This window comes from Peromyscus maniculatus, chromosome 1, assembly GCF_049852395.1.
Source record: "Peromyscus maniculatus bairdii isolate BWxNUB_F1_BW_parent chromosome 1, HU_Pman_BW_mat_3.1, whole genome shotgun sequence".
NCBI classification, from domain to species: Eukaryota; Metazoa; Chordata; class Mammalia; order Rodentia; family Cricetidae; genus Peromyscus; species Peromyscus maniculatus.
Window position 1 is genome coordinate 164698542 of NC_134852.1, and position 101371 is coordinate 164799912.

The 101371-nt window shown below is 39.5% G+C and overlaps 3 protein-coding genes across 5 annotated transcripts; all 3 read left to right on the forward strand.

The window, feature by feature from the left end:
• Positions 1–1497: 1497 nt before the first annotated feature.
• On the forward strand, positions 1498–2461 carry LOC102924415 (olfactory receptor 5B3-like). The gene has a single exon (XM_006996758.3). The coding sequence runs from the start codon at positions 1501–1503 to the stop codon at positions 2443–2445; it is 945 nt and encodes a 314-aa protein (XP_006996820.1). The 5' UTR covers positions 1498–1500; the 3' UTR covers positions 2446–2461.
• Positions 2462–6164: 3703 nt separating this feature from the next.
• LOC102928104 (olfactory receptor 5B3-like) lies at positions 6165–13969 on the forward strand. The gene is made up of 3 exons (XM_076560507.1): positions 6165–6517; positions 6606–6704; positions 9181–13969. The coding sequence occupies exon 3, from the start codon at positions 9207–9209 to the stop codon at positions 10149–10151; it is 945 nt and encodes a 314-aa protein (XP_076416622.1). The 5' UTR covers positions 6165–6517; positions 6606–6704; positions 9181–9206; the 3' UTR covers positions 10152–13969.
• A 14055-nt stretch (positions 13970–28024) lies between these two features.
• On the forward strand, positions 28025–72256 carry LOC102924734 (glycine N-acyltransferase-like protein Keg1). 3 transcript variants are annotated; one of them, XM_042261202.2, is made up of 7 exons: positions 28025–28053; positions 28971–29063; positions 62518–62607; positions 63846–63953; positions 66195–66321; positions 67622–67793; positions 71037–72256. In XM_042261202.2, the coding sequence occupies exons 3-7, from the start codon at positions 62530–62532 to the stop codon at positions 71437–71439; spliced, it is 888 nt and encodes a 295-aa protein (XP_042117136.1). In that variant the 5' UTR covers positions 28025–28053; positions 28971–29063; positions 62518–62529; the 3' UTR covers positions 71440–72256. The 3 variants fall into 3 exon arrangements, with proteins under 3 accessions (XP_042117136.1, XP_006996821.1, XP_076416601.1); XM_006996759.4 differs by lacking the exons at positions 28025–28053; positions 28971–29063 and adding an exon at positions 53759–53874; XM_076560486.1 differs by lacking the exons at positions 28025–28053; positions 28971–29063 and adding an exon at positions 62243–62392.
• The last annotated feature ends 29115 nt before the right edge of the window (positions 72257–101371 follow it).

Below are 101371 nucleotides of genomic sequence, written 5' to 3' on the forward strand. Positions count from 1 at the left end.
AACGCAGCGCATCCTTCTGCTTCATCCCCACTTAACCCTAGTTACACGTGGTTTCTCCCTACCACTTCTCTCAGCTTGTTGCTGACTCAGTTAATTTTATTTAATCAAACAAATGTAAAATGTCTTTGCATTATTAACAAAAGCAGTAGGAAAAAATGTTAACACATCTTAAAATAATATTCCACAGCACTCTCCAAAACCAAAGTTCTCTGCCTGACGCTGCTAGGTACCTTACTCTTCTTTACTATAATTATCTCTGTGTTTATGGTAACCCTTTCTGCTCCAGTCTTCTCACTAGATCTGCTTGGCATGTGTCTCTCACTGAGTTCACGGAGGAAAGCCCGAAGACTGAGGTGGTCCAGGAAAGATAATGACTCGTTATGAATTGCAACTTGATTTGAATTCAGTTTACACCATTGAACTTGATAACCACTTTCTCTGGGACCAAAGTTTGGCTTGCAAATTAGTTTATTTTTCAACAAGATTGTAACACTCAGGCACTGATGTTCTGTCAACAAAGAAAAAGCACCTGCTATTTAAATTTGTTGAGAAATCAGGGGAACTATGTGCAAACATGTCCATAGGGCAGGACATGGCACTTTGCACACATGGAAGTGTGCCAATGCTTGAGGATGGGAGAAAAGATAAGATGATTGATGCGTTAGTTTCACAAATGTCACATTGAGTAATCCATTCAATTTTCAAAATGGTGCTGCAGCTAGGGTCCATCCGTAAAGAACACTTGCAAAGGACTTGAGTTATGTCACCAGCACCCATACCCGGTGGTTCACAACCACCTGTCACTCCAGCTCCAGACTGAAGACTGAATTCTACAAGCACTTGCGCACACATGCACACCCCTCCAAGGACATATATACATACATAAAAACAAGTCTTGAGAACTACTAAATTTTCAAAACATTAGTTCACAAATATGTAAGACTTAAAAACTGGAATGTGAACTTTGACATTTCATTAAATTGCCTGAATCCCTCTAGAAGCTGATAAACAAATATTTAATCATTGATGGATGTGCTGGAGCACACCTTTAATCCCAGAACCCAGGAGGCAGAAGCAGGCAGATCTCAGGAAGTCTGAGGTCAGCCTGATCTATATGAGTTTCAGGCGATCCACAAGGGTCTATACTGAGACCCTCCCCATTTCTATTATTGTAATTCCCATTACTTTATCTGTATGATAGACATGTGTGGGTGCATGCATGCTGTGGCACTGACATGGCAAAGGACAACTTTCATGTGTTACTCCCCCCCCCCTTTCACAGTGGAATCTGAGGACTGTACTCCAGTCATCTGCCTTGAGAGATGGACTTTTACCCAGCGCACCATCTCACTGGCCCTAGATGTTTTAAGAGTGTTTAGAATCTGTGTTTTTATTATAATGAAATAATACCTGACAGTGGTACAAAGACATTTCAAAGTCTCGGCAATCTCTTTACATTATCTTTCCTACAGGGCATCTCCTAATTTCCAGATAACACTGATGGAGAACAGGACAGAGGCGACAGAGTTCATTCTCCTAGGACTAACCAATGCTCCAGACCTGCAGATCCCTCTGTTTATCATAATCAGCCTTATCTATTTCATCAATGTGGTTGGAAACTTAGGGATGATTGTGCTGATTCTCTGGGACTCTCGACTCCACACTCCCATGTACTGTTTCCTTGCTAACCTGTCTCTGGTGGACATCTTTTACTCCTCAGCTGTCACTCCCACAGTTTTGGCTGGACTTCTTGTAGGGAAAAAAGTTGTTTCTCACAATGCTTGTGTGGCTCAGATGTTCATATTCGCAGCCTTTGTCACTACGGAAGATTTTCTCCTGGCTGCAATGGCCTTTGATCGCTATGCAGCAGTGTGCAAACCCCTGCACTACACCACCATCATGACTCCAACTATGTGTGCATGTCTGACCATGGCCTGCTATGCTGGTGGTTTCCTGAATTCCTTCATCCACACTGGCGACACGTTCAGGCTTTACTTCTGCAAGTCCAATGTGGTCCATCACTTTTTCTGTGATGTTCCAGCAGTCATGGTTCTCTCCTGCTCTGATAGACATGTCAGTGAGATGGTGCTTGTTTATGGAGCAAGCTTTGTTATCTGTTCTGCACTCCTCCTGATTTTGATATCCTACACATTCATCTTCATCACTATCTTCAAGATGCGCTCAGCTGCAGGATACCAGAAAGCTATGTCCACCTGTGTTTCTCACTTTACTGCTGTCTCCATTTTTTATGGGACTCTCATTTTCATGTACTTACAGCCCAGCTCCAGCCACTCCATGGACACTGACAAAACTGTCTCTGTGTTCTACACCATGGTCATCCCCATGCTGAACCCTGTGGTCTACAGCCTGAGGAACAAAGAGGTGAAAAGTGCATTCAAGAAAGTTGTGGAGAAGACAAAATATTCCCTAGGATTTCGAGTGTAGTGTTTTATGGTGCACTGTAATGCAGCTTCAGGGCTCTCAGGTCTTCTCCAGGTACCTAGTGACATTTCCAGTCTACACTGATGTTAGGTGGAATACCCTTCTCTTTTAAATGTTTCTATTTTAGAAAAGGGAGTCAGTGATGTAAATGCAATACCTGTTTTAGAATTGCTAAAGGGAAGTTTAACACATGTTGGTTATATTTTTCTAAACACTCATAGATCATATTGTTTATTTATCATTTCTACATGCCACTATTAGCATACCTATAAAACAAGAGACAAAGAAAAGTCCATGAGAAGTGTCTGCTTGTGACCCACATAGCCCACATGGGCACAGTTACATATAGGTGTAGAAACATACCTATAGTACAGTGACATCCTGCTAGTGTTCTCTTTCATGGGTGTGTGCGCCCATACTCTGCATGCATACATGTATAATGTTTGTATGTGTATGAACACATGTGTGTTCAATTGAGTGTGTGTGTGTGTGTGTGTGTGTGTGTGTGTGTGTGTGTGTGTGTGTGATGGCTGTCTGTCTACCTTATTGACTCGGGATTTCTCAATTAAACCAAGATCTCTTCCATCAGCTTGTCTATCTAGTCAGTTTCCACTGGTGATTCCCTGTTTCCACCCTCCCAGTGCTGGAATTATACACATCATGCCCTCTTGGCGTTTATGCATGTTCTGAGAGTCTAAACTGTGCTCTTCATGTTTGCATGGCATTTGGTTTATCCACAGGATCACTTCCCCAGCTCTACTGTTAGTTTTAAACAAACGTAATTTAAATAACTTATTGGGGGAATAGAATACCACTTTATGATTGTTTCTCTTCAATTGGGGTATGACTACAAGTGATCCTAATGATGTAGGTATATATTCATATACTTGGTATATTTTACTGAGAGAGAGAGAGAGAGAGAGTATTTTAAATGAAATAGTATTTCTGTGTGTCTAAGATATTTTATAGAAGCTTAATTTTTGCCTTATACATTTCAAAGGGAAAATTATGTAGAATATAATGAATGTGGCGTAAAATCAAAGGTATTGTTAATTTATTGTACATAACCATCCACATTTCCACTAATCTAAAAGTGCCCTGGTACATTCATGTTTTCCATGTTTTCTCTCTGGAAGTGCTACTGAGTGCTCAGTGATGCTCATTTATCCCTAATATGGTTGTATCATCTCTTGTCACTCACACAATCTCTTTCCTCACCCCACTCACACTGACCTCCTTGGTGATCTTCTCAAATACAAGAATGTCTCCACTTCAGTGTGCTTGAGCTTGCTGCTACCCTGCATGGAAGTTTCCTTCACTACATTCAGGTCTCTGCTTAAACATATTGAGAACCTTCCCTGACTCCTATATAAGACAGTCTCTTTCCTTCTCATTTACACTGTCCTTCCACTCTGCCTTGTCCTCACAGTACTCGTCAGTACCTCAACTGCAATCTAAATCTAAATGAGAGCGTTAGCTTGATCTATTTTAATTGCACATTATTGCATGATACTCCAATAGAATTTTGACATACTGTAGATACTCCATACATATTTGCTAAATTAATGAATAAATTAACGAAGTTATGCTCAGCTGTATCATGAAATGTTTGGACCATTGATGAAGCACTGATAAACATAGTATAAACCTTATAAACAGATTTTATTGTATATAGACATGCAGTGTATTTGAAAAGGCACAGACTATTTTCTGAATTGTTAAGGCATTTTGGTTTTTATTCTCACTCTACAATTGCAGGTTCCATTTGTGGGCTACTGGATTATTTTCTAAAAATCCCATTTCAAGTGAATCATCTCATTCTTTTGACTTTTAAAAGAAGAATCATGAATGATTTCTGTCTGCCACTGGCAGATAAAAAACAGCTATTGACCATCCAGCATTGTTCTTTTAGGGAGAGGTTTTATTGACTGAATATATGCAAAGGTCTCTAGTTGATTTAGTGTGCATATTTATATGTGTATACACACAGCTGTACATGTTTCTGTATCTCATTATCCTGATGATGTTAAACAAAACACAAACTCATGTTAATATCTGGCTTTAAACCAGCTGTACATTGAATCCACCAGTTACCATTTGTAACTTTCTCCTCTGGTTGCTTAGAAATATGAGAGTCATGATCTCCTATTCATAAATTTATTTATTCATTCATCTTCACTAAATAAATAAAGAAATTCCATAATTGTTTATTGCCATCTTAATGAAAAATGAATTATGTAAAAAAAAGTGTCGCTTTGGATGGAAACACAGAGGAATAATTTTTGCTGTCAATGGAATAATTTCCTTTTTGGATTGTTTATGGCTAGCAAGCTTAAATGGTTGATGAGGATGTTCTTGAATCTTGACACTTTAAGGATTTTTAGTTAATGTATTTTGAGCATTAAAATTTAAGTTATAAAATCAAATTATCTTAAAATGTATATTTCATTTTGTCATTATCAGATAGTTGTTTTAATTTGGTTTTCTTGACTGTTCTAGATAGACCTTCTGGTACATTTGAGCAATCTACTTTGTGCTGATATTACATGAGAGGTTTTCATCCTTTCTCTCTTGAGTGTCGCATTAACTTTGGGGTTTAAGAACTTTTTATCTTATGAAATTCATATATAGCCTTAGCTATCTTTATCACAAAAGAAAACTTTGACAAGTGCTTAGTCAGTTTAGGAAAATGTTTGCTTTTATTTTCTCTTCATTATAGTAATTTGTTTTATCATGTGGTTGACCTACGTAGTGAAGTACCTTTTCACTCCTGGAATGTCGTAGTACTAGTTTGTAACTATATTTAACCTGTGACATATTTATTTTGTTCACATTTTTTTGATAACCATATATGTATATTCAAGAGGGATATTGTCTGTAATTTTCTTTCTTTGATGTTTTGTCCAGCTTTGGTTTCAAGAAATTTTGACTTCACAGAATGAGCTACAAAGTGTTTCCTAGTATTGTTTGTGGTCATAAGAAAAACTTTAGGAAAACAGAAGTCAGGCTAGCTTTGTTTGAAGTCAGCAAACAGTGGAAACAGCTGAGCAAGGCGATGCATGTCTATAATCCCAGCACTGAGAAGGCTAAGGCTGGTCTGGGCTAAAGAGAGACCCTGTCTCAAATCACAAAGAAACAAAAATAATCACAACCAAAACAGCATTAAGTGTTGCTTAACTGAGGGACAAAAAATGTGCCAACTGCTTATAATATAAATGAACAATAGAAAAGGTTCTCTGGCCAAAAAGGCAAAACTACAAATGGACCTCAAGTATAAAAATCTAAGTAAAAATGACCAAAAACAACAATACATTCCTAAGGGTCTGGTTAAAGCCATCAGCACAAGGGTAACTATATCTGTACAAAGAGGTTTTGTGTTTTTAAGGTCTACTATATGACAGAATAGCTGACCCTTCAGGAGCTTGGAAAATTAATGAAGAATGATCATGGGAATGGTAACATGAATATACCTTTGACCAAATTGTGAAGGATATCTACTTAAACATTTATTTATTGGCATCTATAAATTATACATTAACTGGAGAAAAGAGGAAATAATGGGTGATAAAAACATTATGGGTATATTTAAACCATGTATCTTAGATGCAGCAAGAGTTTAATTGCTTTTCATTACAAGGATGAAATGACTTATAGGTGCCCTCACGGGGAACATCCCCAGAGAGCTCAATGTCTCCATAATGCCTGGCTAGCTCATATGCACTGCCCTTTGAAGTTAATCCTGCTGATCCACTTTAGAAGAGCCAGATGGCAAGATGACCATTTTGGTTATCATTCAGGCATCTGAATGTTGATATTTCCCCACACACACTGGTTTTCTTCTGAACTGGAGATTTTGTAGGAATTTTCAGCCATGGTTGAGATAAACACCCAAGATAAAAACTATACTGAACAGGCTCAGAGAAGTGACCAGTTAGCAAGCTCTTCTGTCTGCCTTCTTCCACTTGTGCTCTGCAGACACAACTCTGTGTATTATATGGGAGAGGCAATGCTATAATCTTTCTTTCACAAGTACAGAGGAAGTGAGAGAGCCCTCTATGGACATGGGGAATGCATGGTAATCTCATGGCTGGGGTGTTTGAATGTCTTTTCTCTGGTTTTTGCTGCTTTAGAAAGTTCATCACCTTTTGCTTATTCCGTGCCAGAGAGCCCCTCTGATGGTACCCATGTGTTTCTCCATGGAAGGACTTCTCATTGCAAACACACTGTTCAGAACTGACTGTCAGTCTTCTTCAAGGAGCAAGGTAAGCTTCTATATTCATCATCCACTTTTAGTGAAAAGTCCAGCTCACACAAAAGTAGTATTAGCAGAACCCATATGGGTCATTTGACACAGAGTTCAAGGGCCTGAACCCTTTTCTAAAACACAGGGTTAGGTGTGTCTTGCAAACATTAAAATTCTGTCACTGGAGAGCTGAATGGTGGTTATGAACTATCAGTGCCCTGCTTTCTAAGAGTCCTAGTGAACCAGAGATGAGGCACTGGCTGGTCAGGTAGGGATTTGATTTTATTTAATATCTATTAATGTCTCATTGGAACTTAAAAAATATAAACTAAAATGATGAGTCTTTAAAGTAAAGAAAGGGCTATAACTTAATGAGAAAAAGAATTAATGTTCATTTTAGTGAACCCCACTTAAATCCCATAATCTCATTTTAAATTTAACCACAGGCATTTATCCATAGACCATACATATGAGTAAAAACAACAGCTTTTTGTAAGGATGAAACTACTTAAATATGGAATCATCATTCTTAAACTAGTTGCAGAAAACTAGAATATCACTTAATTTCACAAACAATGAATGGTAAACAAAAAGTGATAATGTGTTTTATTCTCATATAAGCACAATTATATGCCAATGTAACCACACACATACTTCTTCATTATGCTTTTGTGGCATTTTTGTAATACCTAGTATGTATATGTGGTTGTGTGTATTAAGGTTTGCATAAAGCGTTATTAGCTAGGCTTGTCACGTGAGTTGCTGGAAGAGTTTGAAGAAACCTAAGGAGTAGTAGTTGATAGATGCACTTCTCAGGGCTTAAAATTCCAATAAAATGACTTAAAGGTATTGGGTTTATATTAGAAAAGATTCCATCAGAAACTTCAAAAATAGATTTTTCACTAAAATAAGTCATGAGTCTAAATATAATGCACAATCTATGAACTTTCAACTTTTGGTGGTATTTGTGTTTCAATCATGTTAATGGCAGCCCTAAAGAAGCAAAAGAAGGAAAATGAACTAAAGCTGAAGTAGAGATATGTAAGAAAATCTTAAACAAAAGAGTAGCTCATGTGGGTTACACAGAACAATCCATCCAAAAAGCAGAGCATGAGCAATTGGGGTTCACTGGACTGTGGGTAAACAAGGAGATTGGGAAATGAGATTTCCAGTTGTCAACATTCATCCACATCCGATGCCTTACAAGTTGCCACAAACTTTTCTCAGATCTCAAGAAGGGCAGAGTTCCATTCTAATACCTGGTGGTGGTGATGATGATGATGACGATGACGACGACGTTGACGACAGCATCATAGCTAGCAATAATGCAACTCTGCTAAACATCAGTGTTTTGTTCATTTAAGATTAAGTTTTCTGCTTTAATTTAGAAAACAATACCTCAACACAGAACACATTATCACCCTCATTTTGTAGATGTAGAAAATCTGGCTTAGGAGAGTGGGGCCAGGGCCAGTGGTTCTTAGGCTGCAATATAAATCTGGCCTGCAATTCTCCCAAAGCTCTCTACCTGATGCGGCCTGGCACCCTTCCCTCCTTTGTTATGATGTGTGTTTGTAGAAGGCCCCTTTGGCTCTGGTCTTCTCACTAGATCTGCTTGGCATGTGTCTCTCCCTGAGTTCACTGAGGAAAGCCCAAAGACTGAGGTGATCCAGCAAAGACCAATTATGGCTAATCATGAATTGCAACTGATTTAATCTTAGGTTAGACCACTGAACTTGTTAACCTTTTTTTTTTTTTCTGGGGCCAACACTTATCTGGCAAATTAGTTTTATCAACATGTATATAATACTTGGCCTTCGGTGTTCTAAAATCTAAGAGAAAAGTAACCATTGCTCAAATTTGGTCAGATATATGGGAGTATATGTGTAAAAGTCTCTAGAGAGCAGTCCTTTGCACGTTTCACATAAAGAAGTCTGTAAATGCATAGAGATGGGAAATGGTGAACTGGCTGATTTACAACCTTCAGAAATGTTAGGATGGGTAATTCATTGAATTTCCAAAGTATCAGCCCACAAATATGTAAGACTTAAAACTGAAGTGATAACCTCCAAAATTACTTCATTCAATTGACTGAAATCCTTTTGGCAAAAATTTCTAATTTAGCTTATGCTTTACTTATAGAGACTCTTTCATTTTTGTTGGGGTGTGTGTGAATATGGTGTGTGTGTGTGTGTGTGTGTGTGTGTGTGTGTGTGTGTGTGTATTAGTCAGTGTGTAGGGACCAGTGGACACCTCTTGAGACTTGGTTCTTTTCTTTCACACTGTAAGATATGAGTATTGAATTCAGACTATCAGACTTTGTGGCAAGCACTTCAACTAAGTGAGACATCTCATTGGCCCTAGTTACAAAGAAATTTGAAACACTTATTTTTATTATAATGAAATAAGCTCTGCCTTTGGTATCAAGATACATAAATTTCTTGGTAATCTCCTCTGTGCTTAATAAGCTCTCCTTACTTCTCTTTACTATAAAGCATCTCCTGATTCCCAAATAACACTGATGGAGAACAGGACAGAGGTGACAGAGTTCATCCTTCTAGGACTAACCAATGCTCCAGACCTGCAGGCTCCTCTCTTTATCATGTTCATGCTCATCTACTTCATCAACATAGCTGGAAACTTAGGGATGATTGTGCTGATTCTCTGGGACTCACGACTCCACACTCCCATGTACATTTTTCTTGGTAACTTGTCTCTGGTGGACATCTTTTATTCCTCAGCTGTCACTCCAACAGTTGTGGCTGGACTTCTTGTAGGAAATCAAGTCATTTCCTACAATGCTTGTGCTGCCCAGATGTTCTTATTTGTAGTCTTTGCTACAGCAGAAAATTTTCTCCTGGCTGCAATGGCCTATGATCGCTATGCAGCAGTGTGCAAACCCCTGCATTACACCACCATCATGACTCCAACTATGTGTGCATGTCTGACCATGGCCTGCTATGCTGGTGGTTTCCTGAATTCCTCCATCCACACTGGCGACACGTTCAGGCTTTACTTCTGCAAGTCCAACGTGGTCCATCACTTTTTCTGTGATGTTCCAGCAGTCATGGTTCTCTCCTGCTCTGATAGACGCATCAGTGAAATGGTCCTTCTTTATGGAGCAAGCTTTGTTATTTGTTCTGCACTTGTTGTTATTTTGATATCCTACATATTCATCTTCATCACTATCTTCAAGATGCGCTCAGCTGCAGGATACCAGAAAGCTATGTCCACCTGTGTTTCTCACTTTACTGCTGTCTCCATTTTTTATGGGACTCTCATTTTCATGTACTTACAGCCCAGCTCCAGCCACTCCATGGACACTGACAAAATTGTGTCTGTGTTCTATACTATGGTCATCCCCATGCTGAACCCTGTGGTCTACAGCCTGAGGAACAAAGAGGTGAAAAGTGCATTCAAGAAAGTTGTGGAGAAGACAAAATATTCCCTAGGATTTCGAGTGTAGTGTTTTATGGTGTACTGTAATGCAGCTTCAGGGCTCTCAGGTCTTCTCCAGGTACCTAGTGACATTTCCAGTCTACACTGATGTTAGGTGGAATACCCTTCTCTTTTAAATGTTTCTATTTTAGAAAAGGGAGTCAGTGATGTAAATGCAATACCTGTTTTAGAATAGCTAAAGGGAAGTTTAACACATGTTGGTTATATTCTTCTAAACACTCATAGATCATACTGTTTATTTACAATTTCTACATGCCACTATTAGCATACCTGTAAAACAAGAGGCAAAGAAAAGTTCATGAGAAGAAGTGCCTGCTTGTGACCCACATGGGCACACACAGACAGGAATAGAAAAGTATTCAGATATAGATAGAATATTCCTTTTTGGATGTTTTGTTTTTGTTGACTTTTCTTTCATCTGTGTGGTATATGTGTTTGTATATATGCATGTTTGCATATATGTGGGCATGTGTGCGGATGATAGTATACCTGTGGAGACCAGAGGATGGGAGTCTTTCTCAATGGTTCTCCACATTATTCATTGTGGCAGGCAAGTGAACACAGACCTGGCAGAATAGCTAATCAAGCTAGCAACCTTTCTCTGGAATTCTACCTCAGTCTTCTGAGTGCTGGTATTATAGATGTGCCCCTGTGTTCTCAGTGCTGGTATTACAGATGGGCCCCTATGCTCTCCTAGTGTTTATGAGAATTCCAACTCTGGTCCTCATGCCTGCATGGCAAGTGATTTATCCTCTGATCCATTCCAGCCCCACTGATAGTAACCAATAAAAATAAGTTAAGATAATATACTGGGGTGTTGGAATATCACTTATGATTGTTTTTCTTTAGTTGAATAACTATTCTAATTCATCTAAGTGATACAGGTTTAAACACGTGTGTCAATATTTTTGGTGTATTTTATTAAGAGAGAGATATCTAAAGTATTTTATACAGTTTTAGCTTTTTTCTTTTTCTTTATTCTTTTTTCATACAATTCATCTCAACTGCAGTCTCCTTTCCTTCCAGTTCCCCCCACTTTCCCTCTCCTTCAGAGCCACTGCTCTTCTGTTTCCCTTCAGAAAAGGGCAGGCCTCCCAGTGATATCAACCATACATGGCATAACAAGATTCAATAAGACTAGGGATAAACCCTCATATCAAGGCTGGATGAGGCAAATCAGTAGGAGGAATGTGGTTCCATGAGCAGGCAAAAGAGTCAGAGACACTCCTAGTCCCACTGTTAGGAGTCCCACAGGAACCTCAAGCTAAACAACCACAGTGTGTATGAAGAGGGTCTAGAGCAACCCATGCAGGCTCCATGACTGCCACCTCAGTGTTTGTGAAGCCCTATGAACCTTGCTTGGTTGATTCTGCGGGCTATGTTCTCCTGGTGTAATCCACCCCTCTGGCTCCTACAATCCGTCCTCTCCCTCTTACAAAGGGTTCTACAAGCTTTACCTAGTGTTTAGTTATGGGTCTTTGCATCTACTCCCATCAGTTGCTGGAGGAAGCCTCTCAGATGACAATTGGGCTAGGCACTGATGGATCAATATAACAGAATATCATTAGGAATCATTTCACTGACTTTTTGTTGTTGTGTTGTTTTTGTCAATCATGTTCGGTTCTACTCTTGATCTCTGTGGTGGATTGAAAGAAAATGGCCCCCAACAGGCTCATAGAGAGTGGCATTATTAGGAGGTATGGCCTTATTGGAGTAGGTGTGGCTTTGTTGGAGGAAATGTATCACCAGGGGTAGGCTTTGAGGTCTTAAATGCTTAAGCCAAGTTTAGTATGACATTCACTTCCTGCTGCCTGTGATTCAGTGTAGAACTCTCAGCTCCTTCTACAGCACCATGTCTGTCTGCATGCCGACATTCTTCCCACCATGATGATACTAGACTAAACCTCTGAAACTGCGAGCCAGCCCTAATTAAATGTTTCCTTTATAAGAGTTGCCATGGTCATAGTGTCTCTTCACAGCAATAAAATCCTAAGTAAGTATCTGAGCCTTCCTGTTTCTGGATCCTGACCCTGAAGGCTGAATTAGGCATGGGCTTCCTCTTGTGGCTTGGCTTGTTGGCCACACCCACAAGTTCTGAGCCACCACTGCCCCAGCACATCTTGCAGGCAGAACAGATTGTGGGTAGATGGTTTTGTGGCTGGGTTGGTGTTCCAGTCCCACCACTGAGAGCCTAGTGTGGTTACAGAAAATGGCCATTTCAGGCTTCATATCCTCCATTATGAGGAATCCTTGCTAAGGCTACCCTTATAGTTTCAAGGAAGTTTCCACATCACTTCCTAAATACCCCTCTATTTCAGTACTCTCTCCCTCTGCTCCTCCCTCCCTCACCTGATCCCTCCTATTCCTGTGTCTATTCACCCCAAGTCCACCTGCAAAATCTATTCTATATCCCCTTCCCAGGTTAAATTCTCTATTAATGAAGCTAATTTATAGAGATTTGTTATATTATAAATTTCAAAAGGGAAAATTATGCAATGTATAATGAAAGTGGAGTGAGAACAAAGGGATTGTCCATTTATTGTAACTACCCACACATGTACTGCTTTAAAAGTGCCCTGGCACATTCATGTTTTCTATGTATTCTTTCTGTAAGTGCTTCTGCATGCTCAGTGATGCTCATTTATCCCTAATATGGTTGTATCATCTCTTGTTACTCACACAATCTCTCCCCTCGCTCTACTACACTGATCTCCTTGATGATCTTCTCAATTACAAGAATGTCTTCACCTCAGTGTGCTTGAGCTTGCTGCTGCCCTGCATGGAAGTTTCCTTCACTACATTCAGGTCTCTGCTTAAACATATTGAGAACCTTCCCTGACTCCTATATAAGGCAGTCACTTTCCTTCGCATTTACACTGTCCTTCCACTCTGCCTTGTTCTCACAGTACTCGTCAGTACCTCAACTGCAATCTAAATCTAAATGAGAGTGTTAGCTTGATCTGTTTTAATTACATGTGCCTTCTTGTTACCCATGCTTGGCACTGCTAATGTGGCCAAGAAGCTGAGACTATATAGGTCATGGACCTAGAAAGAAAGCATTATTATTCTACTAAAGGAGCACAGCAATAAAATGATTCCTAATGACATATTGCTATACCCATAGATCAGTACCTTGCTCAACCCTCATCAGAAGAGCTTCTTCTTGTAGTAGATGAGAACTTATGGGGACCCACAATTGGACAATGCACAGAGTATGAGAGACTTACAGTGCTTACTCCTAAAGGGGACATCATCAAATCCCTCCTCTCAAGGCTCAGGAATCTATGTAGTGGAGGAGGAATAAAGATTGCAAGAGCCGGAGGTGATGGGTAACTTTCAGACACAACAGGACTGAATCAGTACATATAAATCAACAGAGTCTGTGGTGGCATGCACAAGGACTGCACATGTTCAAGTCAGATGAGGTCCCAGCACCAAGAGAAGGGAAGTGGACATGGGCTCCCTACCCCAACAAATAAGCTATTTGCAATTGATACCCACTGTAAGGAAAACATACATTTTCTTCAATGGAGTCTCATTGGATATATTAACCACTTATCAAGGCGTTTCGTATACCCATTAGTAGTTGGCCAACACTAAATAAATTCAATGGTATTTTTGTAGACTTTTTGTCTCATTTTGCTCTGTTTTGAGCATTTTTTCTTATTGGTCTTTTGGTTGTATATTTGAGTCCTGTTTTGTGCTTATGTTGTTTTGTGTGTTGTGCTGAGATGGGAAGAGAACATAAAGTTTGTTAGGTAGAGAGAATCTGGAAAGCATAGGGGTAGGGGAAAACATCATCAAAACATATTGTCTGATTTTTTTAAAATAAAAAGCAATAAAAATAAAAATTAATGCTTTTTAGGCATGTTTTCATAGAGATTGATTTGTGAGATATATGGTTTATATTTGACATTTATATTCTTTGCATATGGATACTCAACTCTGATAGCAGAGTTTGTATTTTCAGCAAACTCTATAATTTTGTCTCAGTCTGTTTGCACCACTATAGCAGAATACCAAAGATAGTAATTTATAATTAACAGAAATTTCTTTCCTCATAGTTCTGGAGGCTGTAAAGTTCAAGATTAAAACGCCAAAGTTTGGGGAGGGATTTTATCCTGAATCATTCACGGCTGAAAGACAAAGTGGGAGCAAGAAAATCCCAATGATTTGAATCATTTGAGCTTATAATTCTGTCCCTTAAACAAACAAAGTGAAACAAAAAATCGTTTCTTTGATCCATTTCATTTATTTTCCTTTAAGTTGGTATTTTCAAACATCCCATTTTTTAACAGCATGGATTATTTCTTCTGCTTGATCTGTTCTCCTGTAACTGTTTTCCATTACATTTTAAATTTTAATTATTGTGTTTCAGCTTCAGATTTGTTTGATTTAAAAATGTTTTTATTTCAGTATGTCTTTACCTATTTTCACTTTGGGCCAATTATTGTATTTCTACCTTATTCGAAGTTTTATTGTTTTCTAAAGGTTCTTCGAACATCCTTAAAGCAGACGTTTTGAATTCCTTGTCAGCATCTCACACATCTCACTCTCCTTATAAGTCACTACTGCTTTATTTTGGCTGTGTTGATGGCTTACTTCCTGGATTGTCCTTCATCATTTGCTATCTGTAGATTTGAAGAAGTAAAGACTTACTTCAATCTTTAGAAAATGGACTTCTCTGGTAGTGCAAGCCTGTCTGGGGATCTGAACAGCCTGGTGTAGACTCTGCACCTCAGGGTCCCCAGTGACTGTTACAGCACCCTGATGCTGCCATATTATGAAATTGGCGGTGTAATGGATGCAATCTAGAGCCACTGAAGATATTGCTATGCTGAGGCACACACAAACCCTGGAAGCTTTAGGTCACTGAGGACTGCCTGTTGCTGATATTTTGTTAGGAACAAAAAATTACAGCAGGTGGCCAGCAGTGATGTGAACTGAAGATGATTGTGTCTGCCTCACAGAGACTATGAGTTCCCACCTGATGCCAGGGAAGAGTAGACAGTGGAAAGGTGATTAAGACTACTGTAGAGCACTGGAACTGGTTCCTGCATCTGTGATGAGGGACCAATGATACAGTCCTGTCTTCCTCCTTTGCCCTTAAACTTTGGGACTTCTGGTAATCATTGCTTTACTTTTGGATCATTTTTATTAAAGATACATTTCACTGGGGCTGGAGAGATGGCTCAGTTATTAAGAGCACTTGCTGATCTTGCAGAGGACCTAGGTTTAGTTCCCCGCACCCACATGATGGCTCACAATCATCTGTAACTCCAATAAAAGGGTATCTGATATCCTCTTCTGGTCTCCTGCTGGTACCCAGGCACAGCACACACATAGTATACACACACATTTACACACACACACACACACACACACACACACACACACACACACACACACGAAGGCAAAACACTCATAAACAGAAAATAAAAATATAATTTTAAAAATACATATTTTATTTTGCTTCTTGTGTTTATGAGAGGACATAAAGGTACACAAACATATGCACATATGCCTGTTGCTAGAGAATTTCTCTCCAGCTCCTACCAAACCCCACCAGTCCCAGAGCCTGCTTATAAAATAAACACACTGACTCTTATATTATTTAAACGGCTTGGCCATTAGCTCAGGCCTACCATTGTCTAGTTCTTACTCTTATACTCAGCCCATTTCTGTTAATCTATATGTTGCCATGTGTTTCATGGCTTTACCTGTTGCCTCTACATGATGCTCCCTGAAAGGCAGCTGGTGTCTTCTTCCCCTGTCTTCCTCTCCTTTTCTTTTCTCCTCTCTGTTAGTCCCACCTATACTTTCTGTCTGGCTACTGGCCAATTAGGGTTTTATTTATACAGAGCAATATCCACAGCACTTCCCCTTTTCTTTTTTTTCAAAAAGGTTTTAACTTTAACATAGTAAAATTACATACCACAAAGCAATTATTAAGCAAGAATTACAGTTACAATATTAAAGAAGATATCCTATCTATCTTTTATTTGTGAATCTAAGGTTTTATATCTAACCCATCTTTTATCATAACTGAGGAAATTATAACTATCTAGTCTTCAACCACATCAAAGACCTCAGAAGGATATAATAGTAACTGAGAAATGGGAGAAGGATGCAAGCAACTTTTGGGAGTCTTGCAGGGTAGACAGAGACAGCTGGCCACCTGGACAGTCATCCAAACTTCTCTTGTAAAGTTGGGGCATCTGTCTTTAGACCACAGGCCTAGAGTCTCTCAGTCACTTTTTTCTGTGTCCTGTAGAATGTCTGGCAGTTTCCTCTGCAAAGCAGGAACCTGAAGGACCATTTTGCCAAGCAAAGTTCAATGGTCACCTTCCTATGGGTTCTGCATGTCCAGTCAATCAAGCAATCCAGGCAAGAACAGTTTCTTGCCCAAATGGCTATTTTTGCCAAGGCGAAGATAAACTCCATATGGAGTGTCTTCGATGCCCATCCTCTTCTCTGAAGTAAATCAGTGATGCCAGGAGCAGTCATGTATCACTGTCCAGAAAGTCTAAATTTTTAAAACATTTTAAATGCCATATTTTGTAGGTCTTTGAAGTGTTTGAAGATTACCTATCTATCTGAAATATATCTCTGTATTCCTAGAAGACTTAACTAACATGGCTACAAATATGATTATCATAGATGACTAATTATTAATCTATTTCTTAATTATCCATTACAATTTTAAATGAGTTGCATAAACATAATACCTCAAACAAGAATAGAAATATATATACAGTATAACAAAATTAAGTTTAAACTTGTATCAATAAACTAAAATCTATAGCAATGTAAAACATTTTAAACAAGTTGTTACTCTTTAAAAGTAGGTTCATTAATCTACCCTTTCATCCTATCATAGCTAAACTATCCCCTTTTCTTCTTTAGAAAGAGATTGTATTTATAATCAACCTGCTTTAAGTAAAAATATTGGTTTTTCTCTGTCCCACACCATATGCCCACAGAGGCCAGAATACGGTGTGAGATTCCCTGGAGCTGGAGCTACAGGTGATTGTGAACTGTCTAATATGGGTGCTAGGAACCAAATTCAGGACCTGTACAAGGCAGCGAGGGCTGTTAATCACTGAACGATCTTTTCAGCTCCTCGACTGTCATTTTTGCTTCCACATAGGAAACAATACACACTCTTTCTGTGCCTCTGATTTCACCTAATGTATGTCAGTTCTATCCAGTTTGCTGAAAATGACCAGATTTCATTCTTAATTTTGGTGGAAAAATAATCCATCATAGGATGTGCAAGATTTTCTCTATTAATTCTTTTGTTAGCAGGCCCCTAAGTTGATTCCATATCTCTACTAATGGGAACAATATTGTAATAAAGATGGGAGTGCGGGCATCTCTTTGAAACATTGATTTTTAAATATCTTTTGTATATGTATATCCAAAATGGAATAGCTGGATTGTATCATAGACCCATTTTTAAGTTTTTTTGATGGACCTCTATACTGTTATCACAGTGGCTGTATGGATTTACATTTTCACTAACAGTGTATAAGAGTTCTTTCCCCTATACATGTTCATCAGCATTTATCTTTACTTTATTTGATAATAGATATGATTACAGTAAGAATCTATATCCCTAGGGTTTTGATTTGCATTTCCCTGACACCCATTCATGTTGAGATTTTTCTGATATTATTGTCCATTGTAGTTCATCTATCAAGAAATGTCTATTTAGGTCATTTAGCAGTTTTTAAAAGTTTTGTTTGGCATCTATTTATTTATTTGTGTATGCGCATGTGTGTACCACAACACATGTGTGGAAGTCAGAGGACAAGTGGAAGAAGCCGGTTTTCTCCTTCTATTATGTGTGTCCTGGGTGTCTGACTCAGGTCAGCAGGCTTGGAAGCAAGCCCCTCTACCCACTGAGCCACCTCACCATCCCAACACGTAGTTATTTTTAATTGAACTTTTTGTTGCTAAGTTTTTTGTTTGGTTTGGTTTGGTTTTTGAGACAGGGTTTCTCTGTGTAGCCCTGACTGTTCTGGAGCTCTCTCTGTAGAACAGGCTGACCTCAAACTCACAGAGATCTACTGGCCTCTGCCTCCTGAGTATGGGGATTGAAGGCATGTGCCACCACCACCCTGCCTTGTTGTTAAGTTTTTGTGTCCCTATATATTCTAGATATTAATTACTTATTGTATTAATGGATTTTAAATGTTTTCTCCAACTCAACATGTGAAACTTTGCTCAGATTATTTTTTGTTGTTGTTGTGCGTATGTGCTTTAGTTGGGTATGATTTCTTTGTTTTTATTTTTGTGATCACATACAAAACATTATTATGGATAGCACTGTTCAAAGTCACTTATATTCTTTCCTCTAATAGTTTAGTTACTTAAAATTTTATTTTCAGGGTTTGTTTGTTTGTTTGTTTGTTTCATTTTGGCTTGATTTTCATATAGGTTGAGAAATAGGAGTCAATTTTTGGCCTTTTGCATAATATATCCAGTATTCCAGAAGCACTTCCTGAAGAGGCCAGGGTGTGGGGTGGGGGTGGGGTGGGGGTGGGGATTCAGTAATCATTTGGCAGAAGGTGTGTAAATTTATTCTTGGATCACTACAGTGATTTTTTTTTCTTTAAATCTAGGCTTGCTCTGTACTCAGTCTTCCCACCTCCACCTCTCAAATGCTGAGGTGTACTGTACGTCAGCTGAAGTGCCATGCTGTTCAGATCACTATAGTTCTGTAGTATACTAAACTCTCTCTGCATGGTTTTTTTCCTTTCTATATATGTATTTTTGCTGGTGAGGTTTCTTGGGGATAGCATGTTGTTTATTTGTTTTTTTGTTAAGCCAGTCTTTTCACTGGGGAAATTTAATTTCCAATCAAGGTTAATGTTAATTTATGAAAACTTACTCTGACCATTTCATTTGGGTGTTTATTTTTTCTTCACTCATATATTACATCCTGACTAAATTTCCCCTCCTTCTTCATCTCCCAACCCTTCTCCCCACCTCCCCTTTTCCCCAGATCCATTCTTCCTCTGTTTCCCTTCAAAAAAGTACAGGCCTCCCAGAGATATCAACCTATCAAGGCATAGCAAGTTACAATAAAACTAGGCTCAGATGCTCATGTCAAGGCTGGACAAGGCATCCCAGTAGGAGTAAAAGGGTCCCAAAAGCAGGAAAAGAGTAAGAGATTGTCCTAGAACCCAGGCCCTGGGACACAGCCATTCCCAGGAAAACTTCTCCAACACTGTTCCAGTTGCCAGCCAGCAGGGAAAACTCCTGTGGGCAGGTCCCCACCACCAAAACCCCCCATCAGACCCTACAATCTATAAGACTCATGCCATACCCCAGTACCCATCCACCTGTGACCCTAGTAACTTCCTGAGACAAGGAAGCTGCCAGCTCTCATTGGACCAAGAGTAGCTTCCTGAGACACAGAATCTTCCAGCTCTCATTGGACCAAAAGAGGCTTCCTGAGACACAGAATCCATCAGCTCTAACAGGACCAAGAGCCCTGATAAGACCAAGAGGCACTCCCTGAACCACAGAATCAGCTAGCTTGGCTTGGACTAAGAGCACCTTCCGGAGATACAGAATCTGCCAACTCCAATTAACTAAGAGCTAAGATTGGACCCAGAGGAGCCCCCTGAGACACAGACACAGCAAGCACAGGTTGGACCAACAGCAGCTCGCTCAGACACAGGCACTTCTTGCATCTATTGAAGGAAAAGATGGATAGACACCAGTGTAAAAATATATACAACAACATAAAGAGCAATGTGGCATCACCAGAACCTAGCCCTTCTACAACAGCAAGACCTGAACGACACAATGTAGAAGAAGCAGAAGATAGCTACCTTTAAAATAACTTCATGAAGATGCTAGAAGACTTTAAAGAAAAAATGAAAAATTCTCATAAAGAAATTGAGGGAAAACAAACAAAAATTGGAAGAAATCGATAAATCCCTTAAAGAAAGCCAAGAAAACCATGAAAAAGCAATTAAACATGTGAAGGAAACAGTTCAAGACATGAAAAGTGAAATAGAAACAATGAAGAAGACACAAACAAAGAGAATGCTGGTAATTGAAAATCTGAGTAAACGAACAGGAAACACAGACACAAGCATAACCAACAGAATGCAAGAGATGGAAGAGAGAATCTCTGGTGTAGAGGATACAATAGAGGAAATAGATTTATTGGTCAAAGAAAACACCAAAGCCAAAAATGTCATAGCACAAATGTCCAGGAAATCTGGGACACCATGAAAAGACCAAACCTAAGAATAATAGGGATAGAAGAAAGAGGAGAATACCAACTCAAAGGCACAGAAAATATATTCAACAAAATCATAGAAGAAAACTTTCCCAACTTAAAGAAGGAAATACCTATGAAGCTACAATAAGCTTATAGAATACCAAATAGACTAGACCCCCCCAAAAAAAGTTTCCTTGCCAGGTAATAATTAAACCACTAAGCATACAGAATAAAGAAAGAATATTAAGAGCAGCAAAGGGAAAAGGCCAAGTGACTTATAAAGGCAGACCCATCAGAATAACACCTGATTCCTCAATGGAGACTGTGAAAGCTAGAAGGTCCTAGACAGATGTAATGCAGACACCAAGAGACCTTGGATGCCAGCCTAGACTAATCTACCCAGCAAAACTTTCAATCACCATAGAAGGAGTGAAAAAGATATTCCAAGACAAAAACAGATTTAAACAATACCTATCCATAAATCCAGCCCTGCAGAAAGTACTAGAAGGAAAATTCCAACCTAAGGAAGTCAGATACATCCACGAAAACACAGGCAATAGATAACCCCACAGCAGTAAACCCCAGAGAAGAGAAGTACAAACACACTACCACCAAAAGATAACAGGAACTAACAATCACTGGTCACTAATATCCCGTAATATCAATGGACTTGATTCACCTACAAAAAGACACAGGCTAACAGAATGGATATGAAAGCAGGACACATCCTTCTAGTGCATACAAGAAACACACCTTAACTTCAAAGACAGACACTACCTCAGAGTAAAAGGCTGGGGAAAGACTTTCCAATCAAATGGACTTAAGAAATAAGCTGGTGGAGCTATTCTAATATCTAAGAAAATATACTTCAAACTAAAATCAATCAAAAGGGATCAAGAAAGACATTACACACTCATCACAGTAAAGATCCACCAAGATGAAGTTTCAATTCTAAACAGTTATGCCCCAAATACAAAGGCACCCACATATATAAAAGAAACATTACTAAAGCTTAAATCACACAACAAACCCCACACATTAATAGTGGGAGACTTTAACACCCCATTCTCACCACTGGACAGATCTGCCAGCTCAAAGCTAAACAGAGATATAATGGACCTAATAAATGTTATGACCCAAATGGACTTAATCCGTATCTACAGAGTATTCCACCCTAACAAAAAAAAAAGAATATACCTTCTTCTCAGTACCTCATGGAACCTTCTCTAAAATTGACCACATACTCAGTCACAAAGCAAATCTCAACAGATACAAAATTTGGAAGAACCTCCTGTATTCTATTGGACCACCATAGCTTAAAGTTAGATTTCAACAACAACAAAAATTACAGGAAGTGCTATGGATATCGCTTTGTATAAATAAAATGCTGATTGGCCAGTAGCCAGGCAGGAAGTATAGGCAGGACAAGCAGAGAAGAGAATTCTGGGAACAGGAAGGCTGAGGCAGGGAGACACTGCCAGCCACTGCCATGAGTACCAACATGTAAGATACTGGTAAGCTACAGCCACGTGGCAACGTATAGATTTATAGAAATGTGTTAATTTAACATGTAATAACTAGATAGCTAGAAGCCTGAGCCATTAGGCCAAACAGTTTAAATAATATAAAAGTCTGTGTGTTTATTTTATAAGTGGGCTGCAGGACTGCTGGGGCTTGGTGGGAGCTGGAGAGAAACTCTCCAGCTACAAGAAAGCCTACAATCTCATGGAAACTGAATAATGTTCAACTGAATGACTAATGAGTCAAGGAAGAAATAAATAAAGAAATTAAAGACTTCCTAGAATTCAATGAAAACTACTACATACTCAAACTTATGGGACACTATGAAAGCAGTGCTAAGAGGAAAATTCATAGCACTAAATGCCCACATAAAGAAGTTGGAGAAATCTCACAGTGACTTAACAACACACCTAAAAGCTTTAGAACAAAAAGAAGCAAACTCACCCAGGAGGAATAGACACTAGAAAATAATCAAATTGAGAGCTGAAATCAATAAGATAGAAACAAAGAGAAGAATACAAAGAATCAATGAAACAAAGAGTTGATTCCTTGAGAAAATCAAGAAGATAGACAAGACCTTATCCAAACTAATCAAAAGGCAGAGAGAGAGAGAGAGAGAGAGAGAGAGAGAGAGAGAGAGAGAGAGAGAGAGAGAGAGAGAATCCAAATTAACAAAATCAGAAATGAAAAGAGAGACATAACAACAGACAACAAGGAAATCCAGAGAATCATCAGGTCATACTGTTTCTGCTAAGATCTTCTTTTAGTCAAATTTGAGGTTCTTTAGTGTGATCTGGTACATTTTCTTGCTCTTTACCTTGGGCTTTTGATAGGTTGACTTTGATACTCACTGCAGAGACCTCTTCTGACAAATCTACCTGGAGTCCATTGGCCTTCTTCAATCAGAAAAATGATATTCTTCACTTCCCTCAGCCATCAAACTTTCACTATTATTTCATTTTATAGGATTCCTATATTTTTCCCTTGTCTATGTGTGTAAGACCTGGAAATTAGAAATACTTGATGATGTCCACAAATTTTGGAGACTATCTTTGATTTTTTGTTTTGTTTCTTAGCTTGTTATCCATCTGATTCAGAAATTTCTGTCTTCAAGGTAAGAAATTATTTTTTTCTTAGTTTTGTCTCTTGTTAAAATTCTCAGTTGTAGAGAAACCCTGTCTCAAAAAGCCAAAAAAAATAATAATAAAAATAAAAAATAAAAATTCTCAGTTGTATTTTTTAAAGTTTAATTTACTGAGCTCTTCATTTCCAAAATTTTCTGTTAGGTTATTTTTCACAATGCTGCCCTTGATGAATGTCCCATTCATATTTTTAGTTGTTTTTATGAAACTTCTTGCCTATGTTCTTTAAAAAAATATATATCATTGAGAATTATTAGAATACTCATTTGAATTCTTTTTGTTTGTTTGTTTTGTTTTTCATGACAGGGTTTTTCTGTGTGGTTTTGGTGCCTGTCCTAGAGCTTGCTCTGTAGACCAGGCTGACCTCAAACTCACAGAGATCTGCTTGGCTCTGCCTCTGGAGTGCTGGGATTAAAGTCATGTGCCACCACCACCCAGCTTCATTTGAGTTCTTTATCAAGTATTTCATCAATATATTTTCCTTTTGAGCTTGACTAGAGAGTTAATGCTTTCCTTTGAATGAGTATTCTACCTTTCTTCTTCATATTCTTTCATGTCCTGTGCTAAGATTTTCATATCTGGTGGATCAGTGTTCTCTACCAATTTTGTAGGGTAGGTTTCATAACCTTTCTTTTTTTTTTCAAAAAAAATATGTCTTGGTATTTGTGGAAGGCTCTGTGATATTTGGTTCCATTCTCTATGTACCTTTTCAGCTGTGACCAACAGCTTTCTTTGGGTTCAGTGTAATTGGCAGTAGAGTCAGAGAACTCAATGTCTAAGCATAAAGACAATCTAGCAGCCCAGATAGGAGTGATGCACATACAGCAAGGTGGCTAGAGTATGGCTTCACAAGCAGTGGTTCATGGAGAAAGACGGCACTGAGAGCATGGACATCCATTTTCAGTCCCAAGAATACTGTGTGTCACAAATACCATCCATGTGGGAGGACAACAAAGTGAGTTCACATCTGCCCTCAAACCTAGCATTGGCATGAGTTTAGATTTGGGGTTGGGGCAGTACAAAGATAGAGAAAACAGTGATTGAGAGTAGAATGAGTATCAGTTTTAAATATCATTTGGTAATGAAGAAAACAATGGCATAGTTTACTCCATAAAATGGCCACATGGAAAATAAATTTCAAATGTCATGACATTAATAGCTTTGTTTGGCAATGTATAAACTAACATAATGTAGACAAAATTCTAAATGGTCTTATTAATAAGAAACACAGAGCCAAATACAGAGTTAAAAGCCCAAGAGATCAGAGCACTAGCAAATAGCCTTTAGTTTACCATTCACTGCCGTCCTTCCCCTGAGAGAGAGCTTTGTATCCCCATAAGATACAGTGCCCTCATCCAGCAGGATATAGTATGAGAAGCTACACCCAAATTTCCAAATGTACCAAGCTGGCTTTGGAGATGAAGTTGGCTCACTCCTTCTCTAAACCCAAGCATATTGCTAAAAGAAAAGGTTGAGAGATTTTTTTTTCTGTCCCATATCAGAAGAGCCCTCTGGTGTGGGACAGAGCAAAACCAATATTTTTATTTAAAGCAGGTTGATTATAAATGTGATCTCTTTCTAAAGAAGAAAAGGAGATATAGATATGATAGGATAAATAGTTTTACATTGCTATGGATTTTAGTTTATACAAGTTTAAACTTAATTTTGTTATACTGCATATACATATACATATACATACATACATACATATGTATATACTCTTGTTTGAGGTATTATGTTTATGTAACTTATTTAAATTGTAATGGATAATTAAGAAATACAGATTTATAATTAGTCTTCTATGATAGTCAAACTTGTAGTCATGTTAGTTAAGTTTTCTAGGTATACATAGATATATTCCAGATAGATAAGTAAGTAATCTTCAAACACTTCAAAGACCTACAGAATACAGCATTCAAAATGTTTTAAAAATTTAGACTTTCTGGACAGTGAGACATGTCTGCTCCTGGCATCACCCATTTACTTCAGAGAAGAGGATGGGCATCCATACGGAGTTTATCTTCTTGGCAAAAATAGCCATTTGGGCAAGAAACTGTTCTTGCCTGGATTGCTTGATCCACTGGACATGCAGGACCCATAGGAAGGTGACCATTGAACTTTGCTTGGCAAAATGGTCCTTCAGGTTCCTGTTTCACAGAGAAACTGCCAGACATTCTACAGGACACAGAAAAGTGACTGAGAGACTCTAGGCCTGTGGGCTGAAGACAGATGCCCCAACTTTCCAAAGGAACTTTGGATAACTGTTCAGGCTGCCAGCTGTCTCTATCCTCTCTTGAAAGACTCTTGAAAGTTGCTTGTGTCCTTCTCCCATTTCTCAGGTAATATTATATCATTCTGTGGTCTTTGATGTAGTTGAAGATTAGATAGTTATAATTTCCTTAGTTATGATAAAAGATAGATATGAAACCTTAGACTCACAAATATAGGATAGATAGACTATCTTCCTTAATTTCCCCAAATACAAATAGACTAGATATTATAACTATAATTCTTGCTTGATAATTGTTTTATTATATGTAATTTTACTATGTTAAAGATTAAAACCTTCCCTTTTGAAAAAAGAGAAGGGGAAGTGCTGTGGATGGTATGAATGTGTTGCTCTGATTGACTGATAAATAAAATGCTGATTAGCCAGAAGCCAGGCAGGAAATTATAGGCAGGACAAGCAGAGATGAGAATTCTGGGGACAGGAAGGCTGAGTAAGGAGACACTGCCATCTGCCACCATGAGTAGCAACATGTAAGGTACTGATTGGTAAGGCACAAGCCATGTGGCAAGGTATAGATGAATAGAAATGGGTTAATTTAAGATATAAGAACTAGATAACAAGAAGCCTACCATGGCCATACAGTTTGTAAGTAATATAAGCCTCTGAGTGATTATTTTATAAGTGGGCTACAGGACTGTGGGGGCTTGGTGGGACCCGGACAGAAGCTCTCCAGCTACAACATAATTCTTCCTAGGTGTTGTAGCTACACTATATACATGCTTTATTTCCCTAATTTGATTATGTGTTCATAGATCACAGAATTGTATGTATTGTGGTTTAGTCTAAATTCATGATTACAAATTTTTTGGCTAGAGTAAGGATATTAGCTAGAGTCTTAACAGAAAAGCAGAAGTTGTTTATTGAGATTTGATCCTAAACAATAATGCGTGTGACTTAAAAAAAGTCACTATAAGTTTGGATATTCTGTCTGATAAAGGAGATGAAGTACATATAAGAAGCCATTTGGGGAGGGAAAATGGATTTAACGTGGGAGAGAACACATACTTACCAGAACCAAGGGAAACTGTCAGTTTTTTTCTAACTCTTGCTTTGGTGGTGTGGGTGTCCTTCTAGGCTCGAACACAAGGCTGAGCATACACAGTTTGTCAGTGAGACAGAGAAGCTGATAGCAGACCTGGGGACTTGCCAGCCTATGCATTATCTTGTTTCAAGAGGTAAGTAAAAACAAACAAACAAAAAACAAAAATTAGCTACTACTTCAATTCTGTCTCTAAACCTCCATAAAACAAATCTCGCTTACTACCCACCTTAGGTGGAAGTGTACAAGGAAGAAAATTCCAGGATGTGTTTTGTAGCTGAAGTTTTCCTGGTCCTGCATGGCTCTTGCAGCCCTGCAGTCCCTCAGCCGCTCAGCCCCAAATAAATACACACACAGAATTATATTATTTTAAAACTATGGCCATGGCAGGCTTCTTGCTCGCTAGCACTTAGATCTTAAATTAACCCATTTCTATAAATCTATACTTTGCCACGTGGCTTGTGGCTTACCAGTATCTTTACATCTTGCTTCTCATGGTGGCAGCTGGCAGCGTCTCCTCTGCTCTTTTCTCCTTCCTCCTCTCTAGTTAGAATGTCCTGCCTAATCTCATTCTGCCTTACCATTGGACAGCTTTATTTATCAACCAATCTGAGCAACACATATTCACAGCATACAGAATGACGTCACCCATCAGTGTTCTTCCAAGCTGAGTAGATACATCACAAATCCCCCCATATAAGTTTTTAATAAGTCAATTAAAATTATTTTATGTAAAAATTAAATCATAAAATTTATAGCAAATTATACCAACAATAACTAATTGTTGCTATGAGGTTGGGGTATGGCTCTATTCTAATATGTGCATCAGCATGTTAAGCCCCAGATTTAATTGCCAGTATCAAAAAATATTGTTGTTATGATTAAATATTTGATTTAGCAATGGCATAAACTTCTTTAAAAGAATACAATGAAGTTGTTTTGAAAGGTAAGAAATAAAAGTTCCTTTTTTTGATAAAAAAAACTAACAAAAATTTTAATCAACAAATAAATGGATGGATGAATATGAGTAGATTGTTAATCAGGTTCAAGGATAATTGTGAGCTTATCTTACAATAAAGCTGCATTAAATGTTTTTTTAAAAGTTAAAGCAACTTCCAGATTTAAAAACTGAGTTATCTTATTAAGAAGGTTGTTGAAAGATGGGGGAATGAGGAACTATTACAATTTGGAGAGAGGAGACTTTTACTAGGGAGACACCTCAGAACACAAGAGCTGCAAACATTTGAAAGAAAGGCATTAGGTACATTTGTGTTTCATGTAGAAATAAGCACTTATCTGCTTGCTAGTGTTGGCTCTGGCTGAGGGCAGGTCAAAGGTCACTAGACCTTAAGTTTGGTCGTTAGTTAATAGGAACTTGGTTTTGATGGATCAGTGAAGTTGAACAGTACAGTTAATCATTTAAGGACCAGAATTGCAGGATAGTGTTTATATTAGAGGACTTTAACCGTAATTTCAACCTGTTCTTGGCACGATTCAAAGAGATGTTGTAGGCTGAGAGAAGAAAAATATGGCCAGAATTTGGTTAATAAGTATTTTTCTTCTCATTTTCCATTGGGTATTAGCATGTCAGCTCATCCTTTATGAGTCAAAGAGAATTCATGTTCAGTCTTGTTCTTGGTGAGCAGATCTGGGGGATCAGTTGGGTTAAATCAAGTAAGTTGAATAGGTTCTTGCAATAAGTTATTTCCAGAGGACATGGTGAAATGAAGTCTCTTTAACCATTATTATTTTGCTGAGTCACAGAGCCTGGTGATAATGTGAGCATCATCAGCCCTTAAGATTAACCTACTAGAATACATTTTGGCTTTCCTTTTGAATTAGTTCAGTAGATTTTTATGTATATTTATTTAAAGAGTATTGTTAAGGGTTTTTGTGTTCCGTGTCAAAGATTCCTGGATACTAATGAGCAGAAAAAACATCTGTACTCTTTTTGGAAATAATTTGGAGCTGATGAAACTCTGGTACACTATCCTAAGAATGTAAAACAATACAGCGGCTTTGGAAAAAAATTAGATTCTTATCAAGTTAAACTTATAATCACACCACTGCCTTGAATATAGACTCCAAGGGAAAAGAAACATGTACACACAAAGATTTATACATCAATACTACTAATAGAAACCTTGTTCAAAATAACCTATAACTAGAAACAATTCAAGTGTCTTCCAATAGTAATAGATATAGGCATTCATACACCTGTGCCTAAAATGCTATTCAACAATGAAAAGATGCATTATTGCATTATACAATAATTTGTATTTGCTGAATAAATATAACAACTACTCTTAGTTGGATATATTAACACATGCTTAGAATCCCAGCACCCTTAAGACTCAGGTAGACAGATCTCTATGAATTGGAAGTCAGCACAGGCTAAGTAAGAGAACTTAACACAGAAATAAGAAGGGGGTGTAAGAAGAGGAGGGGAGAGGGGAAGGGAAGAGAGGAGAGGAGACAGGAAGAGCTGAGAGGAGAGGAGAGGAAAGGAGAGGAGAGAAGAGAAAAAAAGAGAAGAGTTTCAAAAAAAAGCTATGTACTAAATAATTTCATTTACTTGACATTTGTCACAGAAAAACTACAGGCCGAGTATTCAGAATAGTGATTCCTCGGGAACTGGAGTCAGAGAAGGCCATGAGTTGGAAAGGAAGACAGGTAAACCTTTGGTGAGTGTTGGAAATGGTTTAAACTGTTAATATGTTGTCAGTTACACAAATATTATATGTACACCAATATCTAAAATTTGTGAATTTTCTGTATATTTTTCACTGCTATGTAATGATTGGGAAATATTCTCTGTACCCTTCCAAGAACAGTGTTATATAAAATGTGGGAGGCCTGTCCCCACTTTTTCCCCCATGGTACTCTTGAGCAGAGAGAAGTGAGAAATATTTAGATAGAAATATAGAGGAGAGAGAGAGAAAACCATAGAATAACCTCGGGAGGTCCTGGGTCAACACCCACCAGCCCCTTCTGTCTCTGCTAAAGGGCTTTTAAAGTAATGCCAAGGGGTAGAGCAAAAGACCTCCACCATCACAGCCAAATGCAGACCATTCCAAACATCTGGTCATCATGCACATGGTCAAGCCATCCCCTAATGCAGTCCTGCTGTGTAAAGCAGGCTCAGATCTCACTAGGAAACCTCTGTGGGCTCCCACAATAAAGCTGTGCATTTCTCCCAGTAGCCCCACCCCCTAAATGACAAGCTACTAGCACTTAATAACTTCTTTCTCCAGGATGACCCCCCCATAAGTTGTTGTTCAATACCAAGAGGTCAATCCTAAAAGCATATACATATGAACAACACTAAATGAACTTAGTAGTTTGTTTTTATGTATTTATTTATGTGACAATAATAATTAAAAAAGAGGTAAAGAATGTGGAAGAGTGAGGTGGGGCAGAGAGAGACTAAAAGAGTTGGAGTAAGGAAGTGCAAAATGATCTAAATACAAACTAATATATAAAATTCTCACAACAAAATGATTTTTAATATATTTTATTAAAAGTATTTTTTCCACACAGTATATTCTGATTATAGTTTCTCCTTCCACAATTTCTCCCAGATCCTCCCCACCTCTTCTCCTTCTCACTTACTCACCTCTCCACCTCCCCACATTTTTATCTCTCACCTCCCCACCAACCCAACTGCACATTTTCTCTCACTATTTAGAAAACAAGAAAACAAAAGAAATAAAAAAAAACACAGAATAAAAAAAAAACACAGACATACAGATACATACAAAACAAAACCTATAAAAACACCAAATTGGAAACCAAAATATAAAAGCAAAGGACCAGTAAGACAAAATAATGAGAGACAAACAAACAAACTAAGATTTCCACAGCTGCAAAGTTGACTGAAGCTAACATGCTAATATTTAGCTTAATGTCTGTGGTGGTTTGAATGAAAATGGCCCCCATAGACCCATAGGGAGTGGGACTATTAGGAAGTGTGGCCTTGTTGGAGTAGGTATGGCCTCTTTTGAAGGAAGTCTGTCACTAGGGGTCGGCTTTGAGGTTTCAGATGCTTAAGCTAGGCCCAGTGTCACACTCTCTTTCTGCTGCCTGGTGATCCAGATGTAGAACTCTCAGAAACCTCTCCAGCACCATATCTGCCTGCATGCTTCCCACTGTGATGATATTGAACTAAACCTCTGAACTATAAGCCAGCCCCAATTAAATGTTTTCCTTTAGGAGTTTCTGTGGTCATGGTGTCTCTTCAGAGCAATAGAAACTCTAAAAAGTTGGTATTAGAAGGGGAATATTGCTATGATAGGCCTAACAGTGCTTTTGTTTGGAAGAAATATAGACTTTGGGATTTTGAATTAGAAAAACAGCTGAAGTGGGTACTAACAGGATCATTGAAGACAGTGGTGCTGAGGGTGATTTGAACTGTGGGGGCCTGGATTAAAAGATTTCAGAGGGGAAGAATATTGCCATGTGGCCTAGAAACTATTATTGTGATATCTTGGTGATCATATTAGGGTTTTATTACTGTGAAGAGACACCATGACCATTGTTGTATTTAAAAAATGGCAGGCGGCTATCTTGGGTTGGAGCCAAGGGGCTGCATGGTGGGTGAGAGAGAGAGAGACACACCATGCAGACAGTGCTCATGTAGAGGATTTTAAGGGAAGGGAAGAAGGGACCTTGTGGGAAGAGAGAGGAAGAGGAAGAGAAGTGGACAGGGCTCTGCCTTTTAAGGGGTGGGGCGGGAGGTCAGGACATGTACACAAAGACCATGTAGCAATGAGCACATGACATTGTCAGTACCCTGAACAGGCCAAGGTATTGCCTGCTTACTGGTTAGGTCTCCAAGGGGCTGGCCAGGTAATGTCTAAATGCTAACAACCATGGCAAACTCCTATAAAGGAAAATATTTAACTGGGGCTGGCTTACAGTTCAGAGGTTTAATCCAATATCATCACAGTGGGAAGCATGGTGGCACGCAGGGAGACATGATGTTGAAGAAGGAACTAAGAGTTTCACATCTGTATCAGCAGGCAGCAGGAAGAGAATGAAACACAGTTCCTCCAACAAGGCCACACCTCCTAATAGTGTCACTCCCTATGGGCATATGGGGGCTATTTTTGTTCTACCACATTCCACTCTCTAGTCTCCATAGGCTTATAGCTATATCATAATGCAAAATGCGTTTGATCTAACTTCAAAGTTTCCATAGTCCATAAGTCTCAAATTTGTTTAAAAGTTCTAAGTCTTTTCTGAGACTCAAGCAATCTCTTAACTGTAAGGCCCTGTAAAATCAAAATGAAAAATCAGATCATGTATTCCCAACATACAGTGGCACAGGATATACATTATCATTCAAAAAGGGAGGGAAAGGAGCATAGTGAGGAAATACTGGACCAAATCGGAGCCAAAAAAACCAGCTGGGCAAACTCTAAACTCTGCATCAGCATATCTGATGTCAAAATGCTTTTCAGATCTCCAACTACTTTCATCCTTGTTGACACTAACACACTTCTTTATTTTGGATAGGTTCTACTCTCTGTTAGCAGCTTTCCTTGGCAAGTATCCCATGGCTCTAGCATCTCAAACATTTTGGGGTCTCCAAAGCAAGCCAGGCTTCACTTTCATATTCACACAATGGCCTCTCTAGGTCTCCATGCAGGGACACCCCTGACACATGCCTGGCCTCAGCAGCTTTCCTTAGCTGTGGAGGGAGATTCGATAATCCCTTTCTTCTATCCTTGACACTAAATCTAGAGCCATGTGGCCAAAGCTGCCATACTCAGCTGCTTGCTAGGGCTGGAACATGGTCCCTTTGTTCAAATGCATCTTCACCAGCTTTCTGTTTTTGATGGTTTCCTTCACTGCCTAAGCTTGGCTGCTCTGGAACTTGCTCTGTAGACCAAGCTAGCTTTGAGTTCTGAAATCTACTTGCCTCTGTCTCTCCAGGGCTGGGATTAAAGGCATGCACCACTACACCTGGTCCTAAGCTTTTCTTTAATTCCTTTTCACAAGTTGGAAGCTTAACCAGGTGGAGTCTTGCCCAGAGCTCACCACTCCCTTTATTCTATCTTTTCTTTAATCAAGCTTTTCTTAAATCTGTTTATCTTCTTGAACACACAGGATTTAGCTTCATTCCACTTGCTGCTGCCCCTTTCTCTTGAATTGTCCATTTTGTATTTTTCCATGCTCAATTTGCTCCTTTTCATGATAGATCTTCATAAGAGTGAACACTAATAACCACATGACAGAGTCAAGAGTAGGCTGTTCCTGAAATGTCCTCTGCCAATGCCATTAATCCAAAATTCTTGAACAGCCTCAGGTAGACTTTTTGGACAAGAGCAAAAAGCAGCCATATTCTTAGCAAAAAATATCACAAGAATGGTCTTTAGGGCACATACGAATATCCTTCTCCTCTAAAACCTCTTAAGCCAGGCCCCTGCAGTTCAAATCATGCTCAGCACTACTGTCTTCCATACTCTTACTAGTACAACCACAGGCAGCAGGAAGAGAATAAAACACATTCCCCAAACAAGGCCACACCCACTCCAATAAGGCCATACACACTAATAGTGCCACTCCCTATGGGCCTATGGGAAATGTTTTTATTAAAACTACCACAGTCAAAAATGAGGCTGCTTTCTGCTCCTGTCCAAAAAGTCTGCTTGAGGCTAAGTTGAAGAGTTACGGATTAACAGCTTTGATAGAGGACATTTAAAAAAAAAAAAAACAAACCCTACAATCGACTTGGTTTATATTGCTTGGTTATTAGTGGCTAGTCTTATGCAGATCTATAATGACAAGGCTGAAAGGAATTGGAGATCTGAAGAGTGCTTTGACTTCAGATATGGTAATGCATAGTTTGGAGTTTTCCAAAGTTTTAGGCCTTACTTTGGTCCACTATTTCCTCATTATGCTCTCTTTCTCCCCTTTTGCAATGGTAGTGTATATCCTGTGCCATTATAAGTTGGAAGTATGTGATCCACTTTTTGATTTTTATTTTACAGGAGATTACAGTTAAGAAATTACATTAGTCTCAGAAGAGACCTTGAGCTTTGGGCTCCTAAAAAGTGCTGATAGTGATAGCCAATGGGGACTATTGAAGTTGGACTAAATGCATTTTGCATTATGATATTGTTACAAGCTTATGGGTGCCAGGGAGTGTAATGTGGTTGTTTGAATGAAAATTGCCCCTATAGGTCCATAGGAAGTGGTACTATCAGGTGTGGTCTTATTGGAGGAGGTATGGTCTTTTATGAGAAAATGTATCACTGGAGGTTTCAGATGCTCAAGCCAGGCCCAGTGTCACTCTCTCTTCCTGCTGTCTATGGATCCAGATGTAGAACTTTCAGCTACCTCTCCAGCACCATGTCTGCCTGCACCATAATGGACTAAATCTCTGAACTGTAACCCAACCCCAATTAAATGTTTTCCTCTATACAATTTTCTGCAGTCATGGTATCTCTTCACAGCAATAGAAATCCTAACTAAGACAGTTTCCTAAATAATTGTGCATCTAATAAGAGATTAAGCACATGATTAATCTGTAAAATTGTGATAAATAAATCTCCCTTTTGTTAAACCCTAAAAGATTGTATATAATTGTGATTGAGACAGAGCTTTTGTTTCAGAAATAGATAAATGTTCTTCTACCATAGAATTTCATTATTGTTTTCAAAAAGACATTTTCCCCCAAAGGGACTAGAATGTTACCAGAGATAAAGAATATAGATTTTTTACTAGTATATAAAGCTGTTAATTCACCAAAAATACATAACATTTATGAAGTGTATACAACTAAAAAAAAAGAGACTCAACATGCATGAGACTAAAGCCATGGAACTAAAAGGAATAATAACAATAATATCCCACAGTGTATTAAAGATTTCACCACTCTTCCCTCAGTCATTTTTGAAAAATGTGGGAAATGTGCATCTCTGGATGACCTGAACATCTGAACAATACTGTGACCAATACAAACTAACTGACATCTTGAAAATATGTCTTCGTTTTCCAGAGAGATGGCTCAGCATTTATTGCTCTTCTGTAAGAACAGGTTTAGCCTTATCAAAGTCAGCACTGTGGAAAATCCTTCACCTCTTCAGTTTCTGAAACCTTCATGGGAGCATTTACATTGGAAAGAAGCCCTATGTGTATAAGCATTTTACAAAAGCCTTCAACAGTTCTAGTTTCTTCAATGTTCATGAAAGAATTCACTCTAGAGAGAAGCCATACATATGTAACCACGTAGAAAAGCCTTTAACAGTCATAGTTCCTATTATACACATAAAAAAATCTCACACTGGTAAAAATTTCTTGTTTGAAATAAATGTGGACAATAATTTATAACATTAAAAAGACTTGTTTAACCAGACTTTCTTTGGACCACTAGCCCCCAAATAATAACATGAAGACTTCTTATTAATTATGAAAGCTTGGTCTTAGCTTAGGCTTGTTCCCAGCTAGCTCTTATAACTTTAATTCACCCATTTATGTTAATCTACATTCTCTCACATGGCTCATTACCTCTGCTCAGTACCTTGCATCCCACTTCCTCTGTGTCTGGTTAGTAATTCCCTGCTTCACAGATTCTTACCACAAGTTCCTCTCTACAGAAGTCTTTCCTATTCTCTCCTGTCTGGCTATTGGCCATTCAGCTCTTTATTAAACCAATCACAAGGGGATTTGGCAGGGACACATCTTCAGTGTACAAAAGGGTCATTCTACAACATTTCCCTATTTTTGTTTAAATAAAAAAGAAAGATTTTAACTCTAATACAGTAAAACTGTATACAATAAGAACAATTATCTGGGCAGTGGTGGTGCCTGCCTTTAAGCCCAGCACTCTGGAGGCAGAGGTCGGCAGATCTCTGTGAGTTCAAGCCAGCATGGTGTACAGAGTGAGTTCCAGGAAAAGCTCCAAAGCTACACAAAGAAACCCTGTCTCAAAAAATTAAAAAAAGAACAATTATTGGGAAAGAATTACATTCACAATATTCACTCCATTTGTATTTGGCAAATTCAGAGAAAGTACTCTAATATCTATCCTATCTTTCTTTTTCTTTTGGTGAGTCCCAAGTTTTATAGATAAACCACTTTCTTTCATAACTTGAGTTACCAACCTAGAAATATCATTTTAGACCCTTTAAACATTTTCTTAGATAAACAACTTAAGCTTTTATGTCTCACAATCTTACATACTTTACATCTCTTTCGTAAGTTTGTTTTCTGAATTTAGTAATAAGAAAAACTGTAAGACTATAACTAATTTAGTCTTTACCCCCATAAGAGACCTGAAAAGATAAAATATTACCTGAAGTACAGAGCAAGCAACTTACAAAACTATAAAAATGACAGAGACAGCTAGTTTCCTAGACAGTCACACAAGGTTTTTCTGCAAAGTTGGGGCATCCATCATTGGCCTGCAGGTCTGAATACCTGACAAATTTTCCTGAGAAGCAGGAATTTTGAAGAATTGGCCTACCTTGTCTTGGCAAAGTTTGTCAGTCAACTTCCTTTGTGACCTGCTTGTCTAATTTGGACAGCATAGTGTCAGCAGTCAAGGCAAAGGAAGTTTCTTGCCCAGTGTCTAGCTTTGATATATTTGAAGTAAACTCCATATGGAGATTCTTTGATGCCCATTTTCTTCTCTGAAGTAAATTGGTACTAGCAGGGGCAGGATTTTCATTGTCATGGAAAGTTTTATTTTATTAACACATTTTAAATTCTGTAGATCTCTGAAGTGCTTGAGGACCACCTATCTATCTAAAATATATCTGTTTAACCTTGAAAATATACCTAACTTGACTACAAGTTTGATTGTTATATATGACTAACTACTAATCTGCATCTCTTATCCTAAATAGTTTGTAATAATAGCTTTCAAGGGATAGAACTTTACATTACATTTTAAAATGAGTTGCCATAGGTACAATACCTTAAGCAAAGGTAGAAACATATATACAGTATGTCATAGCAAAAATAACCTTAAATTTGTATCAGTATACAAAATTCCATACCAATGTAAAATATTTGAAGCTAGTAGTTGCTTTTTAGTTTAAAAGTAGAGTCAACAATCTACTCTTTTATCCTATACCCTCTTTTTTCACCAGATAGGAAAGAAAGAAGGATAGAGGAAAGAAAAAGAAAGAAATCCCTTTATCCAACCTCCTTTGTTTAGTTACCTCCCTGACCATAACCAGTAACAACTTTCAACTAACCCCCCAAACAATGACAAACATCCATAACCCACTGAATGAGCAAATCCACTCACTCCACCTCTTAGGAATGTGGGTGTCATATTCTTAAAATCGTTTCCAGTTGTCTGAGGGCAACAGTATCTTTCGGGGACTCTGAGACCATTTGGCTATTGGTCAAGTCCTGAGAGAGCTTGTTGCATCATTAGTTGTCCAGTTTCTGCATGGTGGGAAAGTACAGGGCTTAACTGAGTCCTGGCTTGAGTAGTCTATAAGGCTAGACCCCTCTCATCCAGCAGCTTTGCAGTTGTGCTGAGCACTGTTATTTGGGTGGTGTTTGTCAGCTTAATGGCATTACCACAGTCCACATGGACTTTACATTGCAGGGCTCCATTATCTTTTTGGAGACCTCAAATGTCACTCTTAGGAATGGTCATAGTTCACTGAAGAAAACTTAAACATTTTAAATGCCATATACAGCAGCTCTCTGAAAGGTTAGAGGACCACAATATATTAAGTACATTTGGGGTACACAAACTTAGTTCCTAATTATCTAATTTAGACTCAAATTCAAAAACATGTACAAGAAGCTAGATGAGGTTTCTTTCTAAACTTGGTTAGTTTTCTGTTTGACAACTACTATCCCATCAGAAAGCTTATATATATACATAGTAATTTTATAGATTTTGAGATAATATTTATATATTAAGAAAAGCTTTAAAGAATCAAGGTAAAACTAAAAGATTACAAGAATAGTGGCAATAGAACAGCCTCTTAATTTTGGTTTTCTTCTGTCCCATACCAGGTGGCTCTTCAGAGATGAGACAGAGATTTTGGGTTTTCCTTTAATAAGCATGCTCCAACTTCAAAGCCAGCTTTAATTTTTAATTGAATTGGGACCACAAAAAGGCTATTTGCCTTTTATGTTTATAGAGAGCAGCAAGCATTTGGGAAGATTTATGAAACTGTACTCTATTGGAGGTGGGATAAGCCATTAGGTCAATTCAATTTACTCTTTTTCTTGGGACATTTTCTCTTGATGATTCATCCGTCTTCTTTAGGTGTCTCATTTGTCCAGTGGTCTCTGGATTCCTTTAGTTGGATGCTTTCATTCTCCTGAAAAGACAAAATCCTGCTCCAAATCTAACTTTGGGGAGTTTTTTTTTTTCATACTTGATCAAATGAAAAGCATTTGTTAGTCTTATAAGTTAGTTTAGATTGGATGACCAAGCTGTTTGATGAACTATTGCTTTTCCTTAATCAGGAGGTCTCTCCTGTTCAAATCTACTTTTTATCAATCTTTTTTTATTATTAAGAAATTTTTTATTCATTTTACGTACCAGCCACAGCCTCCCCCTCCTCTCTCCTCCTGTCCTCCAGCATTCCCCCCAACTCAACCCCCATTCCCACCTCCTCTGAGGCAAGACCTCCCTTGGGAAGTCAGCAGAGCCTGGTACATTCAATTGAGGCAGGTCCAAGCCCCTCCCCCCTGCACCAAAGCTGCATGAGGTGTCCCACCATAAGCACTGGGCTCCAAAAATCCCACTCATGCACCAGGAACAGATCCTAATCCCACTGCCAGGAGGCCCCCTAAACAGATCAAGCTAAACAACTGTCTCAACTATCCAGAGGGCCTAGTCCAGTCCCATGGGGGTTCCACAGCTATTGGTCCATAGTTCATGAGTTTCCACTAGTTTGCCCTGGCCATCTCTGTACATTTCCCCATCACGATCTCAATGATCTTTGCTCATAGAATCCCTCCTCTCTCATGAATTGGACTCCTGGAGCTCATCCTGGCACCCAGCTGTGGATCTCTGCATCTGCTTCCATCACTTACTGGATGAAGGCTCTATGATGACAATTAAAGTATTCACCAATCTGATTACCAGAGTAGGCCAGTTCAGGTACCCTCTCGACTATTGCTAGTAATGTAAGGTGGGGTCATCCTTGTGGATTCCTGGGAACTTCCCTAGCATCCTGTTTCTTCCTATTTCCATGTTGTCTCCATTTATCATGGTATCTCTTTCCTTGCTCTCCAACTCCTTGCTCTGCTGAAACTGAGAAGCTTTTGTAGGGCAAAGGGCATAGTCAAAAAAGACAAAATGACAGCCTACAGAATGGGAAAAGAACTTCACCAACCCCACATCTAAAAGAGGGCTGATTTCCAAAATATATAAAGAATTCAAGAAACTAGACATCAAAATACTGAACAATCCAATTAAAAATGGACTACAGAGCTAAACAGAATTCTCAACAGAAGAATCTAAAATGGATGAAAGACATATAAGGAATTGCTCAGGCTGGGTGGTGGTGGTGCACGCCTTTAATCCCAGCACTCAGGAGGCAGAGGCAGGTGGATCTTTGTGAGTTCAAGGCCAGCCTGGTGGTCTAAAGAGCGAGATCCAGGAAAGGTGCAAAGCTACACAGAGAAACTCTGTCTCAAAAAAAAAAAAAAAAAAAAAAGCACTTAAGGAATTGCTCAACATCCTTAGTCATCAGGGAAATGCAAATCAAAATGACTCTGAGATAGCATCTTACACCTGTCAGAATGGCTAAGATCAAAAGCACTGATGACAGCTTATGTTGGAGAGGATGTGGAGCAAGGAGAACACTCCTCCACTGTTGGTTCAAACTGGTACAGCCACTTTGGAAATCAGTATGGCAGTTTCTTGGAAAATTGGGTATCCATCTACCTCAAGACCCAGCTATACCACTCTTGGGCATATACCCAAGGAATATTCAATCATATCACAAGGACACATGCTCAACTATGTTCATAGCAGCATTATTCATAATAGCCAGAACCTGAAAACAACCTAGATGCCCTTCAACCAAAGAATGGAGAAAGAAAATGTGGCACATGTACATAATTAAGTACTACTTAGCAGTGAAAAACAATGACATCATGAAATTTGCAGGCAAATGAATGGAACTAGAAATACCATCCTGAGTGAGTTAGCCCAGATTCAGAAGGACAAAATTGTATGTACTCACTCATAAGTGGATACTAGATGTAAACCAGTCTACAGCCCACAGCTCCAGAGAAGCTAACTAACAAGGAGGACCCTAAGAGGGATGCATGGATTGCTCTATGAAGGAGAAATAGGTGATATCTCCATGAGCAAACTATGGGGAGCAATGGAGGGTAAGGGACAGAGAATAAGATTGTAAGGAAACAGTATGGTTGAGCTGGAACAGGGAAGAAGTGGGAGAGCAAAAGCAAAACCTCTTCCTCAACATAACACATATCTTGGTTTCTATTCTGAAGTTAACACATCTTTAAATTATACAGGCTGATTTAATTCAACAGTTTTTTTTCTATCCAATGTCTCTCTGTAGCTGTTGTTTCTTTCTCATCTTTCAAAAATTTAAAGTTAATAAAGCACTGTGTAATATATCTTTGGGGGTGTCTTCATTATCCTTTTCTGTTTATTAAGCATATCTTTTGAAGTACAACAGATCTTTCTATAACTGCTTGTCCTGTAGGGTTGAGTGTATAGTTGTTATATGCTTTTTGTTGTAATATTCAAAAACTGTTTTGTTTTACTAGAGACATATGCTGGAGCATTTTCAGTCTTAACTTGTACAGGTATCCCCATAATTGCCATGACTTCTAAAAAATATGTAATTATATAATCAGCTCTTCAGAACTTAAAGCAGTTGCCCCTTGAAATATTGAATAAGTATTTATGGTATGGTGCACATACTTTAATTTCCCAAACACTGCAAAATGAAACACATCCATTTGCCAAATTTCATCTCTTTGACTGCCTTTTTGGGTTACTTTCTTCAGGTAATGGAGTTTGATTATACAAAGAACAAGTAGTACATTTCCTTATAATTTCCTTGGTTTCTTGCCAAGCAATAGAAAAATCTTCCTTTAAAACTTTGCTGTTAACATGATATTTCTTATGAAATTCTGAGGCTTTTAGCACATTTTCTTGTTTTCACTAGGGAGTCTTTCTAAGGCTGTATCTTATCAGTATTAAGTCTTCCTAAAGTTTGTATCTTATGAATAGTAAATCTTTCTAAGGCTTGAGTGTATCAATAGTAAGTCTTTCTAAGGCTTGTATCTTATCAGCAAAGTTTTCATATTTGGCATGGTTATCAAACCACTTTTTAAGGATAAAATATGAATTACCAAACTGATAGTAATTACAATCAACATTATATCAATACCAGCAAAGTCGCTTATCCATTCATTTATTTTTCCATTTTCAAGCCATCAGTAGTAGCACTATACAGAGTCCTAACTCCCTGCATTTTGTTTTTCCCCATTTTTAATGTGAGAAAGATTTTTCTTTTTAATATTACTTAACTCTCTTCTTAAGAATTTCCCAGGTGTCTGAGCAAATCTACTGACTTCTCAATTTGTCTTCAGCAGCAATATCAGCAACAAGCTTTGAGTCCCTTCCATAATTCCTAAGCATGAACCCAACCTCTGGAGTCCATGTGAGCAGTGTCAATGACTGAAACAGAGCCTCTCAAAGTTAATTACCAGCTACAGCAGCATTGGCTAATGTGGCTTATCTGTTCGTGTGCTCATGCCCCACATTGGAATACCAGATATAACCAGACTTTGTTTGTACCATCAGCTCCCAAACAATGACATACAGACTTCATACTAATTATGAAAGCTTGACTTAACTTAGGCTTGTGTAGTCAGACTTTCTTGTTGGTCACCAGCCCCAAATAATGACTCATTGATTTATTATTAATTATGAAAGCTTGGTCTTAAGCTCAGTTTTCCAGACTAGCTCTTATGACTTAACCTGTTTGTACTAGTCTACATTCTACCACATAGCTTTTACCTCTTTCTCATTCTGTCCAACTTGTTCCAAGTCTGTGTCTCTTCTCCTCTCTTTTTCTACAATTCCTCTCTCTCCCTGAAGGTCCTGCCTGTTCTCTCCTGCCTAGCTATTGGCCAGTCAGCTTTTATTAAACCAAACGGAAGACATCATAGACACATCTTTATAGTGTACAAAAAGATTATTCCACAACATTTCCCCATTTTTGTCTAATTAAAAGGAAAGGTTTTAACTTTAACACAGTAAAACTATATACAATAAGAACAATTATTAGGTAAAAATTATATTCATAATGTTCAGTCCATTTGTATTTGGCAAATTTGGAGAAAATACTATATTATCTATTATCAACCTAGAAATATCTTTATAGACCTTAAAAACGTTTTCTTAGATAACTTAAGCTTTTATCTCTTTCAACCTCATAAACTTTATCTCTCTTTCATAAGTTTCTTTTCTCAATTTGACAACAAAGAAAATGGTATAACTATCTAGTCTTCAACCCCATCAGAGACCTGAGAAGGAAATAGTATTACCTGAGTAAACAGGAAGTACAGAGCAAACAACTTCCAAAACTATAAAAGCAGCAGAGACATCTGGCTTCTTGGACACTCATCCAAGATTTCTTTGCAACATTGGGGCATTCATCTTAGGCCTACAGGCCTAGAAGATCTAACAGACTTTTTGTGAAGCAGGAATTTTGAAAGAATGCCTTACATTGATAGATCGATGACAGTTTGAACTTGAAATGTCCTATGTTGTCTTGGCAAATTTTGGCAATCACCTTCTTTTGTGTTCTGCATGTCCATTTTGGATAGCATACTATCAGCCATGAGAAAAGGATAGTTTCTCTCCCAGTGTCTGGCATGGCCACATTTAAAGCAAGCTCCACATGGAGGTTCTTTGATGCCCATAATCCCCTTTTGAAGTAGATTGGTGCTGTCAGGAGCAGATATGTCTCACTGTCAAGAAAAGCCTTAGGTTATTCAAACATCTTAAATGACATATTATATCAGTCTTAAAGTGTTTGAAGATCATCTATATATCTAAAATATATCTGTTTGAAGCCAGGCGGTGGTGGCACACGCCTTTAATCCCAGCACTCAGGAGGTAGAGCCAGGCAAATCTTTGTGACTTCAAGTCCAGCCTGGTCTACAAATGAGATCCAGGACAGGCTCCAAAGTTACACAGAGAAACTCTGTCTCAAAAAAAGGGAAAAAAAGTTAATCTTATCTTTAATATATATATATATATATATATATATATATATATATATATGTATATATATGTTTGAATTTGAAAACATACTTAAACTCAGACACTGGGAACAACAATTAATAAATGGGACCGCCTGAAACTGAGAAGCTTCTGTAAGACAAGGGACACAGTAAATAAGACAAAACAACAGCCTACAGAATGGGAAAAGATTTTCACTGAGCCCACATCTGACAGAGGGCTAATCTCCAATATATATATATAAAACTCAAGAAACTGGACATCAAAGTTAACAAACAATCCAATTTTAAAAATGCGCTATAGAGCTAAACATAGAATTCTCAAAGGAAGAATTTCAAATGGCCAAAAGACATTTAAGGAATTACTCTATATCCTTAATCATCAGGGAGATGCAAATCAAAATGACTCTGAGATAGCATCTTACACCTGTCAGAATGGCTAAGATAAAAAACACTGGTGACAGCTTATGTTGGAGAGGATGTGGAGCAAGAACACTCCTCCACTGTTGGTTCAAACTGGTACAGCCACTTTGGAAATCAGTATGGTGGTTTCTCAGAAAATTGGGAATCAGTCTACCTCGAGACCCAGCTATACCACTCTTGGGCATATACCCAAGGAATGCCCAATTATACCACAGAGAAACATGCTCAACTATGTTCATAGCATCATTATTCATGAACCTGGAAACAACCTAGATGCCCCTCAACTAAAGAATGGATAAAAAAAGTGGCACATACACATAATGGAGTACTACTTAGCAGAGAAAACAATGACATCATGAGGTTTGCAAGGAAATGGATGGAACTAGAAAATATCATCCTGAGTGTGGTAACCCAGACTCACAAAGACAAACATGGTATGTACTCACTTGTAAGTGGATACTAGATGTAAAGCAAAGCATAACCAGACTACAGCCCACAGCTCCAGAGAAGCTAACAAGGAAGACCCAAAGAGGGATGCATGGATTACCTAGGGAAAGGGAAATAGATGAGATCTCCATGAGTAAAATGGGGATGAGTGATAGACAATGGAGGATAAAGGATAGGGGATGAGAACATAAGGGAATGAGATGGTTGAACTGGAACAGGGATGGAGGGGGAAAGCAATGAAAGCAATACCATGATAGAGGAAGATATCACGGGGATAGAGAGAAACCCAGGGCCTGGTAAGTAGCCAGGAATCCCCAAGGATGTCTCCAGCTTGGACTAGAAATAGTGGAGAGGGTTCCCATGAGATCAGTGAATACCCTAACTGTCATCACAAAGCTTTTCTCCAATGACTGATGGAAGCAGATGCAGAGATCCACAGCCAAACACCAGGCAGAACTCCAGGAGTTCAGTCAAAGAGAGAGAAGAGGGATTATATGAGCAACTGCATCAGCACTGTGATGGGGAAACATGCAGAGACAACCAAACCAAACTAGTGGGAAATCATAAAAGTTGGATCAATGTCTGTGGAGCCTACATGGGACTGGACTAGGCCCTCTGCATGGCGAGACAGTTGTGTAACTTGATCTGCTTGGGGGACCCCTTAGTGGTAGGATCAGAATCCATCTCTGGTTTATGAGCGGGCTTTTTGGAGCCCACTACCTATGATGGCACACCCTGTACAGCCTTGAGGCAGGGGGAAGGGCTTGGACTTGCCTCTACTGGATGTGCCTCTCCATGAGAGGCCTTGCCTTCTTGTGGGTGGGAGTGGAATGTGGGTTGGGAGGCGGAGGCTGGGGGGGGGATGAGGGAATTGGGGGATCTTTGATTGGTGTGTAAAATGAATGAAAAAAAATCTTAATAAAAAAAAACATACTTATCATGGCCACAAACTGGATTGTTAAATGACTAACTACTAACCTCTATTTCTTAATTATCCTACATAGTTTCTAATAACAATTTTTAAGGACTAGAACTTTACATTACATTGTTAAATGAGCTGCTTAGATAGAATACTGCAAACAAGAGTAGTAAAATATACAGTATAACAAAAATACACTTAAATATGCATCAATATACAAAAATCCATACCAATGTAAAACATTTAAGACTAGTAGTTGATTTTTTAGTTTAAAATAGTCCATAATCTAACCTTTTATCCTATCATTCCTATATCCATACTTTTTTCTTTTCAGAATGAGATCTCTGAATCTAATCTCCTTTGCTTAGTTTTTTCCCTAACCATGATCATTAACAACTTGTTACCAACTCCCCTAAATGATGATAAACATCCATAATCCACTGAACAACCAAAACCCACCCACCCCCACCTCTTGGGAATGTGGGCATTGTGTTCTCTAGGCTGCTTTCTGCTCTTCAGGGGCAATGATATCTTTAGGGAACCCTGAGAAAACTGGGGTGATGCTCAAGTCCTGGGAGAGCTAGCTGCATCATTTGTTTCTGTGTAGTGGAAAGGAGGGCTTAACTGAAATCCTGGAAAGAGTAGTCTGTGATAGTGAATCCTCTCACCTAGCAGCTTTGAACTTGTTCTGGATGTAGATTTTTGAGGAAACTGTAACAGAGGCATTCTGAGAGGCCAGATCATGTGGGATACTTGTTTTTATTGGTATCTAGTTTTGATTGTTGTTCCAAAAACACACAAAGTTTAAAAGGTAACATAAATATCTGCATTAACACAAGTATGGAAAGTGCACTGTGCACATGTCAGCTAAAGATGATTTTTGGTTTTATGTTTGAGTAGGGAGTCCCTTTGGATCGCATAACCAAACTGGAATGTAAATCTCCATCCTTGCCATATGAAAGGATGGCATGTAATAAGAAGTCACAAGGACTCGTTAGCTAGCAAGATTTATCATGTCTTATCCAGTTTCAGAGCTGTTTTCATAGTGGATGGAACAGTATATACACTACCAATATTGTAGTTTTTCTTGTTTTTATTTTCATGTCTGTGGTCAAGATTTTCAGATCTCCCCTGATCAAATCTGATCTTTATTAATTTTGAAGAAATCCAGAGCTTTTCATTTCCTGTGGAAACAAAGGCATATCCTCTCCCACAACACAACGCATTTCTTGACTTCCATTCTGAAGTTAAGACATTCTTAACATATATAGGCTGGCTTAATTTTAGCAATTTTTTTCTGTAATCCGATGTCTCTCAGAAGCATTTGTCCTTTGCTCATCAGCATTCAAAAAAATTAAAGTCAATAAAACACAGTACAGGATCCAGATGCTCTGTGTATTTTTCATCTTTACATGGCTTATTATTTTTATATTACTTTATTCTCTCTTTAAAGACTTTATTATTTTAAAATTATTTGACCTTTTAATGACTGGCTATACCTAATTTTCTTTTCTTTCTTCTGCATCTAAACACATTTTTAAGCATTCTGTATCTGCTTAGAGGGTATTTTTGGTCTGGACCTGGCTTTACTAAGTACTTGTTGTGTGCTCTGACTGTGAGCCAAGCCTTAAACAGCTAGGTCATCCAATGTGTGGCTCCATTTAGCCACTGGTGGCTGGCTCTGTCCACTGTAGTTCTGCCTAACTATCTCAGCCGTGCCTAACCATCCCAGCTCTGGAAGTTTCTGTATCTGTGCTGGGGTAGGCATTTCTATCTAGTCTCCCACTGGTAGCATGCCATTCAAGTGCTCTGCTATATGGCAGGGCCTTTTAAAAGAGTCATGCCTCTGTATGCCATGACAACCAAGCTCACCTGAGTGACAGTAGTTGCCAGAAATCTGCATCCGACTCTGTGTTTGAAACTTGTTTTTTTCAGCTTTCTCAGACCTTATGTGGATATACATGACCTCACGTTGGGTGCCATATGTAGACAGACTTTCTTGTGGGCTGCCAGACCCCAAATAATGACACAGAGACTTATTACTAATTATAGAAGCTTGGCCTTTAGTTCATGTCCCAGCTAGCTCTTATAAATTAAATTAGCCTGTTTGTATTAATCTATGTTCTGTCGTACAGCTTTTACTTCTCTCCCATTCTGTATGTCCAACTTGCTCCCCATCTTGCTTGCAGCTCCCACCTGTCTTCTTCCCAGAGTTCCCCTTTCTCCCTGGAACTCCCACCTGTTCTCTTCTTTCTAGCTATTGGCCATTCAGCTCTTTATTAAACTGGTCAAAAGGCACCTTAGGTAGAGACACATCTTCACAGTGCACAAAAGTTTATCCCACAGCAGTCTTGTCCATGGGAGCAGTGTGTGTGAGCATTTCTGTGTTTCTCATTCCTTACAAAAACCTATATTCTCTTTGACTCCATATCCAAGGCATTCAGTGCCACCCCTGACCCCCGCCACAGGCTCTTACAAGCATATGATGCACATACATACACAGAAAAATACTCATACATTAGATAAAACATGCACATAAATAAATAAAAAAAATTTGTTTGATGATGTTGATCTGATTTGCTTCCCTGACATTCCTGTTGCTTAGAAACTCAAGACAAACAGTAAACTCTCCAACAACTAAAAAAAAAAAAATATGTTTGGTTCCCAGAATCCACATGGTGACTCATAATCATCTGTAATTACAGTTCCAGGGAATCAAATAACTTCTTTTGATCTTTGTAGGCACCAAGCACACATGTAGTACATACCCATATGTGCAGATGAAATATTAGTATCCATAAAAAATAAGTAAATAAATCTAAAAAACAAAAAAAATGTTCAGCAATAGTAGAATGCATATTCTGTACAAGAGTTTGTGGGACACTTGCCAATATAGACTATTGTGGTGATATATTTTGCATCCCAATAAAGCTTATCTGGGGATCACAGACCCAGCCACTAGAGTAGACAAAGAGGCCAGACTACGGTGGCACGCATCCTTAATCTTATCACTTGGGAGGCAGAGATCTGTCTGGATCTCTGTGGGTTCAAGGCCACAATGGGAACAGAGTCAGGCAGGAGTGACACATGCTTTTAATTCCAGCACTTGAGATCTCATGCCTTTGCTTGGAAGGCACACACGCCTTTAATCTCTGTAAATGACATGGCTGGGTGGAGAACTGTATATAAGGCATGAGGAGACAGGAACTAAGCAGCAGTTCAACTGAGACCCTCAGGGGTGAGGACTCAGAGGCTTTCAGTCTGAGGATTCATGGAAACAGGATTGGCGAGGTGAAGTTGGCTGTGGCTCGTTCTGTTTCTCTGATCTTTCAGCTTTCATCCTAATATCTGGCTCCTGGTCTTTTCTACTTATAAGACCTTTTAAGATTCATGTTGCAGACCATTTTTAAGGAACTGGTATCAGGGTAAGTACGTTTTCATGCAATAGTGGATCCAAAAAATGAATATTATGGATGTATCTGGAGACTCCACAAATTGTTTATAAGAACACAGTTATAAAGATGCTGTGTTTTAAAATGAAGAGATAAATTAAGAATGCTTTAACTGAATGAAGATATAACAAAAATTTGTAGAATGCAATGAATAAGTGAAAACTATGCTTCATTGTGTACTTATATTTTCAAATAGTGAAATAGTCTAATGTTTTATATTTCTACTTAAAATTAGAAACAGCACACAGCAAAGGATCCTCATGGTAAGCAAAATAGATGACAGTGCTAGACTAAGAGCAGAAATCAGTGAATGTCAGTGGATATAATAAATGAATGGATCCAAAATCGGATTATTTGAAAAGATCAATATATTAATAAATCTATAAACAAACTGACCATGAGATAAACAACAACAACAAAAACCCCTCTTTACCAACATCAGGAAACAAACAGGGGATATTATTACCCCAAACCCAGAAGACATTATAAAAAATATAAAGGGCTATCCTTAGCATCGTACTTACGAATTTCATAGCACCACCATACCAAGTGCTGCCTGAGGTTTAAAGGTCCGGGCACAGAAGAGAGGAAAGGCAACAGCTGTGTCATGCCTTGCGGCTTGGGAGGTCAGGACTCAACCAAGTGCCGCCTGTGACCCAACCAAGAGCACCGGCTTTCAGTGGTCAGGCACCATTGCGGTGGGAGAGCACACGGTGGGGAGGTGGAAGAGAGGGCGAGGCAGAATGGTTCGTGGGCTGGGGAGAGAGGCAGATCTGGAGAGGTGAGGGAGGTGAGGAACGGGCTGGCATGAATGACCTGCTGGCTACCTGAGTCCAGGGTGATGTCCAGACCTTGAGTATGGCCAAGGATGAGGTCTTGGTCAGGGGCCCCGAAGAAGCTGAGGGAGCATGTGTTGATGTCGGTGGCTCCTATTGCAGTTGGGGGCCAGTGTTGTCAACAGGGGCCATGGTATCTTCCTGGCCAGGGCTGTGGCTGAAGGCCATGTTTGGATCCGTGGCCCTGCTGCAGCCAGGGTCTGTACTGATGATGTTCGTAGCCCGTGTTGTCACCAAAGACCACATAGATGCCTGGGGTCTAAGCTGCAAGTTGTGGCCATGAGGGTCTCCAAGGGCCATGCGGTCACCAGGGACATGCAAATCTGAGTAGCCTGCACTGTTACCCAGGGCCATGGTGCCATTTGGGCCAGGGCTGCTGCCGACGGCCATGTCTGAATCCATGGCCCTACAACAGCCAGAGTCTGAGTTAATATCTGTGGCTCCTGATACCACTGAGGGCCATGCGAATGACTGGGATCTAGTCAGCCAGCTGAGACCGTGTTAGTATCCTAGGACCATGCCTCTGCTGGGACCATACTGATAAGGGTGGCCGGTGCTGCCACTTGGGGTCATGGAGACATCCAAACACAGGTTACTCCCTAGGGACATGTCTGGGTCAGTAGACTTGCAGTGGCTGGGGTCTGGATTGGTGTTCGTGGCTCCTGTTATGTAACCACCGAGGGCTCTGCAGATGCTCAGGGGCTGGTCAGCCATCTTAGACCATGTTGGTGCCCTAGAGCCATGCTGCTACTGGGGCTATACTGGTCTGGGTGGCCTGTGCTACTGCCAGGCCGTGGTGACATCTGGGCCCAAGCTGCTGCCAATGGCCATGTTTGGGTCCATGGTCTTGTTGTGGCTTGGGTCTGAGATGATGTCCATGGCCCATGTTAACACAAGGGCTCATTGGAGCCAGGCTGTGTTGAGCCAGCCCTGCCCTTCACTGGCCCTGGAATAGCTCTGCCCCTCTCTGGATACAGCAACAGGAGAGCTGGCCCTGCCCCTCACACGGGAGAGCTTACCCCTGCACTCATGGCCCTACCCTTCACCACAGGTGTGCACCTCACCTGGGCAGCAGACTAGAGCTGACCCTGCGGTCTGAGATGCCGGTGAGCTGATCCTGAGGGTGTGAGAGCAGGAGAGTTGACCCCATCCCTCATCTTCCTTGTGGTGGCATGGATGAGAGAAAGATGCCCTTCCCCACCTCACCCATTACCACCTGTGGCAGGTGAGAGAGCTGGCCCCTGGGCCATAAGAGTGGGAAAGCTAGCTCTGACCCTTACCGGCTGTAACACACAAGAAAGCAGGCTCTGCTCCCCATCTGGGCAGCACATTAGAGCTGACCCTGCTGTTGGGAACATAGGTGAGCCAGCCCTAAGGGTGTGAGAGAAGGACAGCTGACCTTGACCCCCCCTTATAAAACCCTTACAGTAATTGGGAGAGAGGGCCCTGCACCTTGTCTGGGCAAAAGATTACAGCTGGCCCTGGTGATGACCTGGATCTGAGGACCTGAGATCAGGAGAACTGGCCCCACTTTTTGCTGCAGGCTACATTGGGTGAGCTAGCTGAGGTGGTGCTGGAGAGCTCACCTGGATGGTGAACATGAAAGAAAGCTGGCGGGCTGACCAACCTAGTTACCACCCAGGCCCAGACATAGGCCTGTAAGTTGGCTCACTCCAACATCCACTGAATCTATGAACTGTTAGTGCATGTGAAGGGGATGAACCCACAGATCCAAAACTGCAGGATCTCCATGACACAGAAGAACAACAGGATATCCATGAAGAGCCCTAGTGAAAACCCATTACTGGTGGTAGAAACCAGAGGCCTCAAGGCAGATCAATGACTCTGGCAATGAACATTTGCAAGTAAAAAGGAGTGGACTAAAGGTTAAACTGTGATACTCAGTGGGCCACACTACAGTCTCCACGACAAGGTTCTTTTTTGTTTTATTTTGTTTTGCTTCTGTTTTGTTTGGTTTTTGGTTTTTCTTTTAAATTTGGTTTTGATTGGGGGTGGGAGGTTGCAAGGGCAAAGGGCTGATGTGAGTGGATGGAGAAATACGTGATATTGGAATGCATGATGTGAAAATCAATAAAATCCACCAAAAAATCAATAAAAGTTAAAAAAATGAAATTGTTTAGTTGCCTTTAAAACCTGTGTTAAATTCAACACAAATTCTGGCTGTCCTCAATCCATTAGAAAACTGATTTTCTCTGCTGAGTAGTATTCCATTGTGTATATGTGCTACAATTTATTTATCCATTCTTCAGTTGAAGGGCATCTAGGTTGTTTCCAGGTTTTGGCTATTACAAACAATGCTTATATAAACATAGTGAGCAAGTGCTCTTGTGGTATGATTGAGCATTCCTTGGGTATATGCCCAAGAGTGGTATAGCTGGATCTTGGGGGAGATTGATTCCCAATTTTCTAAGAAAGTGCCATATTGATTTCCAAAGTGGTTGTACAAGCTTGCATTCCCACCAGCAGTGGAGGAGAGTTCCCCGAGTTCCACATCCTCTCCAGCATAAAGTGTCCTCAGTGTTTTTTATCTTAGCCATTCTGACAGGCATAAGGTGGTATCTCAGAGTTGTTTTGATTTGCATTTCCCTGATGATTAGGGATGTTGAGCAATTCCTTAAATGTCTTTCAGCCATTTGAGTTTCCTCTGTTGAGAATTCTCTGTCTAGTTCTATAGCCCATTTCTTAATTGGACTGTTGGTCGTTTTGATGTCTAATTTCTTGAGTTCCTTATATATTGTGGATATCAGTCCTCTGTCAGATGTGGGGTTGGTGAAGATCTTTTCCCATTCTGTAGGCTGTCGCTTTGCCTTGCTGACTGTATCCTTTGCTCTACAAAAGCTTCTCAGTTTCAAGAGGTCCCATTGATTGATCGTTTCTCTTAGTGCCTATGCTACTGGTGTTATATTTAGGAAGTGATTTCCTATGCCAATGAGTTCAAGACTACTTCCTACTTTCTCTTCTAGCAGGTTCAGAGTAGCTGGATTTATGTTGAGGTCCTTGATCCACTTGAACTTAAGTTTTGTGCACAGTGACAGATATGGATCTATTTGCAGCCTTCTACACGTTGATATCCAGTTATGCCAGCACCATTTGTTGAAGATGCTTTCTTTTTTCCATTGTACACTTTTGGTTTGCAGGCAAATGGATGGATCTAGAAAAAATCATCCTGAGTGAGGTAACCCAGACTCAGAAAGACAAATATGGTATGTACTCACTCATAGGAGGATACTAGATGTGGAACAAGGATGACTGGATTGCTACTCACATCACCAGTGAGGCTACCTGGAAAACAGAACCCCAAGAAAGACATGGGGATCACCCAATGATGGAGAAATGGATGAGATCTACATGAACAGCCTGGACATGAGTGGGAGCAATGAAGGGCGAGGGTCGAGGGAAAGAGAGCGGGAGATCCCAGCTGGATCAAGAACAGAGAGGGAGAACAAGGAATAGGAGACCATGGTAAATGAAGACCACATGAGAAAAGGAAGAAACAAAGTGCTAAAGAGGCCCACAGAAATCCACAAAGATACCCCCATAAAAGACTGCTGGCAATGGCCGAGAGACAGCCGGGACTGACCTACTCTGGTGATGGGATGGCCAAACACCCTAATAGTTGTGCCAGAAACCTCATCCAAGTACTGAGGAATCTGGATGCAGACATCCATGGCTAGATCCCGGGTGGAGTGCTGGGAGTCTAATTAGCTAGAAAGAGGAGGATTTATATGAGCAAGAATTGTTGAAACCAAGGTTGGATAAAGCACAAGGACAAATAGCCAAACGAATGGAAACACATGAACTATGAACCAAAGGCTGAGGGGCCCCCAACTGGATCAGGCCTCTGAATAGGTGAGACAGTTGATTGGCTTGATCTGTTTGGGAGGCATCTAGGCAGTGGTACCAGGTCCTGGGCTCTCTGCATGAGATAGCTGTTTGAAACCTGGGATTTATACAGGGACGCTTGGCTCAATCTGGGAGGAGGGGACTGGACCTGCCTGGACTGAGTCTATCAGGTCGATCTCAGTCCTCGGGGGTGGCCTTGATCTGGAGGTGGTGGGAATTGGGGGTGGGCTGGGGGGAAGGGGAGGGGGGCAGGAAGCGGGAGAACAAGGGAATCTGTGGTTGTTATGTAGAACTGAATAGTATTGTAAAATAAAAGAAAACTGATTTTGTAATTAATGTTTTCTTTCTATTTATTCTATTCACCTTTTACATCAAGAATCATGACCTCACTCATTTCTCCATCCCATTGTATCTGCCCTCCGCCAAACACAGCTCCCCCCCAAATTAAACAAAATTTAAGAGAAAAAAAGGACAAAAAATCTCATCATGGAAGCTGCAGTGTGACACAGTGAGTCACGCAGAAAACCCCTTTGTTTATATATCTTTACTTGCAAGTGTTCGTTGCAAAGATTCATTGGTCTGCTTGGAGGCCTCCGCTTTTACTACACTATCGATGCTAGACCCTCACTAGGACTCTTCTTGGATATCCTGTTGTTGCTTCTTCAGGTGCCAGACCCTCATGTGGTTCACATAGATACCTGCAAGCAGAACACTCATACACACAAAGTAAAATAAATAAGTCTTTGTCAAAAAACTGTTATTGCTGACTGCTTGGTCTGCATCACTGTAAGCTGTCTGAAGCACACACAGGCATGAGAAAGAAATATGGAGAAAAATTTCAGCTGCTCTATTCATGAGGATGTCTGCTCTGTATGTGTATAGATAAGGAATTCTAATTTTTACAGAACTAATTTCACCCAACACCGATGGCTTCCATCTTGTTACTGTAGCAGGAAACTGGGAAGAGTGGAATGATGAAAGGCATTTTCTAACCAATCACGTATCCTTTCTTGTCCTGGTCAGCTGTTTTCCTGTGGACCAAGAAAATAATGTATGAAAAGCAGAGAGAGCATACACTATCAGAATCTTAAATTTGCATAGTCATCCTCCTGGGCACACATCTATGGGAAGGACTTGGATACTCCTGACTCTCAAGACAGCCAGAATTTTGTTTTTCTACTTTTCAGTAAAAAACAAGGTCCAGAGTACATCCTCAGTCTAAAGATTTCTGTAAAACATTTACCAAAAAACTGAATGCTAGCATTTCAGGGAAAATGTGCTGCCTGTTATTTGTTCTGAGGAGTCTCTCTGTGTGGATGCAGATTTATAGGTAAGGGCTTATCATAGAACAATGGTGATACCTGGTCCTTTCCCTCATACAAGGTGGGAAAAGTCAAACGTTGATGGTTTTAGATAGGAAGTACTGATCTTTTTTGTGGGTGCCTATACAGTGAAAATTGGGATTATTCAATTCGAGAAGCATGTATACCTACTAATATGCACCATATGGAAAAATCTCTTTTTTCTAAATTTTGAGATTATAATTTGATTACACTATTTCCTTTCCCTCCCTGTAAACTTTCTATTTACCCCTCCAAGCTCTTTCAAATTCATGATCTCTTCTTAAACCAATTTTTTAACGAGGACTATGGGGGTCCAGCCCCTCGATAGTCCCCTCCCAGGGTCCGCGGAAGGCTCTATCAACCAGCAGAGAATCTTTAGGGTCGGTAAATCAGTCTACGCACTCAGAGTTCTTTGATCCATTCGCTTTAATTCCTCTGGCATAACATCCTTTATACACAGCTTCAGTTCTGTTCTCATGTCTAGCTCCTTTCTTGCCTGATTTCTCTCTATATTTATCTACTGTCCCCTCTATGTTCTATCTTAATTCCTTCATCTAGTTCTGTCCCTTCTAGGTTCTCATCTATCTAGTTCTTTCCCCTATCAGCTCCTCTCCTGTCTCCTTCTCTCTCATCTGGCTCTTCCTCATCTTGTTCTTCCCCATCTGGCTCTTCCTCATCTTCCATCTCGTTCCTCTAGTCCTCTCTTTTAGCTCTTCAATCTAGTTCTTCCCCATCTCAGCTTGTTCCTCTCAAGTTCTTACCCATCTCGTTCTTCCATTCTCTTCTCTCTTCTCTCCTGTCCTCTGCTTTACAGTTATATATCTCCCCAAAATCACAATCCTCCCCTCCACCCAGGACACTCAGCCTGAACTTCCTCAGGCAGTGATTGTCCACTATCAGGATCAAATGGAGGGTTGATAAGAATTACAAAGAAGGGCACTAGTTGTTAATTACCATTTGTGACCCAAAGGGGAAGTGACTAATGAATCAACTAAAGGCTAAATATGGGTAACATCTAAGAAGAGGGGTCTTACGTGCACAACTATAACCTTAAATGTGTTTGGTAAAGGATGTTAAAAATCTATAAGTTGCTAGGTCAATGGGAGAAAATAAAACTGTCTTCTTTTTTCCTGTGGCTCCTCTCTGTCCAAGCTGTCTGCCGTTTTTCTGCAGGGTGGGGGAAAGTGTGCTCAGTCTCTAGGCAACCTGTGTACAGCTAGATGCCTCTGGTGATACAGGGAGGTTTGAACTGGGAGTTCTGGCTGAGCATAGCTGTTAGCACAGAAGTTTATCTAAATATTCCTAGAAGTGGTTAGGTAAGTAGTTAGAGGTCTATAAAGTTAGTAAGGCTGTAAGAAAGAAGGGCCTAAGCTAAATTGTGTAAAACTATTACTTAGTGTCCACCTGGCCTAGGCGGCGTCTTCTTGTGAATTTACTGTAAGTCAGGAGACTTGTACGTGGGCTGCTATCACTTGTTAGTCCTTGGAGGTTGGGCGCCCCCCTGGGTGGTGTCTCCTTGTGGAATTTAAGTCAGGAGACTTTCAGGTGGGCTGTTATCATTGTTAGTCTTTGGCAGTTGGGCGTTCACCTGGGTGGTGTTTCCTGTAGTCCTTGAAAGTGGCTAAGGGATATAACTGGTTCCAGAGAAAGCCTTTCCTGAGGCTGTTCTCCAAATACCTGGAATGTGTATGTCCAGAGAGTGATCAGTCTACACTGTTAGTCCTTCTTAGGGGAAAGTCAATTGGGAAAACTATGAAGGCACACATGATTTTCATAACAGAATACAGCTGATATATAACAAGCCAAGTAACACCAAAAACTCCTTGGGATTTGGCTTCCTCTGGAGGAATTCCCTGATCCCTCCAGGTAGTGACTTTGCCATAACCAGCTGAGTTCTTATGATATATTTCTGCGGCCCGCAACAATTTTTATTGTATATAAATATTTATTTACATACATATTCCTAAATACAACCCATTCTGTCCATAAAATGCTATGTTTGTATTTTATGTATGTATTTTTTTAGGGCTGGCCATTTGGCACTGGACAACCAATTGGTGTGCTTTTCCTTGGGGAAGGCAACTTCTTCCATTCCCAGCTTTCCTCTCTGGACTGTAGTTCTTTAGGTAGTTTTGACTCTTGTGGACTTTTTCCATCCAGTTTGGTGTATTTATTGGTGTCAAAATTCCTGAGAGAACTGTGGCAGGTTTTCCATTCCAAACAGATAAGTACTATGGAGAGATTATGAAAGCTGGCTAGTATATTTGGTTAGCAATATTTGCAAAGAAGCATGATGCTCCAGCTAACATTTATTCAGCCCCTATGGGACAGGGATGCTGGGCAGATGATAATACCTTTAATTCTTTAGGAGACATCTCTTTCATTGGATAAATACTTCCCATGAGAGTAAAGTGTCTCAGGCAAATCTAAGATGGGATATGCTGAGAAATATGAAGAAGAATATGAAGCAGTTTCACTGTTAATTCATATTATCTAAAAACGGAAGCAATTTCTATTTCTAAAATTTTAATATCATTTTAATTTATTTTCTGTATTTTTCCATATTCTGATTCAGATTGCATATTAAATGTGCATAAACTCATACATAATCAAAGTTTATGTACTACTTTATTTTATATGTTTTATCCTTTTAATTTAGTACTTTTCCACTTGCACATATGTATCATAATTTTTATGTTAATAGTTCCTTAGAGTAGTGACCGACTGCGAGCTTATGATTATAATCTCATCACAGTTTGGACACAGTCACTGCATTTTTTTCTCCTATTCCTTAAAGGCTTCATAAAAAACTATTCTTTGGATGCATTTTATCCAAATTGTTCTACCTGGATGTATTTTCAATAATGTGAAAACTCAGTCTGAAGAGCCTAAAAGCCAAAATGGACTTTATCCATGAACAATACTAAGACTTCCCATTTCTATAGCCTCTTCAGGTTTCAGTCTCTACCATTAACTGGATATCATGCTTTTGTCATTATTTTCATTGCACTTGCTCATTTATTATTTGTTTGTTTGTGTGTGTGTGTGTGTGTGTGTGTGTGTGTGTGTGTGTGTGTGTGTCTGCACATTTCTTAAACACTCCCATGTTATTCAGTTTGCTGGCATTATAACAAGGCCTGAGATTTTATACCAAATTTACTTTGCCTTTTTTGCTTGTGACACACTCAGAAAATGTTTCTACCAAAAAAAAAATCAGATTGCCTATAGGGATATTAGATTCTCACTATTTTGATACTCTCCAGGACATAAGGATAAATGTAGGAAACATTTTTGTTTCTTTTGCCAAGAAGCCTGGGGATTCTGTTATATGGTCAGCTGCATACATGATTGCCTTCAAAAACAAAGAATGAATTATCTTGGTCAAAATATAATAGAGTCCAATTTTAGTATCTCTGCTCTAATGTTACCAAGGAATAAAAAGAAAAGGCATATATCAACATTACCATAAATGAAGAAGGGAATACTATACAGAACTACAGACAATAAAAGAATGATAAGAAAATAGCAAGACAAGTAATACTAAATGCTACTTGAAAAACATAGAAATCTACTGCTGTCGAAGCTTCCTAGAATATATACTTATATGAATTCAATCTAAATGGCGTCTCCAAATAATATGGAAGACAGGGCCCCAACTAGACATCATAAGCCATGAAATTAAACCTCCAGGTGCCAGGACTGTATAACATCTTGTTGAGTTATTGGCTGAAGGGGTCTGCTGGAATCCCCAAACATCATAGGCTATTGCTAAGGCCAACATTTACTTATATCATTGAGTATAGAGAAGTTGAGCTGGTGAATAACTAGAAATTTTGCCCTTACTGAATAGTGTCCATGATACTGAAAGATACTTTGTACATTACTGGAAGAGAAAGGTGATTATCAGTATCACCCAGTTACAAACCCTGTGATCTAAAACAGTGACCTACCTGCAAGATGCACTGGTACAATAATGGCACTAGTATTATGGTAGTAACCAACCACTTTTTAAAATTAGATTTAAGGCCCTCTCTGTGAAATGTAACCCATACCTGATATTGTTATAGTAGCCAAGAACCCAAGACTAGATAGATCATCATAAACTTAGGGGGAAAACACAATAGTATTATTCTGCTAAAGGAACATTGCAATAAAATGACTCCTAATGACATATTGTTATACCCATAAAATCAGTACATTCCTCAATTCACATCATGGGAAGTTCTTCTTGTAGTATACGGGAATTAGCACAGAGACCCAAAGCTAGACAATGTGCTGAGAACGAGAGATTTTGGAGCTCTTAGTCATAAATGGGGCATCTTCATCAAACCCCTCCCTTCAAAATTCAGGGATCTATGTGGAAGGGAAGGCAAAAAGATGATAAGAGCCAGAGGGGATTGAGGACTCCAAGGCAATGGTGTCCTTCAGACACAAGGACTAAAGAATATACAGACTCACAGAGACTGTGGCTGCATACCAAGACTTGCATAGGTTTAGGTCAGATGGAGTCTCACCACAGAGATGGGGAAGTGCAGTGAGCACAGGGTCCCACCTCCAACCAAAGAGCTAGCTATTGAAAAATGACAGCCTCTTTCAAAAGTAAAATCGGTTTTCTGCAAGGAAGTGTTACTGGGTATGTGAAACACACACACACACACACACACACACACACACACACACACACACAACTCCCTGGTATTTTTGTGGACCTTCTGTTTCCTTTTGCAGTCTTTGGGCTTTTTTTTCTTATTGGTCTCTTGCCTGTTTTTTATTTATTTTCATTTTTATTTCTTGTTTTGAGAGAGAGAGAGAGAGAGAGAGAGAGAGAGAGAATTGAGTGGAAAGGGAGGTGAGGAGGATTTGGAAGGAGTTGGGGAAGGGGAAACATGATCAAAATATGTTTCATGAAAAACAATTTTTAGTAAAAATGAAGAAGAAAATGAGCATCCCTGGAACTGGAGTTATAGAGGGCTGAGAGCTACCATGTGGGTGTATTGAACTGAACCCACATCCTGTGTTCAACAAGTGCTCTTAACTGTTGAAAATCATTTCTCAAGATCCAATACCTTAGCTCTTTTTTTTTTTTTAGTCAGGGTTTCTTTGTGAAGCCCTGGCTGTCTTGGAACTTGCTTTGTAGACCAGGCTGGCCTCAAACTCAGAGATCTGCCTGCCTCTGCCTCCCAAATGCTGGAATTAAAAGGTGTGTGCCACCACTGCCTGGCAGTCCTAAGCAATTTTAAGGATACCTCTTCTTTGTCCCATTACTGTAATTAATAGCTATTGTTATTTAGAAGATTTTACATAGTAAAAAATCTATCTTTTATCTCTAGGAGCACTTACCTATATTGTAAATAATATTTCCATTTATTCTTTGAAATTTTGATACATAAATACAGCATATTTTAAACTTAACCATTTCCTACTACCTTCTTCCAATTCCCCAGGGACAAACGCACCTATCTCCTGACTTTATGTCCACTTTTAAAATTATTATTGATAGACTCTTGAGTCCAATTAGTGCTGAATGAGTGTGGAGACATCCACTGGGGCATTGGAGACCTACCAGTGTCCACAATCCCAAACAGAAACTATTTTTTCCCTCAGCATCCTTTAGCTGTCAATAGCTCCTCCATCAGGAATGGGTCCCAGGAGACCCCTCCACTATCCATGCTGAAACTTTAAAAGATTTAAAACTTTTAAAATTCATAGCTGTGCTTCCCCAGAAAAAATAGAGTGAGTTTAGTAAATAAAACCAAAAATAAAGGATGAGCATCACAGCTGCTAGATTTTGTATGCTATTCGATGGGACAAGAAAAACAAATAGAAACGGGCAAAGGAAAATAACCTTCACTCACACAAAAAACCCAGGAATGACCATGAAGAAGGCAAATTTAAAATAACCTTCAAATTAATAGTAGTAGCAACAGCTACTGGAGCTAGTATACTAAAGTTCTAAGTTCATAACACGTAGGGCTAATTATATACGAATGAATAGTACTTGAATAGATAAGAAATGTTTTAAATCTTGTAATATAATTTATTCACAATGTCATCCAAAGAATGAAATAAGAATAAGTGTAACAAAATATAAAATTGGGAGACCCTCATGCTTAAATAGAGGCCACACTGGCTGCCAGAACCCAGGGAGGTTGTCTGCCCACAGACCACCCCTCACTCTCTCAGTATCTACACACCCTCACCCCAGTCCCCCTTTCCCCTCCTCATTACCATGTCCTAGGCCAAAATGTGTACATTGAACAGAGATCCCCTGTTCAACCACTGGCCACACCTGCCAGAAGATGAGCCAGAAAACATAAACTAAGGAACAGAACATCCATCCAGCAAAGACAAGTCACACATCAACTCCTAGAACTATAATCACCCCAAACCCAGATGCTGAGACCCCAGCATAAAAACATAATCAACAACAGCCAGGGCAATATGTCACCACCAAGCCCAGATAACCTACTACAGCGAACCTTAAATATTCCAACACAACTGAAGTACAAGAATAGGAACTTAAAACCAAATTTAAGGAAATGATAGAGAACATCAATAAGACAGACCCTTATCCAAACTCACTAAAAAACTCAGAGAAAAAAATCCAAATTAATGAAATCAGAAATGAAATGGAGGATATAACAACAGACACCAAGGAAAGCGGAAGAATCATGAGGTCATAGTTTAAAAACCTGTACTCAACAAAATTGAAAAATCTAAAAGAAATGCAGAATTTTCTTGATAAATAACACTTACCAAAGTTAAATCAAATCAAGATCAGATAAACAATTTAAATAGACCTATAACCCCTAAGGAAATAGAAGCAGTCATTAATAGTCTCCCAACCAAAAAAAAAAAAAAAAAAAAAAAAAAGAAGCCCAGAGCCCAGAGTCAGATAGTTTTTAGCACAGAATTTTACCAGACTTTTGAAGAATAGCTAATGCTAGTACTCCTCAAATGATTTCACACAATAGAAACAGAAGGAACATTGCCAAATGCATTTTGTGAGACCACAGTTGCCCTAATATCCAAACCACACAAAGATTCAATAAAGAAAGAGAATTAGAGGATAATTTCCTTTATGAACATAGATGCAAAAATACATTTTAAAATACAAACCAAATCTAAGAACACATCAAAAAGATCATCCACCATGTCTAAATAGGCTTCATCCCAGAGATGCATGGACAGTTCTACATATGAAATTCAATGTAATCCACCATATAAACAAAATGACAGAAAAAAATCCACATGATCATCTCATTAGATGCTCCCCACAAAAAAAAAAGCCTTTGAAAAAATCCAACACCCCTTCATGATAAAAGTGTTGGAGAGAGCAGGGATACAAGAAACATACCTCAACATAATAAAGGCAATGTACAGCAAGTTTATAGGTAATATCAAATTAAATGGAAGAAACTCAAAACAAGTCCACTAAAATCAGGAACAAGACAAGGTTGTCCATACTCTCCATATGTATTCAATATAGTACTTGAAGTTCTAGCTAGAGCAATAGACAACTGAAGGAGATCAAGGGGATACAAATTTGAACGGAAGAAATCAAAGTGTCAATATTCACAGATGATATGATAGTATATATAAACAACCCCAAAAATTCTACCAGGGAACTCCTACAGCTGATAAATTTCTTCTGCAGCTAAATGGCTGGATTTGACCACAGAATCATATGTCCTAAAAAGGAGATAAGAGGAAAAGCTGTGTAGATCCAGATCCCACTGGCTTAGTATTGCTATGGTCTGAATGTTTGTCTCTCCAAGGGTCCTATGTTGGAAGGTCTTGCCAATATGATGGGTAGTAAGTAGTAGGAGCTGGGAGCCCTTGGGAGGTGATTGTGGTGATATTTTAATTGTGCTGAAATATGATTTTATTTGTATGTTAATAAATAAAGTTTGCCTGGAGATCAGAGGTCATAGTGAGCCAGGAACAGAAGTCAGGCAGTGGTAGTCCAAACCCTTAATCCAATCACATGGCAGGCAGAGTCTCTGTGTAGTCAAGGACACAGCCAAGCATGGTGACATGAGCCTTTAATCCCAGTGCCAACCATAGTGACCTGGAGGTCTGTATAGACAGGCAGCGACAAGGAAGTCATGTGGCTGGGCTTAGAGCCAATGAAAAGGCAGAACAGAAAGGCAATAAAAACACAAGTCAGACAGGGAGAAGCTCTCTCTCATGTGGGAAACTATGGTTTGGTGGTAAGGTAAAGGGTAGTCAGTGGCTCTTTGCTAATTCTCTGATCTCTTTGGCTATTACCCCTGTATTTGGCTCTGTGTTTCTTATTTACTAAGACTGTTTAGAATTTCATCTACAGGTGATTGTGTCACCTTTTCAGATGTTATCGATGCCTTCATAGGTTAAGCTCCAGAGAGCAAGCCTTCTCCCTTCATCCCAAGAAGACACAGCTAGAGGGTGTACCAAGCAAATAGAAAGCAGAGTTCCACGGGACAAGAAATATACCAATGTCTTGATCGTGGACTTCCCAGACCTGTGAGAAATAAATTCCTGATGATTATGGGCCTATAACTCCTGATCCTTAGAGGCAGTCTGGACACACTATAAAAGTATCTTCCCACACATGACTTGCTATTGTCATTTTTTTTTTTTCATCTTAGGTATTGGAAGAGATGTTCTACTTACAGGGTTCTCAGATGCTTCAGTCTCTGGAGAACTCCCTGAGGAAGTACCTCCCAGAGTCCTTAAAGGTGAGAGTAGACCATTCACAGAGTAACTGAGGGCCACACCCTGCTATGACAGAGGAGGTCAAGACCCTCTGAGCACCAACACCATGGCGTTTTTCTCACCTATGCGTTTTTCTCACCTATGCTTTCTACCAGAGTAGAAAGAAGTCTCAACAATGTCACTGGATACTTCAAAGATGTTGTGAGACTCTTTCACAAAATAAAAACTTGAAAGAAAGGTGGAGATATAGGTCAATAATAGTGTTTGCCTATCCTGTGCAAGGTCCTAGGTATAACTGCCAGTAGAGAAAAAAGAATTTTCCTGATTCTTAAATAACAATCACTATTTAGTTGAAATCATGTTAGACATTAAATAATAAGGATTCTGATCTTATTTAAATTTTGCTTTAGTTGTATCCTGACGTGACTCTAGCAGGGGAAATTTTTTTTTAATTTAAAATGTGTATCATCACATGTCTTTTGTAGACTATATTATCTCAATGAAATAAAATTTAATGTACAATAATTTTTAGTTCTCTTTTTATGTATCACATAACTCAGTATAGAATTTTCTGTGAACTAGGATTTGACCTATAACATGTTCTCACAAGAGGTGAGGTAAAATTGTATGTCAAAAAATATACAAATGGCATGGAAATTAAATTTTTATAGGTTGGCCTGGGACTTACTGTATATCCCAGGTAGCCCTTGAATTTTCAACTGACTGCCTCAGCCTCCCTATTAGCTGAAATAACAGACATATGTCACTAAGCCTGGCTAAATCTTAACTGAGGTAAGAAACAATGACCCAGACATATCAACAGGCAGATGATGCAGATCTAAGAATGACATAGTATGTATATTAAAGTAGCAATCATAAAAGTGCTTCAAGGAGTAGTAAGAAAAACACTTGCAATGAGTGGAAACCACTTCTGAAACCTCTCAGCTTCATAAAATTTGTTCTGCACATGAAAAGAAAGAAATCTGGAATCCATGAAAAAATTCTATTAGATTCTACAGCAGGGGAGTTCATGAGTTTATTCATAAATCACATCATTATTTACATTTTATTTCATTAATGTTTAAAAGATATCATTGTTAGAATAAACAACTAGACACTAGGAACCATTTGAAAGATTTATTTATTACATCTTTCCAACAAAAAATAATGTCATAGGAATGACCCTTGTTCTAGTCAAATATGTTGCAGTTTCCTATTTCTTTGTAATATGATGACAATTCTACTGTGTTGAAATATTTAGGTTTATGGGACTGTCTTCCACATGAATCAGGGAAACCCATTTAAGGTCAAGGCTCTGGTGGACAAGTGGCCTGATTTTAATACTGTTGTTATTCGACCCCAGGAGCAGGTAAGTTGCAATATAGAATAAATGTGCCTGCATCTCCACATTTGTTGCATTCCTAACATGTGTCTGACTGTATGGTAGATCCCACATCCTACTCCCATCCTAAGAAATAGAAGTGAATTGTAATAATGTCAACTAATACTCTGCCTGAGGGATAATACATGAAAGTCCACAAAAATTACAGGGTGTTATAAAGTGTACAAGAAGGGAAATACACAAAGATATAGTAATAACCCAAGGAGAATGTTAACTAAAGGTACAGATGGTACACTTTCATCTTGGTTCATGTTTTTGTTTTGCTTGGTGGCATAGTTCCTCCATCAGCACTGGCTGATTTAAACTGCAAACATACTTTATTACTTCATATTTCTTACATCTTGTTTGTAGGATTTAGAGGCAACTGATGGAAAGTCATATCAACTTAAGATCATGTTGAGACACAAAGAATAGTTTGATCTTTTATTATAAACATTAAAACAACATTTCCTGAGGGGTAGAGAGATTGCTCAGTGGTTAAGAACATTTGCTACTGTTGCAGAGGACCAGGCTTTGGTTCCAGGCACCCGTGTTATATGGAATCTGACATTCTCTTCTGATCTTCACAGGTACTACACACATGTAATAAACATACATACATGCAAGCAAAACATTCATACCCATAAAATAAAAAGAAGTAAGTCTTTAGAGAAAAGGATATTTCCTAAGCTAGGTTTGTATATTGTAACAAGTTAGTTCTTAGTTCTACTGACAACTATTATCATAGGGTAAAGCAAATTTCCTGTCTTTAAAAAAATCACAGGACTTGAAATAATCCAGCTCATTCTCATTCTATCACAACTTTCCATTGTAATATCAGCTTCCCATTGAGATCATTGAGATGCTGCTCTGCATTTATATCAGTTATCTACAACAACAGCAATAAAAGAAGGTAGAAAGTTCTCATCCCCCACCCCCTCCCCTCTAAAGCTCCCCCCACCTTGGCCCAGTTTACTCATGGAGATCTCAACTATTTCCCCTTCCCAGGATGATCCATGCATCCCTCTTAGGGTCCTCCTTGTTACCTAGTTTCTCTGAAGCTTTGGGTTAAACTGTTTATCCTGAGCTTTACATCAGGCTTTACATGACCCCACATCTGACAGAGGGCTGATCTTCAGAATATTTAAAGAACTAAAGAAATTAGACATCAAAATACATAACAGTCCAATTAAAAAATAGGCTATAGAGCTAAACAGATAATTCTCAACAGAAGAATCTCAAATGGCTGAAAGGCATTTAAGGAATTGCTCAACATCCTTAGTCATCAGGGAAATGCAAATTAAAACAACTCTGAGATACCATCTTACACCTGTCAGAATGGCTAAGATCAAAAACACTGAAGACAGTTTATGTTGGAGAGGTTGTGGAACAAGGGGAAAAATTTCTTAAAAAAAAAACAAAAAACAAGGAGGTAGAAAAAAGGAAAGGCTACAGATGGTTGATGCTACAGGAAGCAAATCAGAGGTTATTCTCAATTCCAAATTGAAAAATTTTACCAACATGAATGTTGAAGATGACTTAAATATTTTATAAGGCAGAGCAAGAAAATTAATAGTTTTAGCTACAGTATCATTATACAGTACACAATATTTTACTTAATATCTCATTTAAATTAGCAGAATAAAAGCATTCAGATTACACATTAGTGGAAGTAATATTTCTGTTATATATTCCTTGATATTTAAGTATTTAAATAGTCCCATTATGGATTTGTAAGCCATATATATATACATATATATATACATATATATATATATATTTGCTTTATGGGGTTGTAATTTACTAAATAATAATAAACTATTTTTGAAGGACTGTCTATGTCATTAGCTTTATCATTGGTTCCCAATTTGTAGATGCATATTCTGATTCTGTTTTCTGTATAGACTTTAATATCAAAGCATTCATACCCCAGAGCAAGGAGTATTCTTTTAGCTAAATGTTTTGCTTTTAATTTGTTATTTTCATTTTTCTAAATGAATTTTATAACATTAGTTTCCCTTGAGTTGGGGAAATGTTTTTCAGGTAGTTTTTACTTTGAATTGAGTCAAGGCTTTTTTTCTTGATTTCTCATTGCAAATAATTACAACATAAATACACAGGAACCATTACTTTTAATATTTTTAAATCTCACAATGTAACCGAATACCAATATAACCAAACACCATACCACCCACAAACATTTTGGTTTATTCTTCTTTTCTGAAACAGGACATGACAGACGACCTTGACCCCTACACCAATACTTACTTAATCTACTCCAAGGATCCCAACAACTGTCAGACGTTCCTTGGCTCATCAGAAGTCATTAATTGGAAACAACATTTACAGATTCAAAGTAAGAGAACCAGAATATCTGTGGGCTGTTGTTACTTGCTGTGTACACAGTGTGGAAGTCGCTGTTCCTTTTGAACAAGCACCTTACATCCCACATACATTTTTGCAAGCCACAGACACTTAGCATGCTGCTATCTGTTTCTTTGCTCAGCGTCTAACCCTACCGAAGGGAACCCTTAAAAGCTTCAGTGTATAAAGTTTACAAAGAAAATTTTAATGTAATTTCTTACCATCTTAGGATTTATTCTTTAGTATGACCATATCTTATTAAAGAACATAAATAAGGGAGCAATTATCCTACCATTCCATCTCTGCTTTATTACATTGTCACATTTTCAAAGGAAAGTTTTAGTAAACAAAACTATGCCTTTTGGAGTTGCATGATCTAAGACTAAAACCTGACTGAACCAGTTATTAGCCGTGTGGTAAAGGCTAAATCATTTCTATTATGGAGACCGGAGTTTCTGTGAGGAAAAAAAAGGATTATAATACTATTCCAAACACAGAGCCCTCAAAGACTAAATGAGGCATTTAATGAAAACTTCTTAGGAACATCTTATCTAGTTTTATAGAATTTCAGACCTTCTCAATATCAACTCAAAACAATTATTTTAGCTTATAATTGTATGGGTAGGAAATTTGGATCAGGCTCACCTAGGCAGTTCTACTGGTCTCACCTAGATTCACTCATATGGGCTCAGTCACCAGGAGCATTATCTGTGGGCTAATAGGAATAGGTTCATCACAATCCCAAGTCTGGTATTTCATAATAACACTGTGTCAACTCTTAACTACAGGGATGGGAGTAGATTGGGTGACATGTAAATGTCACGGGATTAGGAACAGAAAGTGAATGTCAACTTCAGTGCCCTCTGAATCATGTTTACTAAATCACATTCTTCCCGTGAACCTAAGCAAGGTTTATGAGTGAACAAAAGCCAATTTATGATAAAAGGAGTCATACTAGTGCAATAGAAAGGAATTGAGAACCTTATAGTAATGATTTAATGGTTTGAATACAGAGAAATTATCAATTCAATTTCAGTTATTCTGCTTCTAATTCATCTTCTTTGGTAACTATAAGTGTACTCTTAAGTAGCCAGGGTTTGTGATACCATCCAAAACTTAAATTTAAAAGATACATGGGAGGGATATAATCTTTATCATATGACTCCTGTCATGATTTAGTATAATGCTTGATGATCCTATGTTCATATTCCCTTTGATTCCACTGAACAGCCTTTTCTAAATGTTAAGATGAATAATGGTATATTGTTTGCTTCTTCATTTCCCCCATTAAGGTTCACAGGCAAGCCTGGACAAAGTTATAAAAAGACTTGGAGCCATTAATTTGGGCAATGTAAAGCACACAGAGTGCTTTCTCTATATGATACCTGAAACAGCAAAGAAATTGGCTCCTTCTTTGGTGGATGCCAAGAACTTAGTATGCAACAGTGACAAGCCCAAGCCCATGTAAGTGTTTCAGGAGCTGTTCTGCAACATTCAGCCTCTCACTAATGACATACCTCCTGCGTTAGATTTCCAAAGTGATCATTAAGAGGTCACCTTAAAACACAGGGCTAAAATCAATGCACAGGTGATCTATCATTATTTTGGAGTCTAGAAGGTAATCAAGATTTGAGAAGTGCTGTATTGCATTGGAATCTACAGGATACAATTCCTTCTGATCACTTCCAACACCCAGCACCATTCCGGGAGTACCTTGGCTTTGGGATGCATTTCTCCACTCCCTAAAAATGCTTCCACATGACCTTCTTTATCCTCTGTGTCTTTTCCTCTTTTGTTTGTTATGAGGACACTTATCAATAGATTTGGAACCCACAAAATAATTGGGATAAGCTTATATTAAAGTCTTAAACTTGTATATTCAAAGATCCTTTTTCTAAGCAAGATTATCTGCATGAAAAGGCTGGCAAGATGGCTCAGCAGCTAAATGTGCTTGCTGACAAGTCTGATGACCTAAGTTCAATCCCTGGGGCCTATGTGATGAAGAAGAGAACCAACTCCCCAAAACTGTCTTCTGATTTTCACACAGGAGCATGTAACATCCATATATATATATGTGTGTGTGTGTGTGTGTGTGTGTGTGTGTGTGTGTGTGTATGTGTGTGTGTGTGTATGTATGTATATATATGCAATTAAAAACTATAATTGCCTATGCAATTTGAATGTGAGTTACTGTTTAACCTGCCAGGCCCTCACTACCTCTGCTATCTTTGGCCCTGGTAACTATCCAACCAATATTCTGCAGAGCAGCTGATTAATCACAATAAAATTTAAATAAGAACTAAATCTCTCTCCTGCCTACAAGATTTCAATGCTTCCTGACATACTTTCAAATATTTCTGAACTTCTCAGCCCTCTAAGAAATTTTCATCTACCTCTCAGGCCTTACATTTTATCTTGTTTCTTCCCTCCAAAACTTCTAACCTTTGTCAAAAACATTACAAGTTTATTTTAAAAACACAAACTGTTCTTTAGACATGAGTCCAAGATCAGAGGCTGAGTCATTCTTTCAAGCAAAGTGTTCTGACCGTGGAAGTCTAAAGAGGAAGAGGCAGACTGAGAAAAGCTAAAATAACACAAACAAAATTTTGACATTTCAATGTTATTTCCCATGTAAAATAGGAAAGGAAGACACACATTAGAATTTGACAGGTTGTTTCACATTGGGTTACTTCAAGTTAATTATTTTGGTAAGAATTAAAGCAAAGTGAGCCTCATTCACGTTCTCTGTCTCTCTCTTTTGCTCATTCACTCACTCTCTTGCTCTCTCCTTCTCTCTATCGGAAAGTCAGTTAACAATCTAATATTGGTTATGTGACACAAAGCACTTATGTGAATGATTTCATATTGCTTCTAGTGTTAAAGCTAAATGCAGAAGTTAGTGTACAATAATGCTACACCATAGCTTTCCTACCATTTCTTCTTGACCTTCATGAGCTCAGACCTCTAATATTGTCTCCTCTCTATCTAAATCTTCTCTCTCCTATGTAGGTCAATCTTTACACTAATGACTTACTTTGTTATCCAGATCTGCTCACAGGTTACTTTATCAGAGTCTTGGGTAAAATACCTCAATAAAAGTAACCACTGTGCAGGATTCAGATTTATTTTGTTCATAGCACTCCTGAGTGTAGTTGGAAGTTTTTCTGTGCTTGCCCAGCACCAAGGTCTCACAGACACTTATAAAATTCCCGTGTCCTGCCTGGTCCTGCAACCACCCAGACCCAAGTAAACACACAGAGGCTTATATTATTTTTAAACTATGGCTATGGCAGGGTTTTTGCTAGCTAGCCCTTAAATCTTACATTAATTCATTTCTATAAATCTATACTTTGCCACATGGCTTGTGGCTTATCGGTACTTTACATCTTGCTTCTTCTGGCGGTGGCTAGCAGTGTCTCCCTTCTCTCTTTTCTTCCTTCTTCTCTCTCCAGTTAGAATGTTCCACCTAACTGCATTCTGTCTCACCATTGGCCAAACAGCTTTATTTATTAACCAATCAGAGCAACACCTTTTCATAGCATACAAAATGACATCACCAATCACCTGGGTATTTGAAACTAGTTAATTTATTCTACAGATTTAATTTTTGATTCATCCTCTGACAATAATGAAAACCCTGCAAGAGCTGGGATCATCAGTAGCTGGCACATAGTGGGTTTTAAACAAATACGTGTTCAGTGAATTCTCTGCATAGAACAAATGGATTCTAATAAAAACATTTTGAACACATTTCCCATTGTCCCCATTTATGTTTATCTTAATGCTGAGTAGAACCAAAAGCTGGCAGTATGTGATTTGAGGATGCTCAACCCCACAACTCTCTGTGAAATTTTCTACCTAGAAGAACTCTGTTCTCTTTGTATACTACATGGCAACCTGCAGAACACTCCCATCTAGAAGCTACTGGGAAGTGTCCTGCTATGAACTAGAGATTAGTCCAATCTCTTGACAGAAAGCAGAATCAGATGGTAGAATAACTTGCTCAGCACATGGATGACAGAACCTGTAACTGGAGTGGAAATAGCATGTCTAGCTCCACCTCCAGAACTCATTACAAAATGACTCCTGAAGCTTCCTCACATCATTGCAGGTGGCTTCAGACATCAGGACTCAATGACAAGGGCTATCATTCCACATTTCTGCCCATCTTTGCACTTGCCTTTATCTTTTGTGCATCACAATGCCTAAGGACCACAGGATACTAAATTCAATGATTCTGCACTTTGGATTTTCTGCTTGCTACATGTGGTTTATTAAGCTTGCTTGTCTGCAAAACTCTTTCCTTTTACATAAAACAAAACTGATCATATTTGAACTTTCTAACTTGAAAGATCATATTTGAACTCTCTAACTGGAAAGATAATGGCTATAGGCAAATAAAAATTGGGAGAGCACTTTTACTACCTGTTAGGCACTGAATCTGAGCCCCCATCACACTGACTAGCTAGTCTACAGTACAAGTTGCTTATGAGCCCTGCTCACTAGATGAGGAAATGCAAAAGATGAAGAGTAATTAATCAGCAGACTCATGTACACAGTACTGATAGGAACTCAGGCAGTCTAGCTACAGAATACACAATCTAAGATATTCTACTTTTTGCCTCTTGGGGCAATTTAGGGGGAAATAAATATAATTATTCATAGCCTATGTGATTAAGGACTGCTCTTTCCTCTTGTTCTCAATAGTAATCAAGAGTTGTTCAAATTCGCCTCACTGGATGTTACACATGCTGCACTGGTGAATAGCATCTGGCATTTTGGTGGCAATGAGAAAAGCCAGAAGTTCATTGAGCGCTGTATCCACACCTTCCCCAGCTTCTGTATTATGGGGCCTGAGGGGATTCCCGTGTCTTGGGCCTTGATGGACCACACTGGAGAATTGAGAATGGGAGGCACCTTACCTCAGTACCGGCGCCAGGGTCTCATTTACCATATTGCTTCCCAACAGATTCAGGCTCTAAGAAATCTTGGCTTCCCCATGTATGCACATGTAGATAAAGCTAACTTCACCATTCAGAGAATGGCTGCCAGGATGGCTTATGTCACCATGCCCTGTACCTGGAACCAATGGAATTATGTGCCTCTATAAAGCTGGAAAAGAGTGATGAAGGGACCTTGCTTGTAGATGGAGAAATGGCTGAGTGAATGAAGAGAAGTAATAAATTGTCATTAGGTAGGTTTGTGTTTCTTGAAAGCAGAGGTACATCATGAACTGCACACACTGTTTCTCTGCCCTCATATTTCTCATGCACTTAACTCCATTTCCTCATCATGCAGAAAGTCACTTTCTCCTGCTCTAACTCTGTTACAGGTCCCACATTCTCAGGATCCCTCTAACAGTGGTTCTTAAAATGCTGTGACCCTTTAATACAGTTCTTCATGTTGTTGACTACCAACTATAAAATTATTTTTGTTGCTACCTCATAACTATAATTTTGCTACTGTTGTGAACATAATGTAAGTTTTCTGATGGTCTTAGGTGATCCTTGTGAAAGGATTGTTCGACCCCCAAAGGTGTTGCAATCCACAGGTTGAGAACACTGCTCTAACACATTTAGCTGAATTGTATTCTTTTCTATTTTGCTTTGTTGGATTTCGATCCATGCCCATTAGCCAGTAGGTTTATTTTGTGACCTATCCCACTACTCACATGCATACCTCCTATGGCTTTCTGTAGTTTTTCTTTTATTGGCTGGAGAAATAGCTTGTCATCTAAAAAGGTATATTCAAAATCATTCTCTCCCAGGTCACTTTCTAGATGTTATAGTGTTAATATGTACAAACTACTACACATGCACACACAGATGCATAACACATGTGGTTCAATTGTAAAATTATTAGGAAAGAAACTAGGGATCAGCAAGTAGAGGTGCTTACAGCTAATCCTGGTAACCTGAGTTTAATTCCTAGAACCCATGTTGTGAAAGAAAAGAATCAATTCCATCACATTGCCCTCTGACCTCGACAGGTATGCTATGACATGTACACTCACAAATGAATAAATGTAATTTTAAAAAATATTAGTTTTGTGTATTTTTCAATGACTTTTCACAATTAGTTCCTATACCAGGAAAGAGAAATTAGCATTGTTCTAAAGGTTGAGTTTTGTTACTTCATTCTAATGTTTATTTTTAATAAATCTGTTCTCTATTTATGGAAACTTCAATGCTAGAAGGCAAAGCACTGTAGGGAGAGGAGAAAACTACTGTTGTGTGATATTTTGATCATGTTCTGATAAATAAAGCTTGCATGGAGTCAAAAGGCAGAGCTAGCCACTTGCCTACCAAAATTAACCACAGAGGTTTGGGAGGAATGAAGACAGATAGAACAGGAAATAGTAAGGTGGGACAGAGAGGGATTGTGGCTTTTTGGAGGAAGGAGTGGATCAGATTCTGGTGACTTCTCTGCTTCTTCAGGTTCTTACCCAAATATCTGACTCCCAAACTTTTATTAATAAAGAATAATTAGATTAACTCTTCATCTGGTGTCCAAATTTTGGGGCACAAAAAGTTGCAGCTGCTATTGGCAGCCACCACCACAGGTCACAGATGCTAGTTTCCTATCTTGCCTCAAGTCCTGTGAGTGAGTCTCGAATTTTCCAGTTGCAGCTTCTCCACAACAATCTCCAAAGATCATGAGTACCTGGGCTCCAAATGCCACTCAAGTGAACATCCCACTACCAGCCAGCTCTGCCTTCAGGCAGCTCTGTGCTCTCACTTTCTGCCCATTACAAGTGCTGCTTCCACACGCTCCCGTGTCTGCCTTTCAGATGGCTGGCTCCTTGGCTCCTTTTCCCCATGGGCTGTGGGCTTCTCCTGGACCCCCTCCTCAGGCTGCTGCCACACTAGGTTAGCTTCTTTGACACCTTCTCTGGCTTCTATTGTTGTTGCAACCGCCACAGACTATGTGTGAGCAGCTGAGCTGTCCTCAGCCAGGCTGTGCACCACTGTGTTCTCTGCCCAGGTGTGCTATGCAGTTTCAGCCAGCCTCGCACTTCACTGTCATTGTCAGCGGATGTGATAAGACACCTGAGAAGTCTTAAAGGGTAAATTACTTTAAAAAAAAAAAAAGCAAAGGAGAGAGAAAGTTTTTTCTCACTTTAACAATGGGATACATGATGCATGGAGTTAGGTCTCTGTATAGTTACACAATGGATGGTTTGAAAATGGAACAATTAAATAAATGGATAATCAATTTAGCTGGGAGTCATAATGTGCTGTGGGATGGTCTGTATGTCAAATATGTTGCTCTGATTGGCCAATAAATAAAACACTGATTGGCCAGTGGCCACGCAGGAAGTATAGGTGGGACTAACAGAGAGGAAAATGGAGAGAACAGGAAGGTGGGAGGAGACACTGCCAGCCGCCGCCATGACAAGCAGCATATGAAGACGCTGGTATTCCAAGAGTCACATGGCAAGGTATAGATTTATAGAAATGGATTAATTTAAGATGTAAGAACTAGATAGCTAGAAGCCTGAGCCATTAGGCCAAACAGTTTAAATAATATAAGTGTCTGTGTGTTTATTTTATAAGTGGGCTGTTGGACTGTCAGGGTTTGGCAGGACCCAGAGAGAAAACTCTCCAGCTACAATAATGTCAATTATCATTTTAATAATTCTTGTTTTATCCCTAAAAATGTTGGTTGATAACAATACCAAATATGAAAAATTGACTGATAAGATAAAGTCCTTAAAAAGACAGACTAGTGGAACTAAGAAAAATATTCACACAGAGACAGAGGAATTTAGACCACCACCATGGCATTATGAAACTAAAGGGGAGAGGCCCAAGGTCATTTCAAAACCAACCTTAATTTATTTAGTTATTATTTAAGAGAATGGCCACCTGATGATAGTCATCCCCAAGGCTATTCAGAAGTTAACTAGGAACCTATAGAAACAAATGTTACATTTTAAGAGATTTAAGGGAGCAATAGTTTCATATGGCATGCATTCACCTTTTATGAAGCAAATGTTAAATTCATGGGCCATTCAGAACAGAATTATTCCACAAGATTGGAAAGATTTAATTACAGCAGTATCAGTTATAGTGGACTACCTGGTAGAGAGATGAAGATGTCATAGGACAACAAGGTAGGGTTAGAGGTTATACGATTTCCCAAGATCAAATCCTTAGTGAAGGCCATTATGCTGATGTTATATTTGATGATCACATCTTCTCCCTATGCTGTACAGCAGCTTTAAATACTTGGGACAAGATTAAAGAATCAGAAAAGAGAACTGAGTGAGCCATTTACTAAAATTGTACAAGGCCCAAAAGAAGCCTTGACTGATATTTTTTTTGCAAAGATTGACTTCAGCTGTAAATAGAATGATATCATATCCAAAAGTTAGACAAATATTAATTGAATCTTTGGCTTTTGAACATGCTAATTCAGAATGTAAAGGGTGATCAGGCCTTTAAGGCAAGATTAGCACCAATAGATGAATGGATTAGAAATAGAGCTGATATTGGATCTCATGCTTATGATGATACTTAGATAGGAGAAGTGACTGCTAAAAAATTTTTTAAAAATCAAAAGGTTAGAGACAGGCCCGGCGGCAGAGACAAGCAGACGCAGGTAGGCCTGCGGCGGGGGCCGGTGGAGGTAGACGGGCCCAGCGGCGGCAGCCGACAGGGATATTCAGACCCAGCGGCAGCCGGCAGAGACATTCAGGCCCAGCGGCAACCCACAGAAGTAGACGGGCCCAGCGGCAGCCCGCTGAGGTAAACGGGCCCGGCGGCAGCGGCCGACAGGGACATTCAGGCCCGGCAGCAGCCGGCAGAGACATTCAGGCCCAGCGGCGGCCCACAGAGGTAGACAGGCCCGGCGGCAGAGACAAGCAGACGCAGGTAGGCCTGCGGCGGCAGCCCGCGGAGGTAGATGGGCCCAGCAGCAGCCCGCTGAGGTAGACGGGCCAAGCGGCGGCAGCCAACAGAGATATTCAGGCCCGGTGGCAGCCGGCAGAGACATTCAGGCCCAGCGGCAGTCCACAGAGGTAGACAGGCCCGGCGGCGGCGAAGACAAGCAGACGCAGGTAGGCCTGTGGCGGCGGCCTGTGGAGGAAGACGGGCCCAGCGGCAGCCTGCTGAGGTAGACGTGCAGCGGCCGACAGGGACATTCAGGCCCGGTGGCGGCCCCCAGAGGCAGACAGACCCAGCGGCAGCTGACAGGGACATACAGGCCCGGCGGCGGACCGCAGAGGTAAACAGGCCCAGGGACAGAGACAAGCAGACACAGCTTGGAACAGGGACGCCCCTAACCCCAACATCTGGGGAAGAAGCTATCTCCGTGGGTCAGAACCAGAACGAATCTGAACACTCCGTCTGAGGACAACCCAGGGCCCAGCTGCTGATCCTGTGAAACCCAACAACTTGGAGGTGTTGGTGAGACTACCCTGCTCAGCTGAAACCCATCTGGGAGAGGATTCAGATGCCTACAGTTTAAAGTCTGAAGAAACAAGATCAGCTGAGGAGTTGACAAATGAACAAAAAGTGACCTGAGAACACAGAAGAAGGCGCTACCCAGACACCAAACCAGATCACCAGAATCATAAGTATATAATTCACTGATCGAAATCAGCTGCCCCTGAAGAAATAGCCCAAAAGCACCAATTTAACCAAGAACCCCTACTAAACCAAGACTAAAAATTAGAACAAGAGAGGCACTCTCAGACACAGACACCACCTGCACCTCACAGAGGAAGAGATGAGTAGGCGCCAGTGCAAAAATACAGGCAACAACATAAAGACCTATATGGCAACATCAGAACCTAGTGATTCTACACCTGCAAGACCTAAACATACCATGACAGAAGAAACAGAAGAAATCAACCCTAAAAATGACATTAAGAAGATGATAGAGGCCCTTAAAGAAGAAATAAAACATTCCCTCAATGAGGAAATAAAAACTTTCCTTAAAGAGGAATTGAAAAACTACCTTAAAGAGGAAATAAAAACTTTCCTTAAAGAGGAAATAAAAAACTCCCTTAAAGAGGAAATAAAAACTTCCCTTAAAGAGGAAATGAAAAACTCCATTAAAGAGGAAATAAAAAACTCCCTTAAAGAAATGGAAGAAAAAACTAACAAAAAATGGGAAGAAATCAAAGAAAGCCAAGAAAAAGCAATTAAACAGATGAAAGAAACATTCCAAGATCTGAAAAATGAATTTGAGACAATAAAGAAAACACATGCTGAGGGAATGCTGGAAATAGAAATCCTGACAAAACGAACAGGAACTACAGAAACAAGCATAACCAACCGATTGCAAGAGATGGAACAGAGAATCTCTGACACTGAAGACACGATAGAGAAAATAGATTCGTCAGTCAAAGAAAACAATAAAGACAAAAAAGTCCTAACACAAAACGTCCAGGAAATTTGGGACACCATGAAAAGACCAAACCTAAGAATAATAGGGATAGAAGAAGGAGAAGAATACCAACTCAAAGGCACAGAAAATATATTCAACAAAATCATAGAAGAAAACTTTCCTAACCTAAAGAAAGAAATACCTATGAAGATACAAGAAGCTTACAGAACACCGAATAGGCTGGATCCAAAAAACAAGTCCCCTCGCCACATAATAATCAAAACACTAAACACACAGAATAAAGAAAAAATATTAAGAGCTGCAAAGGAAAAGGACCAAGTAACATATAAAGGCAAACCCATCAGAATAACACCAGACTACTCAATAGAGACTATGAAAGATAGAAGATCATGGACAAACCTCATGCAGACACTAAGAGACCATGGATGCCAACCCAGACTATTATACCCAGCAAAACTCTTAATCACCATAGGCGGAGTAAACAAAATATTCCAGGATAAAACCAGATTTAATCAATACCTGTCCACAAACCCAGCCCTACAGAAAGCACTAGAAGGGAAAATTCAACCCAAAGAAGCTAAACACATCCATGAAAAATCAAGCAATAGATAATCCTACACCAACATACACCACAGAAGGACAACACAACACAACCAAAAAAAATAACAGGAATTAACAATCACTGGTCATTAATATCCATCAATATCAATGGTCTCAACTCACCTATAAAAAGACACAGGCTAACAGAATGGATTAGAAAACAGGACCCATCCATATGCTGCATACAAGAAACACACCTTAACTCCAAAGACAGACACTACCTCCGAGTAAAGGGCTGGGAAAAGGTTTTCCAAGCAAATGGACCTAAGAAACAAGCTGGTGTAGCTATCCTAATATCTAATAAAATAGACTTCAAACTAAAATCAATCAAAAGAGACCAGGATGGACATTACATATTCATCACAGGAAAAATCCACCAAGATGAAGTCTCAATTCTAAACATTTATGCTCCAAATACAAAAGCACCCACATTCATAAAAGAAACACTACTAAAGTTTAAAACGCACATCAAACCCCACACATTAGTAGTGGGAGATTTTAACACACCACTCTCACCAAAAGATAGATCTATCAGACTGAAACTTAACAAAGAAATAAAGGACCTAACAGATGTTATGACTCAAATGGACCTAATAGATATCTACAGAATATTCCATCCTAACACAAAAGAATATACCTTCTTCTCAGCACCCCATGGAACCTTCTCAAAAATTGACCACATGCTTGGACACAAAACAAATCTCAACAGATACAAAAAAATTGGAATAACCTCCTGTATTTTATCAGACCACCATGCCTTAAAGTTAGAACTCAATAACAACAAAAATTATAGAAAACCCACAAACTCATGGAAACTGAATAATACCCACCTGAAACATCAATGGGTCAAGGAAGAAATAAAGACAGAAATTAAAGAGTTCCTAGAATTCAATGAAAATGAAAGTACAACATACCCAAACTTATGGGACACTATGAAAGCAGTGCTAAGAGGAAAATTCATAGCTCTAAATGCACACATAAAGAAGATGGAGCAATCCCATACCAATGAATTAACAGCACAACTGAAAGCTCTAGAACAAAAAGAAACAAACTCACCCAGGAGAAATAGACGCCAGGAAATAATCAAATTGAGGGCTGAAATCAACGAAATAGAAAACAAGAGAACAATACAAAAAATCAATGAAACAAAGAGTTGGTTCTTTGAAAAAATCAACAAGATAGACAAACCACTAGCCAAATTAACCAAAAGGCAAAGAGAGAACACCCAAATTCACAAAATCAGAAATGAAAAGGGAGACATAACAACAGACAATGAGGAAATCCAGAGAATCATCAGATCATACTTCAAAAACCTGTACTCCACAAAAATGGAAAACCAGGAAGAAATGGACAATTTTCTGGATAAATACCAAATACCAAAATTAAATCAAGACCAGATAAACCATTTAAATAGACCAATAACCCCTAAAGAAATAGAAACAGTCATCAAAAGTCTCCCAACTAAAAAAAGCCCAGGACCAGATGGTTTCAGTGCAGAATTCTACCTGACTTTCAAAGAAGAACTAATACCAATCCTCTTCAAAGTGTTCCACACAATAGAAACAGAAGGAACACTACCAAACTCTTTTTATGAGGCTACAATTACCCTGATACCCAAACCACACAAAGATGCAACAAAGAAAGAGAACTACAGACCAATCTCCCTCATGAACATTGATGCAAAAATACTCAACAAAATATTGGCAAACCGAATCCAAGAATACATCAAAACAATCATCCATCACGACCAAGTAGGATTCATCCCAGGGATGCAAGGATGGTTCAACATACGGAAATCAGTCAATGTAATTCACCATATAAACAAACTGAAAGAAAAAAACCACATGATCATCTCCCTAGATGCTGAAAAAGCCTTTGACAAAATCCAACACCCCTTCATGATAAAGGTCTTAGAAAGAATAGGAATACAAGGAACATTTCTAAACATAATAAAAGCAATTTATAGCAAGCCAACAGCAAACATCAAATTAAATGGAGAGAAACTCAAAGCGATACCACTAAATTCAGGAACAAGACAAGGCTGTCCACTCTCCCCATATTTATTCAATATAGTACTAGAAGTTCTAGCTAGAGCAATAAGACAACAAAAGGAGATCAAAGGGATACAAATTGGCAAGGAAGAAGTCAAACTTTCACTATTTGCAGATGATATGATAGTATACATAAGTGACCCCAAAAACTCTACCAGGGAACTTCTACAGCTGATAAACTCCTTCAGTAAAGTGGCAGGATACAAGATCAACTCAAAAAAATCAGTAGCCCTCCTATACACAAATGATAAAAGGGCTGAGAAAGAAGTCAGAGAAACATCACCCTTTACAATAGCCACAAATAATATAAAATACCTTGGGATAACACTAACTAAACAAGTGAAAGACCTTTTTGATAAGAACTTTAAATCTCTAAAGAAAGAAATTGACGAAGATATCAGAAAATGGAAGGATCTCCCATGCTCATGGATAGGTAGGATTAACATAGTAAAAATGGCAATCTTACCAAAAGCAATCTACAGATTCAATGCAATCCCCATCAAAATCCCAACACAATTCTTCACAGACTTGGAAAGAAAAATACTCAACTTTATATGGAAAAACAAAAGACCCAGGATAGCTAAAAGAATCCTATACGATAAAGCAACCCTTGGAGGCATCACCATCCCGGACCTCAAACTCTACTATAGAGCTATAGTAATAAAAACAGCTTGGTACTGGTATAAAAACCGACATACGGACCAATGGAATCGAATTGAAGACCCTGACATTAATCCATGCACATATGAACACCTGGTGTTTGACAAAGGAGCCAAAACTATACAATGGAACAAAGAAAGTATCTTCAACAAATGGTGCTGGCATAACTGGATGTCAATATGTAAAAGATTACAAATAGATCCATATCTGTCACCATGCACAAAACTCAAGTCCAAGTGGATCAAAGACCTAAACATAAATCCAGTTACACTAAACTTAATAGAAAAGAAGATAGGAAGCACTCTTGAACGCATTGGCACTGGAGACCATTTCCTAAATAAAACACCGACAGCACAGACCCTGAGCACAACCATTAATAAATGGGACCTCTCAAAACTGAGAAGCTTTTGCAGGGCAAAAGACACAGTCAATAAGACAAAAAGACAGCCAACAGATTGGGAAAAGATCTTCACCAACCCCACATCTGACAGAGGATTGATCTCCACAATATATAAAGAACTCAAGAAACTAGACATCAAAGCACTGAACAGTCCAATTAAAAATTGGGCTAAAGAGCTAAACAGAGAATTCACAAAACAAGAACTACAAATGGCTGAAAGACATTTAAAGAAATGCTCAACATCCTTAATCATCAGAGAAATGCAAATCAAAACGACTCTGAGATACCACCTTACACCTGTTAGAATGGCTAAGATCAAAAACACCAATGACCTGATGACAGCTCCATTTAATGATGAAAGGCATGACAGTTGCATTTCATACCAACATCAAGATAAAGTAACATTGCCACATTAAATTGACAGTGACACCTCAGAAATGCTCCAGTAGTCATTTCTAATGCATTGAAATTTATAGTTTAGTAAATGGCTTTAAATTACTTATACTGACGAAATAAACTTTACCAATTGACTAAAAAAAAAAAAAAAAAAAAAAAAAAAAAAAAAAAAAAAAAAAAAAAAAAAAAAAAAAAAAAAAAAAACACCAATGACAACCAATGTTGGAGAGGATGTGGAGCAAAGGGAACACTCCTCCACTGTTGGTGGGAATGTAAACTTGTACAACCACTATGGAAATCAGTATGGCGGTTTCTCAGAAAATTAGGAATCAAACTACCTCAAGACCCAGCCATCCCACTCTTGGGCATATACCCAAAGAATGCTGATACATACCATAAAGATACATGCTCAGCTATGTTCATAGCAGCACTATTTGTAATAGCCAGAACCTGGAAACAACCTAGATGCCCATCAACGGAAGAATGGATGAAAAAAATGTGGTACATATACACAATGGAGTACTACTCAGCAGAGAAAAACAATGAAAGCATGAAATTTGCAGGCAAATGGATGGAACTAGAAAAAATCATCCTGAGTGAGGTAACCCAAACCCAGAAAGACAGTTATGGTATGTACTCACTCATCAGTGGATTCTAGATATAAAATGAACAATCAGACCACAACCCATAGAACCATAGAGGCTATATATATAGCATGGAGGTCCCTAGGACGACTGTGGCATATAATAAATTTCAGTTTTACTCAATTATTGAAAAAAAATAGCCAAATGAATGGAAACACATGAACTATGAACCAAAGACTGAGGGGCTCCCAACTGGATCAGGCCCTCTGAATAGGTGAGACAGTTGATTGGCTTGATCAGTTTGGGAGGCATCTAGGCAGTGGGACCAAGTCCTGTGCTCATTCCATGAGTTGGCTGTTTGAAACCAGGAACTTATGCAGGGACACTTGGCTCAGTCTGGGAGGAAAGGACTGGACCTCCCTGGACTGAGTCTACCAAGTCGATCTCAGTCCTCGGGGGAGGACTTGTCCTGGAGGAGGTGGGAATGGAGGGTGGGCTGGGGGTAAGGGGAGGGCATGGGAGGGGGGAGAATAGGGGAACCCATGGCTGATATGTAGAACTGAATGGTATTGTAAAATAAAAAATATATATCACAAAAAAAAAATCAAAAGGTTAGATCTTTTATATTGATGTAACCAACCGTTTTATTAAATAAGAAACACAGAAATAATGCAAAAGAGAAAGCCGAGAGGTCAGAGCTCAGAGCCAAAATCTCACCCTTCCGCCTGCGATGTCCCAGCTTCCCGAATGAGCACTCATCACCCTGTCTGTTCGTCTATTTAAAGAGACAGAACAAGCCACAGCTATCTCACCTCACCAGTTCCTCAGCTGGTTTCTGTATGATTATGTATTCTACCTGTAACATGCTTTATGTTGTAATATGACCAGAGACACTCCAGCCGCCGCCATGACCAGAGACACTGCAGCCACTGCCATGACCAGCAGCATGTGAAGACGCCAGTAAGCCACCAGCCACACGGCAAGGTATAGATGTATGGAAATGGACCAATTTAAGATAAAAGCACAGTTAGCAAGATAAGGACAGTTAGCAGGAAGCCTGCCACGGCCATGCAGTTTGTAAGCAAATTAAGTCTCTGTGTTTACTTGGTTGGGTCTGAGCGGCTGTGGGACTGGCGGGTGACAAAGATTTGTCCTGACTGTGGGCAAGGCGGAAAAATCTAGCAACACTTTTAATTGTGGTAAACCAGGTGAATTGAAAAGGAATTGCATGCAAGATGTTCTCAGGAAAGATGTTTTTTTTTTTCCCTAGGGAGAATCAAAACAGAAGGCCCTAGGCTTCTGGAATATGCAGACAGTATGGCAAAGGCTGATATTGGACTAATAAATGCAGATCAATATGGAACAGGCAAGATAACTGTTATATTTTCCAGAACATTCCAGACATTACACTGCTTTGAGTTCTGAAAAGGCTGATTTTGTAGTTATATATTTATTAAATGTTATAACCATCATGAGAATACCTGTACAAATTAAAACTGAAAATGCTCCAGCATATGTTTCTAGTAAAATAAGAAAGTTTTTTGCATATTACAACATAAAGCACGTTACAGGTAGAATACATAATCATACAGAAAAAGCACTTATAGAAAGATTGAATTGAACTCTAAAAGATATGATTAATAAACAGAAAGGGGTAATTAGGACACCCAGAGATAGATTGCACAATGCTTTTTTAACTTTAAATTTTGTAATGCTAATGAAAAAGCAATGACAGCTGCAGAGAGACATTGGATAATAGAAAAAACTGCTGAATTAAACCAACCTGTATACTTTAAGTATGTGTTGACCTCAGAATGGAAACCAGGATATGTGTTACATTGGGGAAGAGGTTTTGCTTTTGTTTCCACAGGAAAAGAAAAACTGTGGATACCATCAAAGTTGATAAAGATTAGATTCAAATAGATCACCTCTTGATTAGAAGAGGTAATCGCTCATCAAACAACATGACCATTCAATATAAACTAACTTATAAGACTAACAAATGGGGAATGGGAGGGTGGGCTGGGGGGAAGGGAAGGGGGACAGGAAGGGAGAGAACAAGGGAATCTGTGGCTATTATGTAGAACTGAATAGCATTGTAAAATAAATTAAAAAAAAGACTAACAAATGATTTTCATTTGATCAGATATAACTTGCCAAAAGGAAAACTAACCAATGTTAGGGTTGGGGCAGGGTTTTGTTTTTGTCCTTCCAGGAGAATGAAAGCATCCAACTAACAATTCTGAAGACCACTGGACAAATGAGACATTGGAAGAAGAAGGATGAATCATCCAGAGAAAATGTCCCATGAAAAAGAGTAAATTGGCCTATTGGTATATCACGATTCCAACAGGATGAAATTCCATAAATCTTCCCAAATATTTGTTTCTGCTATTCTCTACTAACATATTAGTGCAAATGGTCTTTTTGTAGTCTCAGTTCAATTAAAAATTAAAGTTGGCTTTGGAGTTGAAGCATGGCTCTCTCCTTCTCTAAACTCAAGTATGCTTATTAAAGGAAAAGCCAAATCTCTGTCTTGTATCAAAAGAGCCACCTGATATGGGACAGAAGAAATATCAAAATTAAAGGACTATTCTATTGCCACAAATCTCATAAATCTTTTGTTTTATTTTGACTCTTTAAAACTTATAAAATTTATATTATTTCAAAATTTATAAGATTTACATATACATTTATTTAAACTTTTTGTCATGATATTAATATTCATATAGAGTACTAACTGATTCTAGATAAAAGGCTTCTTCTAGCATTCTGTATATGATTTCAGGTTTGAATCTCTATTAGGCTCTATTAGGTAACAAGGAATTAAGTTTTTGTACTCTGGATGTACATAACAAATTGTAGCCATCTAACCTCTTTGAGATCTGCTGCATATAATATTTAAAATGTTTAAGTTTTCTGCAGTAACTATGACCATTCCTAACAGTGATCTTTGAAGTCTCCAAAAGGAGGACAGGGCCCCACAACCACAATTCCAACTCGTTTATGGTAATGCCACCAAGCTGACAAACAGCACCCAAAGATCGGCTTTAGACTACAAACTGCTCAGGACAGTTTCAAGGTGGCTAAATGAGATGATCCAGCCTCACAGATTACTGTAGTCAGGACTTGAGATAAACCCTGCACTTCCCCATTACACAGAGACTGGACAACAAATGATACTACTAGTTTTCCCAGGACTTGACAATTATCCCATTTTTTTAGGGTTTCCGAAAGAGGCCATTGTCTCCAGACAACAGGAAGTAATTTTAAAAACAGAAGCAAAGACAGTAGGAATGTGTGATATTTTCAGCTATATGTTTATATGTTTTTTCTCCATCCATCCGTCCACCAATCTATTCTTCATCTATATGATATTTTATTTATTTTAAATTTATGTCCTGGAACCCTGAGGGGAGTGGGAAGACAAAATGAGAAATGAATAAAGATGCTTTCTGGCAGAAAGACTCACACTGCTAAAATTTTCAAAATATTTAATCCTTACAAAATACCTATGTGGTAGCAGGCAAAGTGAACATTATGGAAACTACATGATGGAAACTGGAGCACAGTTTGGGAGGGTGCCCTCCAAGATCATACATGCACTAAGCCTTTGAATCAGTTTTGGGAGATCCAAAGTTTGGTATTCTTTTGTTACAGTTGCTCATCCTGGGAGTATTGTTTTCTTTCTTTCTCCTGTAGGCCTGTAATACATTGTGAGTGGAATTATAAAATATATTTCCACAACAAATCATTTGAAGTCAAAAATACTCACTGTTTTGTCAATAGGAGAGCAGAGACACTGAAGAGTTGTCTTTCTCCCTGTTGGAGTCTAAGAATTTAGCTTTCAGAAGTAGCTAATCTGTGAGTTGAATAACAGACATGTCCAGTCTTCTCTTTACAATGTAGGTGACACAGTTCGATATGGCTAGTAAAATAGAAAAAAATTCTGCAAAGTGTATTATAAGTTCCTATACAGATGTGCATTTTAAAAATTGAGAAACTTGGAGTGGGGATTTGGGTCACTTGCTTAGTATGCATCAGGTCTTGAGTGCCAACTCCAGCACCCAAAAAATAAATTAAAAACTGAGAAATCTTTTATGACTGACTTAGGGAGTATGTAATTCAGAGTATGTATTAGAATATCAGAGCCTGGTACATTCAGTAGAAGCAGGTCCTGCTGTGGATATTGCTCTATATAAATAAAACACTGATGGCCAGTGACCAGGCAGGAAGTATAGGCGGGACAAGGAGAGAGGAGAATTGGGGAAACAGGAAGAAGGAGAGAGAGAGACTGCAGCCACCGCCAGGATAAGCAGCATGTAAAGACGCCGGTAAGCCACCAGCCACATGGCAAGGTATAGATTTATAGAAATGGGTTAATTTAAGATATAAGAACAGTTAGCAAGAAGCCTGCCATGGCCATACAGTTTATAAGTAATATAAGCGTCTGAGTGATTATTTTATATGTGGATTGTGGGACTGTGGGGCTTGGTGGAACCTGGAGAGAAGCCCTCCAGCAACAAGGTCCAAGCCCCTCCCTCTGCATCAAGGCTCTGCAAGGTATCCCCCATAGGTAGGGGGCTCCAAAAAGCCAACTCATGCACCAGGGATAGATCCCAATCCTACTGCCAGGAAGCCCCTTAAGCAGATCAAGCTACATAACTGTCTCCCTTATGCAGAGGGCCTAGCCCAGTCCCTTGGAGACTCCACAGCTGTTGGTCTAAAGTTCATGAGTTCCCACTAGTTTGGTTTGGTTGTCTCTGTAGGTTTCCCCAATCATGATTTTGGTGCCCCTTGCTCACAGAATCCTTCTTCTCTTTCTTCAACAGGACTCCTGGAGCCTGGCCTGGTGCTTGGCTGTGGATCTCTGCATCTGCTTCCATCAGTTATTGGATGAAGGTTCCATGATGAGAGTTAGGGTACTCACTGATCTGATTACTGGGGTAAGCCAGTTCAGGCACCCTCTCCACTATTGCTAGTAGTTTAAGCTGGGGTCATCCTTGTGGATCCCCCTCCATCATGGTATCTCCCTCACTGTTCTCCTCTGTCCCTGCTCCAGCTCAACCATCCTGTTCCCTCATGTTCTTATTCCTCATGCCCCCACCCTCCACTGCCCCCATCCCCAGTATACTCTCCTATATTTCCCCTTCCCAGCATGATCCATGCATCCCTCTTAGGGTCCTACTTGTTAGCTAGCTTCTCTGGAGCTATGGGTTGTAGTCTGGTTATCCTTTGCTTTACATCTAGTATCCACTTATGAGTGAGTACATACCATGTTTGTCCTTCTGGGTCTAGATTACCTCACTCAGGATGATATTTTCTAGTTCCATCCATTTCCTTGCAAACCTCATGATGTCATTGTTTTTCTCTGCTGAGTAGTACACTATTATGTGTACATACCACTTTTTTTATATCCATTTTTTAGTTGAGGGACATCTAGGTTGTTTCCAGGTTCTGGCTATTATGAATAATGTTGATATGAACATAGTTGAGCATGTGTCTTTGTGGTATGATTGAGCATTCCTTGGGTATATGCCCAAGAGTGGTATAGCTGGGTCTTGAGAAAGATTGATTCCCAATTTTCTGAGAAACTGCCATATTGATTTCCAAAGTGGCTGCACAAGTTTGCATTCCTACCAACAGTGAGTGTTCTCCTTGTTCCACATCCTCTCCAACATAAGCTGTTATCAGTGTTTTTTTTATCTTAGCCATTCTGACAGGTGTAAGATGGTATCTCAGAGTCGTTTTGATTTGCATTTCCCTGATGGCTAAGGATGTTGAGCAGTTCCTTAAATGTCTTTCATCCATTTGAGATTCTTCTGTTGAGAATTATCTGTTTAGCTCTATAGCCTATTTTTTAATTGGGTCGTTCAGTATTTTGATGTCTAGTTTCTTGAATTCTCTATATATTTTTGGAGATCAGTCCTATGTCAGATGTGGGGTTGGTGAAGATCTTTTCCCATTCTATAGGCTGTCGTTTTGTCTTATTGACCATGTCCTTTGCCTTACAGAAGCTTCTTAGTTTCAGGAGGTCCCATTTATTAATTGTTGCTCTCAGTGTCTGTGCTACTGGTGTTATATTTAGAAGGTGATCTCCGGTGCCAATACATTCAAGAATTTCCTACTTTCTCTTTTATCAGGTTCAGAGTAACTGGATTTATGTTGAGGTCTTTGATCCACTTGGACTTGAGTTTTGTGCATGGTGACAGATATGGGTCTATTTGCAATCTTCTACATTTTGACATCCAGTTGTGCCAGCACCATTTGTTAAAGATGCTTTCTTTTTTCCATTGTACAGTTTTGGCTTCTTTGTCAAAAATCAGGTGTTCCAGAGAAATGGATGAGATCTACATGAACAGCCTGGACATGAGTGGGAGCAATGAAGGGCGAGGGTCGAGGGAAAGAGAGCGGGAGATCCTAGCTGGATCAAGAAAAGAGAGGGAGAACAAGGAATAGGAGACCATGGTAAATGAAGACCACATGAGAAAAGGAAGAAACAAAGAGCTAAAGAGGCCCACAGAAATCCACAAAGATACCCCCACAAAAGACTGCTGGCAATGGTCGAGAGACAGCTGGGACTGACCTACTCTGGTGATGGGATGGCCAAACACCCTAATAGTTGTGCCACAAACCCCATCCAAGGACTGAGGAATCTGGATGCAGACATCCACGGCTAGGCCCCTGGTGGAGCGCTGGGAGTCTAATTAGTGAGAAAGAGGAGGGTTTATATGAGGGAGAATTGTTGAAACCAAGGTTGGATAAAGCACAGGGACAAATAACCAAATGGATGGAAACATGAACTATGAACCAAAGGCTGAGGGGCCCCCAACTGGATCAGGCCCTCTGAATAGGTGAGACAGTCGATTGGCTTGATCTATTTGGGAGGCATCTAGGCAGTGGTACCAGGTCCTGGGCTCGTTGCATGAGTTAGCTGTTTGAAACCTGGGACTTATGCAGGGACACTTGGCTCAATCTGGGAGGAGGGGACTGGACCTGCCTGGACTGAGTCTATCAGGTCGATCCCAGTCCTCAGGGGAGACCTTGATCTGGAGGTGGAGGGAATGGGGGGTGAGCTGGGGGGAAGGGGAGGGGGGCAGGAAGGGAGAGAACAAGGGAATCTGTGGCTATTATGTAGAACTGAATAGTATTGTAAAATAAATAAAAAATATGGAAAAAAAATCAGGTGTTCATAAGTGTGTGGATTAATGTCAGGGTCTTCAATTTAGGTTGGATTTTTCCTTCTAGTGCTTTCTATAGGTATGGATTTGTGGATAGTTATTGTTTAAATATGGTTTTGGCTTGGAATATCTTGTTCACTCTGTCTATGGTGATTGAAAGTTTTGCTGGATATAGTAGTCTGGACTGGCATCTATGGTCTCTTAGTGTCTGCATTACATCTGTCCAGGACCTTCTGGCTTTCAAAGACACCATTGAGAAGTTGGGCGTTATTCTGATGTGTCTGCCTTTTAAGTCACTTGGCCTTTTTCCTTTGCTGCTCTTAATATTCTTTCTTTATTCTGTATGTTTAGTGGTTTAATTATTATACTGTGAGGGGACTTTTTTGGAGGGATCTAGTCTATTTGGTGTTCTATAAGCTTCTTGTATCTTCATAAATATTTCCTTCTTTAAGTGGGGAAAACTTTCTTCTATGATTTTGTTGAACATATTTCCTGTGCCTTTGAGTAGTATTATTCTCCTTTTTCTATCCCTATTATTCTTAGGTTTGGCCTTTTCTTGGTGTCCCAGAATTCCTGGACATTTTGTGTTACGAATTTTTTGGCTTTAGTGTTTTCTTTGACTGATGAATCAATTTTCTCTATTGTATACTCCACACCAGAGATTCTCTCTTGCATCTCTTGTAGTTCCTGTTCATTTACTCGTATTTTCTATTTCCATCATCCCCTCGGTTTTTGTATTCTTCATTGCTTCTATTTTAATTTTCAGGTCTTGAACTGTTTCCTTTACCTGTTTAATTGCTTTTCTTGGTTTTCTTTAAGGGATTTATTGATTTCTTCCAATTTTTTTGTTTGTTTTTTCCCTCAATTTCTTTAAGGGAATTTTTCATTTCCTCTTTAAAGCTCTCTATCATCTTTGTAAAGTTATTTTTAAGATCACTTTCCTCTGCTTCTTCTATGTTGTGATGTTCAGGTCTTGCTGTTGTAGAACTGCTAGGTTCTGGTGGTGCCATATTGCTCTTTATGTTGTTGTATGTATTTTTGCACGGGCACACACTCATCTCTTCCTCCAATAGGTGCAAGAGGTGCCTGTGTCTGAGTGAGCTGCTCTTGGTCTGATCTGTGCTTGCTGTGGCTATGTCTCAGGGGGCCACTCTGGGTCCAATTGTAGCTCTTGGTCCAATCAGAGCTGGCAAATTCTGTGTGTCCAGAAGCCTGTGAAGTCTCAGGGTGATGTAGGATTTGGGGTAGGGTGTGGGTCTTATAGATTACAGGGTCCAATGGGAGGTTTTGGTAGGGGAGCCTGTCCTCAGGAGTCTTCCCTGCTTGCTGGCAACTGGGACAGCAATGGGTGGGGATTTCTAGACACAGATTGTGTCCCAGGGTCTAGATCCTAGAGGCAGGACTCTCTGGGTGGGGGAAGGTCACTCACCTCTTGGTTCACTCACAGGTGGTGGATTCTGTGTCTCAGGAAGCCTCTGAGGTCACAGGAGGATGGCAGAATTTCATTCTTAAAAGAGTTTTGAAACTTCCAAAATTCAAAAGCACTTTCAGTCACATTTTTTAGGTTAAAATAAAGTTGCTTTTTTTGTTTGTTTGCTTGTTTGTTTTGAGGCAGGGTCTTATTGTGTCAACCTTGAGTTCTGAGAGATCCACCTGCCTCTGCCTTTCAAGTGCTGGGATTAAAGGCCTGGGCCACCATGCTTGTATAACATAGTATTTAAGTGAATAAACTAAATAATATGAAGTTGTAAAGAAGAGAATGGCTATTTTCCTAAGTTTAACAGAAAGTGAGAATTTTTAGTTGACCAAATTGCAAAAGCATGGAAGATAGTCCAAAAGGATGGGCTGATTTTTGCAGGCTCTGCTGAGCCAGCAGAGGGCAGCATCAGTAGCCAAGTCCTAGAGCAGGAGTGACTGCTCTTTGGAATAAACTCCAAGTGACTTTAGTCTATAGTATAGTAACTAATAAGTATTGCTGATCTTCTATTATAACTCAACCTTTGGAAAACTATAACCTCAAGACATTGGTGGCTCCATTACTTGAAAATGAGAAAATGGCCTGGGAGAGGGGACTACCTCCCCAAAGAAAAGGTCTTAAAGTGGAATCTGCAAGAAATAAATCCATCTTTCCTTCCTTCAAGGGGTCTTCCTTGTGTTTCAGGGATCACTAGTGAGGACTGCACACAGGGGATGTGAATGAGATTTTTGATCATGAATCACTGGTTTGTTTGTTTGTTTGTTTGTTTGTTTCATGACAAGGTTTCTCTGTGTAGCTTTGGAGCCTTTTCTGGAACTCACTCTGTTGCCCAGGCTGGCCTCAAACTCACAGAGATCCTTCTTACTCTGCCTCTGAGTGCTGGGATTAAAGGAGTGTGCCACCACCGCCTGGCATGAATCACTGTAAGAGTAGAGAGTAACAAGCAGAAATTTAACTAGAAATGACTAAAGTTGCAATTCAGCATCACCGCTCCCCACTCATACCTACCAAAATTTCTAATTCTCAGTAAGAACTGAATGGAGATAATTACTGGATACACTAAGAAATGAATGAGTCAAAATAAAGTAATATAAGGGCTCTTGTAGCTCTATTTCATTTTACTTTCCACTTCTATAATTTTGCACAGCTAATATTCAGTTATTACCTAATCCATGGAAAAATTCTTATACCATGCATATTGTAACAAAGATTTTATTTAACTAAAATGTTTAGAAACAGAGAGGATGTAAGAACCAGAGGATGAAGAAGAGAGCTACCTATGCTTTCTTCTGGATGTGCTGTGGCGGCTGCACACATCAACTCCAAACAGCTATGATTACCAGTAAAAGACCTGCCCAAGGTCAAGCAGCTGAAACCCCAGCATGAACATGGCAGGGGTTCATGAAGTCCCATCTTAGCTGAGGAGTCATTGTCAATTGATGGCTACTTGGGGAAGGAGAGGGAGTTATCCTTGGAGGGTGGCCACTGGTTGGCTGTCCATGCCCCAGAGGGTGGTTGCACACCCACGTGCATCTGGAGGCAGCACTAATTGGACCCAGTGGGACACACACACACACACACACACACACACACACACACTCACGCACGCACGCACGCACACACACGCACATGCACATGTGCGCACAGAATCACACAGAAGACAAGAAGTTTGGAAGAGACATGTTGAGGTAGGTTCTAGAGGAAGTGGTTAGTGGATATGATCAAACTACATTATATACATATGTGGAATTATCAAATAATAAGTAAAGTAAAATTATATATACACAAAGATTAAACATAAAGGAATCAGAATGAAAATTGTCTAACTTAATTATTAAAAGAAAAATAAAGCTGTAACAGCAATGTTTTTCCCCACTGTCTTAGTTACTTTTCTATTGCCATGACAAAACACCATGACCAAGGCAACTTACAGAAGAAACAGTTTATCCAGGGTTTAGAGTTTTAGAGGTGAGTTCACAAGCATCATGATGGAAAGTATGGAATCAGGCAGACGGGCATGGTGCTAGAACAGTACCTGAGAGCTTACATCCTGACTGATAAGTAGGAGGTAGAGAGAGAACTAACTGGGAGTGACTTGGACTTTTGAAACCTTAAATCCTGCCCTGGTGTCACATCACCCCAATAAGATAACACCTCTTAATCTTATCAATAAGATAATCATTCCTAAACAGTTTTATCCAACTGGGGACCAAGCATTCAAATATATTAGCCTCTAAGGGCCATTCTCATTCAAATCACCAGACTCATCCATTTTTTAGATTTGTATCAATCCATCTGATAATATCTGCTATTGAGAAGAGAACAGGAACCATAGCCATACCACCCTGAATGCATCTGATCCCCTTTGATGTTGGAAACCAAGCAGGGTTGACCTTGTTAGTACTTAGGAGAAAAAGGTGATGAATTGATGAATGCCCTATCCATTATTGGAAGGAATGTACATTTCTGTGTCTTCTAAGGGGTGGTATTAGAATCCATGTTTTGGCAGAAAGAAGCTCTGCTGTGGGTCAGTAGATTTCCCAGAGGTTCACTTAAACTCAGGGGAGAGAGAGAGAGAGAGAGAGAGAGAGAGAGAGAGAGAGAGAGAGAGAGAGAGAGAGAGAGAGTTTTCATCAACTCCCAGCCACACATTAGCAACACATTAGCATTTCCTTCCATTACAAATGTATACATAAAATTACAGTAAATTTTTATTCCTGTTGGCTGTGCAGTGAATGGTGACAAGATGATTTCATGTCTGATTTCTTTTGCTGAGGATAAACTGAAACATCATCTGCTCTTACATATTTAATGTAAGAACATAATCATTTAACATAAAATTGCACCTACTACTAAACTTTGCCATTAGATTTTTTTGTTAGCTAATGAGTTAGTCACCATTTTCAACTTAAATAACTGTATTTCAATATCATTTTGCTTATTCCAAAGTCCACAAGTTTTATTTAGTTAGCAGCCCATCACTTATCCTGAAAAGGAGTCCAGAGGCCTTGCCAGATTACCAAAGAGTTCACTGAATACAGCCTCTTAATAGGTACACCTTTAGGGAAAAGGAATTCAGTGGCCAGCTTTTAATTATGTTAACAAAGTCTCAGGAAACAAACAAAACAAAAATCAATAGCATGACACAAAACACCATGGGCTAGAGAGATGGGTTGGTGGTTAAAAACACTTTCTGCTAAGCCATGAAGTCTGGAGTCTGGATCCAGCACCCACATCAGGTGGCTCACAAACACCTGTAACTCTAGCTCCAAGGGATCTGACATCTCCTATTGGCTCCCACAAGCACCCACACACACGAGTGTATACACTCACACAGATGCAAGCACGTGTATGTTCACATGAATAGAATAAAATAATTTTAAAAATTCTTGGCTATCCAGCAAATGAGAAAAGGCCAAGTGTGCTCTTTCCCTAAATTCTTTTTATTTTTATTTTTTATTAAGAATTTTTTTATTCATTTTACATACCAACCACAGATCTCCCTCTCATTCCTCCTCCTGCTCCCCCCTAAGCCTTCCTCCATCCTACCCCTCATTCCCTCCTCTGAAAAGGTAAGGCCCCCATGGGAAGTCAGCAAAGCCAGGTGCATTCAGTAGAAGCAGGTCCAAGCCCCTCCCCCTGCATCAAGGCTCTACAAGGTGTCCCACCATAGGTAATGGGCTCCAAAAAGCCAGCTCATGCACCAGGGATAGATCCTGATCCCACTGCTAGGGGCCCCTTAAACAGACCAAGCTACACAGCTGTCTCACTTTTGCAGAGGGCCTATCCCAGTCCCATGGAGACTCCACAGCTGTTGATCTAAAGTTCATGAGTTCCTACTAGTTTGGTTTGGTTGTCTCTGTAGATTTCCCCATCATGATCTTGATGCCCCTTGCTCATAGAATCTCTCTTTCTTCGTCTGGACTTCTGGAGCTTGGCCTGGTACTTGGCAGTGGATCTCTGCATCTGCTTCCATCAGTTACTGGATGAAGGCTCTATGATGATAGGGTATTCAGCAATCTGATTACTGGGGTAGGCCAGCTCAGGTACCCTCTCCACTATTGCTAGTAGTCTAAGCTGGGGTCATCCTTGTGGATTCCTATAAACTTCCCTGGCACCAAGTTTCTCCCTATCCCCATGATGTCTTCCTCTATCAAGATATCATGAAATTTGCAGGTAAATGGATGGAACTAGAAAATATCATTCTGAGTGAGGCAACCCAGACTCAGAAAGACAAACATGGTATGTACCCACTCATAAGTGAGTGCTAGATTTAAAGCAAAGAATAACCAGACTACAACCCATAGCTCCAGATAAGCTAGCTAACAAGTAGGACCCTAAGAGGGACACATAGATAGCCCTGGGAAGGGAAAATAGATGAAATCTCCTTAGTAAACTGGAAACAAGAGGGGAGCAATAGAGGGTAGGTGATAGGGGATGAGAACATAAGAGAATGGGATGTTTGAGCTAGGGGAGGGACGGGGTGGGAGAGCAATGAAATAGAATTCTTTTCAAGGCAATTTGGAAGTTACAGCCTCCATTTTGTAATTGGTACTCTGTAGGGACTCAGCTTGGCATGACTGCAGCCATGCTGAGTTGTAAATGCAATGAGTACCTCAAGTAGCATCACCTATTTTCCCTACATAGTTAGCATAGTAAAGGCAAACAGCATTGCTGAGTAATATGTGGAGCTCCATGACCAGACACTGGCACCAAGCATATGCCTGACTCTTTCATATTAGCTTGCATAAACCAGGTATGAAGGAGATCTCCCAGGTTGAAGGAGATCACTTTCATCTCTACCTGAATCTACACTCTTACTTCAGATTTAATCCGGGAGAATCATTCAGTCTTGCAAAACCATACTTCTATCTGTAAAGCCCTTACCCCAATAAGTTGTACTCTTTGCAATCCAGGATCTGTCTCTCTTGGGGGCAGTTCCCACAGATAGGAGCTTATTTGTGCTGGAGCACATTACCTGCTAAATTTAAAAAATGTATTTAAGGTTGTGTTTTTTTAATTATCAAAGTAAGAACTGAACAAGCATCTAGTGTCAGTCTTACACATAAACTCAGAAACCCAATGTATTTCATGCAACCATATGTCCATTACTTCCCTGAAATTGAAGCACAAAATTTTGGATTATTATTGTAATTTGATTTTTACATTGCACCTGCTGAGGCAAGATTAGTTCTTTTTTGTCATTCATTCTACCTAATTACCATACTCGAAATACTTTATTAGACTTAAATCTGTATGTCATTGATTTTAATATTCATCTTTTTACTAAAATTTTAAAACTATTTATTCACAACCACCTTTTCTTCTGGAGCATGTATTTGGATTAAATGCATTTTGCATTATGATATAGAGTCAGGGATTGGTATGTGATAGTTTGAACGAGAATGGCACTTAGGGACTCATATATTTGAATGTTTGGTTCCCAGTCAGTAGATTGTTTAGGAAGGATTAGGAGGTGTGGCCTTGTTGTAGGAGGTGTGTCACTGAGTGTGGGCTTTGAGGTTTCAAAAGTCCACACTAGGCCCATTCTCTCTCTCTCTCTCTCTCTCTCTCTCTCTCTCTCTCTCTCTCTCTCTCTCTCTCTCTCACTTCTTGCTTGTGAATAAGATATGAGCTCTCAGATACTGCTCCAGTACCAGGCCTGCCTGTCTGTCACCATGCTTCCTACCATGATGTTTGTCTTAGTTAGGTGTTTCTAGAGACACCATGACCACAGAAACTCTTATAAAAGAAAACGTTTAATTGGGATGGCTTACATTTCCAGAGCTTTTAGTGCATTATCATCATGGTAGGACATGGTGGTGTGCAGGCAGACATGGTGCTGGAGAAGGAGCCAAATGTCCTACATCTTGACCCGCAGGCAACAGGAAGTGGTCTGAACACAGTGTAGCTTGAACATAGAAGACCTCAAAGCCTGCCTCCACAGTGACACACTTCATCCAAGGAGGTCACACCTCCTAATAGTGCCACTCCATATGAGCTTACAGGGGCCAGTTACATTCAAACTACCACAATGCTCATGGCCTTATACCCTCTGACACTATAAGCAAACCCCCAATCAAATGCTTCCTTTTATAAATTGCCTTGGTCATGGTGTTGCTTCACCTCAGTACACTGATTCTTTTCTTAGTTAATCTTTTTTCAAATCATCTGTTCTAGTTACTGTTCTATTGCTGTGAAGAGACACCATGTCCAAGGAAACTCTAATAAAGGAAAGTATTTAATTTAATTTAGAGGTTTAGTCCATGATGGTAGGCAGGCAGGAATGTGGCTGAGGGCTTACATCCTGATCTGCAGATAGTGGGCAGGGAGAGACTGGGCCTGTTATGTGCTTTTAAACCCCAAAGCCCAGCCCCAGTGACACACCTTCTCCAATGTCATATCTACTCCAATAAGACCACCCCTTCTAATCCTTCCCAAACTTGTCTACTAACTAGAGACCAAATGTTCAAGTATATGAGCCTATGGAGTACATTCTCATTCAAACCACCACAGCATCCATTGTTCTATTTAAAGTATGAGTTCTTTGGCCACCGAATCTTGATGTTCTTGAAGTCTTTATAGACATTTTATTCACATATTTTGGACATAGATTTTGGTTTGTTTTAAAAATTCATTGTCAGATTTTAAAACCTAATCAGGTAAGCCATGTTCTTTTCTTGTCTCTTGTTCTGTGTGATAACAAAATGCCAGCCAGAATTGAATGTCTCATGAATAAACTGATTAAGCATAATCAAGGTCAAGGATAGAACAATTACTCAGTTATATCCTTTACCCAGGTGTGATTCAGCACTGTGATATTCTCATCTACTTACTATCATTGGCACCTATTGACTGGACTATAGTACTGTGAAGTTTTGCCCAATTGAGGATATAGGTCTCAACTCTTTCCTTAGTCTGTTTCCTTCAAACTGCTAAAACACTCCCTTCATGCCTGACCCTCCAGTTGACCCATCTCTTTCGGAGTGACCACAGGTTCTCATCCCATGGTTACTTGGGCAATCTCAATATATGAGATGTAAGACTTGATCTATAGACACTACCAGGACAGGCTATAGCTCTTTGGGGCTCTAATCCTCAGTGCTTTTTGAAGAAGAAAATACAACCAGTGCAAAGAGTGAAGCAAGAGAGTTCTCAGGTCTCTGCCAAGTCCCACTGAAATTTTGGAATATCCCAACTAAGAAGAATGTCTTTATTTACCTAGAGGTTGATCCACACCAGATAGTTTATGCTAACAATAGGATTTACAGTTGAGCAATGGTTTCTATCACCTAAGACCTTGAACCATACTAGACTATTTTGACCTGTAGGGTGGACCTGAAACTGAGGAACTTATGTCAGTCCTATGTTCCTCCTAAGCCTCTGTGAGTGACTCCAGTAAAAACTCTAGGTACCTAGTTTCACTGGAGATTCTCTGCCCAACTACAGTTCCTACGTGTTGTCACAGGCTTGTGGGAGAAGGATGAAGCACTGTGTGCCATCCCTGGGGGAACAGAACTGGCTCTTGCCTGTGTACTTTCTTCCTTTTGTTGATTTTACTACCCTGTGTCCTTGCTCTGTAATCACATCTGTTCTGAGCTCTGTGAATTCTCACAGGGAGCTGTCAAACCTGAGATTGTTACTGGGGATTCCTGACATAATACTTCTTTTAATTTTGTTCAGCCCTTTATCTGCTTTCAATGTGGGCTTTGGAATTGTGCCTTGAAGTTCAAAATCACATCCCTGTCATTCACTGGCTGAGCATGAAGAAACAGCTTCATCTTTTGTGGTGGTGCTTCAGTTGAATTATCCATTTAGTGGGCATCATTGCTCTTATTCTCATACTTTAAAGTAGTTTTAAAACTTATTTTTACATACCTGCCATAGTTCCCTTCTTTCTTCCTGTTCCCTCCCCCACCTCTATCTGCCCTCCCATCCATTCCTCCTTCATCTCTGTTCAGAAAGAGGCAGGCCTCCCATGGGAATCAACCAAGCATGGCACATCAAATTGAGGCAGGACCAAGCTCCTCCCCTGCATCAAGGCTGGGCAAGGCAACACGGAATGGGGAATAGGTTCCCAAAAGCCAGACCAAGAGCCAGGGACAGGTCCCGATCTCACTGCTAGGAAACCCACAAACAGACTAAGCTACATAGCTGTCACACACATGCAGAGGGCCAAAGTCAGTCCAATGCAGGCTCCCTAGCTCTCATAAGCTCAAGTCAGCTGTTTCTGTGGGTTACCCTGTTGTGACCTTGACTCCCCCTCCCCCTCCCCTCTTCAATCCCTCTTCCCTCTCTTCACCAGGGCTCCCAGAGATCGGCCCAGTAAGTGCTTAGTATTTTACACGCAACCAATTAAACTCTTTTTCTTTGCCTAATTACAATTATTGTCACAAATAAATATTCTTTTACTCTCTAAGTTTTGAATATTTTTCAACAATATTATAATTGGCAGGTACTTTCATTCTCATGAAAAATTCTTTTTTTTTTTTTTCCCCTTGGTTTTTTGAGACAGGGTTTCTCTGTGTAGCTTTGAGCCTTTTCCTGGAACTCACTTGGTAGCCCAGGCTGGCCTCAAACTCACAAAGATCCACCTGGCTCTGCCTCCCAAGTGCTGGGATTAAAGGCGTGCGCTACCACCGCCTGGCTCATGAAAATTCTTTTCTCCTGACTTTGGTATTGGTGAAATTATTAAGGCCACTCCATGTAGTTAAAAGGGAGGTTTATTTTGTGGGATAACTTACAAGTGAAGGGACAGGTTTCAGGGTCTGGGAAAGGTGTAGCGCAGTCCAGCGGTGTTCTCTGGAGAACTCTTCTTGGTCTACCTCCAGCATCCAGGGTCCAGGAACCAAGCAAGCCAGCCCATCAAGATCTCGGGTCTTCAGGGTCCTCTCTTGGCCCCACCTTGTAGGCGTGACAGTTACCGAAGCCTCAGTGGGGGTTGGAACTTCCAGATCAAAGCTGGAATGGCTACCCACTACACTTTGGAAATATATAATTTACCTTAAATATCATTTACTTAATTTATTCTTCAGTATTTTCATCAGTTGCTAGTTTCAAGCTTGCCTCACATTGTGTAATTATTCTCCTGATTATTGATTTTTTTTTTATTTCTATGTGTTACTGATCTCTACTATAGTTGACAAAACTCTCCAAGTAGGCTAGACCTGCCGGCCACAGCACCCAGAAATCAGCCTATCTCTGCTTCCCCTGTACTGGGACTCAAAATGCTTATCATCATGCCTGGTATTTTCACATGAGTTCTAGGGATAGACCTCAATCCTCATGCTTATAAGACAAGCACTTTGACCAGCAGAGCTCTCTCTAGCTCTCACAAATTGTTTTTTAAAACCTCACATACTCTCCACAACTTGTCATCTTAGTATGTGTTCCTTCCTCTTATCAGTAGTTCTCCACCATGCCCCCCACTTTTATCCAATTTAGCTGCACTACACCTATGGTGTACAGCATAATGAACATAGTGAAAAGAGTACAAAGTTGAAAAGTGCCTAAGTCTTTTTTTGTTTTGTTTTGTTTTGTTTTTCGAGACAGGGTTTCTCTGTGTAGCTTTGCGCCTTTCCTGGAACTCACTCTGTAGCCCAGGCTGGCCTCGAACTCACAGAGATCCACCTGCCTCTGCCTCCCGAGTGCTGGGATTAAAGGCCTGCGCCACCACCGCCCAGTGTCCAAGTCTTCATGGAACCCAAATTTTAATGATTTCTAGTAAGTTTCTTATTTTTCTCTGTCTCAATGCTGCCAACTCTAAAATGAGAAAAATAGAGTCTTTGTCATCTCATGATTATAAAGATTAATTTGCACTCTACCATAAATATGTGGCAATATTTCACATGTAATAGGGACTGGTTAAACAGTAATTGTTATTGGAATATTTATTATGATACTTACATTGTGATCAGATATTCTTCAACTACCTGAAACCCTGTCAGATGAAAATACACTTGATCTTAGCCAAAAGGCCGAGAAGCGATTGTCAGATGAAAATAAAGAGGTCAATGTTTTCACTAGGGCTCTCTATTACTTTTCTGTGGTGTGAAAAAACACCTTGACCAAAAATAACTGAAGGAAGGTAGGGATTATTTGGCTTATTATTCCGGAAGGTTAGTGGCTATTGTGGCAGGGATGGCATGGAAGCAAATGGTTGAAGCAGGAAACTGGATGATCACGTTCTATTTGCAAACCTGAAGCAGAGAGAAAACAGAAGTTGAGCCAGGCTGTATCCACAAAACCGACTCCAGTGACATACATCCTCTAGCAAAGCTCCACCTTCTAAAAATCCCTTAACCTTCCCCAGAAGCACAAACAATGGGCAATCAAGTATGCAAACACGCGAGATGATGTAGACATTTCTCATTCAAACCACGACAATTTTACCAGGACACTAGGTCATCATGGAGACTGATTTCTTTTTACCATGATTAGTTTTCCTCTGAAGACAGAGTTTTCTTTTTTCTTTCTTTTTTTTTAATTTTGAGGATGTGTGTTAAAATAGCATTTTATTTATTTATTTTTATTTTTTACTTTATAATTTAATTAAATTTTACATATCCCAGCTCACCCCCCTTTTCCATCTCCTCCAGGGTAAGGACTCCCCTGGGGATTCAGCTCAGCCTGGTAGATTCAGTCAAAGCAGGTGCAGTCCCCTCCTCCCTTCACTCAGGCTGAGCAAAGTGTCCCTGCATAGGCCCCAGGCTCCAAACAGCCAGCTCATGCACTAAGGACAGGTCCCAGTCCCACTGCCTGGGGGCCTCCCAAACAGTTCAAGCTAATCAACTGAAGACAGAGTTTTCTATACCTCAAGATTTTCAAACAGATACCACCCATAGTGGGTGGACATGCTGTGCCTATTCTCCATTCCTAGTGTCCTGCGAGTCTGAATTTATTTCAAGAATGCTTTGTTTGCCTGTTCCTGTGTTCCGATGCTCCTTGTCCATTGGACATCTACAGGTCTCAGCCTCCCAAGTGCTGGGATTACAGTCATGAGGCACTACAAACAGTTTATCCTTTGAGTTTTCATAAAAGGCTCTCCAAGAGAGGTTTCTTGAAGTCCTACAGAGGCTGCCTGGGGAGCGGCTAGAGGCTGTGCATTGACAGCAATCTTCACATCGGCCTCTCTCTTGTGGGGAGGTATGTACAGTGTACCATACCTAACTTGAGCGTTTCTTTCTGGTTGAATGATTCCCAAAGGAACATTCAATTGAAGGAAGAACATGAATGGTCAAAGATCTTTCACAGGCAGCCAAATTGCCCCTTCCTGGGTATTTTACCCAGTGAATGAAATTTCCCTGATCCTTCCCCATTCTTTAATTAGCCCAAAGT

Excerpts from the sequence above, each read along its gene's own strand:
- LOC102924415 (XM_006996758.3), top strand. The coding sequence starts at position 1,501 with ATGGAGAACAGGACAGAGGCGACAGAGTTCATTCTCCTAGGACTAACC.
- LOC102924734 (XM_042261202.2), top strand. The coding sequence starts at position 62,530 with ATGTTCTACTTACAGGGTTCTCAGATGCTTCAGTCTCTGGAGAACTCC. Across the intron at positions 63,954-66,194 it reads TTATTCGACCCCAGGAGCAG|GACATGACAGACGACCTTGA; the intron begins GTAAGTTGCAAT and ends TTTCTGAAACAG. Across the intron at positions 67,794-71,036 it reads AGTGACAAGCCCAAGCCCAT|TAATCAAGAGTTGTTCAAAT; the intron begins GTAAGTGTTTCA and ends TGTTCTCAATAG.
- LOC102928104 (XM_076560507.1), top strand. The coding sequence starts at position 9,207 with ATGGAGAACAGGACAGAGGTGACAGAGTTCATCCTTCTAGGACTAACC.